The 117,738-nt window shown below is 40.5% G+C and overlaps 2 protein-coding genes and 1 long non-coding RNA gene across 5 annotated transcripts in view; 2 read left to right on the top strand and 1 right to left on the bottom strand.

Moving 5' to 3' along the window:
- C6 (complement C6) overlaps positions 1–1,526 on the top strand; it is a 93,482-nt gene extending 91,956 nt beyond the window's left edge. For both annotated transcript variants that reach the window (XM_082454513.1, XM_082454512.1), the window contains exon 18: positions 1,094–1,526. In XM_082454513.1, the coding sequence (XP_082310639.1) occupies positions 1,094–1,269 (176 nt within the window). In that variant the 3' untranslated portion in view covers positions 1,270–1,526. The remainder of the gene's footprint in view (positions 1–1,093) is intronic.
- Positions 1,527–41,083: 39,557 nt separating this feature from the next.
- MROH2B (maestro heat like repeat family member 2B) lies at positions 41,084–110,005 on the top strand. Its single transcript, XM_082454545.1, has 40 exons — positions 41,084–49,186; positions 50,519–50,678; positions 51,316–51,414; positions 54,080–54,234; positions 57,230–57,370; positions 57,757–57,849; positions 57,939–58,008; positions 59,670–59,783; positions 60,772–60,845; positions 62,455–62,577; positions 63,308–63,421; positions 65,808–65,964; positions 66,112–66,152; positions 66,777–66,918; positions 67,485–67,528; positions 71,340–71,447; positions 74,636–74,752; positions 77,304–77,411; positions 77,961–78,113; positions 80,418–80,444; positions 81,163–81,282; positions 81,493–81,572; positions 86,445–86,580; positions 86,676–86,771; positions 87,031–87,120; positions 87,443–87,563; positions 89,621–89,718; positions 92,525–92,677; positions 94,831–94,988; positions 95,547–95,673; positions 96,147–96,334; positions 97,391–97,531; positions 97,933–98,047; positions 98,682–98,828; positions 99,080–99,262; positions 103,226–103,381; positions 103,719–103,853; positions 104,530–104,632; positions 105,676–105,741; positions 106,214–110,005. The coding sequence occupies exons 1-40, from the start codon at positions 48,980–48,982 to the stop codon at positions 106,318–106,320; spliced, it is 4,767 nt and encodes a 1,588-aa protein (XP_082310671.1). The 5' UTR covers positions 41,084–48,979; the 3' UTR covers positions 106,321–110,005.
- Positions 87,578–104,700, bottom strand: LOC309657312. Of its 2 annotated transcripts, none has more exons than XR_014261765.1 (3): positions 104,580–104,700; positions 103,201–103,279; positions 87,578–88,334 (listed from the first exon to the last, which is right to left on the bottom strand). It is a non-coding gene; the product is annotated as an uncharacterized lncRNA (long non-coding RNA). The 2 variants fall into 2 exon arrangements; XR_014261766.1 differs by lacking the exon at positions 87,578–88,334 and adding an exon at positions 97,442–97,572.
- Positions 110,006–117,738: the final 7,733 nt, after the last annotated feature.

The following is a 117,738-nucleotide window of genomic DNA, read 5'->3' on the forward strand; positions in this document are numbered from 1 at the left end:
TTATTTAAAGGAAACATCAGTGGGGGTACGTGGCTATAAAATGCTTCATGAAAGAGGTGAGGCTTGTAGACATCGGACATGTGGGGAACTGGAATAAGCACATCAATCCGGCAAAAGAAGGGGCTAGGGTGGGCAAAGGACAAAACCTGGAACACCTTCAGGGTCTTGCTTGGGAAAGAGAGAGGGAGTCACTCTACCTGGGATGGAGAAAGCAGAAAAGATAATGTTGCGAAGGGATGTTGAGACCATCTGTGGAGGACCTTGAACTTTGACTAAAACATGAGTGTATATAAATGAGCCTATATCCATTTACTTCAAACTGATTTAATATGCTTGGCTTTGGTAAGTTTACCCCTAAATGATCATTTTAAAACTCTTTCATGAACACAAGATTTATATGAATTATGAAGTGTTAGGGTGGTTTTGAAACCAGGCCTTATAAAAGTATCACCCAATTTAACTGCTTATTAAAAATCCAGATTCCTAGTCATAACCCAGGAATATTCTAGAAAGAAATTTAAAATGTGACACAGAGTTATGTTAAAAGAGTTCAGGCTTGCGAGTCATTCATGATTTAAAATATGCCTCTACCACTTACTAATTGTGGGATCATGGGCAAATCACTTAACCTCTCTGAGCCGAGTTTCTTCATCTGTAGAATTAGTATAATGCCATATAGTTCTTATGTTTATTGTGAGAATTAAATGAAATAAAGCACACAAAGCACTTGGCATAGTGTGTGGTTTCATGGTGCAGGCTCAATAAATGATACCTTATATAAGTGTTCCCAGGTGGTGACAATGAGAAAAGAACATGAACGACAGACTGAAGACATTGTGGAAATGGATTGATTGGATGTGGTCAGTGAGTGAGAGGGAGGTGTCAGAGGTAGCCCAGCTCTTGCATCTTACTGACTTACCAGTGCCCTCTCCTCTCTTATTCCCAGATCACTCCACTCAGCCACAGTTGGGTCATTGCCTTTGTTCCAGCATTCTCACTCATTGCCACCAAAGTGCTCACTGCTCTGGGGACAAGTTAGGTAAAATCAAACCCTAAAGCACTGTGGTGAGTCACACTGTCTCTCTCATTGCAGCTGCCACCTCCAAGTGTGTCTGCCTATTGCCCTCCCAGTGCTTCAAGAGTGCAAACCAGCTCTTCTGCGTCAAAATGGGATCATCAATGAGCGGGAGAACAGTGAACATCTGTGAAGTAGGAGCTGTCAGGTGTGCCAACAGGAAAGTGGAAATACTGCATCCTGGGAGGTGTTAGACCTAACACAGTTACTGACAAAAAGATTTACTGCCCCAAAATAATCCCTACAAAAGGACACTCTTGAACCAACAGCAGACTGTCATATCCAGGAGTTACCAACATAAATCCTTTTGTGTTCGTTTCACATTATTGTTCTGCCTGCCTCCCGTGTCTTCTCCCCTGTCCAGTTCCCATCCATGATGCTCTGTAGCATACCCCTAGGTAATAACTTCCACATCAATCTAATAAATTCTTCTGTTCATGTTGCACTAAAATGATGGGACTTCTGAGGACCTTATGAAGCCTGTGGTATTAAGCATCCTGACAAGTAGAAATCAGAACAAAAACTGTAATTTTCTTCAATGAATCAATAAGCATAGAAATCTACAACAACTTGTATAACACATTCTTGAAACCCAACCTTCATGCATTCACTCAACAAATAATTGTGAATGTCTACAATGTTCCCAGTACTGTTTAAGGTGCTGGGGAATCAGCAGTGACTAAAACATACAAAAGCCCTTGCCTTCATAAAGCTCACATTCATGTGGAGGAAGACATACAGAACATAAAACAAGCATATAAAATATACAGTACGTTTGATGGTGATAATTGCTATGGAGAAGATAATGCAGGGAAAGGTGAGTCCCATCCTTAATCCTTGTCTTACACGAGGAGATATTCTATAGTTAATAAGCATCACAGTAAGGATGATTGGACTCAAGTGGAAGTTGCCTTGTTTAAAGTAGTTAATAAACTTCTGGAGTTTTCTCCTTAGGAGACTCTCTTTGCCTCAGCTAAAGTGCATTAGAAAGCTTTTAAGCTAAAGTATGTGATGGATGGAAAATCATAAGAGAATTTCAAAGGAATAATTTTTAAGGTAAGGCTTATCTTTCGTATTAGGCCATACCATGTAGACATCCACTTCTTAGAGTATCATTTTGAATTGGGGAAGAGAAACATCTTTGGAACAGCAGTTCTCAAACATGAGTGTGCATTGGAATCACTTGGAGTACTTGTTAATACAGATGCCTGCGACCTACCCCCAGTTTCTGGTTCAATAGTTCTGGGGTGGGGCCTGAGAATCTGTATTTCTAACAACTTTCCATGTGGGACTGCTCATGATGATCAGGGGTGTCGCATTTTGAGAACACTTAGCCTAGAAATGGAGTCATCAAACGGCTAATACAACTACTAAAATAATGATCTCAAAACTTTAGCCAGCCAATCTCCAAGCAGGTGAGTGGAAGCAGATTCCCTTCCTCTAACTCACTGGGATGTCCACCTAATGGAAGGGGTCTATGAGTCACAGCCACCTGGCAGCACCCTCTTTAGGCCTTATACATTAAATCTCACTCCTCCATCTCATTAATCATAATATCTTGGCAAAAATATGAAACATCTTGGAATATCAAAGGCTAAGTATGAGGAAGGGAAAAACCAAGAAAGAGAGAACACATTTTCCTGGTATAACAGCAATTGAGTGGGAATTGATCTTTGCCCAGGAGTCAGTGATGCATCTTTTCCCCAGTCATGCCACCCTACACCCTTCTCACTACAAAAATGGTGCAGGCCACTCTTGTAAGCTTCGTGCCCTCAACACTCCCAAGACGCCAAAGTGAGGGCAAAGTTTAGGCATTAAATATTCCCACATTCAAAGGAGAACCACCACCAACTGAGTCAAGACACTTTGCTCAGCACTGACGACTCTCACACCAGCTCCACACCTTTCCGGGCTGTACAGCAGAACTAGGGGTGGGAGGGGAGCCATAGGGATCTGCAGGCACAGGAAGGCAGTGTTCATAGAAAGAGTCCTGTTATCTCCCTCAAGTCCTTTTCTTCTCCTTGGTGAGGAGGAGGAGGATGTTGTAAGTATCCACTGAAGCCAGGCAACCAAAGCCTTGAAAGAATCATTTGTCAGGGCACCTACATCCAGGATATACAGTGCTGCCCTCGATGGCTGGAAGCTGTGGGATCTTAGAGCTGCCACTGGTGAGCAGGTTGCTGGAGGAGTTTCTGGGAGGCATGGATTCACACCGGGAGAGTTCTCTCTTACAGGAGCACAAGACCACTTCCTGCCTAGGGCGTGCTGAAGGCAGGATGCTGACAGAGTGGTCTGCACAGTTTCCATAGTGACAAGGGAGTGCTGTGGCAGGACTGGGAAAAAGACGGGTGCAGCCCTTTCTCCATCTCAGTCCCAGGGTGTAAGGAAAGAATGGAGAACTTTGGTGGTTCCCATGGCTCCCTAGGAAGAAGCAGAGAGAAGAGGAAAAGCAGGCACCCTGAGGCCACCCTGCATCTTGGACACGAACCTATGGAAAGCACCAAATGGAGACTTAGCTGCCTCTCTCACAGGAAGTTCTGGGGGACGGTGTTGGTAGGAGAAAGGCAAACACCAGCCCAGGGAAACACAGGGGCCACCAATAACATAGAACCAGATTTATTGAGAACAAGACCAAAGGGGACACCCCGTCACTGACTCCTGCCATCTCTCTGAGTCCACTTCCTTCCAACACCAGACCCAGCAGATGCAGGGGACAAGGTGTCCTAGAATGAGACATGCCTCTCCATCACTTCTATGAGGGGTAGGAAATTGGCGAGAACAATCCGCATCCCTTCCCTACCCCAAGTCCTCTGACCCAGAAGCCTGGCTGACAGTGGAGGTGGGGAAAGAGATGAGATGTAAACTGGATATAAGATTAGAGACTTAAACTGGACTGACTTTTGAAAATAGTGACTGACCAGAAATCCATGTGATCTGTCTCAGACTTAATTGAGGCAAGAGAAGACAGGGATTTGGCAGAACCTAGAGAAAACCATGACTATTATTAGCTTGCTGGGGCTACCATAACAAAGTACCACAACCTGGGTGGCTTAAAATAACAGAAACATATTGTCTCACAGTTCTAGAGGCCAGAAATCTGAAATCAATCTGTCCACCAGGCCACGTTCCTTCTGAAGATTCTAGGAGAGGATTCTTTCCCGCCTCCTCTGGCTTTTGGTGTTTGCCAGAAATCCTTGCCATTCCTTGGTTTGTAGATGCATCACTCCAGTCTTTGCCTCCATCACCTCATGGCCACCTTCATTGCCTTCCTTCTGTGCATGTCTGTCTGCCCAAATGTGCATTATCTTATGAGGAGAGCAGCCTTGTTGGATTAGGGTCCACTCTAATGACCTCATCATAACTGGATTACATCTGCAAAGACCCTATTTCTAAATAGGTTTACAATCGCAGGTACCAGGGGTTTGGACTTCAACTTATCTTTTACTGCAGACACAATTCAACCCACAGCACTGTGATTGGGAAAAAAATGTTTCCTGTTTACACCCCATAATATAATCAAAGGTTTATACCAGCTATTGCATTCATATTGTTTGATTAAAATCAGTCAAGCTTGCTTGTTTGCTTTAAAGTATTTTATTCTTTAACTTGTAGCAATCTTCCCTTTTAATGGTCATTGGCTGGTCTTTTTTTACCACTTTAGTTACCTTTGTTTCAAAGGATTTTTTGAGTGCAGGAATCCATTTAAGTTTGCATTAGGCTAATTTGCATACCATTTACCAGTTGAATTTTTCACACTTTGACATTAATATTTTTTTAACATCTTTATTGGAGTATAATTGCTTTACAACCTTGTGTTAGTTTTTGCTGTATAACAAAGTGAATCAGCTATATGACATTAATATTAATATAGCAATTTAGTACAATAAGTGTTAAGAGCTAGTGATAAAATTGTCATCATGAAGCAGAGATCAAAACTGAAACAAATTAAATACCTGGAATTTGGACCTAGAATCTTCTGCACTGTCCTAGAAGATTAAACAAATTCTAGATCAAAGGTAAAATCTTCATCCTCTTAGGCTATTAGAGATGAATGCTAAGCTTTGGTGCCTGTAGCTTAAATAACTGGAAACCAATTCAGGTCCTTTTTTTTAATATGGATTTTAATTTTTGTTGATTCTGCAAGATATTGACAAAATAATGAGACCCCGGTTTACAGAACTTTATAAATAGACGCGCTATATATCTCAGATGTCCTAGAAGCACAGAGTTCTAAGACTGTGCTTTTTTCCAGTCCTCTGGTGAGGTGACATTCAAGTTTAAATGAAGATTTCCTCTTTTTGGTGGTCTTCAGTAGAGCTCACTAAGTTTTAGACTCTTTCTACAAAAGCCTGCCACTCCCACAACCAACATTCCTTAGAGTTAAAGACTGAGATCTTCTGTTGTTTCCAGAAGAACACCCACAAGCTAAACCAAACCCACATCCCTTCCTAAATTCTGAGTAACAAGAATCTGACAGATCATGATGGCTGTGGTTGGTGTTGGGAACCAAATATCCTGAGGCTTGATTAATTGCATTCTGAATGGCTGGCTGTCTCCAAGGTCACCTTCATTCTTTTGGGATATATTGTGTGTGGAATCAATGAGGCATCCAGTTTTTAACCAAATAAATGGCCTGCAAAATTATAGTTGTATCCATTTTATTTTATGAGCATGAGACAGGCCACTGCTACACTATTTGTCTTCTTAACAAGTTCTAGCGACACAGCTTCAGCCCCATGTGTCAAATATCAGTTAGCAGAGGTACGTGTCACCAATCAAGGGACTCCAAAGGATGGACGGTACATTGAAAATCATGCTCACAAAGATTTATATAGAAAGATGTTCATCACAACATTATTTATAATAGCAAAAAATGACAGAGCCTAAACGTCCAATAATAAATTATGCCCCCTTTATATGATGGAACAGTATGAGACCACTGACAAGCATCTTTTAAAAAAGATTTTAAAGGACATAATAAAGTGAAAAACTAGGCTGCAATACTATGTATGCTGAGAGTTGTGTAAATTGTGTGTATACCCATGCCTTTAAAAACAATGATTGGGAGAACAAATCTCTGGAATTTGGAGTTATTTTTGTTTTCTTATTTATGTTTTTCTGCATTTGCTAGATTTTCTACAATCAGCATGCATTTTTTTAAAAATCTTTTTTGTTTTTATTCCAGTCATGAAGGTAACACAAGCTTATTGCAAAAACTTTAGAAAATACAGTACAGAATTTATACTTTAATAAGTTATTTTCATTTTGATTTGTTCTCACGCTCACACATTTGTTATTATTTGTTATTGTCTGTTGTTAAATATATTATTCAGCATGCATTTTTTAATATAATCAGTCATGAAAATCATTCTTAAATCTTCTCTTCTACTTAGGTAGAAAAAACACATAGCTAATTCTGCTTGTTTAGAAAACTGATAGCAAATAGGCCTTGGAGTTCAAGCCAGCTCAACTGGTCTGGATTTGCGTGCGTAAAGCAGGTAGTAGATTTCAGCCAGACATGTGAACCTCACACGGATGCATTCATTCATTCAAAGCATTGTCTGAATACCTGCTAAGTCACAGGGTTAGACCTATAATTGTGCAAAGATTTTGGACGTACTTACAGTACACTGGGAAGATTTTAAAGATATAATTAAATCAGTATTATACAAAATAGAAAACTATTTAAAAATTACAGGTACAAATAACATCTTTAGGGAATTAAAAGAAAACTGGACAGTTAATAAAATAAAATCAAGCCTAAATTCTCAAAGTTTTATTACAGTTGGAGACACTGAGTAGCTGTTTGAACTTGGACAAACATCTGAGACTGTTTCCTCATATGAAAACCGGACGATACCAGCCAACTCACTCTATTTGTGCTGATGATTGGCTAGAGTGTACTATATATTTGTATATATATATATATACACACACACATACATACACACAGCAGCTACTAAAGAGCCTAGAATGAAATGTGCATTCAACTATTCAAGTACTATTATAATTATTACTATTATTATTTAACACCAATGGAGAAGAGTGGCTGGACTTCTCCCTTTATTTCCTGTCACATGAGACACTTCCTCTATTGCCATTCTTGCCATTGAAGCATGATTTATTAAAGAGTCCATGGACTGACTTAGATTGTTCAGGGGCGAGAAATGGCTGGAGTAGTCAGACTAAATATTCAGACAAAGTTTTCAGACTAAGTTGATTAAATGGACTTGTTCATTGTGCTTGCACAGGCATGACCACAATGATCAAAACCAGCAATAAAGGTTTTAAGTTCTCTTTAGAATGAATCACCCTTTACACCAAATAAATGGAGATGGCCCAACATTTACAATCAAAAACCTAACAATCTATGATATCAAGCAATGTGGACAGAAGACCCATGATTAGAAAGTGAAGAGGAAATTAGACTGGGCAGCTGGAAATACACTCCAAGGATTACTTGCTTGATACCACCCTGCCAGTATGCAGTGACACAATAGATTTGAAAAAGGCTACATTTTTACCTAAAATATGACCCTTAACATGAGGGAAAAGCCATACCACAGTTCAAGTCAGGAGATGAGATTTTTTTGTCCTTGCTGAAGCTGTGTTTGTAGTCACACCAGGGTATAGAGCACCACCCTAACTGAAGCATTTCCATTTTGGTTATAACCACTGAGGACTAATTGCTCCTTAGGGCATGTCTCCCCTTCCCTTGAAAGACAGTGATACTCACTGGTACATTGTTGCAGTTGTCAAAAATACTGCCCACCCGTGTTGCTGGCTCTCCGTCTCCCAGGGACTTGGCAGGAACATACTTCTTGGCCCCCATGGGTTAGGGTGTCATGTAATTGGTTCTGACCAATAAAATGACTAGAAGTACATGTGTAGCTTCTGGACAAAACGTGTCATTGCTGGCGTGAAGGTTCCCCCAAGCCCCCTTTTCCCTGTGGCACATTTGAAATGCTGGCTCCCCCATCAACCTGAGTCCCTGAGTCAGTAACATGAGCAGAGTTCTCTATACTCCATTGAACTTCTATGGGTATACGGCATGAGCAAAATATAAACGTTTCTGATATTGGGGGGGGTGTATATTTGTTACATTGTTACCTAGCCTATTTGTCTGATATTAACTGTAACAGATGACATGATGACCTTGGAAGCTGATCTCTTTCACTTGCACAAATTGTATCCCAGGACACTCGGTTTCCTATGGGCACTACTGAGTAAATAGGAATTGTACTGCTGTGAACATGACCTATAATCACTAGTATGCTTGGGACAAAAATAGAGAACAAATTAAAATTAGGAAAAGGGAGTGATTATACTTAGTTCTTAAATACATTCTTAATTGCATCCATCATTTTATAGAGAAATTGATTCGTGGAAAATTTAAGTTAAAAGAAAATAAATCCTTACATAGAGAGTTTACCTGCTAGGACTATAAAGAAACATAAATGCAAAAAATGGTGAACACACTTTCAACAAACTCCTTATTATACTTGAGAGATTTTTTAGACTCTTAGAAACACTTATTATTTTAAAAAGCATTTCAAAGTTAATTAAATCTACTTCATATTTCTTGATTACCAAATCATTACTATTATGTATCATGCCAATTGCTTATCAAAACTACATTCTAAAGAACTTCAGGCATTTGCTAATGATGCAGATATACAAAAATGGATTTTTCATTCTAATTTCTAATGCTTGGATATAACAAAATCTAACTAGTATACTGTAGCACAGGGGTCCCCAACCGGTCCGCAGCCTGCTAGGAACCGGGCCGCACAGCAGGAGGTGAGCAATGGGCAACGGAGCGAAGCTTCATCTGCCACTTCCCATGGCTCCCCAGTGCTCGCATTACTGCCTGAACCATCACTCACGTTACCACCTGAACCATTCCCCGCCCCCCAACCCCGTGGAAAAAATGTCTTCCATGAAACCAGTCCCTGGTGTCAAAAAGGTTGGGGACCGCTGCTGTAGCAGGTAGTATTTATTGCCCCTCCTCCCACATTTTTTCAGCTCCTGGCCAATGGCCAGTATTTCAGGAGAGGCTGGTACCAGTCCCAACACCAGACCCAAGAAGTTAACCACAATTGGTTTAAGTCAGTTAATGGGGTTCCATTTCCCTTCCATAGGTGGTTTGGACACGGGCAAGTAATGCAAATCTGACGAATGAGAGGTGAGGAGCATCTTCTGGAGGGCTTCTTAGAAGGAGTTTCTCACTCTCCAAGAGTTCACAGGAAGAGATGGTCTCTTCTGAATGTTGCCATGTCTGAATGTGATGCTTGAAACTACTGCAGCCATCTTGCCACCATGAGGAGGTTTCCATCTGTGGTCTAGGCCAACATATGGAAGAGGCTCCAATAGAGACCTTTGTGGTCTCTTAGACCGAAACCTTTGTGGCCCCTTGTGAGATCACTGAGCCACTGAATTACCCAACTCCGGAGCATCCATGCTTCTGGTCTTCCTGTTATAAAATAATACAATTTCCTTATAGCTTAAGCTATTTTTGAGTTGGGTGTTCTGCTACTTGTAGCCAAAGGTATCCTGATTCAGAAATTAGGTTTGTACCTTCATGATGTTGGTAGATTGATAATACGTTTTTCTTTTAAATGACTATAACTTGTTTTTAAAAAATGGAGAATGCTCTCTCTCAGTTGATGACACTTAACCTGCATCTAACAAAAAGAAGATGAACCTTCAGAAATGGGAACTCATAAGGCAACAATTTAAGTGTATAATAAATTTCTTCATTATTTCTTAGAAAACCAAAGTCGCCTCTAAAGCTTCCCAACCAACCAGTAATTAATTGTAGGCCTATTGAGCACTCAGTGACATGTTTAATTCTCTGAGGTGAAAGGGAGACCTAAAGCTTACTAAGCCACTACTGGGTGCCAGAACCATCACGTAAGTATTTTATTAGGCCTCACAGCCACCCTAAGACATAGGTATTATTGGCCTCATTTAGAGATGAGGAGACTAAAGATCAGAGGCCAGAGCTACTTGCCAAAAGTCTATACCTCATAAAAAGCAGAGACAGACTCCAAACCTGGCCAGTCTAACTCAAGAACTCAGGGGCCAATGGTACTGTATCAGTGCTAAATGTATTGATTTTATAATTATACTGTGGTTATTGTAGTGGTTATAGAGATTGCTGCAAATCTTTGTCACTCTTCCAATAAGATATGGATTCTACAATTGTCCATCAGCAGATGAGTGGATGAACAAACTATAGTATATACTACATACAATGGAATATTATTCAGCTTTTAAAAGGAAAGAAATTCTGATTCTATGCTACAACATGGATTAACCTTGAAGACATTATGCTAAGTGAAATAAAAAAAACATTGTATGATTCTGCTTATATGAGTTTCTTCAAATAGTCAAATTCATTGAGACAGAAAGTAAAATAGTGGTTGCCAAGGGCTGGGAAGAGGAAGGAATAAGGAGTTATTTGTTTTACAGGTTCATAGTTTGAGTTGGGAAGATGGAAAATTTCTGGAGATGGATGGTGGTGACGGTTGCACAAAAATGTGAATGTATTTAATGCCACTAAACCATATACTTAAAAATAGTTAAAATGGTAAATTGTATGTTTTGCATATCTTACCCAAAAAATTAATAAATAAACATAAATAAAGAAGATGTGGGTTCTAATCTCCCTACCCTTGAATTTTGGCAGACTTCTGACTACTTTCATTAAGGAAGTAGAGCAAAAATGACGTTATGTGACTCTGAGGCTGTCCAAAAAAGGCCTTGAGGCTTTCACATTGTTCACAGAAACACTCATTCTTAGTGCCCTGACCTGCCATAGCAGATGCCCAACAGCATTGAGGCAACCCAAGTAAGGAAACCCAGTGAGGAAACCAAGACACAAAGAGGCCACATGTAGGGGTCCTGGTCAGCAGTCACAACTTAACCCAGATGTTGAGATAACCAGTCCAGACACCAGACATGTGAATGAAGAAAGTTCTGGGTAGTTCCAGATTCCAGTGTTTAAGACATCTCCAGAGGTTTGAGTCTTCCCACTTGAGGCTCCAGACAGCATAAAGCAGAGGCAAGCCATCTCCACTGTTCTCACTCCAAATTCCTGACCCACAGAATCCATAAGCAATACAAAATAGCTGTTGTTTTACACCATGAAGTTGGAACTGGTTTGTTATATAGCAGTAGATAACCAGAATAATTATGTAAGAGAATGTCTCTGTCTCAGGAAATATACATTGAAGTACATAAGAATAAAGGATATTATGTCCACATCTTACTTTCAAATGGTTCGGGGGTGCGAAATATATAAATGAATATAGAATATATATATTCTCTCATATATATATTAAAGAATTATAAAAATGGCAAAATGTTAACAATTGGTGAATCTGGTTGGTGAAATGTGTATCGAGTTCTTAGTGTTATTCCTGAGATTTTTTGTAAGTTTGAAACTGTTTAAAAATAAATTTAAAAAGAGAGAAGCCATGTATGAGACATCATACCTTATAAAATCATAGTAAAAACCCAAAGCAATATCTAATTTTTTGTTGTCACATGATACACACCACTTCATTCCATTTCTGCACATCAATCTCAGTCTGGAAGGGAGATATTCAGAAGTAAAACAGAGCTTCTTTTTCACCTCAGAGTAAGAGACAACCACGTAAGCAGAACACAGCATTGTGGTCTGATCTGGAACATAGGACATATTTTAACATGTACCCATTTTCTATCCAAAATATGGCTTTGTAAAACTGCAACATGCAATTATGGTGTGCTCTCCAAAATGTTTGTTTGAATAAGTGTTTAAAAGATGATAGGCACCTAAGAAACTGAGTAGGGTCTCCCACTCTCCGAAGGAGAGTTGGATGCTCTTATAAAGCCAAAAACCTAGGTGAGAGCAGATTTAAAAAACAAACAACAAAAAAAGCTGGATTCTATTTAACTATAAACAAGAATCAGTTAGTACTCTTTGCCTGGCTGCACTTAAGGGCTGATGGCAGCTGATCATTCCACACTGAGCAGTAGCGATCACAGCCCTGATTGCTCACAAGACTCTCATTATGGGGCCTGAGTAGACAGAGGGAAACAGCAGAGCTCTGGGGTTGAATTTCTCTTTGTGGGAGGCTGTCTCCTTCACCCGATCAATATGCCCATTTTACTCAAGACCAGAGATCTCATTTTTCAGATTGTTGTGACTTTCTGCTCTTCCATCGAAACGATGGCTTTAGTCTTTGGAGGACTTTACTGCTTGCCTCCCTTCCCAAAGAGAGTGGCTGGGCAGGAACAAAGAAGGAGGACCGGGTCCAAGCCCAGTATCTTCTGTCTGTTAATGCAAGGGCACCAGAATCAATGACCATAAGACATGTTTTCGTGGAGCTATGGGCAACTGAACTGAGAGTAACTCAGGAGTGTGGCTTCTGGGTCCTCAGTCACTGGAAACTATCCCCTTAGCACCACAGGATTGGCCAATAACACTAAGAAAGTCTCAACTGTGCCTTTGTTTTCACTGGGTGCTGCCTCTATAACAAATTAGCATAAACTTGGTGGCTTAAAATAACATACATTTATTATTTTATGGTCATGTGGCCACATTCATCACGTGAGCATATTCCACATGGATCAAGTTTCCCCTCCTTTGCTAGAAGTACTCCTCTGTTCTTGCCTTCTTCTGATAGTAGAATGAAGCAGCACCCTCACTGGCTGCCCCTCTTGGGCAGATGGTCTTAATGAATGGAGTGTCCTCTGGGTCCACCTATGCAATGCAATCTTCTGGTGGATCTCCTGACCTCACATAATACATCTCCTCCAGCATGCATAACTCCCTCAGCCTTTTTGCTTCCTCTATAATCTGCCTCAGCAACTCAAGCATTTCAGTTTCACTCAGCGTGAGCTACTACTTTCTCCAGGCTTCTAATAACCAATCCAGCAATTAACTTGCCCCATTTTCTGGGGTCCTTAGCAGGGTGTTAAATCCCATGTTTGAGAAAGTGCTCCTAAAACATTGAATTCTTGCTTGTGTTGTCTTACATTCCAACAACTAGATCAAAAACCCTAAGGGATAACACTTTAAAACCTTTAAAAAGATATCAGATACAAAATAAAGTACTTACAACTGAAATGGTTTGACACCTGTGAATTTTTTTAAAACACTCAATAGAAAAGTAAATGAAATAAAATGCGTGTGTGGAAAGTGATAGATGAAATTAGAATACTGAAATGTTGATAAGTACTGAAGCTGGTTGATAGACTTATGAAGGCTTATGTGTGGTCCTTATTACATGTTTTCTTTTTTTGTGAGTATGTTTGAAATTTTCAATCATAAGAAGATAAACAGCAAAAAGGGATTTGAGAGCTTCAGATTTTTTATTTTCCTATGGAGTTTCAAGGTGAAAACATTTTTGGATTTTTTTATAGAAGGCAGGAAGAAAGGCTTAAATATAATGGAAGTGCGCAACATGAGAGAGAAGGAGAAAGCCAAGGAAGAGAAGAGGAGAAGGAAGAGACAGAGAGGGAGGAGAGAGGGAGGAAGGGAAACCTGACATATAATAGGGGATGGAGATCCAAAACTTAAATGTAACTTAAACACTGCCCATTGGACATTCCTTTTCCACAAAGCTGCAGCCTCTGGGAATTATATGCCTTGAGAAGATGCTGGTGTGTGAGGGCTCTTCTCAATCTCTTAGGTGACCACATGGCCTTTGGAAGATGAGAGACCGGTGTTCTGAAATCTCCAAGAGCCTCAGGCATGCTACCTTGAGGTACTATGCCTGTGTTTAATGTGTGAAATAGCTTGCTTTGCATAAGGGATTCTAATATGGAGTCAGGGTTGAGAACCACTGGATTAAGGGATAAAGGTGTAGGCACTGCCCTTCACAGGGAGGCTATGTTGAATAATGATTAGGAGCATTATTTTGGAGTCAGACAGGCTTGTGTTTGGATGTAATCCTGCTGTTCTTAGGCATGTAACTTCTCTGGGCCTCACCTTTCTTGGTTGTCAGGTATAAATAGCGATACCTACTTCATAAAGTGGTGAGCAGTGAATATAATACGATGTGCTATTGTTTCAAAAACATCTAACTCTCTACTTCCTAGATAAGTGTTCAATGAAGGGTAGCATTGTTACTTTACAAAAGGTTCGTGAAGCCAGAAAAGCCTTCAAATTTCCAGAGGAAAAAGTCTCTAACTATGAAATAGCATTACAGATGAGTAGGGGAGATTTTAGGTTGTTTTTTTTTTTTAAATAAATCTATTTATTTATTTATTTTTAACTGAGTTGGGTCTTCATTGCTGCACGCGGGCTTTCTTTAGTTGTGGCGAGCGGGGGCTACTCCTCGTTGCTGTGCGAGGGCTTCTCTTTGCGGTGGCTTCTCTTGCTGCGGAGAATGGGCTCTAGGTGCGTGGGCTTCAGTGTTTGTGGCTCACAGGCTCTAGAGCACAGGCTCAGTAGCTGTGGTGCACGGGCTTAGTTGCTCCGCAGCATCTGGTATCTTCCCAGACCAAGGCTTGAATCCATGTCCCCTGCATTGGCAGGCGGATTCTTAACCACTGCGCCAGCAGGGAAGTCCTTTGGGGGGTTTTCATAGGAACCCTCAAATTACACAGGAGGCGGCATTAATCCCCATGGTTCTAAGTCTGACATCCTCCTCTATCCACACCTGCCTATATAAGGTTACAGAAAGGGGCATTTCAAAAATGTATGAGAGGGACTTCCCTGGTGGTGCAATGGTTAAGAATCCGCCTGCCAATGCAGGGGACACGGGTTCGAGCCCTGGTCCGGGAAGATCCCACATGCCGTGGGGCAGCTAAGCCCGTGTGCCACAACTACTGAGCCTGCTCTCTAGAGCCTGCGAGCCACAACTACTGAGCCCGTGTGCCACAACTACTGAAGCCTGTGCGCCTAGAGCCCGTGCTCCACAACAAGAGAAGCCACCATAATGAGAAGCCCACGCACCACAACGAAGAGTAGCCCCCGCTTGCCACAACTAGAGAAAGCCTGCATGCAGCAACGAAGACCCAACACAGCCAAAAATAAATAATTTTTTTTTAAAAAAGTATGAGAAAATGCAAATCGAGAGCACAATGAAAAACAAATGTACCTCATATTGTTAGGAAAAATTAATCTGACAATACTGAATGTGAGAGAATAGCTATATCATTGGGACTGATTATCTACTGCTGATGGGGTATAATTGTGACACTTGGGAAAGTACATTGGTATTATATTGGATAGCTGAGCAGCCATATACCTTACTATCTGGCAATTCCACTCCTAGGGTTGTAACCAGGAGAAATTCCTGCACATTTTACCTAAAGACATGGAAAAAGTTCATATCATTTCTAGGTTATAATTAAAAAAAAAAAACTGGAAATAGCCAGAGTGCTAAAAAAAAAAAAACTCATTGTAAAAAATTTAGAAAATATGGGCAAAAATAAAGAAAAAACATAATTACATTGTCTTCAGTATTTTTCCTATGTATAAATACAATTTAATGGGATAATACTACACATAGTTTTACGTCCTGTCCTTTTGAGTTGACATATGAGTTGATATTAAGCTGGAACGCAGAGTACAACCATTTCAGTTACTAAAATATTGAAATATTTCCATAGTGGTTGGAAATAGTTGCTACCCCGAGGCTTCCATATGCCCCTCTTGAATTTGGTGTGGCTCCACCCCAGAACCTACTCAGACTCCCTCACATTTCAGAAACTAGAGGAATGTGTCTGACACTGCCAGAGTGTTCCAGAACTCTACTGCAGCACAAATACATTAGTACTTGTGCCATACCAGTAGCATTTGTGCCATACTATGCTTCTACCATGCCATGTAGAATTTTTAAATTTAAAAAATTTTTATAATGTCCATGCTGTGGTCATGCCATAATTTATTCAATTTTTCCCTTATTTTTTAACAATTTTTTAATATTTTTATTTTGTATATATTACCGCGATAAGCATCTTGTTTCATTGCTTCTTTGGGAGATTGTGACTAGGTCACACAAGGATGAACAATGCTGAAGCCCTTGGTATATGCTTTCTAACCTTGGTGATGTTATTTAAATATGGCACTGGGTTGACTTGAAAAGAAACCTATATAACAAAGGAACCTCAAAGGCTAAAAGATCCTGAAAATGTGAGATTCCCGAATGAGGGTTTTCATGACATAGATACAGCACTTTAACTTTTAAAAAGAACTTTCTCATTATATATTGTTTCATTTCATACTCAAAACAATTCTGTAGAAGATATTACCATTGGTAACATGTTCCAAACCTATCAGTTAATAATCTATATAGCTGAGATTAAAAAAGGCCTTGTGAATGCGTGTGCACTCTCCTTATTCCACAGCTTTCAACTTGATATAATATTGTATATATATATGTGGATCAATACTAACCCTTTTTAAATGAATGTTGCCAAAGTTTTACTCTCATACTTGTGCTTAAGTTTGATATTACCAAAAAAAAGCCACTAAAAACAAGTTCTGACTTTAACCAGATAATGGCCTTACCAGCCTTAAAGTCAGATGACTTTTCTTCCATACACATAAATAATTTCCAAGTGCTGATGAGTTTAGACAAAATGTCATGGATAATTTTCACCTCTAATATAATAAAAGTGATTGTATTACTCCTACTCAGCACTGGAATAAAAATTGCAGTGCTCCAGGAAAGGAAAATATGATAACAGATCTAATGATTCTAGTAGAGAGGATGTATGTCCCCAGAGTTATTTTTTCACTTTGAGCAGAACTTTCATTTGGGCTCATCCTTCCATTCTGCGTCAACTCTACAAACTGGCATCCTTTCATAGCCAAAGCCCATTTTCCTAGCACTGAAAATATTCCTTCTGGAAACTAATATATTTTTTTGTTTGTTTGTTTCTTTGATGGGAATTTGATATGGCCCGTGACAATTCTGCCATGACAACAAATTTGATTCCATCCAGTTCTGTAATGTCAGTTTGGTTGCAAGCATACCACCTCATGCACTCCCAGCATGCAGCATCTCTCTGTTATTTCAGTCTGCTGCAGGATCAGAGAACACTGTGGTGTGTCTGTAATTCATGTTTATTTTTAGAGTTATATGGCTTTCATTAGAAATCACAAATCTATCTTAATCCAGTTGAGACTTGAGTTCTGACAAAAAAATGTTCGTGTCAGGAGAGTTTTCAGTGAGCAGGCTTTGAAAAATAATTGAAGGAATTATTCCTGGGGAGATATGATGATGGTAGAATATGTTCATCTGCATCCCTCTTGTAAGATTAAAAGAGTCCTTCTAGGTAGTTAATTCATGCCACCAAACAATATCAGGTGAGGGTTTCATTAAAGATAGAGATTATAAAATGACTCTGATAAATAAACCACAGTCCATAAAGCAAGATGAAGAGATATTTGAAAGAAAGCATGTTTGAAGAGGGAGGAACTGGCACTTATTAAGTGCCTACCAGGTTCCAAGCACTTTCTGCAGCATAAGTAGATATTGTTACATCCCCATTTTAAAGTTAACAAAACTGAGCATATAAAGGGCAGAGCCAAGGTGTGAATCCAAGTCTGTTTAAATTCCAAAACCATTTATTTTTTCAGCCTTGAGTACTATAGTGCACCTGTTGAATGAGAGTGTGATCTATCTCTTAGTGATAGATTGCCTTAATGCTCCCAAATTTTCACCACTTCCTGTACAACCACCTTTTGCCATGTAGCTCCCAGTTTTTTACTACTTCCTGCATATACACCCTCTGCCAGGTAACTTTATAAGGCCCTCTCACTATAGATGGAGAGTAAACTCCACATCTCAAGTCTGGTCTCAGCCATGTGACTTGCTTTGGCCCATGGGATATTACTAGACATAATGCAAGCAGGCGCTTTAAAGCATTTGCAAGATTGGGTTTGCCTTCTTGTACCTCTGCTAGAACCATGAGAAAGACTCACTGGTCCAGAAGGAGGATGAGAAAAACATGAAACAAATCCACCCAGCCTGGATCAGGTGAACCCAGCAAACTGCAGACACATGAGTAAATGTAGCCAAGACAAGCAGAACCATCCAGTCATACTCTGCCTAACTCAGCCACACTCAGCCAACCTATAGACCTGTGAAAATAAATCCCATTGTTTTAAACCACTGAGCTTTGGGGTGATTTGTTACACAGCAGTTTTGTGGCAATAGCTGACTAATCTACCCCCAAAACCTGTCCCAACATGGCACAGGAATTGGCTTGTATTTTTCTTTTTAATCCTGCAGGTTACAAAACCTACAAAAGAGTGAATGTTGCATCTATGCACAATGAAGGAAAATCCTTCAAACAATTATTCCTAGAAATATTCCCTAAGAGTTCTTAAAATATTAAAATGTTAGCCACACTACACAGTTAAGCAACTATGAAATAATAAGTATCAAGATCAGCAGTCGTTTGACTTCACAGAATGTAATCAACATTCCAGGGATAAGGGTGATGTGTTTCTAAGAGACCCTGGCCAGCTATGACTCTGAAAGCAGGGGGTATGTAAAAATTTCAACCTATGAAAATCACACTTTAAATACAACAACTGTATGGAAAGTTTAACTAGTTTTTATCTTTTATTCCTACAGTTTCATAGAGTCTCTCTTCCTACAAAGAACTTACTTAATTCTCCTTTATGTAAGAGAAAAATGACTATGTGAAGATAAACAGATTAGTTATATTTTCTCTTTTTGCTTATTATTGCCGCTTATACTAACACCCAGGGCATGCTTTTATTTTGCATATTCTTTAGTGTCTGAAGGCCACTTATTAGGATAAGACTTTTTACCCATGATTTGAGACTCAACTCCGATTTTTGCTCTTTAATAAAGAGTTCCGGGAAGAGAGAAGATGGCGGAAGAGTAAGACGCGGAGATCACCTTCCTTCCCACAGATACATTAGAAATACATCTGCACGTGGAACTGCTCCTACAGAACACCCACTGAACGCTGGCAGAAAACGTCAGACCTCCCAAAAGGCAAGAAACTCCCCACGTACTTGGGTAGGGCAAAAGAAAAAAGAAATAACAGAGACAAAAGAATAGGGACGGGACCTGCACCCGTGGGAGGGAGCCGTGCAGGAGGAAAGGTTTCCACACACTAGGAGCCCCTTCGCGGGCAGAGACTGCGGGTGGCGGAGGGGAGAAGCTTCGGAGCCACGGAGGAGAGCGCAGCCACAGGGGTGCGGAGGGCAAAGCGGAGAGACTCCCGCACAGAGGCTCGGCGCCGAGCAGCACTCAGCAGCCCGAGAGGCTTGTCTGCTCCCCCGCCGGGGCGGGCGGGGCTGGGAGCTGAGGCTCGGGCTTCGGTCAGATCGCAGGGAGAGGACTGGGGTTGGAGGCGTGAACACAGCCTGAAGGGGCTAGTGCGCCACGGCTAGCCGGAAGGGAGTCTGGGAAAAGGTCTGGAGCTGCCGAACAGGCAAGAGACTATTTCTTACCTCTTTGTTTCCTGGTGCGCGAGGAGAGGGGATTCAGAGCGCTGCCTAAACGAGCTCCAGAAACGGGCGCGAGCCGCGGCTAACAGCGCGGATCCCACAGCAACAGGGGCGCAGAGGGAAAAGCAGAGAGATTCCCACACAGAGGCTCGATGCCGAGCAGCACTCAGCAGCCCGAGAGGCTTGTCTGCTCACCCGCCGGGGCGGGCGGGGGCTGGGAGCTGAGGCTCAGCTTCAGTCGGATCGCAGGGAGAGGACTGGGGTTGGCGGCGTGAACACAGCCTGAAGGGGTTAACGCACCACAGCTGGCTGGGAGGGAGACCGGGAAAAAGTCTGCAGCTGCCGAAGAGGCAAGAGACTTTTTCTTGCCTCTTTGTTTCCTGGTGCGCAAGGAGAGGGGATTCAGAGCGCCGCCTAAACGAACTCCAGAGATGGGCGCGAGCCGCGGCAATCAGCGCGGACCCCAGAGACGGGCGTGAGATGCTAAGGCTGCTGCTGCCACCACCAAAAAGCCTGTGTGCGAGCACAGGTCAATCTCCACACCGCCCCTCCCGGGAGCCGGTGCAGCCCGCCACTGCCAGGGTCCCGTGATCCGGGGACAACTTCCCCGGGAGACCGCACGGCGCGCCTCACGCTGGTGCAACATCACGCCAGCCTCTGCTGCCGCAGGCTCGCCCCGCCCCTCCGAACCCCTCCCTCCCCCCAGCCTGAGTGAGCCAGAGCCCCCAAAGCAGCTCCTCCTTTAACCCCGTTCTGTCTGGGCGGGGAACAGATGCCCTCAGGCGACCTACACGCAGAGGCGGGTCCAAATCCGAAGCTGAACCCCAGGAGCTGTGTGAACAAAGAAGAGAAAGGGAAATCTCTCCCAGCAGCCTCAGAAGCAGCGGATTAAAACTCCACAAACAACTTGATGTGCCTGCATCTGTTGAATACCTGAATAGACAACGAATCATCCCAAATTCAGGAGGTGGACTTTGGGAGCAGGATATATTAATTTTTCCCCTTTTCCTTTTTTTGTGAGTGTATATGTATAGGCTTCTGGGTGAGATTTTGTCTGTATAGCTTTGCTTTATAATAGCTTTATTTTACTTCACTATATTATATCCTCTTTCTTTCTATTTTTTCTCCCTTTTACTCTGAACTGTGGGGATGAAAGGCTCTAGGTGCTCCAGCCAGGCATCAGGGCTGTGCCTCTGAGGTGGGAGAGCCAACTTCAGGACACTGGTCCACAAGAGACCTCCCAGCTCCACATAATACCAAACGGCGAAAATCTCTCAGAGATCTCCATCTCAACATCAAGACCCAGCTTCACTCAATGACCAGCAAGCTACAGTGCTGGACACCCTATGCCAAACAACTAGCAAGACAGGAACACAGCCCCATCCATTAGCAGAGAGGCTGCCTAAAATCATAATAAGGCCACCAACACCCCAAAATACACCACCAGACGTGGACGTGCCCACCAGAAAGACAAGATCCAGCCTCATCCACCAGAACACAGGCACTAGTTCCCTCCACCAGGAAGCCTACACAACCCACTGAACCAACCTTAGCCACTGGGGACAGATACCAAAAACAACGGGAACTACAAACCTGCAGCCTGTGAAAAGAAGACCCCAAACACAGTAAGATAAGCAAAATGAGACGACAGAAAAACACACAGCAGATGAAGGAGCAGGGTCAAAACACACCAGACCTAACAAATGAAGAGGAAATAGGTAGTCTACCTGAAAAAGAATTCAGAATAATGATAGTAAGGATGATCCAAAATCTTGGAAATAGAATAGACAAAATGCAAGAAACATTTAACAAGGATGTAGAAGAACTGAAGAGGAACCAAGCAATGATGAAAAACACAATAAATGAAATTAAAAATACTCTAGATGGGATCAATAGCAGAATAACTGAGGCAGAAGAACGGATAAGTGACCTGGAAGGTAAAATGGTGGAAATAACTACTGCAGAGCAGGATAAAGAAAAAAGAATGAAAAGAACTGAGGACAGTCTCAGAGACCTCTGGGACAACATTAAACGCACCAACATTCGAATTATAGGGGTCCCAGAAGAAGAAGAGAAAAAGAAAGGGACTGAGAAAATATTTGAAGAGATTATACTTGAAAACTTCCCTAATATGGGAAAGGAAATAGTTAATCAAGTCCTGGAAGCACAGAGAGTCACATACAGGATAAATCCAAGGAGAAACATGCCAAGACACATATTAATCAAACTGTCAAAAATTAAATATAAAGAAAACATATTAAAAGCTGCAAGGGAAAAACAACAAATAACACATAAGGGAATCCCCATAAAGTTAACAGCTGATCTTTCAGCAGAAACTCTGCAAGCCAGAAGGGAGTGGCAGGATATACTTAAAGTGATGAAGGAGAAAAACCTACAACCAAGATTAATTTACCCAGCTAAGATCTCATTCAGATTTGATGGAGAAATTAAAACCTTTACAGACAAGCAAAAGCTGAGAGAGTTCAGCACCACCAAACCAGCTTTACAACAAATGCTAAAGGAACTTCTCTAGGCAAGAAACACAAGAGAAGGAAAAGACGTCCAAACACAAACCCAAAACATTTAAGAAAATGGGAATAGGAACATACATATCGATAATTACCTTAAATGTAAATGGATTAAATGCTCCCACCAAAAGACACAGACTGGCTGAATGGATACAAAAACAAGACCCATATATATGCTGTCTACAAGAGACCCACTTCAGACCTAGAGACACATACAGACTGAAAGTGAGGGGATGGAAAAAGATATTCCATGCAAATGGAAATCAAAAGAAAGCTGGAGTAGCAATTCTCATATCAGACAAAATAGACTTTAAAATAAAGACTATTACAAGAGACAAAGAAGGACACTATATAACGATCAAGGGATCGATCCAAGAAGAAGGTATAAAAATTGTAAATATTTATGCACCCAACATAGGAGCACCTCAATACATAAGGCAAATACTAACAGCCATAAAAGGGGAAATCGACAGCAACACAATCATAGTAGGGGACTTTAACACCCCACTTTCACCAATGGACAGATCATCCAAAATGAAAATAAATAAGGAAACACAAGCTTTAAATGATGCATTAAACAAGATGGACTTAATTGATATTTATAGGACATTCCACCCAAAAACAACAGAATACACATTTTTCTCAAGTGCTCATGGAACATTCTCCAGGATAGATCATATCTTGGGTCACAAATCAAGCCTTGGTAAATTTAAGAAAATTGAAATCGTATCAAGTAACTTTTCCGACCACAACGCTATGAGACTAGATATCAATTACAGGAAAAGATCTGTAAAAAATACAAACACATGGAGGCTACACAATACACTACTTAATAACGAAGTGATCACTGAAGAAATCAAAGGGGAAATCAAAAAATACCTAGAAACAAATGACAATGGAGACATGACGACCCAAAACCTATGGGACTCAGCAAAAGCAGTGCTAAGAGGGAAGTTTATAGCAATACAAGCCTACCTCAAGAAACAGGAAACATCTCGAATAAACAACCTAACCTTGCACCTGAAACAATTAGAGAAAGAAGAACAAAAAAACCCCAAAGCTAGCAGAAGGAAAGAAATCATAAAGATCAGGTCAGAAATAAATGAAAAAGAAATGAAGGAAACAATAGCAAAAATCAATGAAACTAAAAGCTGGTTCTTTGAGAAGATAAACAAAATTGATAAACCATTAGCCAGACTCATCAAGAGAAAAAGGGAGAAGACTCAAATCAATAGAATTAGAAATGAAAAAGGAGAAGTAACCACTGACACTGCAGAAATACAAAAGATCATGAGAGATTACTACAAGCAACTCTATGCCAATAAAATGGACAACCTGGAAGAAATGGACAGATTCTTAGAAATGCACAACCTGCCGAGACTGAACCAGGAAGAAATAGAAAATATGAACAGACCAATCACAAGCACTGAAATTGAAACTGTGATTAAAAACCTTCCAACAAACAAAAGCCCAGGACCAGATGGCTTCACAGGTGAATTCTATCAAACATTTAGAGAACAGCTAACACCTATCCTTCTCAAACTCTTCCAAAATATTGCAGAGGGAGGAACACTCCCAAACTCATTCTACGAGGCCACCATCACCCTGATACCAAAACCAGACAAAGATGTCACAAAGAAAGAAAACTACAGGCCAATATCACTGATGAACATAGATGCAAAAATCCTCAACAAAATACTAGCAAACAGAATCCAACAGCACATTAAAAGGATCATACACCATGATCAAGTGGGGTTTATGCCAGGAATGCAAGGATTCTTCAATATACACAAATCAATCAGCATGATACACCATATTAACAAATTAAAGGAGAAAAACTATATGATCATCTCAATAGATGCAGAAAAAGCTTTCGGCAAAATTCAACACCCATTTATGATAAAAGCCCTGCAGAAAGTAGGGTTAGAGGGAACTTTCCTCAACATAATAAAGGCCATATATGACAAACCCACAGCCAACATTGTCCTCAATGGTGAAAAACTGAAACCATTTCCACTAAGATCAGGAACAAAACAAGGTTGCCCACTCTCACCACTACTATACAACATAGTTTTGGAAGTGTTAGCCACAGCAATCAGAGAAGAAAAAGAAATAAAAGGAATCCAAATCGGAAAAGAAGAAGTAAAGCTGTCACTGTTTGCAGATGACATGATACTCTACATAGAGAATCCTAAAGATGCTACCAGAAAACTACTAGAGCTAATCAATGAATTCGGTAAAGTAGCAGGATACAAAATTAATGCACAGAAATCTCTTGCATTTCTATACACTAATGACGAAAAATCTGAAAGTGAAATTAAGAAAACACTCCCATTTACCATTGCACCAAAAAGAATAAAATATCTAGGAATAAACCTACCTAAGGAGACAAAAGACCTGTATGCAGAAAATTATAAGACACTGATGAAAGAAATTAAAAATGATACAAATAGATGGAGAGATATACCCTGTCCTTGGATTGGAAGAATCAACATTGTGAAAATGACTCTACTACCCAAAGCAATCTACAGATTCAATGCAATCCCTATCAAACTACCACTGGCATTTTTCACAGAACTAGAACAAAAAATTTCACAATTTGTATGGAAACACAAAAGACCCCGAATAGCCAAAGCAATCTTGAGAACGAAAAATGGAGCTGGGGGAATTAGGCTCCCTGACTTCAGACTATATTACAAAGCTACGGTAATCAAGACAGTTTGGTACTGGCACAAAAACAGAAATATAGATCAGTGGAACAGGATAGAAAGCCCAGAGATAAACCCACGCACATATGGTCACCTTATCTTTGATAAAGGAGGCAAGAATATACAGTGGAGAAGAGACAACCTCTTCAATAAGTGGTGCTGGGAAAATTGGACAGATACATGTAAAAGTATGAAATTAGAACACTCCCTGACACCATGCACAAAAATAAACTCAAAATGGATTAAAGACCTGAGTGTAAGGTCACACACTATAAAACTCTTAGAGGAAAACATAGGCAGAACACTCTATGACATAAATCACAGCAAGATCCTTTTTGACCCAGCTCCTAGAGAAATGGAAATAAAAACACAAATAATCAAATGGGACCTAATGAAACTTAAAAGCTTTTGCACAGCAAAGGAAACCATAAACAAGACCAAAAGACAACCATCAGAATGGGAGAAAATATTTGCAAATGAAGCAACTGACAAAGGATTAATCTCCAAGATTTACAAGCAGCTCATGCAGCTCAATAACAATAAACGAACAACCCAATCCAAAAATGGGCAGAAGACCTAAATAGACATTTCTCCAAAGAAGATATACAGATTGCCAACAGACAAATGAAAGAATGCTCAACATCATTAATCATTAGAGAAATGCAAATCAAAACTACAATGAGATATCATCTCACACCGGTCAGAATGGCCATCATCAAAAAATCTAGCAACAATAAATGCTGGAGAGGGTGTGGAGGAAAGGGAACACTCTTGCACTGTTGGTGGGAATGTAAATTGATACAGCCACTATGGAGAACAGTATGGAGGTTCCTTAAAAAACTACAAATAGAACTACCATATGACCCAGCAATCCCACTACTGGGCATATACCCTGAGAAAACCATAGTTCAAAAAGAGTCATGTACCAAAATGTTCATTGCAGCTCTATTTACAATAGCCAGGATATGGAAGCATCCTAAGTGTCCATCATCGGATGAATGGATAAAGAAGATGTGGCACATATACGCAATGGAATATTACTCAGCCATAAAATGAAATGAAATGGAGATATTTGTAATGAGGTGGATGGAGTTAGAGTCTGTCATACAGAGTGAAGTAAGTCAGAAAGAGAAAAGCAAATATAGTATGCTAACACATATATATGGAATCTAAGGGAAAAAAAAAAATGGCCATGAAGAACCTAGTGGCAAGACGGGAATAAAGACACAGACCTACTATAGAATGGACTTGAGGATATGGGGAGGGGGAGGGGGGAGATGTGACAGGGTGAGAGAGTGTCATGGACATATATACACTACCAAATGTAAAATAGATAGCTAGTGGGAAGCAGCCGCATAGCACAGGGAGATCAGCTTGGTGCTTTGTGACCACCTAGAGGGGTGGGATGGGGAGGGTGGGAGGGAGGGAGATGCAAGAGGGAAGAGATATGGGAACATATGTATATGTATAACTGATTCACTTTGTTATAAAGCAGAAACTAACACACCATTGTAAAGCAATTATACTCCAATAAAGATGTTTAAAAAAAAAAAGAGTTCCATAGATTGTTCTCTCTTTCTATCCTAATGACTTGCCAACTAGCCAAAAATAATCTCTATCCCAGAGTTCTCCTCTGGAAATTTATTTGCCCTTTTTTTAGTAGTTTTTTGATACTTTCCAGTTGGATTTTGAGGTATTTTTGTGCATTTTGACCCATCTGCAATACAACAGGTCATAAACTGAATTGCCTCCAAACACCAGAAGGGTAATGATGAGTAAAGAGAGTTGACAAATGGCAATTGTGGGTGGTGGAGTTCCTGGCTAACTGAAAGAGCACATCTCTTCTGATGGGTGGAAGCTATACTCGGGTCCACCTAATTTTTGCCAATAGGGGAATATAGGCTCAGAAGAAAAATCTATCAAATTTAAGATTTGAGAATCCAGATTTTTCTGTAAATTTGTCCACTTTTATCTGAAAATCACTAACTTTAAATGTTGTGGTAGAGATTTCATTATTGTTCTGAATTACACACCCACTGCCTTGTGGCGTAGTGTAATTCCTATCCCCACTGAGGAAGGGCTTGGCTATGTGACTTGCTCCAATTAGTGACAATTGTATTCCATGTCTAATCAGAGCTGTAAACATGCCACTGTAGCCCCTGATCTTAAAATGAAAGACACATGGAAGAAACCCCTGACCTGCAACATAAAGCAGAACCACCCCAGCTGACATGCAGACTCAGGAGCAGGAAACATAGATGCTTGTGGTTGCATGCCCATGAGATTTCCAGGTTGTATTTTACCCAACATTATTGTACCTGAAATATCACTAAAACATTTGGCCATAAATTTAAAGAACACAAAAAGCTTCTTCTTTAACACTCAAGCACCAACCCTAGCTCTCTTTGTGTATCTTTTGTTTTGAGGGAAAAACGAAGGGATTTCCGAAGAATATGCCACTCAGAAATGTAGCTTATTAGCTTCCTGGCACTACAGTTATGACTTTTAGATATGCTCTATTAATATAGCTATTAATTTTTACACCAGTCTAGCTCTCTACCAAGAAAGCTGTGTAGTCCATATGAATAGAAAATAGCTCAGGGCTGTGTTTGTCCCAAGCCATACTCTCTGCTTCTTTCATGGAAGTCTTGTTGAGCTGCCAAAATGATAATAGACCTCATTAAGAGCACCCCAACAGTCAGTGCTCAGCAGAAATTGAACAGGAGGATGCTGGGAAATTACCACTGCTGTGCCAAGATGCTGGGTGTAAATTAAAAGGAGTAGGTTTCTCCTGAAGGAGAGTAAGGTCCAAAATAAAGTAACACTTCTGGATTATACATGATCCAAGATATTTTAGTGAACTACAGCTTCTATTTTTAGGGTTTCCATTCTGAACACTAATTTTTTTCTTATTTTATTATTAATATCTTATGGCTATTGCTCTCACAACACCTCACTCAGTTCCCTGCCTCCTGGGCTAGTTGCTCCCTTTCTACACTGCTGCCTCCTCCATGACACCCAGATGCTACCAAGAGGACATTAACTTAACTCTCAGCTCGGCCTTTAAGCCCCTTGAAGTGCCCTCATCCTGTTCTGCACCTCAGTGTTCAGCAAAATAACAAAATTTTTACTTTTATATTTTTTTAACATCTTTATTGGAGTATAATTGCTTTACAAAGTGTGTTAGTTTCTGCTGTATAACAAAGTGAATCAGCTATACATATACATGTATCCCCATATCTCCTCCCTCTTGCGTCTCCCTCGCACCCTCTCTATCCCACCGCTCTAGGTGGTCACAAAGCACCGAGCTGATCTCCCTGTGCTATACAGCTGCTTCCCACTAGCTATCTATTTTACATTTGGCAGGGTATATATGTCCATGTCACTCTCACTTCGTCCCAGCTTACACTTCCCCATCCCCGTGTCCTCAAGTCCTTTCTCTATGTTTGCGTCCTTACTCCTGTCCTGCCCCTAGGTTCTTCAGAACCTGTTTTTTTTTTTTTTAGATTCCCTATATATGTGTTAGCATATGGTATTTATTTTTCTCTTTCTGACTTACTTCACTCTGTATGACAGTCTTTAGGTCCATCCACCTCAAAACGAACTCAACTTCCTTTCTTCCATTGTATATATGTGCTACATCTTCTTTATCCATTCATCTGTCGATGGACAATTAGGTTGCTTCCATGTCCTGGTTATTGTAAATAGAGTTGCAATGAATATTGTGGTATGTGACTCTTTTTGAATTATGGTTTTCTCAGGGTATATGCCCAGTACTGGGATTGCTGGGTCATATGGTAGTTCTACGTTTAGTTTTTTAAGGAACCTCCACACTGTTCTCCATAGTGGCTGTATCAATTTACATTCCCACCAACAGTGCAAGAGGGTTCCCTTTTCTCCACACCCTCTCCAGCATTTATTGTTTTGTAGATTTTTTGATGATGGCCATTCTGACCGGAGTGAAGTGAAACCTCATTGTAGTTTTGATTTGCATTTCTCTAATGATTAGTGATGTTGAGCATCCTTTCATGTGTTTGTTGAAAATCTGTATATCTTCTTTGGAGACATGTCTATTTAGGTCTTCTGCCCATTTTTTGATTAGGTTTTTTGTTTTTTTGATATTGAGCTGCATGAGCTGCTTGCATATTTTGGAGATTAATCCTTTGTCTGTTGCTTCATCTGCAAATATTTTCTCCCATTCTGATGGTTGTCTTTTTGTCTTGTTTATGGATTCCTTTGCTGTGCAAAAGCTTAGAAGTTTCATTAGGCCCCATTTGTTTATTTGTGTTTTTATTTCCATTTCTCTAGGAGGTGGGTCAAAAAGGATTTTGCTGTGATTTATGTCATGGAGTGTTCTGCCAATGTTTTCCTCTAACAGTTTTATAGTGTCTGGTCTTACATTTAGGTCTTTAATCCATTTTGAGTTTATTTTTGTGTATGGTGTGAAGGAGTGTTCTAACTTCATTGTTTTATATGTCGCTGTCCAATTTTCCCAGCACCACTTATTGAAGAGGCTGTCTTTTCTCCATTGTATATTCTTGCCTCCTTTAACAAAAATAAGGTGACCATATATGCGTGGGTTTATCTCTGGGCTTTCTATCCTGTTCCATTGATCTATATTTCTGTTTTTGTGCCAGTACCATACTGTCTTGATTACCGTAGCTTTGTAGTATAGTCTGAAGTCCAGGAACCTGATTCCTCCAGCTCCGTTTTTCTTTCTCAAGATTGCTTTGGCTTTTTGGGGTCTTTTATGTTTCCATACAAATTGTGAACTTTTTTGTTCTAGTTCTGTAAAAAATGCCAGTGGTAGTTTGAGAAGGATTGCATTGAATCTGTAGATTGCTTTGAGTAGTATAGTCATTTTCACAATGTTGATTCTTCCAATCCAAGGACATGGTATATCTCTCCATCTGTTTGTATCATCTTTCATTTCTTTCATCAGTGTCTTATAGTTTTCTGCATACAGGTCTCCTGTCTCCTTAGGTAGGTTTATTCCTAGGTATTTTATTCTTTTTGTTGCAATGGGAAATGGGAGTGTTTCCTTAATTTCTCTTTCAGAATTTTCATCATTAGTGTATAGGAATGCAAGAGATTTCTTTGTATTAATTTTGTATCCTGCAACTTTATTAAATTCATTGATTAGCTCTAGTAGTTTTCTGGTAGCATCTTTAGGATTCTCTATGTATAGTATCATGTCATCTGCAAACAATGACAGTTTTACTTCTTCCTTTCCAATTTGGATTCCTTTTATTTCTTTTTCTTCTCTGATTGCTCTGGCTAAAACTTCCCAAACTATGTTGAATAATAGTGGTGAGAGTGGGCAACCTTGTCTTGTTCCTGATCTTAGTGGAAATGGTTTCAGTTTTTCACCATTGAGAATGATGTTGCCTGTGCATTTGTCATATATGGCCTTTATTATGTTGAGGTAAATTCCCTCTATGCCTACTTTCTGCAGGGTTTTTTCATAAATGAGTGTTGAATTTTGTTGTTAGCTTTTTCTGCATCTATTGAGATGATCATATTGTTTTTCTCCTTCAATTGTTAATATGGTTTATCACATTGATTGAGTTGTGTATATTGAAGAATCCTTGCATTCCTGGGATAAACCCCACTTGATCATGGTGTGTGATCCTTTTAATGTGCTGTTGGATTCTGTTTGCTAGTACTTTTTTGAGGATTTTTGCATCTCTGTTCATCAGTGATATTAGCCTGTAGTTTTCTTTTTTTGTGACATCTTGTCTGGTTTTGATATCAGGGTGATGGTGGCCTTGTAGAATGGGTTTGGGAGTGTTCCTCCCTCTGCTATATTTTGGAAGAGTTTGAGAAGGCTAGGTGTTAGCTCTTCTCTAAATGTTTGATAGAATCCACCTGTGAAGCCATCTGGTCCCAGGCTTTTGTTTTTTGGAAGATTTTTAATCACAGTTTCAATTTCAGTGCTTGTGATTGGTCTGTTTATATTTTCTATTTCTTCCTGGTTCAGTCTCAGAAGGTTGTACTTTTCTAAGAATTTGTCCATTTCTTCCAGGTTGTCCTTTTTATTGGCATAGAATTGCTTGTAGTAATCTCTCATGATCCGTTTTATTTCTGCAGTGTTTGTTGTTACTTCTCCTTTTTCATTTCTAGTTCTGTTGATTTTAGTCCTCTCCCTTTTTCCTTGATGAGTCTGGCTAATAGTTTCACAATTTTGTTTATCTTCTCAGAAAACCAGCTTTTAGTTTTATTGATCTTTGCTATTGTTTCCTGCATTTCTTTTTCATTTATTTCTGATCTGATCTTTATGATTTCTTTCCTTCGGCTAAATCTCAGGTGTTTTTTTCTTCTTTCTCTAATTGCTTTAGGTGTAAGGTTACGTTGTTTATTTGAGATGTTTCTTGTTTCTTGAGGTAGGATTGTATTGCTATAAACTTCCCTCTTAGAACTGTTTTTGCTGCATCCCATTGGTTTAGGGTCATCTTGTTTTCATTGTCATTTGTTTCTAGGTATTTTGTGATTTCCTCTTTGATTTCTTCAGTGATCTCTTGGTTATTTAGTAGTGTACTGTTTAGCCTCCATGTGTTTGTATTTTTTATAGATTTTTTCCTGTAATTGATATCTAGCCTCATAGCGTTGTGCTTGGAAAAGATACTTGATATGATTTCAATTTTCTTAAATTTACCAAGGCTTGATTTGTGACCCAAATATGATCTATCCTGGAAAATGTTACATGAGCCCTTGAGAAGAAAATGTAATCTGCTGCTTTTGGATGGAATGTCCTATAAATATCAATTAAGTCCATCTTGTTTAATGTATCATTTAAAGTTTGTGTTTCCTTTTTATTTTAATTTTGGATGATTTCTCCATTGGTGAAAGTGGTATGTTAAAGTCCCCTACTATTATTGTGTTACTGTCAATTTCCCCTTTTATGGCTGTTAGCATTTGCCTTATGTATTGAGGTGCTCCTCTGTTGGGTGCATTAATATTTACAATTGTTATATCTTCTTCTTGGATTGATCCCTTGATCATTGTGTAGTGTCCTTCTTTGTCTCTTGTAATAGTCTTTATTTTCGTCTATTTTTTCTGATAATAACGAGAATTGCTACTCCACCTTTCTTTTGATTTCCATTTGCATGGAATATCTTTTTCCATCCCCTCACTTTCAGTCTGTATGTGTCTCTAGGTCTGAAGTAGGTCTCTTGTAGACAGCATATATACGGGTCTTGTTTTTGTATCCATTCAGCCAGTCTATGTCTTTTGGTGGGAGCATTTAATCCATTTACATTTAAGGTAATTATCGATATGTATGTTCCTATGACCATTTTCTTAATTGCTTTGGGTTTGTTATTGTACGTCTTTTCCTTCTCTTGTGTTTCCTGCCTAGAGAAGTTTCTTTAGCATTTGTTGTAAAGCTGGTTTGGTGGTGCTGAATTTTCTTAGCTTTTGCTTGTCTGTTTTAATTTCTCTGTAGAATCTGAAGGAGATCCTTGCTGGGTAGAATAATGTTGGTTGTAGGTTTTTCCCTTTCATCACTCTAAATATGTCCTGCCACTCCCTTCTGGCTTGCAGAGTTTCTGCTGAAAGATCAGCTGTTAACCTTATAGGGATTCCCTTGTATGTTATTTGTTTTTCCCTTGCTGCTTTTAATATTTTTTCTTTGTACTTAATTTTTGATACTTTGATTAATATGTGTCTTGGCATGTTTCTCCTTGGATTTTGCTGTATGGAACTCTCTGTGCTTCCTGGACTTGATTGACTATTTCCCTACCCATATTAGGGAAGTTTTCAACTATAATCTCTTCAAATATTTTCTCAGTCTGCTTTTTTTCCTCTTCTTCTTTTGGGACCCCTATAATGCGAATGTTGTTGCATTTAGTGTTCTCCCAGAGGTCTCTGAGATTCTCCTCAGTTCTATTCATTCTTTTCTTTATTCTGCTCTGTGGTAGTTATTTCCACTATTTTATCTTCCAGGTCATTTTTCCATTCTTCTGTCTCTGTTATTCTGCTATTGATTCCTTCTAGAGAATTTTTAATTTCATTTATTGTGTTGCTCATCATTGTTTGTTTTCTCTTTAGTTCTTCTAGGTCTTTGTTATATGTTTCTTGTATTTTCTCTATTCTATATCCAAGATTTTGGATCATCTTTACTATCATTACTCTTAATTCTTTTCCAGGTAGACTGCCCATTTCCTCTTCATTTGTTTGGTCTGGTGGGTTTTTACCTTGCTCCTTCATCTGCTGCATATTTCTCTGTCTTCTCATTTTGCTTAACTTACTGTGTTTGGGGTCTCCTTTTCACAGGCTGTAGGTTCATAGTTCCTGTTGTTTTTGGTGTCTGATCCTATGGGTAAGGTTGGTTCAGTGGGTTGTGTAGGCTTCCTGGTGGAGGGGACTGGTGCCTGTTTTCTGGTGGATGAGGCTGGATCTTGTCTTTCTCGTGCACAGGACTATGTCTGATGACGTGTTTTGGAGTGTCTGTGAAATTATTATGATTTTAGGCAGCCTATCTGCTAATGGGTGGGATTGTATTCCTGTCTTGCTAGTTGTTTGGCATGGGGTGTCCAGCACTGTAGCTTGCTGGTCATTGAGTGTAGCTGGATCTTAGCATTGGGATGAAATCTCTGGGAGAGCTTATATATATATATAAAGGAAGAGAGCATCCAAATCAATAAACAAATCTACCAATGATAATAAGCTCTAAATACTAAACTAAGATAAACATAAAACCAGAAACAAATTAGATGCAGAAAGCAAACCCCAATTCTACAGTTGCTCCCAAAGTCCGCCGCCTCAGTTTTGGGATGATTTGTTGTCTAGTCAGGTATTCCAGAGATGCAGGGTACATCAAGTTAATTGTGGAGATTTAATCTGCTGCTCCTGAGACTGCTGGGAGAAATTTCCCTTTCTCTTCTTTGTTCGCACAGCTCCTGGGGTTCAGCTTTGGATTTGGCCCTGCCTCCGCGTGTAGCTCGCCTGAGGGTGTCTGTTCTTTGTTTAGACGGGACAGGGTTAAAGTAGCAGCTGATTAGGGGGTTCTGGCTCACTCAGGCTGGGGGAAGGGAGGGGTATGAAACGCGGGGCGATCCGGCAGCAGAGGCCAGCGTGACGTTGCAACAGCCTGAGGCGCGCTGTGTGTTCTCCCAGGGAAGTTTTCCCTGGATCCCGGGACCCTGGCAGTGGCAGGCTGCACAGGTTCTCGGGAGGGGAGGTGTGGATAGTGACCTGTGCTTGCACACAGGCTTCTTGGTGGCTGCAGCAGCAGCCTTAGCATCTCATGCAGTCTCTGGGGTGCGCACTGATAGCCGCAGCTTGCGCCCATCTCTGGAGCTCGTTTAGACGGTGCTCTGAATCCTCTCCCCTCACGCACCCCAAAACAATGGTCTCTTGCCTCTTAGGCAGTTCCAGACATTTTTCCCAAACTCCCTCCCGGCTAGCTGTGGTGCACTAGCCCCCTTCAAGCTGTGCTCACACAGCCAACACCAGTCCTCTCCCTGGGACCTGACCTCCAAAACTGGAGCCTCAACTCCCAGCCCCCACCTGCACCAGCGGATGAGCATACAAGCCTCTCAGGCTGGTGAGTGCTGGTTGGCACCCATCCTCTGTGAGGGAATCTCTCCCCTTTGCCCTGCGCACCCCTGTTGCTGCGCTCTCCTCCGTGGCTCTGAAGCTTCACCCCCACCCACCTGCCATCTCTGCCAGTGAAGGGGCTTCCTAGTTTGTGGAAACTCTTCCTCCTTCACAGCTCCCTCCCAGAGGTGCAGGTCCCATCCATATTCTTTTGTCTCTGTTTTTCCTTCTTTCTTTTACCCTACCCAGGTACTTGGGAAGTTTCTTGCCTTTTGGGAAGTCTGAGGTCTCCTGCCAACATTCAAGAGGTGTTCTGTAGGAGTTGTTCCACATGTAGATGTAGTTTTGATGTATTTGTGTGTAGGAAGGTGATCTCCACGTCTTACTCCTCCGCCATCTTGAAGGCGCCCAGTCAACAAAATTTTTAAACAATCAATCCATTTTCCAACTCACGTTGAGCGCCTGCTGGTTTCACTAAAGAAATTAGGGAAGGGGATTATTCCTGAAGTCAGGAGATGTGAGCAAGTTGCCATGTCAGTGGAAGCCTTGGTCTCCCCAACAGTAAAATGTAGTTAAAAATAGATGCCCTTCTTTACCTTGTGGGGCTTTGATGAGATGAAGTATGTGTAAGCATTGTAAAGATGACAATGTACACTATATAAGCCAAAGACATGAGAATCAAGGTATCCCCTGAACACACTGGGTGTGGGATGTTTTAAAGACTCTGAAAATCTTGCTGTCTTCATGACTTCACTCCTGCCTCAAATCTCAGAATAATCCAGCTTATCATGATACCTGAAATTTGCACACTTGTCATTTTCAGGGGTCTCAAGAAGTCCCCCTGAAAATATACAGATCTACCCCGTATCGGTAACAGCTGAACCTCGAGGGCAGATGCAGAGAGAAATTTATTGGATTATTCCATTCTGATCTTGTCAAGTGGATGATATACCTTAGAGAATGGGATATGACATAAGTAAATTTGGACTGAATCCAAGCTTGAACTACTTATGTGCTTGGATAGGACACAAGGAGGATAGACATTAGAATCGGTCCCAAAAGGAAAATGTGAAGGCAGTACTATAGAGAAACTTCCTCTACTTAACCACTTGACTCAATTCTAGATCATAAAGACCCAGTTTGCCTTTGAAAGTTAATTATCTTTCTTTCCAAGCCCCTTTCATTATATCCTCTGTCAGCCTTGGTTTCCTCATTTGTGAAATAAGAATAGTAATGCCCACTTTATAGTTTTGTTGGAGGATTAGACATTAAAATAATTAAATGCACCAAGATATTGTATCTAGCATCTAGTATGTGCTCAATAAACCTATTTTCCTCCCCTTGTACTCTCTGTGAAATTTTACTGTCTGATGTTTTGATTAGGGGTGCAGAAGGAAGAATGAGCATAAAGGGGAAAAGAAAAAGTGAAAGTGAGAACTAGGCTCATAGAGAATCACTTTGGTAGATATGGACAGTCATAAATAAATGTACAATCTTTATAAAACAAAACAAAAGCATTAGGAGTGCCTTAAAGAGCATAGTTTTATTTCAACTGAGCAATTAACAAAAACTCTCACAACCATAGAGTCAAGAGAGAAAACTATGTGATGGATACATACAGGGAGAAAAATTCATAGAATTATTGAGAATCAATCCTCAAATAGATGGTTCATCAATGTCAATAAAGACAGAATAATCTAGGGTCCAGCCTCACATTTCAATTCCTGCATGATTTTCCTTTCTCCATCTGTCCCATTTCTAGAAAGTGACTCTCCAAATTCTCCCTATAGGCAGTCCAGAACCAGACCCCTTTCCCAAGCCAATCTTGACAGCAGAATATACACCAGCTTCTTGTTGTAACCTCACGTGGCAGAAAGAGACCTCTCTGGGGTCTCCTTTATAAGGGCCCTTATACCATTCATGAGGGCTCTACCCTCATGACCTAATTGCCTCCCAAAGGCTCCACCACCTAATACTACCACATTGGGGCTTAGAATTTCAACATATGAATTTTTTTAATTTATTTTACTGAAGTATAGTTGATTTACAATGTTGTGTTAATTTCTGCTGTACAGCAAAGTGATTCAGATAGATAGATATATAGATAGATATAGATATAGATATTCTTTTTCATATTCTTTTCCATTATGGTTTACCACAGGATATTGAATATAGTTCCCTGTGCTATACAGTAAGACCTTGTTGTTTATCCATTCTATATATAATAGTTTGCATCTTAATCCCAAACTCCCAATCCATCTTCCTCCCATCCCCCTCCCCCTTGGCAACCACAAGTCTGTTCTCTATTTCTGCTTTGTAAATAAGTTCATTTGTGTCGTATTCTAGATTCCATACATAAGTGATATCATACAGTATTTTTCTTTCTCTTTCTGACTTACTTCACTTAGTAAGATAATCTCTAGGTCCACCCTCAACATATGAATTTTGAAGGAACACAATATTCAGTCCATAACACTGACACTCTTATCCCTCAAGGTTTTCTTCCAATTAGACCCAGATCTCAAGAACTAGGAGTAAATCTTGGGCACCAGGGTAGCTGTCCTCAAAATGCAGTGCTAACCCCACTCCCTTCCTCATGCAGTTCATCTTTAAACCTATATGATCCTGTTTTCCATTAATTATTATTCTGCTCTGTTCCTTCTAGTAGCTGAGTTTTGTCCATTGGGTTGGGGTTGTTGAGGCCTCCAGGCTCCTGCTGTGCTCCTCTCTGGGACAGTCTCTGGTCCTCACAAACTCAATTCTCCTTCCTGCTGACAAGTATGTCTCTCCTCCTGTCATGTGTAGCTATGATTTGTTCTATATTTGTATGCCACCTGAAATCCCAGGATCCAGAAGTTGGTTCACCTACCTGAGTAAGTGTAAGCTTATTTTCTTAGTTCTTTAAAAATATTTATCCTTCATCTCAATAAACATGTCTCTGGTCCCTTAATATTCTCTCCCTACTGGCTGGCCAGTGTTATCAATTCCTAAATATTCTTGTGGGGGAGATGATACCCAATTTATAGGCTCTAAAATATTTTTAAATGTTTATTTTTAATTTATTCATTCAACAAATATTTATTGAGCACTTATTATATGCCTAGCACTATTCTAGGAACTAGAAAGAGAGAAATGAATAAGCAAGTAGAATTCCTTGCCCTCATTTAAGGTAGATATATTTAATTTAATTTTTTTCTAAAAACTAGGAGGTATATTCAGTAAGTTAGGAGACAAAATGATCAAAGTAAATTATAATGATAAACCAAAATAAATAAGAATATATTTAACAAAGTAATACATTTGGGGATTGGCTTTTAAAATTCTTTTGCACAAATGTAAGTTGGGGAAGATCTGGTATGCTGGCAGTTCAAGTGAAAAAGTTTCTGTGAGTTAATTACAGCATAGAAACCCAATGTAATAGAGCTGCTAACAACTACCAAAAAACAAAACCAAACAAAAAATCCTTAAATCTTATGCTGAAGTAAGAGAAATTCAATGTCCACATCAATATGAAATATTGTTATCAGTTACAGACAGTAAAGAGGGGCTTTTAAACACTAGAAAGTATTCAGAAGAAAATGAGAAGGATGGTAAGAGACGTGGAAACCATGTTATTGGAAGAACTATTTAAGAGATCATTTAGAGAATTTCCTAGAAAACAGAAAATCTGTGAGGTGTAGAATGGTTCTGGAAACCTTTCCAAATATTTGAAGTACTATCATATGGAAGCAAGAACAGAATTTTCCTACGACAAAGGACAGATCTGCAGCAAACATAGGCTTTCCAAAACCAAAGAAATTGACTCGTCAGCTGGGCTTTCTAATAATTTAGAGTTGTGTCAAAATGGTATAGTCTAGCTGTGTGGAAGCGGTAAAGTTCCTGTTCCTGGTCGTTTTCCAGCAGAGGCCAAGTTGCCACCCACTAAGAACTGAAAGAGTGTGGAGGAGAGTAGGAGTCCTGCAGTAGACATAGGTGAGCCTGTACGACCACCTAACATCCTTTCCAATTTTAAGGTCCTCTCATACATACATGCTATTCCACCATATGCCAAAGGAAGGAGAGGTATTCCCAGACATTAGCAAAATACTCAGAGAAGCCTGATGATCCTCCTGCAGTGGAGAAAGCTATAGCTAACAACAATGCAGTCAGCTCAAATTGAGGTAAAATGGCCCTTGTAAGAATTTCTAGTTCAGTCACTTAAATAAAACTGTCTAAATTTAGATGTGCATATGGTACTCATTTAATAAATCTTCTAAGTGACATTTCTTGACAAGCAAGGGAAATATTTAAGTTCCAACTTCAGAGCAACAAATCTGTCTAAATACTATAACTTGTGAATGAGATACTTTGCCAATTTTTAATGCAAATAAGATATATACATACACACACAGACACAGACACAAACACGTAGACACACACACATGCTTTTAAAAGTTTGGCTTCTTATGTTGTATAGTTTATCTTTATAAAGCAAATGTTTATAGTTTAAATTGTACAGTGTTGCTGTCTTTAAGCTTATTTTCTCTTCTTTTCCTTAGTATTGTCTTTTCTACTGCACTAATGTTTTGTAAATTGGGAAAAACAATTATCCTGATATAGCCCACATGTTGTTAAGTCACAGTAGGCTGTAGCAGATTTTGATTCATGTTGGCCTTAAAATCATATGCAATATTGTTATATATAAAAATATATTTTTTTATCATTCAGATGACCAAAACATATTTGTCATATATATCTGGTTTCCACCCACGTTCCTGGCTCAGGGCTCCTAAAACCCTTGGAATTTCCTAAGTATTAAGAGTGATAAAGAAGTTTTTGTTATATTAATGAGGTGACTTTTGGAAAGCATCAAAGGATGGGACTAGTTGCCATTGGAGCCAGCTTAAGACGATTGGAACTTTCAGTCCATGACCTCTGCAGATGGGAGAGGGGTTGGAGATTGAATTCAGTCACCATTGGTCAACAATTTAATCAATTAAGCCCAAGCAATAAAGCCTCCATAAAAACCCAAGAGGACAGGGTTCAGTGAGTTTCCAGGTTGGTGAACACTGGGAGATGTGGGCAGAATGATGCACTTGGGGAGGGCATGGAAGTTCCGTGCCCTTTCCCCATACCTTGCCCTATGCATCTCTTTCATATGGCTGTTCCTGAGTTATAGCTTTTTATAATAAACTGGTGATCCAGTAATAAAATGTTTCACTAAGTTTCCGTGAGCTACTCTAGTAAATTAGTGGAACCCTAGGAGGGGTTCATGGGAAACTCCAATCTATAGCTGGTAGGTCAGAAGCACAGGTGATAACCTGGGCTTGTGACTGGCATGTAAGGTGGGGAGTGGGGTGTGGGGCAGTCTTTTGGGACTGAACCCTTTACCTGTGGAATCTGATGCTATCTTTGGGTAGGTATTGTTAGAGGTGGATTGAACTCTTGAACAGAGAATCCAGCCAAAGTGGAAAACTTCATAATTCATGGGACTCAGTACTGACAAAGGCATCATCTCAGTAATGGGGCCAAATTAGACCTATATTAAGGTTGCCTGGTCCCCACACTTTATAAAACTTAAAAGCAAGCTCGGAAAGGATCAAATTGTTTCCGAGTAACTTAGCTGTGTCACAGAACAAAGTTCAAAAATATTCAACACTTGACAAGAAAAAAATTAATAATACCCATCATCTAATGGGAAAAAAATGACATTCAAAGAAGCAGGAAAATATGACCAATAAGAGAAATAAAAATAATCAATAAAGAGAAACAGACTTAGAAATCACATAGTTTAGTTTGTAAAATGATCTGTATATTTGCTTTTGTTGAATTAATATACTATCAGGAAGCAGTGAGGAGTTAAGGAATATTATTTGACAAAATATAATATAAATGAGAAATGCTTCAGAAGTAACTACTATTGATAACAATTAGATTGATTAGATCATGAGTATGATTATTTCATAAAAAGTCCTGGAAAAACACGTTTTCTTAAAATCAGAAACCATACTCTTAAAACTTCAATAAGCATAATGCTGCTGGAATGATGTGGCCTGATTAGTCTGTTTTCCGTTTATGTTATAAATTCAACAAGAACAAGAACAACACAAACAAAATAACAGATAACAATAACTTAATGAAAACTTGGTGCCATGTCTTTCCCTTGCATTACCCATTTAATCTTCTCACCTAACCATTTTATAGAAGATAAAAGTGAACCTTGGGTAGATCAAATAACTTTACTGTTAAACATCTCTAATATTTATTAATGAATATATCTACTTTTCTATTTTAGTCAGCACAAAATGCTGTCATGGGCTCCAGTTTCCTCTACTTGAACTTGCGTGTTCATCTCTGTGCACTACAGAAGCAGAGGAAGAATTACATACATCAATGCAAGGACCAGCCATGAAAGTTATGTTTGTTTCTCAATCCTGGATCCAGAGTATGGTCTTGTGATTTGCCTTCTTTCCAGCAAAAATTCCTACTCATATTTGAGTGTGACTTGTAACCAGAAATTTTATTATTTGAAATTTTACCTAATAGTTTACTATCACTTGATTAAAATGTTTTGAACAGCTTTACTTAATAAGTTGTTTTTACAAAATTAATTGAACAACTGTAGAATTTTAAAAGTTTCTAAGTCTAATGTGAAGATATCCACATTTTTGAGAGAGTAGCATTGACACATATACGCTACCAAATGTAAAATAGATAGCTAGTGGGAAGCTGCTGCATAGCACAGGGAGATCAGCTCGGTGCTTTGTGACCACCTAGAGAGGTGGGATAGGGAGGGTGGGAGGGAGGCTCAAGGGGGAGGGGAAATGGGGATATATGTATACGTATAGCTGATTCACTTTGTTGTACAGCAGAAGCTAATACAACATTGTAAAGCAATTATACTCCAATAAAGATATAAAAAATAGATATCCACATTTTTACAGCATACCTAGAAGCCACTGAAACCATCAAAATCATGAATTAGAAATGTTTTTTTAATCTTATAAAAATAATAAGATTAATTATTACAAAAAACAACAGAAATGTGATTATTTCTTCAAAAACAAAAGTAAAAGATTTTTCTTTCTAAATATAAGATAATCACCCATAGGCAATGGAATTGTCTCTTTTTTATAGTATTTTTAATTTATTTTCTCTGAAGTAAAAAATAATCATTACAAAACTTAATACAGCAAAACTTAGAAATATTTGTTGGAGATATAAGAGCACAATGAATGAAACAGCTGAAAAGAATATTGTATTTCTGGAACTATTTTTCTATTCCTTAAAAATATACTGATGATTGTTTCTTCTAAGATTTGTATACTTATGCAGTTACAGGACCCAAGTAATTCATTCTGAAACGCTGTGGTAATGAAAGAATCTTACTTTGAATTATCTAGAAACCATTAAAGGTGAATTCCTCAGCCAAAAAGATGATGTTTCATTTCTCACTAATGCAACCTGAGGGTCCAAGAGGTCACCGAGACAGTTAAGACCTAGTCCTTCTAAAATCTCTGACTAGGGTTGAATAAGCTTCAGAAAGCAGAAAACCAACTCTCATGATGTCAGGCCACCAGGCATGGTGTTCAGAGGTACAAAGGTCTCCTGTCGCTTCTCTCACTACTCCAAATTACAAAGTCAGGCTGTGTTCTTCTCCTGACACCTGTTAGTAATGAAGCTAGAAATGCTTAATATGAGAGGCTTTGGGGAAACAATTTGCTAGAAAATTACTTACTCATCTGTAGAGGCTTGAATTATTTATCACTTGAGAGTGAAACCACTTTATAAATCCATCAGCAAGTTCCCTTGTCAAGACTAAATTCTTAAGCTTCTTCTGAATTCCTGAGGGATGACTTTAAAACCATAGCCTCAATTTTAAAATGCAACATGCTTAATAATATACAGGAGAGTAAGTGCTGTTTATACATGTTTCAGATTAGCAATTCATAGCTCATGTCTCTTGAGGATTATTAATCAAGAATCATTAACTGAGGCTCAAGTCATTTTATGAGGCTTTGTGAAAGTACATTCATGTGTCTTCCTTTGCTGTCCACAGTTGCCTTGGTTCAATCCCTAGATGCTCCTCCAAATTCCTCTCCCTACATCACTGGCCCCTGCTATCAGTGCAAGGACGAAGGAAGTCTCCGTGCTGGGTTTATGTGGGGAAGAGTATCAGAAATTCCCTATCCACAAAAGGGCACAGTCCAAACAATTCATTTATAAGTTTGTTGTTTAGGGATTAAAAATAACAGTATACCTGGTTTTGGTATCACTGAGAAAGTGAAAACAAAGTTGCTTCATGCAGGGAATGACTTTTATGTTAACTAACCTGATCGTTTCATCTTTGCAACTGAAAACTCAAACTCCGTCCAGAGAGACTGATTTTTCCCAGAGTAATACAACTAGTTTGTAGCAGAATTTAGACACAATCCAAGTTTCTGAACTCCAAATCTCATACTGTTTCTTCATTTTATTTTTGTTTCCTACGTGAATTCTGCTCTGAAGAAAAATAAGTATTTTGAATATATGTTTTATCATAGTATCATGGCTGAACACTGTACATTTGCTTTGGATAGCAGTCGAAATTTTGGTAAATAAATAGAAAAAAATCAAGAAAATGAGATTATTTATGTTCACTATTCATATTGATGAAGAAATAGGTTAATTAGAGGGTCTGCTGTCTTCTACTTAGAGAAAGAAGATGAGTTTTTCTGTATGTTATTCAGAGGGCTCATCTCTACTTTCAAAGACCATCTCAAGCAACTACCCTTGTGCTCTGTGGACAGAATTCACAATTCGTTATGCTCTTGGTTTATGCCTTAGCACAATTATCACTGCTCTGGATCATTTGTCAGTTAGTTGTGTCAGTGGACTGGCTTCTCCCCATAGATTGCAAATTCCTTGAGGTTAGGACGTGACCTCTCATGATGGTACCTCCATGCACCTCCATCACGGGGCTTTTTGCCCAATAAGTAGTCAGTAAATGTGTGTTGAATTGAACCACACTTAACTATACTGGACGTCATTCTTTTGTTGTTATTGTTTACTACAAGAAGAAAAAGCAAAGAAAGAGGAAGAGAAACAGGAAGAGAGGAAGAGAGACCAGAGAGGAGGAGAGAAACAAAGAGAAGATAGGAGAGAGAGGAGAGGGAGGAGGGAGCAAGGAAAGAGGACAGGAAAATCAAAAGAGGAAAATGGGAGCCCACTTATAACAGAGACATATTTAATCTACTTCTGTATGAAACTGCCATGTCATATTTATTGCCCGTTTATGTACTAGAGTACAAGGAATTAGGCTTATATCATGAAACAAACCCCAAAATATCAGAGCTTAATTTCATTTTTAATATCTTTTATAAAATCCAACACTTCTTTTAAAGAATAAAAAGATTCATGTTAAGGTTTAAATGAACTGTACTCTATGATGAAACCATTAAAATGACAAAAATTTAAAATTTTATTTTCACAAAATTAAAATTTCTATAATATTTTGATATTATTTTCATATATCTATTCTCCCAAAGCTTTATATTTTTCCTTTACTGCCTTATTAATATTCTTGTCCGATAACACTGCATTTGGGAACATAGTACTCCTAGGGCTGGGTAGTATCGTTGGACAAGTCACACTGAAAGGAAGTGGTTACACTATACCCAGGGAGACACCTCAGTTCTTTAGCAAGTTGAATATCAACTCCCCTGCAATCATATATCTAGAAACAATACTTCATGAGTTAGCACCTGCCATCTTATTAGCTTTGAGAATTAGGGTTTAGCACGTTTCTAGGGCTTCAGAGAAATCAAACCCATATTGTGCTAGCTTAGCATAAAGAGTAGGAAATAATGGGAAAATGACTTTTTAAAAATCTATCTGCAATATTACCTTATGAAAAGAGAGGTTGATGGGTAAATTGCTTTATCTGAAAGAATATTTAGCAAAAAAGATGTTTTGAGTGCCCTGATGAATAAATTACAAAGTCAGTATAAATCAATCATCTCCTAGCTTCCCAAATCTCTATGAAATCGAGGAAATCTTTATGTACAGACACTCGAAAAAATTATTTGTCACAATTCATGAAAAGAGTAAGAAATTGATTACAACAATCACCTAAATGGCTGGCTTTCTTAGTATTGATGCTACTGTACATTGTTCTTTAAGATTCTAAGGGTACATCATTTCCAACATTTTTATTTCCCTATAAGACATTAAGAGATTCGGGTTGCCTCTCATCACCTCGTTACCTCTCTGACCCACGAATTCGTGGTCTATTCTCCAGTGGGTGAGTGAGCCATGGTTCTGGAGATGAACAGCTGCTGTTCTTGCCCAAACACAATGAACACCCTTCAAGTAAGTGCTAAATTTTCAGTTATCCACTAGTGGGTGATTGCACAAGGATCTTGGCCAGTGCCTCTCAGACTTTAGTGAACCCAAGAATCACTAGGGGTACTCATTAAAAATACAGATTCCTGGGCTTCCCTGGTGGCGCAGTGGTTGAGAGTCTGCCTGCCAATGCAGGGGACACGGGTTCGAGCCCTGGTCTGGGAGTATCCCGCATGCCGCGGAGCAACTGGGCCCGTGAGCCACAATTGCTGAGCCTGCGCGTCTGGAGCCTGTGCTCCGCAATGAGAGGGACCGCGGTGGTGAGAGGCCCGCGCACCGCGATGAGGGGTGGCCCCCGCTTGCCACGGCTAGAGAAAGCCCTCGCACAGAAACGAAGACCCAACACAGCCATGAATAAATAAATTAATTAATTAATTAATTAATTTTAAAAAAAATACAGATTCCAAACCCCGCTGTAATTTACCAGTTGTGAGGTATCCCTGGGAATGGATATTTTAAATAAGGACACCAGATTAAATAAGGACAACTGTTACAAGACACTTGTGGACCACACTCTGAGAGACAGTGATGCTGACTTGGGAAGCTGAAAATGTTTTTAACCACCAGCTTACTGAAGACCCCTGTAATAGATCCAGAGCAAAGTATCTATGAAAAGGAAGATGAGTCCGAAGGTTTAGTTGGAAGCAGTTAACCTTTGCATCGGAAATATCCTTAATGAAGGGAAGATGAGAGCTGGAGAAGAAGCAGCAGCTGAGGACAGTCATGAGCCCCTCTCTTTGGCGCCTTTCACACCCAGACCTATAGATTGCTGGTACCCAGTTCCTACTCTCTCTGACATCTGCCACCTTAACTTACAATCTGGACATACATTAGAAATAGTATATAGATTTAGGATTGGGGTGGGGGGGGAGTTGAGAACAGATTGAAGTACTAGTAAAGTTGAAAGCATTATAGCCAAGAGGTCTAGATAAAGAATGATTTGAAAACAAGAAGAGAGAATGGAGTCAGAGAAAAAAGCCTGAGCCTGGAGTGAGGGCAGTATCCAGATCAAGTCAGTGATAGGGGACATAGCAAGGGAGGCTGAGAAGGTCTTGCTTTGCTGCTGTCAGTTGGAGGTTCCATTCAACTGCCCCTGACGGGCATTCCGGTCCACTGAGCATGCCCAGTTTGTGGACTGACTTTCACCAAGTAGAACAATCAACAAGATCACCATAAAGGCTTGACCAACACCAGGCCAGTAAAGTGACCACTGAAAACCATTCCCAAATCTGTGATCAATGGACCCAGGTTTAGGGAGAAGAACTCCTTTGGTCTACCAAAATTGTTTGAGTTTCAGTCTCTAATTTCTTCCTTCTCAGATACTCTGGTCTCCACCAAAAGGACACTATTCAGTGAGATGAAGCCATTTTGTTGGTCAGCAGGAGCTCAGAAGCAAGAAAATGTCCTAGTGGTAGTTACAGCATCATCTTTCTCAGCAGCAGCCCATCACTGGAAGCTTCCAGATCATTGTGCCAGTCAAGTGGTGGAGGGACTTCCATTTAGAGACCCTTATGTGAACCTTATGTGAGAAACTTGCCAACCTGCTTCTTCGATTTGTTAGCCTTATTATTTCTGATACTTAGGTGCCATCTCTTAGAGAGCCTGAAACAGCCAAGACATGGCCAAGGACACAGAGGAATCTGCAGGTGAGCATCGTCGGATCCTGAGGAATTAGGTGTTTTGTGTCTGTGTCACGATATGCATATGTGAGGTGAGGAATGGTGTACATCATTGAGGGTGATCTGTACACCTTAAAAGGTTTTATGAAAAGCTATGCTAAAGTAAGATTCTCTCTACTCTCCCTTTACTCCAAAATAATAAAATCACATGGATTGTAAAGGACCAATGATAGACTAGGAGCCTGAGAGATGATTGTGTCCTACCTTCTTTAAAAATGTATAGTCTACTTGAGGAGAAAATGGGGCTACAACACAAAGAAAGGCAGTTTCTTGTTTAGTCTTCAATACTGGCAGAATCCTTTGGAAATATTCTGCTTTGCCAAAAAAGACTGTTCTAAAGGGTTATGTTGTTTGATTTGGAGGCTTGTGGAAAATCACTACATCGAAAAATATCCCTTCTACCAACTTGCCATGTGGTGTGAAATTGCTCAATTCCCTGGACTCAAATATGTGTTTTCAGTTTTCCAACAAGCTTTATTCAAATAATTCCTGGAAGGTACAAGTCAAAAGTATTTAGATCATTATCAGAAAAGAACAAGGCTGCATGAGCATGATACCAGAAGAGGGACCTGAGAGGGCCAGAAGGGAAGTCAGAGAGAAAGAGGATGTGAATAAATAAGTTGGGGGGGGGGGTGGCGGGGGGGGCAATGAGGAAGGAGGTGGAAAATAACAAGCTCTATTACACTCTTGCCCTGCCCTACTCAAGTCAGGTGTAAGGGATTCAGTTCATGGAATCTGAGAGCTGAGACTTGCTAAAGAGGATATAGGGTGATGCCTACATGACTGGAGAGATAAACAGGGATCTAGCATCTTTTATCTTCCCCTCCACGTTTAATTCAGGTTTTGAAAAATACTAAGCATCTTCTATTTTCAAGTATGTCAATTATAAGAAATATGAATAAGACACAGTTCCTGCCATCAAAGAGGTGGCAGTCAAGAGGAAGAGAAGAGTAGGAGAAAGGGAGAAGGTGAGAGAGGAAAGAAGGAGAGAGAAGGAAAGGAGAGAGAAGGAAATAAGAGAGAGGAGAGAGAGAGAAGGAGAGAATGAGAAGGAGAGAGAGGTAACCATCGCATAGTAATACACAGGAGGGCATTTCAGCATGTTCTTAATTCTTCTTTTCCTGTCCATTTTAGGGATTTTTGGAGAGATTAATCTCGGCATGCTGAACAAGGAAGATAATATTAGCAAGGTAAGGAAAATAGAGAAAAGTCTCTTCCCCATTCACTTTTTCTAATCCAGTTAATGCAACATTTCATCTACATCGTTCTTTGCTTCAACTTCCCCTTTTCTCTTCCGCTTCTTAAGTGGCATTCAGTTTTTCAGAAAATGCAGTTTTAATGGAAGTCATTGTAATGTTTAAACAATGATATTTGGCATTTGAGGATTCAGAGTATCCAACTGTAGAAGCTAGCAAAAGAATGCCCCCTTACGTAACCTTACACAGATAGATGTGGAAAAAGGGAGATGTCAGACTTACAACCATGTGGATTAGAGCCTCCTCCTGTGGAATTTGAGGGTTAGCGGACATTTGGTCCTGTACAAAACATGTCAAGGACTTTTTGGTGGGGACCAAATGTCTTATGGATGTTTTGGACAGGACCAAATGTCCTGTAAGGAATTTGAGGGCTCCTGTGAAAATCCCCAAAGATCCCACCCTACTCATCTGTAATGCTGTTTCACAATTAGAGATTTATTTCTCTGAGATTTGAAGGCTTTTCTGGCTTCAACAACCTTTTGTAAAATAACAACAGTTACTGTTCATTGAACATTTACCTAAGGCTGGAGAGAGCTAGATGCTTTCTAAACAATAGTGCATTGTATTATGTTCACTCCTCACAAATTTATGATGTAGGTATTGTTATTTCCATTTGACAACTAAGAAAAGTGAGGCCCAGAGAAGTTACCTGCCTAAGAACAGCAGGATTACATCCAAACACAAGCCTGTCTGACTCCAAAATAATGCTCCTAATCATTATTCAACATAGCCTCCTTGTGAAGGGCAGTGCCTACACCTTTATCCCTTAATCCAGTGGTTCTCAACCCTGACTCCATATTAGAATCCCTTATGCAAAGCAAGCTATTTCACACATTAAACACAGGCATAGTACCTCAAGGTAGCATGCCTGAGGCTCTTGGAGATTTCAGAACACCTGTCTCTCATCTTCCAAAGGCCATGTGGTCACCTAAGAGATTGAGAAGAGCCCTCACACACCAGCATCTGCCAAGCCATATAATTCCCAGAGGCTGCAGCTCTGTGGAAAAGGATTTACAACTTCTTCTCCACAAAGGCATGAATGAAGTAAGGGCCTATAAATCCCCTTTAGGAACAAGTTTCATAACTTAGCAGCCTCTTTGGGAATCGCAATGTATTCCTTAATGCCATAGTCACCCTCTGGTAGTAAGAGCAACAATTAGGTTGATAGGCATTTCCATTGCCCTGAGTGCCCTACAACAGTGAATTTCAAGAGACTTTAGTATGTTGGGTAGCCCACCCCTACCTTCAGTTAGATTTTGCCATAGAAATGTAGTCAAATTAAAATAGGTTTTAGAATGAACTTTGCTTTACCTATAAGCCTTTGATTCCTAAAGATAAATATTATGTTAAGGAAGTCCCACTTAGGATATATAAAATCCATTGTGTAGTAGAGATATGTTGCTTAGTTTAATGGTGTTATTCATTTGGACTTTATCTGGCTCCTTTAGTTTTGCAACTCAAAGTTCTGTGTGTAACCTTGTATGTTCACAGGAAGACATTTATGGTCATCTCACTTCCGTTATTCAGAATACTGACATCTTGGATGATGCAATTGTCCAAAGGTTGATTTACTACGCTTCTAAGGACATGAGAGATGACAATGTAAGTTTGATCCTTGATGATGAGTCAGTGTCAGGACCAGCAACAGGTCTTTACCTAACCCAACTGCACCCATGCAGACATCCATAAACTTTTCTACATCACTGCCAGGACCACAGGTCACTTTTATTAGTTCTTCATGGTAACCTGGATACAGTTACAGCACATATTATTTACCCCAACACAGATGAGGAAACCGAGGTAGAGCTAAGAAGGTCTTTAGGAGTAATATCCCATCCACTTGTAGACGAGGAAGTTGGTGCTTAGAGAGATTGTTTGCAAAGTAATACAGCTATCTATTGACAGAACAAATAACTAGAACCGAAGTTTCTTGGCTCCCGTATGAATTCTTATCTCTTCACATGCCTACTTGTCTATATCTACGAGGCATTGTAACTGAAAAATTATTTGTAGAAATAATTTGAGTCTTAAAATAATGTTATTTCCTTCCAGAAAGAATTTTTACTTGTTTACCTGCCAAGGGCACAAACAATCTATGATAAATTTCAGAGCTTGAGATTTTTCTGGGCAACTTCTGTGACTCAATGTTGTACTACAGTCTGTGGAGAGCCTATTTAACCTTTCATATCAGTGCAGCCCTTTGAGGTCTTAGCCCAAAAGATAAGAGGTGAGATGACCAGGATCTCACCATTGGTTGGCCCTGAATTCTGACTATTGTCCCAAAGCGCTACAAAGCAGCCTCAAAAGCAGGGCTTATCTCTCTGGATTTCCAGTCTTGTCCAGATCTCAATTCAGTAATTCATTCCACCTTATATTGTGATCTCTTTGATGTTTCTATGAGTATATTTTTTAATATCTTGCCCAGCACTTTTTATTTTCCTGAGCAGGAAAGTTGATCATATTGACCTCGTTCACTATTACCAAAAGCAGAAGTCTCTCCAAATATCTCCAACATCAAGGATAATTAGATCAGGACAATACTAAAACCCAAATCTCTAGCTAGCTTTGGGTTTTTCTAGCCCAAATCTTAGCCCATTTTTTGTTCTCCATTCCCTTCAGTAATTCATATCACTTCAACATAAAACGTAAGTCTTATGTTCATGGTACCTGATTAATTAACAAGAAAACATGTATTGCCCCAAGTTTACAAGAATCCTATTAAAACCTGGCTTTGAGGTGCTTTTGAACTACCTCTGCTTTCCCAGCTACTGACACCTACCCTAGAGTCTTACACACTGGGTTTGTAACAGCCTGTTCTCCCTCTATTGAAAAGGTAAGGAACTTATAAATATTATGTAAACTATCAATATTTCCCCTCTGCTGACTCGTTCCGCTCTTCCTAGTTGTTACTGTTATTTTCCTTTTCTTCCTCAGATCCTCAGAGAAATCAGAATGCTAGCTGGGGAAGTGTTGGTGTCTCTCGCTGCACATGATTTCAACTCTGTGATGTATGAAGTACAAAATAACTTCAGGATCCTGGAGCTACCAAATGAATTCGTTGTGCTTGCCCTGGCTGAACTGGCAACGAGCTACGGTACGGAGGGAAGTGTCCACATTTTCCCTGGGAAACAATCATTCTAATTGTGTAAACCCAAATGGGAGCAAACAGCAGAAGGGAGAGGATGTCTTCCTTCTTTTATACTAAAGAACATTGATAGCAGCATTTGGGCTGTTGTTTATGAGCATAGATGAGCCTGCTGGCCAGTCACGGGTCCACACTGCTCTGAATTTGTCTGGACTCTCTCCCACCCTCATTTTCCCTTTCATCTGTCTTTGTGTTTGCAGAAGCACATTTTCCACAAGCCGTATTCTGCAAACCACTCAACTCTTACATGAAGTAAGGGTTTCCTAGGATGTTTTTTTCTAAACCACTTAATTTAACAGATATTTATTGAGCACCTATCACCTGTGCTAGGCCCTGGGGATACAGGCAAGTTCTGGTGGGAGGGACGAACATAAGTAAAATAATTATTCCAGTAACTAATTGCTACTAAGCAACAGGTACAGATGGCCGTATAGCCAGCACCTTATTTTAAGGGACTCTAACTACAGATTGATTCTCTAACTACAGCCTGACATTACAGTGGGGGAGGGATAGAGAACAACTTCCCGCTGCACCTCATCTGCCTCCCCTACGAAGCCTTGAAATGCTTATTGATTCCTCACTGCAGTGTCCCAGAGCATTCCCTTCATGATGATGACCTTGCTCACCATGCAAACCATGCTCAGGCTGGCCGAGGAGGAAGGGATGAAGGGAGCTTTCTGTATCGGTGGGTATCCCTGTGGTTTCCTCTTTGTTAAGACCAGACTATGAATGGAGCAAATGTCTTGTTTTTCCTTTTACTTCATTCTTGTCCTTTCTAGTAATAGTAGCTACCATTTACTGAGTGCCTACCACATGGAAGGCCTTCTTCAGGAGTTATCTCTGTCAATCCTCACAGCAGTTCTGCAAAGTACTATTCGCCCATTTTACAGATGAGAAACTGAGGGTCATGGGGGTTAAGCGATTTTCTCAGAGTGGTGACAGTCAGTGAGATGGAGAGGTGGCATCCAGGCCTACATGACTACCCAGTCCATATCCTTCCCACTGTCTTACACCAGGTCCATTTATACTAGCCTCCTTCTTCAACTGGATCACACTTTTCAACAGTGATTATGAGAGCTTATGAGCTCTTAGCCATAGGCTAAATTTTGGCATCCCTTTGTAATGCAATATTGTGAAAGTGATAAGTAAACAATCTAATCAAAATACAAGCAATTATACAATCAAGGAAAATGGGTAAACAAGCTGTGGTCACAAATCCCTCTACCCCAAAACTGAAATATATCTACAGTAATCAACAATCTACAGAGAAAAGCATGCCCTTGAGTTCCTGGAAAAAGCATTTTCAGCACAGTGAGAGACTTCTTGGATGAGTCTGAAGACCAGGACTCTTTTCTCTGATCAGTCACTGAGCCATCAGATGATTCTGCCCTTCTCTCAACCTCAATTTCACCTCTAACAACAACAAATGAAGTGATTGCTAAGACCCTTTCCACCTCTGACATCCCCAGCACTACTATTTTATAATGTTTTAAAGCCTATACTGTTAGGAATATCTTCTTTACCTACCAACCAAGTCTTTTCTATTCTGTTTTACCCATTTCCTCTTGTCTGTCCTCAATAAAGGTAATATTTGTATCTGATAAATATTGAGAATTTACCATGTGCCTGGGCACTGCCTTGGGTATTTTAAGATTATTATTTCATTTAACCCTCATAGCAACCCCATTAGGTGGCTAACATTTTCTGTTCATTTTACAGATGAGAAATTGAGGCTTAGAAAGGTTAAACAGTTTGCCTGCAATCACACAGCTGGTACGTGGTAGAGACACGTACAGTCTGACTCAAGGACTCAAACTACTATATTAGATTAGCCCACTTTTCAATATTTTTTACTTTCCCTACTTACTATCACAGCTAACATTGTGTCCCAGCAAAAAAACGCTGGTGCCACTAAGTGCATTTCTACCTCCAATATTAATAACCAAGAAGGTAAAAGAAAATAAAATCAGAAATCATCGTGGCAATGAATAAGGGAATTCTCATCTGTGTGTTATAAATTTATCTAAAAGTGCGCTTTAGTCTTAAAGCAACTTTGCCTGACTGCCAGTAAAGAAAAGGTATAAAATTTAATAGCCGTCCATCTAGCTATGTGTTCAATCAATCAGCAAATAAACAGACATTGTGCTTGTTGTTTCAGATACCATCAACGAACCCAGCACCATCCCTTCTCATTATAGGGCAGTGCAAGACACACACACACACACACACACACACACACACACACGCAAAATGGACTTGACAAAATGTAACATGAGATTATCAGAGAGAGTTTGGAGGGGATAGGAATAAACCAAAAATGACCAGCTCTAAAGCTAAGCTACTTGGGATTTTTTCCATAGAGTTATTTGTAGATGAGGTATCCTTGAGAGAGTAAACTACAGTCTTTTTACTGTCTAATGAAAGGTATAGCATGAGGGGCTGAAGGAAAAAGTATTATTTAACGCATTTAATGCAAATATATATGTGATATATATGATATTTTTGCAGGCCCAAGATTTTTTAATTTTATTAAAGTAAAACATACTTGGAGAAAAACATAAAAATCAGAAATATACAGGTTGATGAATTGTCACAAAGTAGCTCATCCATTTGACCACAACTCAGGAAAAAATTTGGACATAACTAACTCCCGAGAAGCCCGCATCTTTTCTCCCAGTCATCACCTCTCCATCCTCTCCAAGGGTAACCACAATCCTGAATTCTAACACCATAGATTAGCTTTGCCTATTCGTGAGACTCATACATGATTTGTGTACCTGTAGTCCATTTTCATTTCTGTATACTATTACATGTCTATATTACAATTTTTCTATTCTACCAGTTGGCAAATATTTGGATCATTTTTTTTGTTTGAGGCTATTACAAAAATAATTGAATAGGAACATTCTTGTACAAGTTTTTTAGTGCCCATATGTATGCATATCTAGTGCCCATAAGTATACCTTGGAGTGGAATTTCTGGGTCATAGATAAAGCATATTCAACTTTGGTTGATAATGCCAAACAGTTTTCTAAAGTGTTTGTAATCAATTCACATCCTCACCAGCAGAATGTAAAAATATCAGCTGCCCCTTAGTCCTGCCAACACTTGACATTGACTATCTGAAATTTTAGCAATTCCAGATGGTATGTTGTAGTATTTCATTATGGTTTTAATTTACATTTCACTAAAGTGGCTTGAACACTTTTTATATATTTACTTGGTGCAGTCAAAAGATTTTATGGAAACTATTACACATTTGCTAATCATCAGTACACTCTTCTCAAATTATATTATGGTCCTACTTACCTCGATATTTTTCTCAGTCTGTGGTTGTTTTTAAAATGCAGCCCTTGAGAAGTTCAGCAGAGCCATTTACAAGTATGTCAACCACTGGAGAGACTTCCCCTATCCCAGATTGGATGCCAATCGCCTCTCTGACAAAATCTTCATGCTGTTCCGGTATATCATGGACAAGTGGGCTGCCACGACCTCGCCCACACAAGTGAGTGGGGTTCAGCATGCCTCCAGCTAGCTCTCCTGGCATGCTGGTTGAACTTCCTCTTCTCTTTTTGACATGATAATTCATCTTAGTTCTCTTGGAAAGCTGTGGGTTGTATCTTATCAGGTTTATAAAATCTTTTGTTTTTCCTGTTTCAAATCACTATTTACTCATTATTTCAACAAATATTTATTGAGTCCCCATGACATGCCAGACATCATTCCCATACTGGGGATACAGCAGAGATTAAACAGACGCAAATCCCCACTCTCATGGAACAGACATGCCAAAATGTGCAGAGAACAATAAATAACTAAAATGAGCAAAATATTTGGAATTTTAGCTATATCATAACCCATATTTGGGCTGTCACTGATTAGGAAAAACACCAGTCCACAGAAATTTCCTGTGTCTGTGAATATCACAATGAATTAAAATGATATCTAAAGAAGAAGCGTGTCTGCTTCAAAATACTGTAATGACTTATAAAGAATAGATTACAAAGTGCATTCACATATATAATCCCATCCTTATCTTGCTTAATTGCTATAATTTTTTAAAGTAGGCTAACATATTCGATTTCAATCTCTTTATTGCTATATTATAAAAGATTTAACACTTAGCTACCTTCTCTAGTTCAGTTTCTTTTCTATATTTTGAGCTTTTAAAGCATTTATTTTTTAACATGCTGGGATAGTTAAATCATTAGCAAACACGAAATTTTTAAAATATTCTGTAGAAGTCTTTTCTTCAAGCCACTTGAAAAACAAAATTCAATGCAAATTTGCTGACTACTTTCCTAGCCTCCCACAGGAAGAGTTAGGCAAGTAACAAGAAGGTGCACAAAGTAATAAGGGAGCACAGGGAGAGAAGCACTTAACCCCTGGTGAGCGCTGGAAAGACCATGACATTGGAACTGAGCTTGCAACCCATGAAGTCATCACTACAGGAGACATGCAGTCCCTAAAGAGGGGATAAAACCCACTGAAGTATACGTTAGAGATGGGATAACGTGATACTTAAGTGAGTCCAGTGGGAGAAGGGGAAGTGGGGAGAGGAAAGGGGATATAAAGAGGCAGAAATAAAAGAAACCCAGAAGGTGGTCTTGGCCACATAATAAAGAATGCTACACAGGACTTTTTTTAAGAAATAAGAAACCTTGGGGGACTTCCCTGGTGGTCCAGTGATTAAGACTTCACTTTCCAATGCAGGGGGTGCGAGTTCGATCCCTGGTCGGGGAACTAAGATCCCACATGCCTCGTGGCCAAAAAACCAAAACATAAAACAGAATATTGTAACAAATTCCATAAAGACTTTAAAAATGGTCCACATGAAAAAAATCTTTAAAAAACCAAAAGAAAAGAGCTCAGAAGGGCTTAAGCAGGAAGAATGAGATCTTAGAAACTAAGAAAAGAGTGATTTTCAAGAAGCAGAGACAGATCTACAGAGGACATTGCTATGGTGCTCAAGAAAGAAAAATCTTGAAACGTGTCTACTGCATGGAAATGTGGTAGAAGAACCTTCCAGCTGACACACAGTGTTGAGTGAAATAAATGGTTATTGTTATTAGCCACTAAGTTTTGACGTGGTTTGCTGTATAGCAAAATTTAGCTAATAGAAAAAAAAAATCATTTATTAGGTAGAAAAAGCAGAATATAGAACTATAGGGCTTCCCTGGTGGCGCAGTGGTTGAGAATCTGCCTGCCAATGCAGGGGACACGGGTTCGAGCCCTGGTCTGGGAAGATCCCACATGCCGCGGAGCAACTAGGCTCGTGAGCCACAATTACTGAGCCTGCGCGTCTGGAGCCTGTGCTCCGCAACAAGAGAGACCGCGATAGTGAGAGGCCCGCGCACCGCGATGAAGAGTGGCCTCCACTTGCCACAACTAGAGAAAGCCCTCGCACAGAAACGAAGACCCAACACAGCCATAAATAAATAAAAATTTTTTAAAAAAAGAACTATAGATTAAAGAATGGTGTCAATTTTAAAGAAATTAAAATACATAGAGAAAAAGATAGGAAAGAATAGGTCAAATAAAGAAATAACTTATTTAAAATACATCAGACAGTGCTTATCTATGAGTACTGTGGGTACTGTGTTTTCTGCTTCCTCCTAATTTTTGTGATTTCTACATTTTTTTAAATAAATTTATTTATTTATTTAATTTATTTATTTTTGGCTGCATTGCGTCTTCGTTGCTGCACGCGGGCTCTCTCTAGTTGCAACGAGTGGGGGCTACTCTTGTTGCAGAGCAAGGGCTCTAGACAAGTGGGCTTCAGTAGTTGCGGCACGTGGGCTCAGCAGTTGTGGTTCGTGGGCTCTAGAGCGCAGGCTCAGTAGTTGTGGTGCACAGGCTTAGCTGCTCCGCGGCATGTGGGATCTTCCCGGTCCAGGGATCGAACACGTGTCCCCTGCATTGGCAGGTGGATTCTTAACCACTGTGCTACCAGGGAAGCCCATGAGTTCTACATTTTTATCATCAATATATTGCATTTATATTTTGTACTGGTTCATTTTTCATGTCATGTGGAAGCCAGATGACAGTGGATTGAGAAATAAAGGGGAGGTGGGAAGTGGAGGTAAAAAAGGTAGACCACTCTTTCCAAAAGCTTTGCTCTGCAAGAAAGGAAAGAGAAACAGAATTGGATGAGGATAACAGTGGGGCTAAAATGATATGGAATCAAAGAATTTTTTTAATATAAGGGAAATTTTAAATGTGTTAATATAGTAAAAGAAAGTGACCATTAGAGAGAGGTTAAAGAAATAGGAGAGCGGGGCAAATATTGAAATGAGCATCAATATAGATATAGATATAGATACAAATATAACTCTCCTTCTTACAATGATCTTAACATAAACATTTTTTGAAGAAACCTTGCTCGGTTGAAAGCAGTGAGGAAAGTTTTTTGGGGGGTATCTAAAGCTTCTGGTATGCTGAGAAATGTACAGAAAACATAATGAAGTGTGAGAAACAGTACTTGTTTGCTGCCTCTGCAGATTTTGGCCATCATTAAGGCTCATGGCCCCACAGTGAGCTTGCTTCTCCATCGGGAAGACCTCTGTGAATACGCCCTGGGCCAGGTCCCTTGGCTCCTGAAGCAGTATAAAGACAAAGAGATTGATTTCCACGTCACTCAGGTGAGAGCCACACCCTAAAGAAACCGATTCTGATAGTTGACCAGCAATCATCCTGGAGGATGTTAATTTCCAAAAGGGGTCAAGGAACTCAAACACGTGTTTGGGCTTAAGAGAGCCCAAACTTAAATATCTCTTGGGAAATATGAGTTAGAGAAGTGGTCGGTGGCATAGCTGGATGGTGGAAACTCCAGAAAGGAATTTCTGTTCAAGCTGCTGGGGAACTAAACAAGGTAGAGGAGCAGAATCACTAAAGACAACTGGTAACCACAGAAAGGTTATGGCTTTGTTCTCCTCACAAAACGTAATGAGTAGTGATTTGCTTTCCACATCCTGTGCCGCTGCTCCATAGGCAGCCTCCAACTAACCTTCCAGAGCTTTTATTCCAGAGTCTAAGACAGATATTGACCGCGGCAGTCCTTTATGATGTTAGCCTTCCAAAGGCCTTGAGGAAGACCATCTTTATCAATTTACTCCACCAGGTAAGACCATGTTGTCAGATCTGATTGTTTCATTTTCAACAGCTTTCTCTTTTTAACATCTACCACCTGATTTTTTTCTTCTCATTCAGGTGTGCAAAGTTCTAGATCCTCCAGTAAGGGAAAATGAAATCGAAGCTTCAGACTGTTTCCTCATTCTAGGTAGGACTCAGCATCCAGAGGGTTTTTAATTAAAATGTCTCCAAGTGATGATGACGACAAGGATGAAGTGCGTGCAAGCTGTCACATTTGTTACTTTCACACATACACACAAAATGTTTCTTCAACTCACAGTATTCTGTGCCTTTCCCTATCCTCCCTGCTCCCAAGAAAAGTGCAGCTGGTAGGGTGACCAATCATCCGGATCTGCCTGGGACTAAAGGACTTCCAGGAAAATAGAACTTTCAGTTCTAAAACCAGAAAAGTCTCAGACATATTTTGGATATTAACTCCTTACTGGATATAAGGTTGGCAAATATTTTTCCCCATTCCATATGTTGTCATTTCATTTTGTTGGTGGTTTCCTTGTCTGAGAAGAAGCCTTTTGGTTTGATGTAGTCCCACTTGTTTATTTTTGCTTTTGTTGCCTCTGCTTCGGGTATCAAATTCAAAAAAATCATTGCCAAGACCAATGTCAAAGAGCTTCTCCCTATGTTTTGTTCTAGGAGTTTTACAGTTTCAGGTCTTATGTTCAAGTCTTAAATCCATTTTGATTTAATTTGCATGCTTGGTGTAAGGTAGGAATTCGATTTCATTCTTTGGCATGCGGCTGTCCAGTTTTCCCAGCACCATTTATTGAAGACACTATTCTTTCCCCATTGTTTATTCTTGGCTCCTTTGTTGAAAATTAATTGACTATATATGCATGGGTTTATTTCCTGGCGAACCTGTAAGAGTTGGCAACCCTAAGGCTAGGAAATGCTTTTTTCTTGGCATTTGAGATTATTTGAAACTCTATCAAACCCGAGTCATCTTTTTTCTTCCTTGTCATTTCTTAGTATCTATCCCTTGTCTCTCTCTCCCTCCTTCACCCTCTCCCTTTTGTTCTTGCTTTCACGTCACAATCCCGCCCATCACCTGGTTAGAATACTGGACACAGGTTGTCAAGGAAGCACCAAGTTCCCAGGGTCAGGATACAAAACTATACTCTAATATAGTCCCTCAGGGCAAGAGACAAGGGCAATCCTAGACCTCCCACACCTGCACCCTCCCAAAATATGTTATTTCCTCTACTTCATTGCATACCTTTCTAGTATGGTCTAGTTCTCTCCTAACTGACCACCTCTGTTTCTATAGTTTCCACTTCTCTATGCCCCAGACTAATTAAGTTCTTCACTTTATCTCTAACATTTCCAACCCAAACCTCTCTGCTCCATCCAGGTCTTTCTTCACTCTTCCCTGCTTCCTTCTTACCCTTGCAAGTCTCCAGCAGCACAGCTGGTGAAGCATCACTTTGATCTCTGCCTCCATGTTCACAAGGCTTCCCTCTGTGTCTCTGTCTGTATCTTCTATCCATTTATTATAAAGACACCAGTCATATTGATTTAAGACAACCTCATCTTAACTTGATTTCATCTACAAAGAACTTAATTTCCAAATAAGGTTACATTCACAAGTATGAATAGAAGTGGGTCTAGCTCTCTTAGTGACCAAACTGTTTAATTAATTCTGTGATGCTAAAGAAGTATGGACATAATAAAATCTGGTTACCAACCAAAGAGTGACTTTGACAATCCTCATGGAATGATCCTCTTTCCATTCACAAGTATTTTACCTAAGGTGAAAATGAGTTCTTATGACTCCAGTATTTCTTAAACCCACAGCCCATTCCAGCCCTGCAGACCTGATAGAATTTTTTGATGAACAAATGAGAAGTAATAATGAAGCCACTCGAATGGGAATCTTGACTTTGTTAAGATCGGCTATCAGTGCTGAAGGTAAGCAGTAAAGATGACAGCAGAGTGGTTTATTTTGTACCAAAAAGCAAACTGAAACTTGTGCATTGTCTCTGATTCTATCCCATGTCTTTGGGAAGTTTATAGAGCATCATATTCAGGTGAAGCTTGGTTTTCTTAGTTGTCTACAATCTACTACTTTTAAACAGGCATTTCTAGTTACCTCTCTTCTTTCATGATATTTATGGATGCACCCACTAAATGAGTAGAATATTTGAGAATTGAATCTAGAATTTAAAAGAGCTAGTAAACTGGTTAAGTATCCTGATAAACAGGGAGTGGGTGGGAAGAATGTACAATATTCTAAAAATTAGTACATTTAGAAAAGAGGAGAATTTAATAAATTTTCATATTTCATTAATTCCAAAAAGCACATATTTTCACAGTATCAGAATGCATCTTATAATTGATAGCATCTTTAATTATCATCAGACGCTAGAGTTTTTCACTCGACACAATATAAGATAATGATGCCTCATAAAATTATATCTTGGATTCAATAAAATATGACAATTCATTTTTGCACAGCATTGTAATAGTTTTTTTAACACCTTTATTAGAGTATAATTGCTTTACAATGGTGTGTTAGTTTCTGCTTTATAACAAAGTGAATCATTATAATAGTTTTTTAAAATTCAGTTTGCCCTGGGATTTACTGAAGACTTGGCAGAAGAAACATGAAGTAGTCTATGAAATTTAAAGCCGATCCATTAGGCATGATGTATTGAATCCACTTAAGAATCTAACATTTTAAACAAGGTGAAACAAAATGTAATAGAGAACAAAAAAAGCAATCAACATGCGTAAAGAGTTGGAAAAGGAGAAGGTAGAAGGGAACTGAATAACATAAAATGTTAAGGACCAGAGACTTTGCAACTACGTACCATAACTCTAATGGGTTTTCCTCAATTCTAGAACATACTGTAGTCCTTCTGAAGCGGGTCTCTCAATTTCTCCCTCTATCTTTCAGAGCCCAATTTGAGGGATCACATCACTTCAATTGAAAAAACAGTCAAAGTCGTCATGGGTGACCTCAGTATTAAAGTAAGAGAATTAATGGGGACTTTTATTTGGATAATGATAGTTTTAGGAGTAAATGAAATGGTTTTGACTGTTTAAGAATCTGCTTATGAGATTGCTTTATAAAGAATTCAGTGATCAATTCTACTTTTAAAAGAACTCCATCTTTCCCCCAAAGATAAACTCTATCGAAGTAAAGTTCTAAATCACATTCAGTTCAAGGGCTTCTCAGTAGAAAAAAAAAGATTTTTGCCCAGAGCATCACTGTGCCATGCTCTTCAAAAAGTTTTAAATTTAATTAGTTGAAAAATTAATTGTTAATTAAAAAGATAACACTTCTTCCTCCAAAAAATAATAATCCCTGAACCCTGTTCTGAGCAGAGACATCCTATTTTGCAGTCAGGGAGCACCTAGAGCAAGTCTTGCACACAATAGATTTGTCATTATTTCCTGAGTATTTGATTAAAGTATTCCACATTGGAAAAGACATAGAACTTAAATGGGAACAATTTTTAAAATTAGCAATTGTAGTATTATTTGTATGAAAACCATTTTCTGTTTGGATCAAAGCCCTACACAGAAGCCAATGAAGAGGAAAAAATTCCCCTAAGAAGCTTTGGTCACCAATAACTATGTTTAAAATAACCAAAGCTATGCAATAAATAACAATGGAGTGATTATATATAAAAACCTGACCCAGTATCTGACCAAGCCAATCAAAGAATTGCTAAGATTTAGGGTAGAATAAAAGAGCACAGAAACTTTAAGGAAGGCCAGCTAATCGGGCAAAAATAAAGAGAAAATATACCTCTTTCTCCTTAATTAGGGAGATTACTGAGTCCCTGTATGCTAATTGTTAATTGCCACCTTGTGGCCCTTCCTCCCTGTGCAAAATTATTTTCTTCCCACCCTCCATTAAAAGACCCGTTCACTAAGGAATTAGATCTGAGATTTCTAACCTCCAGGGAAGCAATCCAATAAATTAATTGAAGCCAAATTAATAAAAGCTTGTGACACAGGTTCATAACTCGTTATTCAAATCCATAGACCCAGACATATTTCAGAATTCACAACTTTCCAGATTTCAGAAAAACATTACTGTGACAGTAGCCCACAATCAAACCTATTAATATTTTTTCAAGAAAATGTATGCATATCACACTACATAAAAGAGGTAAAGACTACAAATAGCTTTAAAACAGTTCAGTTTGGGTTTTGCTACCAATGAGTTGGCACCAAACTTAAGAAACAAAATCCCAGTTTTCAGAGTCATTTAGAGTTTGAATTTGTGGATAAGGAATTGTGGAACTTTATTTCAGTGTGGTATCTTTCACTGAGGATTTTTAAAGCAAGGCCATGTTTTAGCCCAAAGTTACTAATGTTTCATAATATATAGTAATAGAGAATATGTCTTGGGAACCAGGAAGAAAGATTTTGGTTAAAGAGAGTTTTGCCAGTGACACTTAAATCATAACCTGTAGTTTACTTCCTGCTCCATATATTACAGTAAGATCATTCAATTTATACTCTTTTTTGGAAGGATTCCACTGAATGATCCATGAAGGTTACAGAATAGGAGAATCTAAATTTCCATTCAGAGTAAAATGTTGTGAATGCATTTTCCTTACTCTAGGTGAGGAATTCCGCCCTCCTCCTCATCCAAACCATGTGTGAAAAATGCTACATTGAAGCCCAGGAAGGCTGGCCACTGATTGACTACATCTTCTCCCAGTTTGCAATGTCCAACAAGAATCTGGTATGAAGAGGGCGCCATTTTGATTGCTGCCCTGTAGCAAGTTCAGTTGACTCAACTGGATTTTAAAAAAATATCTGTGGTCCAAGTTAGAAACTGACTTAGAGGTTATATTTCAGCCTTATCACTTTCATTAATAAATTTTTCAGCTTCTAGTGTTCTCGGTTTTCTTTCAGTGATATCCTTTTTAACTTATAATAAACCCAAGGTAGGTTAAATCAGTTTTTCCTAAAAAGGAGGCAACCTGGCCTCAAAAGCTTGGGGGTGGTTTGGAGAGAGGCAGAGAAAGTGAATTGTTTCTAGAACACAAGAAACATCCATACTTGTTACACCGGTTCCTTTGGATGAAGAGCCTGAAAAACATGTGCTTAAGATCTCGGTAATCTTAGCAAATTCATTGCAACTGAAATTACAGTCCCCTCCACTAGGAAGCAGTGTCCTTGGAAATTTTTGCCCCAGAGAAAAAGGGGAAAGGCCTGAGGGAGAAAAGGAGTAATTGCAGTCCAAGGATCCTCACAATGTTTGCTTTTCTGCTTCAGCCAGGGGTGTTTTTTTCTAACCCATTCCTCCAAAGAGCACTTTAAAACAGGATTAGACACTGGAGGCCAAGATTGCTGGATTCCACAAGCCCTTTAAGTTGAGTGACTTCATCCTCCACCCCAGAGGCTAAGAACACCTCCAAGTAAGGTCAGCAGGGATTATGAACAAGTCACCTATTTCATCTTTCTTAAAGGAGAAACCAATAAAACCTAACTCCCAGGAGACCGAAAACGGAGAGAAATGTATCCAAGAAACAAGCCTGGAGGTCTTAAAAACCCTGGACCCTCTGATCATTGGAATGCCTCAGGTAAGGGGTCTTTTGTCACCACTCATAGGTAATTTGATCACCTTTCTAAAGCTCCGTCCATTTCAGAGTAAAGATACGAGTTGGTACTCCATGAGTCATCAGCTTTTTGATGCTCTGACTAGAGGAAGTATGTTGGGATGCTCAGTGCCAGCACATAATAGTTCCTCAAAAACAGGTGTAGGGCTTCCCTGGTGGTGCAGTGGTTGAGAATCTGCCTGCTAATGCAGGGGACACGGGTTCGAGCCCTGGTCTGGGAAGATCCCACATGCCGTGGAGCAACTAGGCCCGTGAGCCACAACTACTGAGCCTGCGCGTCTGGAGCCTGTGCTCCACAACAGGAGAGGCCACGATAATGAGAGGCCCGTGCACCGCGATGAAGAGTGGCCCCCGCTTGCCGCAACTAGAGAAAGCCCTAGCACAGAAACAAAGACCCAACATAGCAATCAATCAATCAATAAATAAATAATAAAATAAATCTTTAAAAAAAAAAAAAACAGGTGTAAAATTAGCTAAATAATCTTTTATATCTGGATGGTAAACGGCAGTTTATAAGCATCTTAAAATATTATTTTTCTTCTTCCCCTGACATACTTAGACACGTATTGTAAGTGGTGATTCTAATGCAGTGAAAGCTAAACTTTCCCCATTTATCTGGGAAGGTGTAAAAAGCACACATTCTCAGACCTCACTTGAGGCCTAATATAACCTGAACCTCAAGGGGAGGAGCCTTAGAATCTGCATTTTGCTTAAGCAAAACAACCTGGAAAAGGATTTAATGGCCAGAAATACATGGCACAGCCAGGAGACAATCAAAAGGCCAGTTTAAGGGGATCAGAGGCTTTATCTGGGATGTTTTTTTAAGGTGTGGGTTTTGGATTACTGGGGCTATTTATTTAAAATGCAGATTTTCAGGCCACATGCCAGACCTAAATGAATCAGCATATCTGGGTATGGGGCCCATAAATCTGCATGCAAATAAATTCCAACATTTCTGATGCATATTAAAGTTTGGGAAATTCTGATCTAGTAGTAAATGATGAAAGAGTAGTCTAAGGCCAGACTTTAAAGGCTCTGAAATGCCAAATTCCTTCCTTGTCCTTGATAAGCCAATGAAAATTTTAAGCAAAGGCTAAACATTTTAAATGATAACTGTAGGAAATCAGTGTATTGACACTGATTTAAGAGTAGACACTGATTTAAGAGTAGACTAAGCACAGAGAGTCTATATATGAGATGAGATGAGATTCATAGGGGCTGGAACTGGGTCATAATAGTAGGAAGGTCAATATGGAAGGGTGTGAGAAATCTTACAATTTAAAAAAGACTAGGCTTGGGACTTCCCTGGTGGCACAGTGGTTGAGAATCCGCCTGCCAATGCAGGGGACACGGGTTCGAGCCCTGGTCCGGGAAGATCCCACATGCCTCAGAGCAATTAAGCCCGTGCACCACAACTACTGAGCCTGCGCTCTAGAGCCCATGCTCCGCAACAAGAGAAGCCATTGCAATGAGAAGCCCACGCACTGCAACGAAGACCTAACACAGCCAAAACATAAATAAATAAGTAATAAAATAAAAAAATAAAATTTTTTTTTTAAAAAAAGAAAAGGATTAGGCTTAGGCTTGGTGATTAAATACAGATGCCAAGACAAAGGGAGGAGTCCAAGTTGACACCTAAGTTTCCATTAGGACGTGAACCATAATGGAGTTTTTCAGGGGACGTGAAACATACAGACTACAGAAATCAGGTGTTGCAGATTTCCAGAGCAAGAAGATCAGCACCTGGGGAATTCCCTGGTGATCCAGTGGTTAGGACTTGGCGCTTACACTGCAGGGGCCCTGTGTTCAATCCCTGGTAGAGGAACTAAGATCCCGCAAGCCATGTGGTGTGGCCAAAAATAAATTAATTAATTAATTAAAGAAGAAGAAGAAGAAGAAGAAGATCAGCACCTGGAGCACAGACAGCGACAGCAGCCCAATCGCCATCCCTTCCCCATCATTCTCGCTTTGGACAGTTCGGCTCCAGTCTTGGAGTTTGGAGAAATATTTGGGGCATTTTTGGTTGTCATATTGACAAGGGGTTTAACGGCACTTGGTGAGTGGAGCCCCGCCCTTCCTGCAGTGACCCACAATGACGACTTGTCCTGTCCCAAATTCCAGCAGCGACCTCACGGAGAGACACTGACCAACACTCACTGCAAGTAGCACCTGAAAGTGAATGTGCTGTGCAGATACTGTTTCATGATTTCATTTTGATTTGGCCTGAAGAGCAAAATAATAACACGTGAGAGAAAGTTTTCTAAATTAGAGGGAAACACACAGAGAGGACCAAAGAGGAATAATGAAAAAGAATAAGCAATCCTTGCATCTTGCCTTATGTTTTCCACAGGTGCTATGGCCAAGAATCCTGACTTTTGTGGTACCTGCAGAATATACGGGAACGCTGAAATACCTGTTTAATATCATCAGAATTCTGTTTATGGCAGAGGAGAGGAAGAAGAATAATGCCAAGGAGTCAACAGCACTTGTCATCTCTACAGGAGCTGGTTTGTACATTCAAAAACAAAGCAAAACATTTCTCTTATGAGAGACTAGTTTCCAGAAAGGCTACAGGGCTTTGCTTGTAAACCCAAGCCCCCTCTGATTTTTTTCTAGGCCCCATAGCAGTAATGAAAATTGCTTTCTCTTTCTAGTGAAACTTCCTTCACCACAACAGCTACTGGCCAGACTTCTGGTGAGTGAATTATGAAAAACCAATGTGGTATGAATTTAAACCAATATAGACAATTCCGCTCCAAATAATTGATAATAAAAATTACATAGATATTCCAAAACAAAAGACACTCAAATGGCATAATAAATGTTCTGCTATACTAATGACACTGATGAAGATTTATTATTCTAAAGATTATCTTCTCACTCTGAAATGTTTGTTAAACTTCATTTATGATTTTTTAAATAAACATAGACTGAATCTGATCCATAAGAACCATTCAAACAAATTCCACATCTGTTGTTTAGATTTCTCTCTCTCTTTTTGGCCACGTATGTGCTTGAGCACTATTTCCACGTGCCCTTATTTAATTAATAGATATATCTAAGTGTTGGTATGTTTCATTTATTTTTGGTTGATGGTTTCCATATATTTTTACACCTTTATCCTCAGAAGAAAATTGGGCAGATGGATTGTCTAAGTATTAGCTTTGCTCTAGAATAAGTAAGAATAGACTGTGATGGTTTGTTAAAAGATTATCTAATGAAGGATTCAAGAGAATCCAGAACAGTGATAAAAAGGAAAAGGTAGGCGAGCCTTTTAAATATCCCTGAGTTGATTAGCAATTTTTCTTCCTTCCTCCAGGTAATATCTATGCTCGCCAGCTTAGGGAAATTACGTGGGGTCGGTGCAATAGGACTTTTGAAGATATTGCCTGAGATAATTCACCCAAATTTGGTAGAGCTATGGAAAACACGCATACCTGAGCTCCTGCAGCCTCTAGAAGGTACAAGGGAGTGGGATCAGGTCTTTATCCAAGGAGACAAGAACACAAGGAAATGAGGCACCACTTCTATGTCTTAAGCCATTAATGTTCATATTAGGCAATAAAAACAATGAACTTGACATGCAAGGTCAACAGCTCTATTTTGTCCTGGACTCCTTATGTTCTATTTCTCTACCAAATACTTATATTGATATTATAAGAGGACCAGGTGTGTTACATATTTAGCAGGAACTTTTACTTTTGCTCTGGTCTTTGCTTTTTGTATTTAGAGAAGCTCTCTTTTGGTATTGTTCTAAAAAGTTATTATTCATCCATGCTAGAATATTAAGACATGGTAATTCAGTAGTTACTGTTGAAATTGGCAAAAAGCCTGGATTTTTATCATGGATTGAAGACCCTCTGTCCAGCTGACTAGCAATTTAGAATTGCCAGCATAGTAAATTTAATCTGAAATAACCATCCTGCATAGGGAGAAAGCTTGAAATGGAACAGTAGCAGCCGGTGCTGACCTGGATACTGGGGTGGGTTTTTTTTTGGGCACTTATTGCATCAATTTCTATTTCTAGGAAAGAACACTAGTATCGTGCTGTGGGAGACCATGCTGCTTCAGGTAAAGATGGCTCCTAGACTAATTGTTGATGATGGGGTGATGAAATCACCTAAAGTTACCCATCTTAACTAAAAAGAATTAGATTCCAAAGGACAGGAAACAACATTTCCTTTTCTTGAGAAAATCACTAGACTGTTAGACATGATCACATAAGAATTTTATGCTCTTTAAATCACCACAATTTGGACAACAATCTTTAGTCTTCAGTTTGATTCAAAATTTAAGACAGTTTTGAAGATATCACTTACTAATATTTTTCTTACTAATATTTTTCTCCATCTTTCTTAAATCTTCTCTAATTTTCAGTTTTTTTCCTCTCCTTGCAATTGTATTCTTTCACCATTCATAAAAAGAAACAGAGATTAACATAATTTCCACTTCTTTGCTCCTAAATACAACTCCATTTCCTCCTCTATCTGCTTCTCACTATCTTCTGATGTCTAAACACTAAAAGGCCATGTTGTACCCCTTCTCCAGAAAAGAATCTTTCTCTCATCCATAACTTTTTGGACCTTGACAACCAAACAGTTCCACAGACAATGTCAAATCCCCAAAACAGTAAATTGCAGACAGGAGTTGGACATTGGCTTTACAGAGAGCATTTTGATTTCAGGAGCCCACAGGAGATCAAGGAACCCATGGGCAGGGAGCTTTTAATCCAGAAGAGTTTTGGTTCATAAGCCACCTATATAGGAATTAACTATGGCTTCTTTCTTTATTTTTTTTTTATTGAAGTATAGTTGATTTACAATGTTATGTTAATTACTGCTGCACAGCAAAGTGACTCAGTTATACATATATATACACTCTTTTTTTTAACGTTCTTTTCTGTTACGGTTTATCATAGGATATTGACTATAGTTCCCTGTGCTGTACAGTAGGGCCTTGTTGTTTATCCATTCTGTATATAAAAGCTTCCATCTGCCCACCCCGACCTCCCACTCCATCCCTCCCCCAAGCCCCACCCACTTGGCAACAGCCAGTCTGTCCTCTATGTCCATGATTCTGTTTCTGTTTCATAGATAGGTTCACTTGTGTCCTATTTTAGATTCCATACATAAGTGATATCATATGATATTTGTCTTTCTCTTTCTGACTTACTTCACTTAGTATGATCATCTCTAATTGCATCCATGTTGCTGCAAATGGCATTATTTTGTTCCTTTTTATGGCTGAGTAATATTCCATTGTATATATGTACCACATCTTCTTTATTCATTCCTCTGTCGATGGACGTTTAGGTCGCTTCCATGACCTGGCTATTGTAAATAGTGCTGCTATGAACATAGGGGTGCATATATCTTTTTGAATTATAGTTTTGTCTGGATATATGCCCAGGAGTGGGATTGCTGGATCATACGGTAATTCTATTTTTTGTTTTCTGAGGAACCTCCATACTGTTTTCCATAGGGGCTGCACCAACTTACATTCCCACCAACAGTGTAGGAAGGTTCCCTTTTCTCCACACACTCTCTGGCATTTGTTATTTGTAGACTTTTGAGTGATGGCCATTCTGACCAGTGTGAGGTGGTACCTCATTGTAGTTTGTTTTTGTTTTTTTGTGGGGTTTTTTTTGTATTTATTACTATTTATTATAGAATGGGTAACTGTTTTTTTTAGAGAAAGCTCAGGGTATTTTTAATGGTTTTTAAATTTATATTTTAAAAAATACCTGTCAAATGTTTTTGAAGAATTTGATTATAAAATTTGCTAGATTTTTAAAATATTTTAATTTTATTGGATTATAGCTAATTTACAATGTTGTGCTAGTTTCAGGGGTACTGCAAAGTGATTCAATTATACGTATACATATATTCATTCTTTTTTTAGATTCTTTTCTCATATAGGTTATCACAGAATATTGGGAAGAGTTCCCTGTGCTATACAGTAGGTCCGTGTTGGTCATCTATCTTAAATATAGTAGTGTGTGTGTGTTCATCCCAAGTTCCCGATTTATCCCTCCCCCTCCCCCCCAAATCCTTTGGTAACCATAAGTTTGTTTTTGATATCTATAAGTCTGCTTCTGTTTTGTAAATAAGTTCATTTGTACCTTTTTTTAAAATTAGATTCCACATATGAGTGATAGCGTATGATATTTGTCTTTCTCTGTCTGACTTCACTTAGTTTGATCATCTCTAGGTCCATCCATGTTGCTGCCAATGGCATTATTTCATTCTTTTGTATGGCTGAGTAATATTCCATTGTATATATGTACCACATCTTCTTTATCCATTTCTCTGTTGATGGACATTTAGGGTTGATTTGTATTTCTCTAATAATTAGCAGTGTTGAGCATCTTTTCATGTGAACTATGGCTTCTTTAAAATATCAGATTTCAGTGACCTCTCCACAGCACCCCACCCCCAACACCCCCCTTCCAGAATCAGAATCTCTAAGTGGGGTACCTGCGAGCTCACAGGTCTTAATGATACCCACAGCGAATCTTATCCCATATGAGGTTTGAAAGCAATGGCTCTATGCTTCCTGGTCCTTAACTCTGGGATCCACCTCTCCTCCTATATTCAGGCTTCTTTTATCTTCCCCTCCCTCTCTCAAAACTTTTATCTTATTTTCCCCTGCTACCTTTTTTTTTTTTCTTTTCTTTTTTCTTTTTTTTTATTTTTAGCTGCATTGGGTCTTTGTTGCTGGGCATGGGCTTTCTCTAGTTGTGGCGAGCAGGGGCTAGTCTTTGTTGCGGTGCACGGGCTTCGCATTGCAGTGGCTTCTCTTGTTGTGGAGCATTGGCTTTAGGCTCACGGGTTTCAGTAATTGTGGCACATGGCCTCAGTAGTAGTGGCCCACAGGCTCTAGAGCACAGGCTCAGTAGTTGTGGCACACGGGCTTAGTTGCTCCGTGGCATGTGGGATCTTCCCTGACCAGGGCTTGAACCCATGTCCCCTGCATTGGCAGGCGGATTCTTAACCACTGAGCCACCAGGGAAGCCCCCCTGCTACCATTTTAAAATAACTGTTCTTACTAGGAAGGAAGGTTCTTTCTCGAGAAGTGAGAACAGTTCTTTTCCTTCCTCCAATCTTGAGTATACTTCTTGGCTTCTTTTTCCAAACTGTCTGCATTTGCTTTCTTCCCTTATACTGCCAAGGTTGTACAATTTTTTCTCTTCAAAGGATCCACTGAACGAGTTCTTATTAAGAAAATGAATACAAATCTTTTCATTGGTTTTGACATTGTGTTCTTTCTAAGCTTAAGGTAGAGAAAACACAAGAGAAATTGTAGATTTTAGAAATTGCAAATGGATTTTGTCCTCCAAAAAGACAAAAACACCTTTTTATGTATTGTTCAATGAAGAGGGACATGGGTTCAGATAACTGATTGTGGCCCTGACTCAAAATAATTGATGAAATTAGGAATATTTCATTACTCGAGTTGAAGTTGGCAACTTGTGCTTGTATATCTAATTGGTTCTTCAAGGCATTTAATTCACTATTCCAAAAATGTCCCTTTTTCTTAGTATGGTGTAAAGCAAACTAACTTTGAAAAATGGAGTTTTTTCCAAATCTACCCAAACCTTGAAAGATGTTAAGTTCAATTTTAAGTTTCAGATTGGATGAGTTTCTATTTTAAGTTTTTTGGCAATTTTTACTTAAAAGGAAAAAGGAAGGCACTTACACGGAGTTACTTGCCCTTCCTGCGCATCTAATTCTTAATGGGAATTCGGAACAGGTTGTTATGGGAAAAGGAATAATCCCATGTAATATATACTTTATACTTTTAGAATACATTGTAACAAAAAAGCACCAAGAAAGCACATTAAACCGTCACATTAGTATCTGACTTTCGCCTCCTACAACAGTTGCTCAAAGAGTCGTTATGGAAGATCAATGACGTAGCCTGGACCATTCAACTGAGTCGGGATTTCAACCAGCAAATGGACAGTTATGGCAACACCTCTGTTGAGAAGGTTGGTTTTTCAGCTCAGAGACCTTAGCTTCTACTTTATGACCAAAAGGAGGGAGAAATGGTTAGAAAAATGCTCCCTTCTCTTCACCTTACATTTGACCAAAAGTTACAGGGCCACATCTATCTGCAAGGAAAACGGCCGAGTATAGTGTTTTCAAGGTAAATACATGCCTAACTAAAATTCGGGGGTTCTGTTCTAGAGAAGAAAGAAAAATGGATACTGGAAGGCAAATAGCAGCCCCTACCATAGCACTAGTTTAATGCAGCTTATGCCTTGGTTTCCATTGGGCCAGTCTTGTGAGGCTGACTACGAGAAATAATCTACTACAATTTTTTTAAAACTTGAAAAAAAAGAAAGCTCAAAGGCCACCTCTTTCATTCCTCTCTCTCCACGTGACCTCTACCAAACCCTCCACATTGTAACCATCCATTCCAAATGGGGTTTGAATCCAGCTTCTGGTACTTACTGCTTATGTAGCTTTAGGTAAATTTTTTAACCTCTCTGGAGCCTCAGTATACTCATCAACAAAATGGAAATTTTATCTACCTCTGAGGATTGTAGTGTTACGAGGGTTCAATGAGATAAAGTATATAAAGTCCCAAGTGAAGTGCCTGGCACGTGGCGTGTGTTCAATAAAAAGTAGATGGTGGTTATCATTGTGGTTATATTATTCCTAAATTCTTTTTTTCCTGAAAAAACATTTCCTAAGTCATTAAGTGTTCCCAGTATTAAGTGTCTCTTCCCACAAATTCTTTATTAGCAACCTCCAACTCTTCTATGTAATTTTCAAAACTCCCCTCACTGATTGACTCTCTAATTTGGTACAGAATACTGATTCTCCAAACTGGTCTATCCAGCCTGCAGACACACCCATCAGGAAGATTTGGTGAGCAATGACTCATCTTCTTATACACGAACTAGCCTTGTGCATCTCATGTAGTACCATTCATCCAACAGCTTCCAAACCCACAAGATTAGTCCAAGATGATGGTTGTATGAGTAGGCAGAGCAATTCAAGCAATGAGCTGCTTAGATAGCTCTCAACCTTTACACTTAACACCAGAAAAGTAAGTGTACCAACTAGCTTTAGAAGCATAACAAACTACCCCTGGTGGCTTAAAATATCAGGCACCTAGTAAGCTTACAATTTTGCAAGTTGACAGTTTGAGTCGGGCTCAACTGGGCAGTCTTCTGATCTCAACTAGCTTCACCGCAGTGTACTGGGGATTGGCTGGTCTGGGACGATCTCAAATAGGACAGCTTTTTTCTGCCCCTTGCAGTCCCTCATCCTCCAGCAGGCTAGCCCAGGCTTGCTCTCATGGTGGGGGTGATGAAGTATGCAACGTCTCCTGAGGTCTAAGCTCAGAAGGGGCATGCTATTGCTTCTACCAATTCCATTGACAAAAGCAAGTCACAAGACCAGCCCAGATGCAAGGAATGGAGAAATAGACTCATCTTGATAAGAGCTGCAAACTCCCATAGCAGGGAGGCATGGATAGATGTGGGATAGAAAGGTTATGGCTATTTTTGCAATCAATGACATTTTTTTCCCCAATTCTGGGTTTCTGATTTCTGGGATTCCTAGCCAAGTCCCCAAGTAAGAATGCACTATACATTGAATCTGACCAAATTCAGCAAAGAAACAACAGATCAGCAGTACTGGGGGCCACTGAGGCTAGCTAGCCCTTCACATGTAAGTCATATTTCCCCCTGATCAAATCAATTTTTTCTCAGCACAAGACTTTTCCAGACTCTTTCCTGTCCTTCTCCCAAGATGGAGTTAAATAGACTCTAGCAGCTTTGACCCTAATTAATATTTACTCCAGTGCTGTAAACAGTTTTCCTCATTATGATTCCATGATCATGGGGGTCTTTTGCCTGGACAACCAAGAGTGAAGTGGCTGCTACCTTGTCAGATTCTTACTCTGATTTTACTCTTACTCTGGTAGTTCTTCCACCTGTTTTATCACCTTAGGTCCCCTTCTCATCCCAAGTCAGACTAATGCGTAAAATTTCTCCTGAATGTACTAATTTAACTTCATTTGTTACTACTAGATTTTCCTTTCCTCCTGTGCCATACATCCTTTCTGATCAATAATGACCACTCCATAGCTACAATCCTTGGAACTCTGCAGGGTCCTTAGAGTGGACTTCCAACTTGCCACTTTACTCTCCTGTGTGTAACAAGATGGACAGTCTAAATAAAGAGATGCCAATCTGGTATTATATAGCTGTATATACACACATGTTCATATACCTATTTACATCCAGGCGTGTGCTATACTGTTCAAACACAAGCCACTGAGGGGCTGCCCCACACCTCGAGGCATAGCTCTACATCATACGTGGCCTCTAACAGAAGATAACAGGAAGACACGACTTACCTACTTGCCTTTTCTCCATCCCGACACTGCAGAAGTAACCAGGGTAGGGCTGGCATAATGAATCCAACATTCTCACCACCTGTAAGGGAAGTGGAAGCCACAGAATGATTCCCCACATGCTCCGCCTCCAGTGTTCCTCCATGGGGTGCTTTCCCTCCCCAGTTTAGAGTTCCTTACTAAAGACACAATGCGTATGTAAAAGTTCTTATGTGAGTTTTCTTCTTCACTCCTAATACCATTCTGGCAGCACTTCTGGACAACTCACTCTACTCCTGGGAGAGAGATAATAGTAGAGCATACAAAGTATTATTTTCAAAATTACTGTACGCTAAATCTCCTAAACTATAAACTAAGTCAATATACTGTGGAGTTTGAGAATATCTGATGACATTATCTTCAAAATAACCCAATTTTATTGAGCGTGTTAATGCAATGAGCACTTATTAGCTACCAGTAACTGCCCACTGGAAATAATCAATAAGACCCTCTGCAGCCAAGAACTGAAATTCTGAGCATAGCGACAAATAAGAAAATTAAAAATTACAGTAGAGAGTGAAATGTATTATGATGGTGGAGCACATGGCATAGAGGAGGACAGAAGAACACAGGTAGAGGACAGAGCCTTGGCGGGGGGGGGGGGGGGGGAACACTTTGAAGAAGAGATAATATAGGAAAGTACATGGTTAGTAAGCAGTCGTAAGTTACCTCAATGTCTTTTCTTCAAATGACTGTTTTAACTCTTTCCATTTTTCATCAGTCTTGCTTTCCAACATTTAACTGTGTTGCTTGTCCTTTGTTTTCCAGAAATTTATTTGGAAAGCCTTGGGAACCACCTTAGCATCCTGCCAAGACACAGACTTTGTAAGCTCACAGATTAAGGAATCTCTGGTTGCTCCCAGCCACCTGGGAGATCAACGCCAGGTGGGACCCCTTTCTCTCAATTTCCTCTCATGACAACGATAATGAATTCCCTCTGGAAAACCTCTGACAGTCCTTATGTTAATGTCTTACTTATTCAGAATTATCCATGCATACATTCAAGAGAGTCCAACAGAATTTTTCAGAAAAATGAAACTTCCTTATTTGAATATCAATGCTTCATTATCTAACCAGATTTGTGAAAATATTGAAAAATGAATTTTAATCACTCTTACTTAACGAGAGTATTTTAAATATATTTTGACCTTGGCTTTATAACTTAAGAGTATGATTGTAAGTATCAAAATCATTAAACTTGTAAGCTGAAAGTAAGCTTATATACCATTGGTTTTCCACCTAGAGAAAATATAAGTATAACCTGGAGAGCTTTTGCAGAGTGTTTTTGCCTCTTCCCTACCCTAGCCTAAGCTGGAGAGCATATGTGAATGTGGGAGAAAAAAGAGGATGTCTGTTTAAAAAAAAAAAAACTCTCCAAGGCTAATAAAGACCAGCTAGTAAAAAATAAATTTTCATAGTCTGTCTTGTTATATACTCTTCTCAGAAATTCTCAGATGTTTAGGGTCCTTTCCCCATCATAAATGGCTAGAAACCACTAGACTTACTGAACTTTTGAAACTGTTTTTATATTGCTATTTTAGTTCTTTTTTCCTTCTCAGATATTCAGTCTTCTCATTTCTCATTGGCATTATTCCTAGCACCATTTTTCCCATCCTAATTGCCCTTTTAGTTCTGCTCTGGGCTAGGAAACAATGTCAGTTTATTTCAGATATAAGCATACAATATGGCTGTCATTCAAGGTCTGAGGGGTTCACAAACTTTAAAAGATGAACTTTGTGACATCCATTTGAGCTTCTCAAATTCCTCTTTTACTTAACTTTACTTCAAGTTCTTGAGTGTGTCCCACACACTCAAGTCACTTAGTGAATGACCTCTGAATGAGTAAGGTGTTAGCATGTAACTTTCTTAGTCTCACTGAGCCTGCTCTCCCTCAGGTGACACCTGAGCTCTGATTCTGATATCAGACTAGCTGGATTCAAATCTTGCCTCTACAACATGTTACCTACATCCCTCAGGTTCTTCCAAGTAAAATAAGGGAAAACAGAACCCTTCTCAAAGTTCTTATTCATGGATAGTGCTTAGTGAACAGTTTCAGGAGAAAAGAGCTGAGGTTGCAACTGTGAGGAACTGGAGAGAGAAAATGGACTCAGGGAAAGATGTAGGACATCTGTGCAGATTTGAGGGCCCCGCTGGGGGTTGAAATCATCTTCTACTGCCACCTATTTTCTCAGTGGGGTCACTTTTTTTTTCCAGTAGCCTCCTGCAGATGAGGTGTAGGGATAGGTGATCGTCAAGATGGGGAGTCAGATTTATCCAGGGCTTGGGTTTTGCCAGACTTACATGATAGAAAGACAGTGGGACATAGGTGGAAAAGTTGGGGAAGGAGTTAAGATGTTAGGTAAATGGGTTGGGAGAGGAGAAACACAGAGCACTGTGGGGTGACAGGACCCAGAGGCTGAAAGACACAGAGAGGTTTATATCTTAGGCCATGACCAAGGAACACAGAGACATCAGGCCACAAGCCTTTAAAGATCTCTTCCAGGCATCTTCTGATAATGGAGAGTATGTGGCCTAGCATCTGAGGACTAAGAACAGTGCTGGTTGAGACCTTGGTGACAGTGGTCATGGTGGTTCTAGCAGGGTTGTGCAATCAGATGAAATATAACAGGACTCATAAACAAACTGCCATGAAGGTACAGTAGTGAAGTGAGCCTCGAGCAAGACAGGTGGGAAGAATGTGGGCAAGGGGGGAAATATGACCATAGAGCGTGAAACAGGAGCTACCAGCTTTCAACATTTTAGCCACTTGAGATACAGTAAGGGTTCAGCAGCAGAGGGATTCTATAGAAACGACAGTCATCTCTAGCTCAAAAAAACCTCCACTGGCTTCCCACTAGTCTAAGATTAGAAATCCAAATTACTGGCTGTGGCCTGAAAGGCCCTACTCAGACCAACCCCCACTTCCTCTCTCACCTCATCCTGCACTTCCCCTTGATTGTTCCTTCTGCCCTCCTCGATAGACCTCAGGGCCTTTGCACTTACTCCATCTGTTTAGAACTCTGCTTCCCAGGTAGTCCAATGGATCAGTCTCTTGCTTATTTCAGGACTCTTCTCCATGTCACCCTGTATTGAGGCCTTCTCTGGGCACCCTATTTATATTGCCAACTCCCCCCAATGTGCAGCTTCTACTCTTTTTTTTTTTTTTTTTTTTGCTTTTCTTATCTCCATAGCACTTATCACCTTCTGACATACTATACATTTACATTTACATGCTTATCAAATTTATGTGTTCACTTTATGTCACTTCCCCATGACTTCCCCTGGTTGTACACTCAAAAGGATGGGGAGTTTGATGTGTTTTGTTCAATCCTGTATCCCCTGCACCTAGAAGAGTTCCTGACACATAATAGGTGCTCAATAAATATTTGTTGAATAGATGAATAAACTCAAAATGTCCTATCTTTTCCGATTTTAGGGAATAACATCTATCTTAGGATACTGTGCCGAGAACCACTTTGAAATTGTTTTAAAAATTCTTAAAACATTCCAAGATCGGGAAAAGTTTTTCATGAATCGATGCAAGGTAAAAAGAAGAATCTTTTCCTCCAAAGCCCTTGGTTTGCAAAGGCAAATGACACTGACTCCTTCAGTGAATATCCTTTCTCTGTATTATACTTGCTCCCATCCCCAGGTCTTTATTCCAGGTCAGAACTGTCCGAACCCAAACCCTGAAGAATGACCAGCTAGGTACCAAGTCTCCTCCACTTTCTGTCACTAATGCTGACCTGGGAGGCCCTAAGGAGCTCCGTGTGTGCCTAGGTTTGTCCCAGCTGCTCAGGCCTCATGGACAGTTTCCATTGTGTACACTCTGCTTCCCCTAAAGGAGAAGGATTTAATGAGTAAAAAGTAATGCAAGCCTTCTCACAGGTACCTCTCTTAACGCCTGATAGATCCACAACACCGTCCTGTGTGTTTAAATTTATATCGGCAAGAGTATCAGCTTTAGACTAATTGTAATAATCTCAATCCCATTTCTTAACCCCCGTAGTGGCCCATAGAATTAGGAAAAAATATGAGAGAAAAAGAAACTCCTTCAGTCATATTTTTTATGTCTCTCTTTCCTCCTCTTCAGGGTATTTTCTCTGGGAAAAAGAGCCTGACCAAGACTGACATCATGCTAATCTATGGAGCTATGGCCCTCCATGCTCCCAAGAGGCAGCTCCTCACCAGGCTTGATCAAGACATCGTATCCCAAGTCCTGTTTCTTTATGGCCAGTGCTCTCAGGTAACGACCAACACAGGGCCACCTCGATTTCCAAGGCTGGGGTTCCCAAAACTTGGAGGGACTCAGCTCTTGGAAATCTTCATGCTCAAAGGATACAGACCAAAGGAAAGATAGGGTATGGTATAGTATGTTTGGAGGATGAGAACCTATGGAAAGAGAATATTTTATTATGAAGCAGAGTTGAGCGATTTGTTTCTTTCTTAAGACCTTGGGCAGTTCACATCCCACCACTCCCGTGTTGCCTTCCTAGACCAGTTGTACCCACCATGATCTCACCCTCATTTAAACTTAAAGCAATGACTCCTGTACTACTTTAGGGCAGCTGGCTTATTACTTCCCTGTAATAGTCTCTGATGTGTTGCTAATGGTAGCTGTTTAACCTTTTATAGGGTAATACTTATAAGCCATCTAAAAGAGTACCTCACAAATAGTAAGAGCCATTTATGTATTTTTAAGTGAGTAAAATGCATCACTTGTCAATCTACTCAATCCACCTCAAGTTGTACTAATTTCCCCCTCCACCTTCATCCCAGCCACGCTGACCATCCTTGACGCCCCTCAAACATGCCAAGGATGCTTCTGCCTCAGAACCACAGAACCGAATTCATCCAGTCGTTTCTGTCCCCCATAGCACTTTTTGTATCTTTAATAAAATGCTTTCTACATGTTGTCAGTTCAGCCATTTTGCTGATTAGTACCAAGTTAGCCACCTAAGACCCACCTAGCAATCAAGTTTAAAATATGGCTTCCGAGATTCATTATCCAGGGGGGTTGCCTCAGTAAGTCTGGGGTAGGGTCTGCCATTTGTATTTTTTAAAGGTTTATGAATGATTCTTATTCACAGCCAGGTCTAGGGGTTTTTGCTGATAACCTGCACATCTGTTTCTCCCATTAGATTGACAGCAACTTGATGTTAGGGATTGTACTTTATGTTCCTTTATCTCCTCTTCTGTGTCCTCCACAAACCACCTGTTTGATAAATCTGTGCCCTTGGCATTTATTCATGTGTGTATGTGAGAAGAATGGACTCATAGGGAGCTCACGGTATTGTAGATATAGGTACCTGCTAGTGGAAGGATGTAGGGCAGTGATCCCCACACCTCAGCTGCATGACAATTACCTGGAAAGCCTGTTAAAAATAGAGATCCCTAATGAATCAGTCTTCAAGGATGGATCACTGAATCTGTAATTTTAACACCTTCCTCAAAAAGTGATTCTGACATACCCAAAATTTGATAAGCAATGATGAGAACTGAAAACACAATTTTCAAAGACGTTTTATGTTACATTAATATTTAGTCCATCATTGAGGAAAATTATTATAAAAATAAAAAAGGAAAGAGACAAAGATGTTTCAGATAAAGATCACTGGACACTTTGAGGTTAGTTCTGCTATAAGGCAACATTTGCACAAGACAGTACCAGAAAAACCACAGGGATTATGGCGGAAATGGGGTGAGGGGAACAACATTCAAAAAACCCCATCAATGACACGTTAAAAAAAAACCAGAATTAAATTTTCAAAAGTAATTTAAAAAACATTTAGGAAATATATAAATACTACCAAGAAATGACGGCACGTTTCCTTGAAAAACACCTGGAGTCAGCTGTGCAATTTATGAGCTGCTATGAAATGGTGGTGGGAAAGAGGGTTATCTGAAATCTGACAAACAGCTGTAATGCCAGATTTGAATGACAGCAGCTCACCACACACAGTAAACAAAGGCAGCTGACAGATGTTCAAGGTATGTGCACAAGTCTTCCTATGCGGCTCAGTTCAACTGTTGCACCTTTTTGCTCTCACGGAAAAAACTGTGCATAAGGAAACTCAAAATTCAGAATATGCTAAAAGTATTCCCTCATGTATCAGTTTCGTTGGAACAAATTTGCATTTTCAACAAAGGTGTTGTCGCAGAACTAACTATATCTCAATTCCAAAGTCAGCTGCCCTATTAACTTTCATTTTATAACCTTTCACCGCTCTTTCTGCCAAGAGCCTTAATACCCTTTTTCTTACCAAAGTCTGATAGAGCCTCTTTAAAATGAGAAGCCTGAAGCCCAAAGGCTTGACACCTTTATGCTGCTTTCTGAAGTTTAGTCATGATTCACCCAGGGCAAAGAATCTACCAGTGTACAGGGTCTCCCTTTGAAACTGGAGGAGGGAGTCAACAGCTCCCACCAGCTGGAAAGACTCGGCATCCTGCTTCACTGTTGTCCTTCAGGTTGATGGGTGGGTCTTTTTGTTGCGATGAGGGAACTCTAACTGCTGCCCTAGTGTCTGCTTCTGCCTTTGATTTTTTTCAGGTTCTGGGCATGGCTGTGATGAACAAGGTATGCAGCATATGTGATATATTTGAATACCTGTGTTTGAGTATAAATATATTTGAATACAAATCATGCTCCCTGGAAGTACAGTAAGCATAAATGTTCTCTTGATTTGATTCCACAGGAAAGGATCCCAAAATATAACTAATTAATCCAGTTCTGAAGCCAGGAACCCTGAGTCTAAGTTAAGACAGAACAAGGAGCTGTATTTGGTTCTAGGTGGTTTGGAAGTTAGACTGTAAACTAGAACAGTGTTCTTAGAACTGTGGGTTGTAAACCACCAGTAGATCATGAAATCAATTTAATATAGATCAAAACCAGCAAAATGTTTGTAATGAAATAAAAGAGAAATAGAAGAGTATATTGCATATAGCAATAATAAATATCATAAAACTTTTATTTCAGTTATGTATTTTATACATATATATTCACTATATTGCTCATGTAAGTACTGGGTAGAATTATAAACTGTTTCCTATTTTGATTTCTGATCAAAAATGTTTGAAAGCCACTGCTCTAGAGAAACCTCAATTTATGGTGGGAGCTGGAGGGGTTGGAGATTGACCTTAGTTTCTCAATTTCCCTGCAACTTGGATCCGAGACTAAGGTGGAGATGGCAAAAGGAGCAGTGTCACTCCTGTGTGAGCACATATTTCAACCCTATGTGTAGAACCGGGTGTGGTGCCTAAGACCCTGGCTTGCACTGTGAGTCATTTTGCTTTAGGACATGGATCTGCAGATGAGTTTTATAAGAAGTATCACGGAAATTGCCATTGCTGTCCAAGATGCTGAGGATGAGAAGTTCAAGTTTTCCTACAAGGAGGTGCTGCTGGGTTACATGCTGGTGAGTGTGCAGGGAGGACATGGGCAAGACCCTGAGAAGTTCATTACCAAGAGTGCAGGTCATGGGTAAAATTCGCCAGTCCCAAAGAACAGACCTTGGCCATATTTCTGCCTGAGGGTGCCCAATGGTCCAATGAGGTTTCCACCTCTTTGCGTCTAGAAACTCCCCTGGTCCTTCCTGAGACAGCTCACCTCCTTGTCTGTGTTGCAGGACTTCATCAGAGATGAGCCCCTGGATTCCTTGGCTAGCCCTGTTCGGTGGAAAGCCTTAATCGCCATCAGATACCTCAGGTAGAGAATTTTTTGTTTGTTCTCATTGAAAAAATATTTCCTCCCCCATCTCCTTATTCTGATCAACTGACATCGATCGGTGCAGACTCTAGTGCACCGATCAAACATGAACACAGTTCATCAATAGGTTATTTCAAATGGGGGCTTTATCTCTTTCCAGAGTGACAGAATTGACTAACAGCCTGATCATTTGTTGACTCACAGGGACTAGCGGAGCTGCTTACAAGAGTCAGACTTATTGATATATGAGGACTGAAATTTCTGTGCAAAAATAATTTATCTTGGCCTGTAGGCAAATTTTAATCTTCCCATTAGAAATATATGAAACCCTTAATCACACCCTAGTTTGGTTAGCAGCAATAAGCCTGAAGAAGATAATAATTTTAAGCACGTTTTTAAAATAATATTTTTCCCCTGCAGTAAAAGAAATAGAAGTTCACTGTTAAAACCTGGAAACTATAGAAAGTTTTTAAAAATAATAAAAATCATCCCAATCCTCCCCCCCCTTATTATCAACATTTTGGTATATTTCCAGGTCTTTATTTCTATTCTTCCATGTTGGTTACAGAGTTGAGATTCTACTCTGCATATGATTTTTTATCCTGTTTTTTTTTTCTCCCCTCATCTTACATATTCCCATGTTATTACCAACTCTTCACAGACGTCATTTTTTATTAAATTTTTAAATTTTTGATTGTGGTAAAATATACATGTTTATCATCTGAGCCATTTTTAAGTGTACAGTTCAGTGTGTTAAGTACTTTTACATTGTTGTGCAAAGCAATCTCCAGAACTCTTTTCATCTTGCAAAACTGAAGCTTTGTACCCGTTAAACAACTCTTCATTCCCTCCTTCCACCAGCCCTGGCAACTACCATTCTACTTTCTGTCTCTGTGAATTTTATACTTTAGGTAACTCATGTAAGTGGCATCATACAGTATTTATCTTTTGATACCTGGCTTATTTCCCTTAGAACAATGTCTTCAAGGTCCATCCATGTTGTAGCATGAATCAGAATTTCATTCCTTTTTTAAGGCTGAACAATATTCCATTCTATGTGTATACCATATTTTGTTAATCCATTCATCTGTTGGACATTCATCTGATGGGTGTTTTTCACATTTTGGCTATTGTAAATAATGCTGCTATGAACATGGGTGCACAGATATTTCTTCCAGACCCTGCTTTTAATTATTTTGGGTATATACCCATAAGTAAGCCTGTTGGATCATATGGCAAGCCTATTTTTATCTTTAGAGGAACCACCATACTGTTTTCTCCGGCAGTGACACTATTTTACATTCCCACCAGCAGTGCACAAGGGTTCTAATTTTTCTGTATCCTTGCCATCACTTTGTTATTTTCTGTTTGTTTGTTTTTACAGTAGCCATCCTAATGGGTGTGAGGTGGTATCTCATTGTGGCTTTGAGTTGCATTTCCCTAATGATTAATGACTTTGAGCATCTTTTCATAGCCTTATTGCCTCTTTGTATGTCTTCTTTGGAAAAATGTCTGTTCAATCCTTTGTCCCTTTTTTTTTGGTTCTTTCTTTTTGTTGTTGTTGAGTTGTAGAAGTTCTTTATATATTTTATATTCTGTCTATTCTCTATAAGGTTATTAACCCCTTATTAGATATATGATTTGCAAATATTTTCTCTCATTCCATAGGTTGTCTTTTACTCTAAATTGTGTTCTTGATGCACAGAAGTTTTTAATTTTGATGTAGGCCCATTTGTCTATTTGTACTTTCATCATCTGTGCTTTTAATGTCATATCCAAGAAATCATTGCCAAATCCAATATCATTCCCCTCTGAATGGTCTTGGAACCCTTGTTGGAAATCATCTGACCATATACACTAGAGTTTATTTCTGGGCTGTCTATTGTATTCCATTGGTCTGCATGTCTGTTTAATTATGCCAGTACTATACTGGTTTGATTGCTGTGGTTGTGTAATAAGTTTTGAAACCAGGAAGTGTGAGATCTCCAACTTTGTTCTTTTTCAAGATTGTTTTGGCTACTTGGGGTCACTTGAGATTCCATGTGAGTTTTAGGATGGATTTTTCTATTTCTTCAAAAAGTGTCATTGGGATTCTGATAGGAATTCCATTAAATCTGTAGACTGCTTTGTATGGACATCTTAACAATAATAAATACTCAAATCCAAGGACATGGAATGTCTTTCTCTTTATTTGTGTCTTCTTTAATTTCCTTCAGCAACATTTTGTGGTTTTCAGAGTACAAGTCTTTCACCTTCTTGGTTATTTCTAAGTATTTTATTCTTTCTGATGCTATTGTAAATGGAATTGTTCATTTCTTTTTTTGATGGTTCATTGTTTAAGTGTATAAAAATGCAACTGATTTTTGTGTGTTGATTTTGTATTCTGCAATTTTTTTGTGTGTGTGTGGCTGTGTTGGGTCTTTGTTGCTGTGCGTGGGCTTTCTCTAGTTGCGGCAAGCGGCGGCTATTCTTCGTTGCAGTGTATGGGTTTCTCACTGCGGTGGCTTCTCTTGTTGCGGAGAATGGGCTCTAGGCACATAGGCTTCAATAGTTGAAGCACGTGGGCTCAGTAGTTATGGCGCTCAGGCCCTAAAGCACAGGCTCAGTAGTTGTGGCACACAGGCTTAGTTGCTCCACGGCATGTGGGATCTTCCCGGACCTGGGCTTGAACCCGTGTCCCCTGCATTGGCAGGCGGATTCTTAACCACTGAGCCACCAGGGAAGTCCCTGTATTCTGCAACTCTGATGAATTTGCTTATTCGTTTTAATATTTTTTGTAGATTCTTTAGGATTGTCTATGTATAAGATCATGTCATCTGCAAACAGAGATAATTTACTTCACCTTTCCAATCTGGATGCCTTTTATTTATTTTTCTTATTTAATTGCTCTGGCTGGAACTCCCAGTATTATGTTAAATAGAAGTGGCATCTTTGTCTTGTTCCTGATCTTAGAGGGACAGTTTTCAGTCTTTCACCATTGTGCATGATGTTAGCTGTAGGCTTTTCATATGTGGCATTTATTATGTTGAGGTAACAAACATCATTTTTAATGGCTGCCTAATATCTTGGTGCATAGATATGCCTCATATTGTTACATTTAATTATTAATCAACCTCCTATTGCTACATTTAATTATTTATTGTTTTTAAAAACTATAAGTAATACTTTGGTGAACACCCTTGTGCAAAAAGTGTTCTCTGAACTTCTAATTATAAAAGTTGACCATTTGTTTCAATAAATATTATTGAGCTGCATCCATGTATCAGACACTGAGCTAGGTTTTAAAAGGACAATGTTGAACAAAATACGGCCTTGCTCTGAAGGAGTTTTAGTCAACTAGGGGAAATAAATGCAAAACACATTCACATAATTTCTCTAAAACTCGATAAGAAGCAAAATAAGGGAAGGCACAAGTTGCCATGTTTACAAAGATGAGGGAAGTTTAAAGAAAGTGCAAATAAATCTTGAAGATAAATTAAGAATTAACCAGCCTCCAGAACAGTATTGTCAAGTAGAAATAAAGTATAATACAAGTTACATATGTCATTTAAAATTTTCTAGTAGCCACTTTTAAACGTGTAAAAAGAAACAAGTTAAATTAATTTTAATAATTAATTTTAATCTAATATATTCAGTATATTATTTCAAGTATTTAAAATAAAGAAGTAATAAGATAATTTACATGATTTTCATACTAAATCTTCAAAATCCAGTGTGTTTTACAATTACAGCATATTTTAAATCAAACCAGCCACAACTCAAGTGTTCAATAGCCACATGTTGCTAATGGCTATCCTCACATGGACAGGACACCTGTAGAACTTACAAACTAATCTCTAATGGCAGAAAGCAAATCAGTGGTTGCCTTGGGCCAGGGTAGAGGAAGAGACGAACTGCAAAGAAGCATGAGGAAAAATTGGGGGATGATAGCAATGTTCTATATTGATTATAGTGGTGGTTCCATGAGTATGAAACTCATTTGATTGCACACTTTAATGGATGCAGCTGGTTGTGCGTAAATTATAGCTCAATAAGTTGAGTTTTTTAAACAGCCAGCCAGACAGTAAGGATGAGAAGATTGTTCAGCATCTATCAACATATTTAACACTTTCAATAGAGCTGTCCCAGCTGTTACTGACTTTTACTCTCCAGTGAGAGAACCAATTTCACCTTTCTCTGACAGTGTCATCATTTTTAACTTCTTTGTTAATTTGGTTGCTGACAAGTGGTATTGTATTGTCTTAATTTACACTTATTTAATAACAAATGGAGTTTTTCATGTTTATTGAACATTTGCATTTTTCCCAGTTATGTCCAGGTTTGTTTATATCCTCATAATGTCTATAGTATACGTCAGAAAGAAAGAAAGAGAGAGAGAGAGGAAGGAAAGAAAGGAAGAAAAGAAGGAAGATTCCATTATCATTTATTCACTTGTGCATTTATAAGAACCTATAGTATGTGTGACACTACATATAACATGAGGGGACATATGAAATTTATAAAACTCACTGCTCCAAACTTAGAATCTCTCTCTCTCTCTATCACACACACACCCACGCACACACAATCGAGTGCTGAAGAAAATAAGTAGATTAATGTTAGATCATATAATAAAGGGTAAAGTAATGCAAAGCAAGTGGTGGTTTGTTTATCACTCTAATAAATTAGACCTGAAGCCTGTGGACTATGCCCATCGCTACAGTCTGGTTCTATGTCCCCAGTCTCTCTCTACTTCCATCACCACCTCCCTCAACATCCCAACCCATCAGAAACGTACCTGACCCCTTCAGACTGGCAGTTCTTGGGAATTCTACTGGGTTATGTTTTGTTTGTCAACTTAATATCCACTCCTCCACGTGGTTCTCGTTTCAGTAAACTGAAACCTCAGCTCTCACTGAATGACCATCTTAATATTCTCGAGGAGAACATTCGGAAGCTGCTGCCCCTTCCACCTCTGGAAAAACTCAAAAATGAGGGCGAGACAGACAAGGACAAGGAGCACATTCATGTATGAGGGGGCGAGGCCCGAGGGGAGTGAAGCGTGGAGTAGAATGAATGAACTTGCTCCCCTCGGCCTGACCCTCGCACTCACTCTGATTTCAGTTTCTCTACGAGCGATCCATGGATGCTCTGGGGAAGCTGCTGAGGGCCATGATGTGGGATAACGTGAAAGCAGAGGACTGTCAAGAAATGTTCAACGTGAGTAGGGCCGCTGCTCAAGCTGACTCCCATGGTCCCTAATCGGTGCTCCAAGGCACCCTCCAAACTCTGCCTCATCCTCGTCTCAGGGACTCGTCCAGCCCGACCCACGTAGCCCACCACGTAGGGCCAGCCCGCTTTAAAAGGGTTTGTGGGGAGGCCAGCACCCTGTTCCAGAGGAGGCAGAGAGAGAGCGAGAGAACGAGAGCAAATGAATACAAGGATACTAAGGAAAGGACTTTTACTTTTTGACCAACAGCTTCTCCGAATGTGGCTTGTTTCACAAAAAGAGTGGGAAAGGGAAAGAGCCTTCCAGATCACCGCGAAAGTGCTGACAAATGATATTGAGGTAAGGAAGCCCCTAAAACGGATGGATGGCATTGCTTGCTAAGAGCGGGGACCCCTGAGGCCGCTGGAATCCAAAACTCGTGCGGGATTGATCTCCAGTCCCAGGTGGAGTCTTTCCGGAGAACCGCCAGCGAGGTCTGTCCTAACCCAGAGCGTCTTTGCTCACCTGCTCGCTTACTTGACCAACGGCCTTAAAGTCCGAGATTCCATTTTATTCCAAGGGCCTGCACGGAAGGAATGAGGGACTTAATATCCAGTGTTGGGACTATCCTGGGACATCGTCAAGCCACCCCATCACCTTGGGGTCCCCCTTTGTCCTGCAGGCACCAGAGAACTTTAAAATCGGCTCACTCCTCGGCCTCCTGGCTCCTCATTCCTGTGACACCCTGCCCTCCATCCGCCAGGCGGCTGCAAGCTCGGCTATTGGTCTGTTCTGCATAAAAGGTGAGGGAAGGATGTGAAACCCACAGATGCAGAGAAGATACGTGTTTTCTTTTGTTCTCAGTTTTTCTCCTCGTCCATCTATATCTCTCTCCTTCCTCCTCTCTCTCTCTCTTTCTCTCTTTCTCTTTCTCCTCCCCCAGTTCAGCCATCTCTGAGTTCTGTTACCTTAATTATGTCACACAATTTGTCTCTCTTTTAGATCCTTTTTCCTCAGTGGCTCTGCCTTCTGGTTTTTTTTAAATAAAGATAATAACACCAGAGCATGATAAAGAGTCATTAAAGCAGGTGAAATGTTTCGAGAGAGTCCGATTTAAATCACACAGCAACTGGGCATATTAGCAAAGCTTTCTCTATCACACAGCTTTCTTCCAGACGAAATTGCACTATTATTATGGTGCTAAAGTGCCTTTCAGAGTTTTCTAAGAGAGATAACTTTGTGGAGGTTTTTCCAGCTTGCCATAGCAGGACCTCTGTCTGCTCTGCCAGGACATGTGAATAACTGTCAATGTCAGGAAATATAAGGAATTTTAAAACATCAGTCTCAGGCTGAAACCAACACTCAGGGCTTCCTGATTAAATCCAGGTGAAATCAGCAGGTGTTTCACCGAGGTGGGCCCTGCATCGTATGCACAGTTCTCTGCAGACCAGGTGCAGCCAGGAACACTCAGCCAGGTTGACTGCAGCTCATGCCCACGCTCGGCTCTTCATTCTCTTAGGTACTCGGTGAACATTTCTTGAGTGACTTTTCACGTGTCAGGCACTGTTCTGATGCTGGAAGCACAGAGATATTATAATTCTAAGATTTGCATAAGAAAAGTATGTGAGATTTGCTGTGCAAAAGCTTTTGAGCCAAAAGGTGGGATTTCGTTGGGGGCAGAGGGTAGAGTCAGTCAAAAAGGACAAACTATTCAACAGAGCCCAAATAGGTCTCTTGGGATATGGGACAGTCAAGGGACAGTCCCTTGGGATATGGGAAGATAATTCATGAAGGGTATATGCTTTTACCAAAGCCAGGGGAAAAAAAAAATGAATTAAGGAAGTGAGAATTAAAGGAGCATTTTAATAAGAGAAGAAATGTGCCAGAGAGGGACCTCATAGGAAGAAAGGAATTAGAATTCTATTATTGTTTTACCTATTCTCCCTTTAGTGTCCTTTATTTTCCTGAAACATGCAAAGTTCAGGTCCTTAAATATTCTTTGTTAACAAGAAATCCCATACTTCATTATTCACGTTAACTATTTTTCTTGGTTGACCAAATAAATATGGTAGAGAGAGAGAAAAACGATGATTATTTTTTTACTAGATACAAGTAACTAGTGTGATACTAAATTAAATACCCATTTAATACTCATGGATGTTGTTCAGTCAGTTGTTAAAGCAGATGAGGGATGTGAGGTTAAGAAATGTACCAGTTGCTTGGACAATTGAAAGCAGTGGAGCTGGACCTTGAGCCCAGGTCATCTGCCCATTGGCTAGGCTGCCTTCCAGAGTGGTTCAGGTGTGAGTTTCCACAATTACTATACTCCATTCAAACAACAAACAGAATATCATTACCGTTTAGGTCTGCATTTACAAATTGATATCAACAGTCACTTACACAGTTGCTCATGTTCCTATTACAATGGTTGCCTTACCATTTCCTCCAAAGTGGCTCAGTGCAGAACGGAACTCCAACAGAGACAGCAGTATACCAGAGGAGTGAGAGCCTGGGCATTGGTGTCAGACCAGGGTTCAGGTTCCAGCTCTCCTATCTTTACTAACTGCGTGATCTGGCCAAATGGCTTTACACCTCTCTGCCTCAGCTTTCTCAACTGCAAATAACCTCAGATCATTTTTAGGAGCAAGGAGATCATTACGTGCAGAGTATTTAGCATGCTGCTGGCATGCAGAAACTACTCAATCAGTGTTTGCTCTTATGCTCACCATCTAATCAGACAGGCTTTAGTGGGTTTGTTAAAGGCATCCAACAGCTGAATTAGTGTCACATCAAAATACAGACAGCCTCTTCAACCCCTATCAGCTCTGTGAACTCCTATGTTGCCCTTTGTTGATTGTAGGCATTCGCCTGGAAGTGGAAAGACTACAGGATTTGCAGGAAGGGCTGCAATGTGATGATGTGCAGGTCCAGATCAAGATTTCCTCCAAAATAGCAAAGGTAACAGATATGGAGGACTGGCCAAGGGATGTAAGGATGATTCCGGGTTGATTTCCAAATGAGTCAGCTGTGTACACCCCGCTACCCAGGAGGGCAACAGCCTAGCCATTCTAGCTGAATGAAAGACCTTTGTCCACTCACTTATTAACTCCGGGTCCATGTGCACAGGCAACACCTGCTACTGATCATTTCATACTCTGGGAAACCTGGGGAACCAAGTGGCCCTCTCCAGGGTGAGGGAGGCAGTGGGGTGAAATGGAAGGAACAGGACTTTGGGGTCGATCAGACGCACTCTGTGTGCACTGCTTGAAGCGTGTGCACTGGGTGATCAGTCTCCTCATCTTAAAAAAAAAAAAAATGTGTAACCTCCCTCTCGGAGCTGTTGTGAGGCCTGGTCGATCAAGTCATTCATTTATTCATTCGCCTAATATGCCCTGTGCACCTACCACATGCCACACTTTTTTCTAGGCTCTAAGGATAGAAACGCCTGCCCTCATTGAGCTTGCATCCTAGTAGATGGAGCAGCCAGATAAATATGATGTCAGGTAGTGACAATTGAGAAAAATAAAATCAAGGAAGGGAATAAAGAGTACGGGAGGGGTGATCCCCTAGGAAGACCCCTCTGAAAGGGAGAACCATGGAGACATCTAGAAAAGAACATTCCAGGCAGAGTGGAAACAGCATGTGCAAAGGCCCTGAGGTGGAGAAAGAAGTGGGTCATGAGATCCAAGAGATAGCCCAGAGCTGATTGAAGTGCCTTCCAGGACTTGTTAAAGAGCTTGGCTTTTATTCCAATTGAAATCAAAAGCCAGCAGAGGGTTTTGAACAGAAGAGTCAAGACCACTAGGTACAATGTGGCAGTTGTGAAATGTACAAGGGCACCCCTGAGTGAGGCAGCATCATTCCTAACGTGGACATTATAGGTTTATATGTGTATTATGGCAGTTATCCACAGAGGGCAGTAAAGGGCCCAACAAGCTCAGTCACTGTGACAATAACAGAGAACTCTCTTGAGAACAGGGCACTTTTCCTAATTTGCAAAAGCTCCTTATGGGCTAGTGGTGGTTCTGCGAGGAGGAACGTGATTGGACTTATATTTTCTGAAGGGTCATTGGGCTGCCATGTTGAGACTAGACTATAGGCTGGCAAGAGTGAAACTAGTGAGGTTAGTTTGAAGGAAACCATAGAATCTACATATGAGATTAGGTGGCCTGGACTAAGGAGGCAGCAGTGGGGATGAGAAGGTGATGAGAACATAGGAGACAAGCCCATGGGGGACAGGGAGGGAACATACGTCAAATGCCTAAGAAAGTGTCTGATGCATGAGAGGTGCTCCGAAAACATGAATTCCCTTTCTTCCTTTCTTCCTAAACCAATATCCATCCCAATAAGAAAAAAACGAAACAAACACATAACTGTTGAGCTTGGACCCAGGCAGGCATTTCGTGTTATACAGAACAGAGGCACGAGTCTAGGCCTTGATCTTGGAGCCATGGTAACTCAGAAACCGGCTGGGATATGCAACTACTTGTGAAAAGGAACTCATTTCCTCTCAAAGATGGTTCTACCAAACATCATCGGGCCATTTAATACTGGAGGAAGTCGGCTGTGAATAGGAATGTTTTCATACCCACGAACTCATAATCATGACCATCTTGCTTGGCTAAAGCCCCAGATAATCCTCCTGGACTTTATTCAAACTTCTAACTTTTCACCTCCCCTGCCTGCCTTTTCACTCATACACACGGAGAGACATATACAACCAAACATTGTGTATAGTTCTTGTTTAGAGACCAAAATTGCAAAGTTTTTATTTTCTTCACTTTTTATTGACTACTCTTGATCTTGAAACATGCAAAAGCAAAAGACAGCGTTCATAATAATTCACCCTCTGTGTGAAGTAAGTCAGAAAGAGAAAAACAAATACCATATGCTAACACATATATATGGAATCTAAAAAAAAAAAAAATGGTTCTGAAGAACCTAGGGGCAGGACAGGAATAAAGACACAGACGTAGAGAATGGACTTAAGGACACGGGGAGGGGGAAGGGTAAGCTGGGACTAAGTGAGAGAGTGGCATGGACATATATACACTACCAAATGTAGAATAGATAGCTAGTGGGAAGCAGCTGCATAGCACAGGGAGATCAGCTCCATGTTTTGTGACCACCTAGAGGGGTGGGATAGGGAGGGTGGGAGGGAGACACAAGAGGAAGGAGATATGGGGATATATGTATATGTATAGCTGATTCACTTTGTTATACAGCAGAAACACAGCATTGTAAAGCAATTATACTCCAATAAAGATGTTTTAAAAAATAATAATTCACCCTCTGTATGGATACTGTGAGGCACCGGGTATTTAGCACAGCACTTAGTACACGGTGATAGATTTCCTGAATTTTCAAGCCTAGCTATTCTTTGGCAGACACAAGACTTATTTCTATGATACATGAAATGTATGTGAAAGTACTTTACAACATATAAAATGGCATATAAACAGTATGCATTATTTTTCCTTTATGGGGTATGATGTAACTTCAGGTTTGGAGAGGAAATTGCCTTGGCAGGCCTGGAATTTAATAAATAATGAAATGATCAAGAGATAACTTCAAGGAAAGTTTACTTAAAGTTGACAGGTCATGTCTATGTCCTATTTTAGTATTCTCTCTGGTTTCTATGGCCCCAGTCATATGCTAACTTTTTGGAAAGCCCAGTGGTTTCTAATATCCTAAAACAAAGAATAGGTGTCCAGATACAAAGTGAGGTGGTTGATGACATGAGTCTTTCCGGGTTCGTTCTCAGATCGTCAGTAGACTCATCCCAAGTGAAGAAATGCTCATGTTCCTGGGGGAAACCCTGGATGGTCTGGAGAGCCTCAACCCCACGTGTACAAAGGCGTGTGGCGTCTGGATGATCGCTGCCCTGAAGGAGCAGGGAGCTGCTTTAGAAGATCAGGTGAACCAAGAGCCAATCTGACAACTGAGCAGAATTCTAACACTTCTGAAATGCCAATACCAGAAGTAGGTCGCCACTTCACAGTTGGTCCTCTGATGGGCCACAGGCAGGAGTGCGCACGGCCTCGAGAGGCCTCAACAGAGACCCAAGCTGCGTGTGGACAGCCAGGCCCACACTGAGTGCCTGTCTAGCCTGACTCAATTGCTTCTCTAGTCTGTGCTGATAAGAACTTTACAGACTGCCACTCTCTGGTCAGAGGCATGTGGGTCATGGAAAACTGGGTTGTGAGGTCTGCAAGATGAGTGTGACCTTGTGAACGAATGCCTGTAAGATGGCCACTGAGGGCCAAGAGAGTTTTCTAATCCCACTGCCACTCTGCGAACTGCTCTTGAACACCCCTTAGGTATTTTCTGGTAAAGAAGGCTGTCATTGGGGAATTGACTGAAAGAAAAGTCTCAGTCCTTCCTCCCAACTGGAAAGTTAAGCAGAGAGAACAGGATTTAAATTCAGGAAGCCTGGTTAAGAGCTCCACATGGAGATACTCTATTCTCTGTCTTAAAGTCAGAAACAGAATACCAGCAATTCAGAGATTGAGGAGGAAAAGAATCTTTAACTCAATAAAGGCTTTCCAAGGGGAACAGGAGGAGGAAGTTATGGTCCCCATAGCCCAGAATCAACCACCCTAAATTTAAAATTTTTCCAAAGCATGACTTTTAGAAATGACCTCTGTGCTAATTACTGTCCAATCAGCTTTTTTCAAAATCATTCATTGAGTACATACTATGTGGCAGGCCCTGGGCCAGTCATGAGAGAATCAAAGGTTAATAAATTTGGAATGTCCATGTATTTGTGTGTTTAGCATAAAAGGGGAAGTTGTTCACACACTAAGTAAAGGCTTACAATAGGGACCTAAATCCTCTCCAAGAATCATTGAAATGGGACTGTGTGGTATTCATGTTTGCAGGATATTTATGATTAAGGAATTATAATTCTGAGAAAATATTATATTTACCTAAAAGTGTCTATCCAAAGTAAGCAGGAAAAATTTCCACTAGAAGCAAAGGTTCTTTAGCATGGAGACATGCCCTTATCCATGTCAAAAGCCAGATGTGTAATATCATTCCCTACTGCACACAGATTAACACCCAAACTCAGAAAGGTGGCCCTCAATGCCCTTTAGCATCTGGCTTCATCTTTCCTATCAAGTTATCTTCCTTTTATCACCTTTGTTCTTTCTTTGCTCCAAACTGGACCATTCTCCTATTCCATAAACTTTTTCCACATTTGCCTCTACCATGCTCTCATGCCATTTTTCTATATAGATTTTACGTTTTTACAGCCATCATGTTCACAGCAAAATGGAGCTGAAGGTACAGAGTTCCCGTATACCTCCTGTCTCCACACTACCCACATCCCACATCACAGTGGTACGTTTGCTACAATCGATGAACGCACATTGACACATCATATAATCACCCAAAAGCCTTAGTTTACATTAGGGTTTAGTCTTGGTGTTGACAAATGTATAATGACATGTGTTCACCACTGTAGTATCATACAGATTCGTTTCACTGCTCTCTAAACCCTCTGTGCTCTATTCTCATGGTGTCTGATTTTACATCTTTACCTGTGCTCTTCCTTCTGATGAGGATGACCTTCCCCACCATCTCCACCTTGCCTTTTGGAATTGCTATATATCCTTTGAGACCCAGACCAGATGTCCCTCCACAGTGACCTCAGTTACTTCTGCATTCCCCTATCAGTCCTGTACACCTCTTGTACACCATTTGCCATACAGAGCCTTGTGCACAGCCCTTGGGTATATGACTGATGTCCTTTATGAGACCACCCATTCCTTTTGAGAAAGGGCTACATCTTATTCATCCCTGGTAAAGGCCCCACAGTGCCCAACACAGCACCTGGCATAATGCAGCCTTTCGCTAAATGTTTGCTAAATTGATTTAAGAATAAATGCCCAATTTATCGATAATCATCCTGAGCAAGAGATAGGCCATGTGTAGAATCAATTACTTTTTTAACATTATTTCTAATTCATCAACCACCACCCACAATATGCTGACTGTACACGACCTAAGCCATCCATGTAGAGGAAAAATGGCAACTCAGTGTTTGACTTGGCTTTTTCTTTTTAGCTGTTGGAGATCTTGGGCATAATTTACCATCACATGCCGGTCCTCAGACGAAAGGAGGAAAGTTTTCAGTTTATGCTGGAAGCCATCTCCCAAATAGCCAGCTTTCACATGGATGGAGTTGTTGCCAACCTTTTACAGAAGCCTCTGCCCTTTGACAGGTAGATTCTAACTGAGCTGGTCCCTTTTCCTAGGGAAGGCCACTCTGTAAGGTATTGGGGAAGAATCTGTGCTTTGAGAGAAAGATAGCAAACAAAAGTTGAAAACACTTCACCTGAATAATTTCAAAAATGGTGTTTGAATCACAGGTAATGGTTTTCCAAGTATTTCTCAAATATATGTCCTCATTGGATGATGAGAGTTTTAGATGTGTGTGTGTGTGTGTGTGTGTGTGTGTGTGTGTGTGTGTGTGTGTGTATGTGCGTGTGTTTATTTAATAGGAATAAGTATTAGAAAGTGAGTACTTCTCCCCTTTCTGGTTGCCTAAAATGAATCTATATGAGAGGTTTCTGTATTGATGGACATTAACAAACCTCAGCAACCCAAGGCCAGAATGCTAGATTGTTAAACAAAACATCCTTATTATCCCCAGGCATGTTGGCATGTCCATCCATCCTTGCAACTGTGATTAGTCATAATGTGGTTTTAGAGTGGATCAGATGAAAAAGCTCACATCCCAAGGAGTAGAGCCTTATCGGCTTCCTGCCGTGCTTCCCTAGGGACACAAAGACACTGTGGAAGGCCCTGGCTGAGAACCCAGCCTCCAGTGGCAAACTCCTGCGAGCCTTAATAGACAAACTGGAGAATGAGTTAGAAGATGACCTCGCGGGGACAGAGGCGATCTCCGTGAGTTGGACAACCTGCCACCCGCCCGGGATGCTGTCCCACTCCATCCCACCTGGCACTGGGTGATGTAGCACTAATCACACTTCTCCCCCTCTCATACCCTGGTTTTAAATCAATTCCAGTTTATTTTGGACAAATATGGCAGTGATTTTGTCTGCAGCTGATCATGTTTAGAAGCAAATTTCTCATCAGCCCAAAGAAAATCTGTGTCTCTGTATTTCCAAATTAGTCTTCAAGATATCTACTCATTATTGAAAGACCCCAATACTGGTGCCCCCTGGAGTTTGGAGTCGCCCCACATGGCAGCCCTGAGAGAGAAACACAGCAGGAGTTAAGAAGTTTCCAGACAAATAAACCCTCCCTTTTCTATGTGCTTTTACCACAAGTGTGGTCAACCTGGAAAGCAATCCTTTGTAGAGAAAACAAACTGGAAGATCAGCCCTGCCTGACCACAGGGTCCTTTCTCCCCTCAGGTGGCCTGTGCAATTTATGAAGTGGTGTCGACAGGCACCCCTGTCGCAGGCCTGTACCCAAAGCTGTTCGCCCTTTTCCTGAAGCTGGTCAGCTGCACACTGGGCCAGAAGATGCCCCCTTCGACCCTAAACTGCCGCCGGCGGGTGATGCAGCAGGGGGAGCGGCAGCAGATCGCAGACCCCTGCAGGTGAACAGCCAGGCGGAGAGGGACTTCCAGAGTCCTGACCCCAGACGCCAGGAGGGGCCGGCATGGCCTCAGCTACCCGTGAAGAGACAAGGCCCCTCCATCCTTGAGCCTTGTAGCTCTTCTTCCCTGGGTACCCGGCATAGTTGCCCAGAACGGTCATATAATGAATAAGCAGTTATGTCCTCTTCCCTAGAGGGCCCAATCCACTTCCTTTTTCTTTCATTGAGACCTTTCAAGGAAAGTTGGAATTCTGTGATTTTCAAGGCCACCGAGGAAAGAATATAAAATAAAAATAAATACCACATTTCCTCAAATCTAAGACTTCTCCAGTTGAAGGAAGCAACATTATTTCACGTAACATTGAGAAAGGGAAAAAAAAAAAAAAAAGCGTCCCAATTAAGTCATGAATCAGTGCTTTCTTATACTATTAAATTTGCATTTTATATTGATCCAAAAAGCTCTTTGAGGATTATTAGGTATAGATTTGTATCCTTTATCACACTGCTCTGTTTTCCTGTTCTTTCGCATTAACTTTTTGTTCCGATGTCAAATCAACCTTTTTAAAGACATTTTAAGTAGCAGTTAGGCTCAGCACACGTAGTTCCAATAATACATGTAACTTTACTAAAATGCCCACAGCTCAAAGAGCCATACCTAAATCCATGCACGTACACGCACTGTATACACAGGCAATAGCAACTGCATCGCAACTACCGTCTGGCCAACAATTGCAACGCACTATCCACTGCGAGAGGCATCCTGATTTCCAAGGTGCTGTTTTGTTTTAGAACCAGTGAAACAACCTCCATTCATCCAGGCGTGAGGGAGCATTGTAGGGAACATTTTTTTTAAAAAGAAACACAACGTGCTATATTTATTCTGTAGAATACAGTGGTTACAAGTAACCAGATCCACACATATCAATATAGGGCCCCAAGATATAATAAGTGAAAATACAGAATACAGACAGCTTGATGATCTTTATTAAGGACTTGGGGATTCACAATTCCTTGCATGGCATTGACTTACTTTTGTGATGCCAACTGTCTCCTTCAGGCTCTCGACTACAACTCTGAAGTGTGTGCAGGCCCAGGCCATGAAAGACGGGCTGGCCAAAGAACCTGACGAGGGGGACAACATGTGGACCCTCCTCAGCAGTCCCAGTAGGCACCACATAGGAGTCTGTGCGCTGGCCAGGTAATGTGCAGATATTCCAGAACTGGATACGAAGGAAAAAACTGAAAACAAAGTAAAAACGCAATGCAGGCAACTTCACTGACAGCAACTGATTCAGTAAGGACTTATAGTCCAGGAGAAAAAAACAGGGAAGAAAGAGCAAAGGGGTTGGGAAGAGACAGCAGGATCAGCCCCAAACTCACCAACCCCGCAAAAAATAGTGATACAATGAACGGTTTTAGGCAAACTACACTTCAGTCGGGCACTTGGATAGGCTATTCTAAAGTTAAGCCTTGGTGCTCTTTCCTTTTTAACATTCCTTTTTGGATAATTTATTTTCCTGATAGAGAAATGGACTAAAGTGTCTTCCACTGTTTAGAAAGAAAAAAGTCTCTGCTACAATGGGAGCCTTGGTTTTCTAGGAGCATGGCAGTGTGGCAGCACAGAGTCATACTGGACATCACGGAACAACTCTTCCCATCCCTGACCTCCTCCTCGGAGAACTACCGGATAACGGGCGCAGCTTTCTTCTCTGAGGCAAGGGAACACAGCCATCCCAGCAGGCTCGTTGGGTCCCAGTGGGGTATTTCTCTCAGGAGTTCAGTGGGAATTTGAGCCATGGAAGAGGGACCCTCTCTGGGATCTCTGGAAATGGAGAGATCCAGCTATTGCCAGAGACACAGTACCTGAGCAGAGAGAGGGAGAAAGAGAGAGGAAAAAGAACCCAGCCTCATCCTCTTCCTGCCCTCTGGTCTGCAGACATCAACTCCCAAGACAGAGAAGGGTAGAGAATCAACCTGGAAGGGACAAAACAAAATGCAACCAACAAATATATTATGGTCCTTTCAAACTCTGGGATAAAGGCTGACCCAGCCAATGCAAAGAAGGAAATTGTCAGTAACTCCTGTTTTCCCTGCTCCATGTTTCCATTTAGATTAGAAATACCTTCTTAACTAGGTATTTTGGTTCTCATCACCGCATAACCCTGACCTGTGGGGCGCTCACTTCTAGAGCTTAGTTCCTGCCAGACATTTGAATTCACCCGAGGGCTCCCTCCTCTGCCCCACAAGCAGCTGAGGCCCTACTCTTTAATCACAGCTATAATGCCTTTGGAACTCTCCTGAAGGGAGGCCCTTCCCTGAACTAAAGGGGAGGAGTGTTTCATTTTCAGCTCATGAAGGAGCCACTCCTTTGGAAGCACGGGAATCTACGGGATGTGCTAATCTTGATGGGTCAGAGTGCCTGGGACTCCAACGCCATTCTGAGGCAAATGGCCATCCAAGGGCTCGGCAATACCGCTTCTGGAGCCCCTCACAAGGTAAAAGGAGTTTTGGGGGGGACACAAAATAGTTCATCTAAGTAGAGTTTTAAAATAATTATTTACTAACCCACACCCTGTGGTTGCATAGAAATTAAGCGAAAATCCAAATAAGTTGCTGAAGTGGTGGCTCTTGGGTTGAAGGACACGTGACCCTAAGAGAATGTCAATCCCCTTGTCTGGAGTCTCCTACCCTATTCCAGATACACATAGAACAATTTTCGAGATTAAGAGACCTTATTTCAAAATAGGTAAAGAAGCACAAGCAGATAATGTTAGAATCTATCGTCAGAGGCCTCTATCACCTGGCCCGCACCGAGGTCGTCTGTGAAAGCTTGAAGGCTCTAAAAAAGATCCTGGAGCTGCTCACAGACCGAGATGTAAGCTTCTACTTCAAAGAAATAGTGCTGCAAACAAGAACCTTCTTTGAAGACGTAAGTGAGCCTGTTCAGGAATCTTCCCTCCCCAGAAGTGAGTGAACAGAAAGAGGTTCAGGTAGTGCTTGTAGCAGACCAGTTTGGTGTCCATTTGCATGCCTTGGCCTGCCCTAGAGATCACCTGTCCCAGAGGTCACCTGTCCCAGGGATCACCTATCCCACAGATCACCTGCCCCAGAGGTCACCTGCCCCAGAGGTCACCTGCCCTAGAAATCACCTGCCCTAGAGATCACCTGCCCTGGAGATCACCTGCCCCAGAAGTCACCTGTTCGATTCCTGTGCAGCCTGTTGGCTTCCTGTGTGTCTGCCTGAGGGTATTCTCTGGCCCAGGAATCATGATTGGTTTGAGCAAGGTGGGCCAGATGTGTTGGGAAAGGACCCTCAAGCAACAAGAAAAGAGAGTTTGTAGATAAACTCCCTGGCTTCCTCACCCCTCAGAAGGACGGTGCTCCACCTGCCCATAAGGGTACCACACTCACTAATGTTCCCTTTCGTAGCTTTCCTCTCTTGCCTATCATGCTTCCTGGGCCCACCTCCCAGATAAGTGACTTACACCTAAATCCTCATCTCAAAGTCTGCTGTTGGGAGGAACCGGTTTGCAGGGTACAAATAGAGACACAGATGTAGAGAACAAACGTATGGACACCAAGGGGGGAAACAGGGGGTGGAGGGATGAACTGGGAGATTGGGATGGACATATATACACTAATATGTATAAAATAGAGAACTAATAAGGAGCTGCTGTATAAAAAATAAATAAGTTCAAAAATTCAAAAAAAAAGAAAAAGAAAGTCTGCTGTTGGGGGCACACAGCTTATGACAGTACTCCCTACAGGGCTAGATGTTATTGCCTCCAACAATACCTTTTCCACGTGCAAGATTTCAAAGACTCAAAATGCTTGCGCGGTTCATTTCATCCAGGAGTCAGTAAACTGCCCCATGGCTCATCCCAAATTCGATCCGGAGCATGTTTTTGTAAATGAAGTGTTATTGGCACACAGCCATGCTCATTGGTTACATATTATCTATGGCAGCTTTCACCTTCATCCCGCAGAGCTGATTAGTTGTTACAGAAACCGTGTGGCCCGCAAAGTCTAAATTATTCACTGTTTGGCCTTTTATGGAAAAATTTTGTCAACCCCTGACATGGTTTATAGCCCTCATTTCAAAAAAGATCAGTCAACAACAATCCTAGGCAAAGGAAGGTCATTTTTCTTTATACCTTCTGGGAAACCAGATTTTATTATTTCATTTTGGTTTATTCACCGACATCAATGTAAAAATCTATTTCACGTCTAACTTAAACCGATTTTTTGTGATCTAAACCTGCCTGCTCCTGTTATGTGGTCAGAGGAGATGGAAATTTCTGGCTGCCTCCTGCAATGCATCCTTCTTAAACCTTAAGGCTTTATTAAATTACCTTTTCACCTGATAGTCTCCAGACTGAAAAGTCCTTATTTCCTTCATTATTTACCATAAACCTAATTTTTCAGCTCCTTAAATATTTTACAAGCCAGTGACTGTGTTGTATCCCTAAATGAGACCTGAGAAGTACTGAATAGAATCTAAAGAAAAATTGCCTCTCAAATCCAATCTTTTCCTATTTATTCACTCCAAATTTTTTTAATCTTACCCTTTCTTCCTGACTCTTTAGCAATTTATTAACCACACCAACTTCCAGACTGCAGTCTGCAACACATGCCCTCAGTCAATCGTCCTCCAGTGTTGTATTTTTCAGTTTCTCTTGTTTGTGTACTAGCCTAAACCTGGCCTTAGAGAGCAGCTTTCTGCTGGTTTCCAACTATTTTCTCCAGTGTACCAATATTTACTTTTAATTCTCATCTTGTCCCCAAAAATACTTACTGGGCTCTCACTCAATTTAGTATCTTCTGTAAAATAATGAAGATGTTCTTTTTTTCATTACACAGGTAACTGATGACAGTCTTTAACAACAAAGGGCTAAAGTCAGCCCTACAGAGCCCCACCTGTTAGGTTTCCCTGGACTGTTGTTGATCCAATGACAGTAACTCTCTTGGATCCGAGCCTCCAATAATCACAAGTCCATCTACGAGTTTTGTGGTCAAGAGAATATTTCTCAGTCTTAATGCATAAGAAAAAAAAAAAAAGCTAAAGTCTATCTGGTTGTTAGGTTAGACCTTTCGCATTCCTAATAGGTATCAATTTCATCACATTTGCATAAACGTAAAGTTTGACAAAAATTGAGTCTTAGTCATGACATGCTATTTACAGTCCTATAACGCTCTCTTTCTGCAAATATATTCAACTATGATACTTTGCCCCTATATTTTTCTGTAGATTAAGCATACAATTCTGTAATCTCTAAGTTTTCCCTTTCTTCTCTTCAATATTTAAGTACTTTCTTGAAAATCTAAAAATATGGCTACACTTTGAAAAAGTGGTAGAACAGAAAATATGGCCGCTGTCCCATGCTCCAGGACCTGCTCACTGCTATTTCCCACGCTGGCACCTGAGTAAAACTTTAATATCTCTCCCAGCACCCAAAACACTTTACCCCTTCTCTTTTCTGTTTTTTCATCATCCCAACTGGTTGATTCTCGCTTGACCTATCATTAGGTCTTTGATTTTAGAAAATTCAGAGGACTCTTTTAAGTAAATACCTCTCTACCTTTTAGATACTTTGTTACTGGTTTGCTTTCTTTTTCGAAAAAGAGATCTTTTAAAAATATACCTTGACCTTACTCCTAGTACATTTAAAGAACATTTCTACTTACATTTCCCTTCTATGAGGTCACATCTCATGTTATCCAATTAACTTATCTAGCCTTTTCCTAACAAGCCATCTTGATTTTTTTAGGGAAGATCTTTGTTAACTTCCTTTTTCATGGCATTTTTGTGTATGTGCCCACTTCTCACACATTTTATTTTGCCATCAAAATAAACTCCTATATCTTCTCCCTCTCATATTCATAGGAGTGCTTTTTTATTGGCCCTTGTTTGTTGCTAACCTAAATAATATTCTGGGGAATTCCTTGGTGGTCCAGTGGTTAGGGCTCTGTGCTTCCACTGCAGTGGGCATGGGTTCGATCCCTGGTCAGAGAACTAAGATCCTGCATGACGCGAGGCACAGCCAAAAATTTTTTTTTTTATTTTTTAAATACATAAATAAAATAAATAATATTCTGCTACTCAGAATGGCTTTTCCCCTCATCCCTCTGCCTTTCTATGGGTATTTTAAACTAGTTTTCTAGATACCCCCCCAAAAAAAAGAACACTTCCAGAAAATTCACCAGAACTCTGAACCATACCAACAAAGTGTCTGAGATAATAGAAGGCCATCTTTCTCCACCACCTTACCCTTTGGCTCTAAAAAGCACTGCCATACTCTGGCTTCTCTTCAGATCGCATACATCCTTCATCTTTTACTAAAAAGCACTGCCCACCCTCCTGGACGACAAGCAAGGCAGTTCCATGACTTCACATACAAGAGTAGGGCTAAGCACTTGTTTGTGTATCTTCTCTCTCTGAGACACAAGGCCCAAATTTCTGAGCTTCCTGTAATCCCTCTGCAAAGTATTTGGGATCTTGGAGAAGAGTCCTAGGCCTTGGGCAATTTAGATCAGAGGCCCCATAACTCCAGGCTAATGACGCAATCAGGCTAATTTGTACAAAATACAGAATAAACAAGAACCCTCCCTGGCCTTCTGCTGCCAGCACTCGCTGTTTATTATTCCTGTGGTCACATTTCCCCATTAGCTCCTCAGAGTCAGAAACCAAGTCTCCAGCTCTAAATTCATGCCGTGTTGGTAGAGAGCTGCTGGGAAACGAAAGGCATCCTTGGGACACCCAGGGGCTATGCCAAAGGTGCGCCAGGGCTCCAGCCTGCCTTCACGGAAGTGGGAAAGGGCGGGTGGGGTAGGGGTACCAGCTGGGAATGGCCTGCGTGGAGGACTCACCCACAACACGCATCTGTCACCACAGGAGCAGGATGATGTGAGGCTGACGGCCGTCCTCTTATTTGAGAATCTGGCATCCCTAACAGGAAGAAGGTGGAAGATTTTTTTTGCTGAAGAAATTAAAAAGAGCCTGATTTCATTCCTTCTCCACCTCTGGGATCCCAATCCCAAGATCAGAACTGTAAGTGGCCCTTGCACAGACACCTGCACCTCCTCCTCTCCCCACGGCCGAGAGGGTGCCAGGAAGCCTGGTCTAGCCGGACCGGAAGGCAGGTCTGAAGGCACCACTCTCAAACGAACCTGAAAACCAATTTTCCCATCCTGGGTGCTTTTTTGCCATCGCTTCCCGAGTTTGCGCTTCCATCTTTGAAACTGGGAAGGTGGCAGCACTGACTGTAAAGCCCTCACATCACTGACTTTTACTGCTCCTTTCCCCACACACAACCAGTCAGTGTGTCTTCCCTTCTGGAAGGGGAGCCAGCATTACGGACTGTGATGCAGGAAACTCTGTTTTTCAGGCTTGCCGTGATGTCCTGATCATCTGCATTCCTTTTCTGGGCCTCCAGGAACTCTGTGGGGTATTAGATCATCTCCCTGATGGTCAGGATCTCCCAAGGGCCAGGGATTTCTACAGGCAATTCTGTGCGAAGCTGGTGAGTGTGCAGGAGGTGCTGCTTCCAAAAAAATGCAGGCCAAGAGTCCAGGCAAATCCCAGAAGGCAAACAGCATAGCAAGGAATCCCAGCCAGAGCCAGAACCATCTGGGAAGGACAGCAGTGATTCTGGGTATCTTGTCGCATCACCTTCTGCTCTGTCCCCAAGTCCCAACTGGGATCTGTTCTCGATTCCTGAAACTCATCTGTTGATTAGCCCTATACGCCCCAGTGCCACCCTGATTAAATTTAGAATGAACTAGCCGTAACACACCTTCCAACAGAACAATTAATGGCTGTATGCGTGCTCACTCCTTTAGATGTCCCTTCTTAGGGCCTATGGGATGCTGAATTTCGTAAAGTGTCGCTTCTCAGTTGCCCTCTTTTTTTTTTTTTAATTTTATTGAAGTATACAACTATATTTAACAATATTGTGTTAATTTCTGCTGTACAGCAAAGTGACTCAATTATACACATATATATTCTTTTCATATTCTTTTCTATTATGGTTTATCACAGGATATTGGATATAGTTCCCTGTGCTATACAGTAGGACCTTGTTGTTTATCCATCCCATATATAATAGTTTGCATCAGCTACCCCAAACTTCCGGTCCTTCCCTCCCCTACCCCCCTCCCCCTTTCAGTTGCCCTCTCTGTAACACACATCTCTTCCAGGCAAAGAAAAACCAAGAAATCCTGTGGATCCTCCACACACACTCACTCACCTTCTTCAGCAGCAGCTGGGAGATGATCAGGAGCGCGGCCACCAAACTCACAGGTGAGGGCACGTCCACGCTCTCCACTCACAGGTCTGCTCTTTGCCAGCCAGTTTTGCTTTGCCTGGAAGCTACCCCAGCGTGAATGCCGATATGACTGGGAAGACCAAAAAAAAAAAAAAAAGAAAGAAAAACAAGAAAGCCAGAAAGAATTCATTTTACGTCTTACAACATCTTCCCTCAAAAGAACCTGTTCTCTTTGCAAACTTACAGTAACAGCTTCTGAATTGCCAACACCCACTTTCTTTCCATCAGACCATTCTCCCTACTGGGTCCTTCATGCTTCTTCTGGTTCCAAGTCATTGCTCCTTCTTTTCCCCAAGTCTTTGATCCAAGCCTGCTGCCCCTGCCTAAGTGTTTTCCTTTGCATCATCCCTTAATATAAACCATAGTCAACCTTCTAAGCTCAGCTCGAGCTGAGGGCTTTAGCAGCGAGGTGATACTAGTGGAAAGTGTGTGGGCATGGGGACCAGCAGACCTTGGCTCTGCTGTGTGGTTCTGGACAAGTCACTTAATTTCTCTGTGTTGCCTCTTTGCCTGATCTATAAAATAAAAGAGGAAAGTAAGTGAGTCTCTGAGGATCCTTCTATTAGGAAACTCTAAGTCTTATCACGAAACCCGTTCCAACTAATCCAGCCCCCAGCAAATAGGCCCACTTGGTCGGCCACATTTAAGATTGAGTTAAAACCTAAGGATTCCTCATTGGATCATTCAGAGGCTCCCCCTAACTACACTGTAACTTTTTGGAAGACACGGACCATAGCTCACTCACGTTTGAAACCCTGAAAACTGGCGCCCCCTGGAGGGCACGGTGTGAGTTTTCCCAAATACATGGTGGGTGAGTGACCACTTCCAGACGTGGCACTCAAGACCCCATAGACATCACCCTCACATCATCCTGGGGGTGCAAAGGGAGTCTACAGCTGGTGCATTCACTAGCTAGATCACTTAACTTCTTACCAGGTGCAGACTGTGCCCCGACCTGCTTTCCGTGGCCTGTTGCTCTACAGTGAAATCAGTTAACTTTCTCTCCTGTTGATTTTAGATGCCATTGTTCTCAATTTGACCTACCAATATATGGAGTTAATAGACAGAGAACAGCTGACCACACGTGAGTACCAACCCTAGTTTCTGCCCAGAGCACTGTTATATTCTTAGAGAAAGAGAAACTAATGCTGCTCCAAGTCCCATGTCAGCCGTAAAATCGTAGTGTAAAATCGTAGTGTAAAATCGTAGTGCACCCCATTATCAATCGTCTCTGGTGCTCCCCAGATACTGGAATTTCTCCAGAGTGTAAGGTGACCCCCAGCTCCATCCCATTGCAGGCATCATTCCCAACAGACTTCGATTTTCCAATTGTTTATAAACCTACTGCTCACAAGGTCAGGATCTTCTCTTCCCTTATTTCAGTGCTAAAATAGATGCTCAATTTGTGGATCCAAATCCTACCTCTCAGGGTAAAACGTGAGCATGGGGGCCTGAGCCCCGCCCAGCACGGACCCTCAGTGGTAGCCCTCCTGTGCTGCACAGCTTGGGCCTTGGCTTTCCTCATTCACTGGACATTGCTATTCTCTCCATTTCAGGGCTCCAAGCACTTCGACAAGACCCCTGCATCAGTGTCCAGAGAGCAGCCGAAGCTGCCTTGCAGACCCTCTTGAGAAGGTGCAAAGAGATGAGCATCCATCCGTAAACCATCAGGAAATAAACCGCTAGGCCTTTCCTATAACTGACTCCTGTCTTCATCCTCATAACTCACAAACTTGCAACATCTTGAGGAAAGAGATGGCACCTAGCGTGGGGATGTTGAAGTGGTGGTATCTTCCTTACCCGCCAGGCTCTCCCTGGTGGCTTCTGTTAGCAAAAACCACGCCCACCAATTCACTTGAGGAATGACTTGTGATTTGAGTGGTGACAGCCCCATGGCTTTGCATAGGACAGCCCTCTATCTTGGGAAGCTTACATCCCAGCAGATATCAAAAAATGACAGAACATGAAACAATTCTGTCACCATTAAGAAGAGAACCACTGCTATTTTCCACACGGAGCCCTTTTGTCTCATATCTTTGCCAGCTTTGGCTTACTACTCACACTCTTTTCTCTCTAAAAAACAGTCTTACGACAAACTTTAACCTGTCTGTTCTTAAGTTGTAATTTATGTGTCGAGACTGTGCCAGGTACTTTTCTACAAAAGCCCCTTTCTGACATTCTACTAAATCTCATAGTTTCCTTTCCATTTTTATCCTAGAACATTGATCCCTTTGAACTGTGTGTATGCAGGGGCGCATGTGTTGACCTTCGTAGCATCTGAATAATAACTCTTCACTCTTTTTTCACAATGCACACCTGAAAGGTTACATACAGGAAATCATGTACAGACAAAGAAGTTTCTAACACAGAGCCTGGGACTCATTTAACACCACCGCTATCAGGATCATTCATGAGCAACATTATTTTTTTGCTATTATTTTTATCTTATTGACATTTAAATTTCAAACACTGAACTCAAGTATATGCTGGCCCTTTGTTCAGATTTTTGAAATAAAGATAAATGGACAGACAGCTTTAAGGGTGCAATGTATTTAACACTGCACGTTAAATAATCAGAGAAAATCTAAGGGATGGCATAACTATATACCTTTATACATTTAGTAGCACAAGTATAGGGACAAGCCACGCAACTGGAGGAAAAAACCTGTTCAGGACCAAACAGAGAGGTCCTTGGCTGCTGACAGAATCTCCCCTTAACTTCAGACTTGAGAAAAACCAGGAGACTGTCAGTATACAAAATGTCCACTGAATTCAGGACAAACAGTAACAGGATATTAAGGAGTTGGCTCTGGCCAGTTGGGATTGTGGAGGCCAGTCTGAAGTAAGCAGGGTTGGCTGGAGGCTGAAAATGTTGCAGTTCAAGTCCAGGATCTGTAGATTAGAACAGCAGTCTAGAGACAGAATGGTTAGTGCATTCTTCAAAGATCCCCAGTTTTCCAAACAAGTTCTAGGATGCTTTACTCAAACAGTGGCAACTTATTAAACTGATGTTCCTCTTTATAAATCCCTATCACCTGTATTCTAACCCCTTCATCCCCAAGCTCTTTGGGAAAGCATCTTTTGTTTCTACAAAACATTTTAAGAACCAAAGGAATCTTTTAGGTCAGAGATTTTAGGCCAGAGTCCCATTTATTCATTCACTTAACAAATATTTGTTGACTGCCTATAATTTACAAGGCACTGTTACAGCCACTGGGGCTACAACTGTGAGGAAAAAAATAGAAAAATTCTACCCTCATGGAGCTTATACTCTATGACATCTGTGTAGAAATTCCAGAGGATGGAGCCATCCTCCAAGATGGCTCCATGATTCCTTCCTCCTGATGGTTATGTACCCCACTCCCACAGTGAACAGAAATGCCCTGTGCAATCAATACAATAGTTCAGAAATAACTGTATGACTTCCAAGCCAAGATCATAAATCGTATTGCACTCTCTTGAATCACTCACTCTGGGGGAAGCCAGCTGCCAACATAAGGACACTCAAGCAGCCCAAAAAGAGGTCCATGTGGCCAAGAATTGATGCCTCCTGCAAACAACCAGAGCTAACTTACTAGGCTCGTTAATGAGCCATCTTGGAAATGGATCCATGAGCCCCAGGTAAAGCCTTCAGATGATTGAAGCCTCAATTGACACACTGACTGGACTATGGGATAAAAGACGGACTGCCCAATTAAATTTGAATTTCAGGTGAACGATGAGTAATTTTTTTAGTAAAAGTATGTCCTGATTATTGCATGGGACACACTTCTACTAAAGAATTATTTATCATTTTTCTAAAATTCAATTTTAACTGAGCATCTTATATTTTTATTTGCTAAATCAAGCAACCCCAGTGCAATCTAACAGGAGTCCTGAGCTGGAATCACTAAGCTAAACCACTCCTGAATTCCTGAACCACAAAACTGTATGAGATAATAAATCCATGTTGTCTTAAGGCACTAAGCTTTAAAGTAATTTGCTATGCACCAGTGGATAACTATTACACAGAAAGTCTGTGATTCCACTCAAAGTCGTATGCAAGTTTCTGTGCATAATTGCATAGGTGTATTTTCTGGGTAATGGCTTTGATTAAATTCTTAATGGAGTCAGAAGCTATTCCCAAGCATAACATACATGAAACAGAGCAAGAAAAAGAAGGCAAGAGACGCGGGTTTAGTTGACCTCTTTGGCGGGTTAAGTCAAATGACATTTCCAATAGAACTTTCTGCAGTGACGGAAATGTTCTATATCTGCACTGGCCAATATGGTGGCCACTAGCCACGTGTGGCAACTGAACACTTGAAATGTGGCTAGTCCATCGGAGGAATTAAGCTTTTAATTTTAAGTTTAAGTAGTCATATGTAGCTAGTAGCTACAGTATTGCACAAGACGATATCAGAACATGGGGCAAAGAGTCGTAACAGAATTTGGGCTGAGCCACCCAGAACTATAGGACGTTCTCAAGAAGTATAAATTCACTGACACAAGACCTTGTCTGATACTTCTTTATATATCCATCCCCACTATTACTCTCCACCCATCCTAGCAACCAGCAGAGCCTTCCTTATCATTGATTGGTGGAAATTAGGTAGAATGGCCCCACAAAACGTGCATCACAGCTAAATCTTTGTCTAAACCCTAATCTTAGAAGGATTCACCCTGACAAGAATTTCCGAGACTCTTTTTATCATATTCCAGCTTCACCCCTTACTAGCTGTGTGACTTGGGAAAATCATTTTACCTCTCTGTACTTCAATTTCCACATCGGTAAACTGGGATCATAATTATCTACCTCAAGGTGCTATTGTGAAGATTAAATGTATTAATGTGCATGTAAAGCACTTAGAAACCTCGCACAGAATCATTTTTACGCAAATGTTAATTATACAATGTAAATATTAATATAGTAACAAATTTATTATTAGAATCACAAATTTTAACATAAACTCAGCGACTGGCATATTAAGGCCAGCTGATTATCCTACCCCACGTGGCCACGTTCCTGGCTCGGCGAACGTTGCTGCCCTTCTGGAGAGGATGTAGACAAGGCGGCCCCTCTAGTCAGAGGATCCCAGCTCAGCTGCTCTGGCGGCCGCTTACTGACTGCAATTCCCCATCGCAGCCTTCTTACTTGGTGTCTTATCATACAGAATAAGCCACAGTCAGGCTGTGTGACAGGGGAAATTTAGACCAATTTGCTCTCCCCAACAATTATTTCTCGTAATTCCTCCCAACCACTACCATCAGCTCTCAAAGAGTTGCCCCCGCCCCCCTTGATGCCTCTCTTTCCGTCAGTCCTCCACTGGCCTCCGTGGTTCATCTCTATGGTTCAAACACAGCCATGTTACTTGGGGCAGAGAGACTTACTGAGGGTCTTAGGGAAAGAGGGTTTTAGAGAAAAATTATATTATGTTCAAGAACTCGTGAAGAAATTACAGATTTGTTTTTCATTGTTACTCCTGCTGCTTGCCTCACTATTATTTGCACATGTAATCGTTTTTCAACTTGTGTTTACTTTAGGATAGAGATTCAACGATGTTCACAGACTGCTTAATGGGCCAGCGCTACTTTGAAGCCCTCTGAATCACATTATTTTGCAATTCAGCACTCTGCCCTTTAACCCAACAATGAGAGCCAGTATTCTGCTGGTAAATCAGGGCCGTTTAGCTTGGCTGACCTTGCTAAGAAGGCAGTTTTACCAGAAAAGAGGAAAACAAAATATCACAGATGGGAAGAAAGAAATAGGCTTCCAAAGAAAGAAGCCAGGGGGATTGCTTCATTGGAATTGTCCCCTTACCGCCATAGTTTTAAAAGTTAAAATCAAGACCAGGCACTTCTTCTGGAGCTCTCAAGAGACTCCAAGATTGCAGCAAAGTATTTTCTAAAAGTGTTTTATTATCACTTGATTTAGTCCCCAACCCTGCCACTCTCCTTCAGATTACCTAAGTATAAAACTAGAGAATGCGTGTCAGTCACACATGGTAGCGTCCTGTGAGCTAATCAGGAGCTTTGATCTACACCCCTGACAGAAGGCAACTCTCTGACAAGCAATCTTCTATAGCTGCAGTCTAGGAATTATCATTTCTTGGAATTTCTCTTTCTTTCTAATTTACTGCAGGTATCCCTAAGACTGGGACAGTAGAAAACATGGGTAGAGTCAGGAGCAACATGAGGGAAAGACAGTGGGGTTCATTACAAAAATGTAGGTGTGTTTGCGTACATATAAAAATCACCAAGTCATGACCTGAGAAACGGCATTTACTTCTTACCTCTACTTTGTCAAACTTTATTTATCCAGAAAAAATATCTTACTTATTTGTATTCCTTCTGGACACACTGTCCTGGATTTTATTTATTGAATTATGTGGTTATCCTGAAAGCAAGATAAATTTGGAGAGCACGATTTTCTAAATATATGTGACTCATAGTTTCTTTTTCAATTTGGGAGCCACCAAAAAACACAAGATAAGAAATCCTTCCTTCTACCTTACCTACCACTTCCTCCAAATATTCTGAGGTAAATCTTGAGGATTAAATTGACCAATGCCCTAACACCTCAATTGAACATTGGTCAAAAAGAAACTCAATCTTCAAAATGGGAAACCTGGAGAATTGCTTATTAGTCTGCAGGACAGTTTAACTAGGACTTTTAAATTTTTTTCTGGGAAAGATGGGGGAGTTGAAATTTATCTTTACCTTGAGTCCAGTGGAATTATAAGAAAGTCATTTATTACCCCACATCCAACCCTCAGTGACTCTGCTTAGGGCTGGGATGGTGAGAATGTGCCAGACCTGTAGATGGAGGTAGACAGGCCTGTGGGGCCATTATCCAATCTGTAACTTCCATAGAGGATGGAATGGAGCCCCGTGACAATAGCAGAAAGGTGTTACTAAGAGATGAAGATGGCTAAATAGCAAAGGGCCAAATATTGAATGACAAATCAGGTTACACTATATCTGGAAGACACTGGGTAGCCAGAAGAAGTTCTTGAACAAGGTAATAAAATAATAACTTAGTATTTTAGCATGTAATTACCAGAGTAGATAAACTGGTAAGTCAGACAGTAGGTGATAGACTTTTGGACTCAGGAACTATTATAAAAAGAAATGACAGGGTGGTCAATTACTAGTAAGGAGACTGAATCAGTAATCAAAAACCTCCCAACAAACAAAAGTCTAGGGCCAGATGTCTTCTCCGGTGAATGCTACCAAACATTTAAAGGAGAGTCAATACCAATCTTTCTCAAAAGCTTCCAAAAAATAGAACACTTCCAAACTCATTTTATGAGGCCTGCATTACCCTGATACCAAAAGCAGACAAGGATGTTACAGACCAATATCCCTGATGAATATAGATGCAAAAGTCCTCAGCAAAATATTAGCAAATCAAGTTCAACATTATATTAAAAGGATCATACACCACGATACACTTGAGTGAGATTTATGGCATAACTTAGTTCATAGGAATCTAGATCAACTTTCTCTTCTATGAAATATCATGTCAACCAATTGCATTGATGACATGCTGATTGGACCTAGTGAACAAGAAATAGCAACTACTCTAGACTTATTGGTAAGACATTTGTATGTTAGAGGTTGGGAAATGAATCTGACTAAACTGAGAGTATCTCAGTGAAATTTCTAGGGGTCCAATGGTGTGGGGCCATGTGGAGACATCCCATCTACAGTGAAGGGTAAGTTGTTGCATCCTGCCACTCCTACAACCAAGAAAGCACAATGCCTAGTGGACTTCTCACTTCACAGCAAAAAAAAAAAAAAAAAGTCCTGCAACAGGCCTTAGTATTTTGGAGCCAAGCCCTGCCATCCTCTGCAAATAACTACTCTTCTTTCAAGAAACAACTCTTGGCTTGCTACTAGGCCTTAGTAGAGACTGAACACTTAATTGTGGGCCACCAAGTTACCATGTGAGCTGAGCTGCCCATCATGAACAGGGTGTTATCTGACCCACCATGCCAGAAATTTGGGCATGCACAGCGGCACTCCATCATTGAATGGAAGTGATGTATATGTGATTGGCAAGTTATGTGAAGAAGTGATGCAAATGCCCATAATCCTTACTCCTGCTACACTGCCTTCTCTCACCCATGTTCACCTATGGCCCCACGGTACACGATGAGCACCATGATCAGCTGACAAAGGAAGAGGGAACTCATGCCGGGCTTACAGATGGGTCTGCACAACATGCAGCCACCACCCATGAGCAGACAGCGGTGACACTACAGCCCCTTCCCTGAAAACAGCAGTGAAGGGAAATCCTCCCAGTGGACAGAACTTTGAGCAGGGCACCTCATTGTCCACTTTGCTTGGAAGGAGCAGTGGTCAGACGTGCGATTATATACAGATTCCTGGGCTGTGTCCCATGCTTTGGCTAGATGGTCGGGGACTTGGAAAGACATGATTGGAAAATTGGTGCCAAGAAAATATAGGGAAGAGGAACATGAATAGACTTCTCTGAATTTTCAAAAAATATGAAGATATTTGTGTCCCATGTAAATATTCACCAAAATGTGACCCCAGCAGCAGAGGGCTTTAATAATCAAGTAGAGAGAATGACTTGTTCTGTGGAACCAGTCAGCCTCTTTCCCCAGCCATTCCCATCATAACCCAATGGGCTCATGAACAAGTGGCCATCGTGGCAGGGATAGAGGTCATGCTTAGACTCAGCAACATGGAGTTCCACTCACTAAGGCTGACCTGGCCACGGCCACCACTGAGTGGCCAGTCTGCCAGCAGCAGAGACTAACACTGAGTCCTCAATATAGCACCATTCCCCAGGGTGATCAGCTAGCTACCTGATGGCACATTGATTACATTGAACAAAACATCTATTATGGAAGGGGTAGTGTTTTGTTCTTACTGAAATTGACACTAAGCATGCATATGGATTTGCCTTCTCTGCATCCAAAGCTTCTGCTAAAACTACCATCTGTGGACTTACAGAATGTCTTATCCACTGTCGTGGTATTCCACACATCATTGCTTCCAATCTAGGAACTCACTTCACAGCAAGTGCTGCAATGGGCACATGCTCATGGAATTCACTGGTGTTACCATGTTCCTCACCATCCTGAGAGAGCTGGCTTGACAGGATAGTGGACTGGCCTTTTGAAGACTTAGTTACAGTGCCAGCTAGGTGGCAATACCTTGCAGGGCTGGGGCAAGAATCTGCAGAAGATTGTATATGCTCTGAATCAGCATCCAATGTATAGTGCTGTTTCTCCCGTCCACTATTCAGAGATCCAAGAACCAAGGGATGGAAATGGGAGTGGCGTCACTCACCTACTGGCATCACTCACTGTTATTATCCCTAGTAATCCATTAGCAAAATTTTTGCTTTCTGCTCCCATGATCTTATGCTCTGCTGGCCTAGACGTCTTAGTTCCAGAGGGTGAATGCTTCCACCAGGAGACACAAAAATGATTCCATTGAATGGGAAGTTAAGACTGCCACCTGGCCACTTTGGGCTCTTCAGGCCTCTGAATCAACAGGCAAGGAAGGAAGTAACTGGGCTGACTGGAGTGACTGATCCTAACTACCGAGGAGAAATTGGAGTACTCCTCCACAGTGGAGGTAAGGAAGAGCATGTCTGGGGTACAGGAGATCCTTTAGGGCCTCTCTTAGTGATACCATGCCCTGTGATTAAGGTCTGGAAAACAACAACATCCCAATCCAGGCAGGACTACTAATGGCCCAGACCATTCAGGAATGAAGGTGTGGGTCACTGCATCATGTAAAGAACCACAACTAGCTGAGGTGCTTGCTGAAGGCAAAGGGAATACAGATTTGGTAGCTGAAGAAAAGAGTTAAAATACCAGCTACAACCACATGACCAGTTGTAGAAATGAGGACTGTAATTGTCCTGAATATTTCCTCTTTATTTTGTTATGAATTTGTGTGTGTATATTAAGCAAATATTTTTTTCTTTCCTCTCGTATTTCCGTATCATGCAACATAAGATTATTTACTTTATATCATAGTATTTAAGTATTGTTCATTTTACATCATAGTATTTAAGTTACAGTATATCAAGGGGAAGTGTAAACATCCCTCAAGTTCTCTACCTCCTCTTCTGGGGAAAGGGTTAGTATGTTTTCAGTTGTATGTAAGATAGTTGTATCATGTGAGATGGAATTCTGACCTTATTATTATCTTTATTTGGAGATTAAGTATGGTTTATAGAGATGTGTATGGAGGTTAATAAGTTAAGCCAAGTTAATAAGGGGTGGACTTGAGATGACTAATTTTCTGCGTCAACTTGACTGGGCTGTAGGATGCCCAGATATCTAGTTAAACATTTTTTTCTGAGTGTGTCTGTGAGGGTGTTTCCAGAAGAGATTGACATTTGAATTGGTGAACTGAGTAAAGCAGATTGCCATCCCCAATGTAGGTGAGGATCAGTCAATCCATCGAAGACCCAAATAGAACAAAAAGCAGAGGAAGTTTGAATTCTCTCTCTCTCTCTACCTAATTGCTTGGGCTGAGACTGGTCTCCTCCTGACCTTGGAATGAGGCTTAAACCATTGGCACTCCTGGTTCTCAGGCCTTCAGAGTTGAACTGGAATTTACACCAGGGGTTTTCTGGGTCTGTAGCTTGCAATGGGAGATCATAGGACTTCTTAGCTTTCATAATCACATGAGCCGATTCCTTATAATAAATTATATATATATAATTATAGGGTTCTCTGAAGAACCCTAACTAATACACTCTACTTATATGTACAATATTTATATACACTACTTCTAAAATCAAATGAAAACTGAAGTAGCTATATTAATACCAAACAAAGTAGACTTCAAAACAAAGAATATATTAAAGAGACATTTGACTGGCAACAAATGGGTCAATTTATCAAGAGGACATAATAATCCTAAAAGTTTATGCACCTAAATCCACACAAAAGTTAGAGATTTCAATACTCTCAATAACTGATAGAACAAGCAGTCTGAAGATCAATAAGGATACAGAAGACTTGAACAACACTATGAAGGTGAACTTATTGACATGTGTGGGAACACTCCACTGAACAACAGAAAGTAACTACTTTTGCAAGTGCACATGGAACATTCACCAAAATAGACCATATTCTGGGCCATAAAACAAATCTCTACAAATTTAAAAGGATTGAAATCGTACAAAGTATGTTCTCTAATCACAGTGGAATTGAACTAGAAATCAATAACAGGAAGATATCTTGAAATCTCCAAAATATTTAGAGAATTAAATGTTATTCAATAAAGAACAAGCCAGTGTTTATTAAAGCTCCATATCCTCAAGATCAAAATCTTGGCAGTCCCATTCCTAGGTGAGTATACCCCTAGACCCATTCAAACACACACACACATACACACACACACACACACACACACACACACACACACACACACACACTAGATTCATGGAGCATTAGAGCTTTAAAAATTTATTTTAATCCATTTTAAAATATCAGTTTGAGAAATTCATCATATTTATACAGCTGAATCTTTCTGAAAAGTTATGGAAATTAACTACTGTATTTTTATTTCAGTAACCAAATCTTATCTTGAATGTTGGCTTATTTTGAATAGGACAAAGTATTGCAAAAAATTTAGAACCTGTTAACGTCCTGTATCAATGAGAAGTGCTATTACCATCTTCAACACATCAGAATAGTGGTTAAGAGTATGATCTACTGAACCAAAGGGCTTGGATTTGAATCCTGTTTCCTCCATTTGTTGTCTGTGTGAAGTTGGGTAAATCACTTACTTAGCTTCTCTATGCCTCCATTTCCTCATTTGTAAAACGAGGCTAATAATAGTACTTATTCCTAGTGTCCTTGAGCTGATTGAATGAGTTAATATAAGTAAAGTGCTCCCAGCAGGTTTAGGTTTAAATATTAATGTTGCTCTTTTCCTGCATTTGTGTCTTTGCAATCCACAGCCCAAGACTGAGTTCCAATGTTCCTTCTCAGAAGAGATGGTATATCCTAGCCTGAGTTGCTTGGGACTTGTATTAGGCATTTAAAACACTGTCATTATAATGTGAGAGAAAAATGTCTCCTAGAATATGTAGAGAGAATATATCACGTTCCATAAATTTACTTTGCTCTCTTTCCATTATTTGCCAAGATTGCCAAAGGGCAAGCTCGTGAGATAAGATTCCTCACCAACCCACTGGATGAAGCAACAGGCTTGACCAATAAATTACAGTAATTTATGGTCCCTTCTATGGGCTAAATGTGTCCCCTCAAAATTCATATGTTGAAGCCTTAATCCCCAAGGTGATGGTATTCGGAGATGGAACCTTTGGGAGGTAATTAGGTTTAGAAGAGGTCAGAGGTCATAAGGGTAGCGCCCCCATGAAAGGATTAGTGCTCTTATAAGAGGAAGAGACCAGAGCTCCCTCTCTTTCCACGATGTGAAGATACAGCAAGAAAGCAGCTGTCTGCAAACCAGGAGGAAGGCCCTCACCAGACACCCAATTTACTGGGACCTTGATCTTGGACTTCCCAGCCTCCAGGACTGTGAGAAGTAAATGTTGTTTAAGCCATCCAGTCCGTGGTGTTTTGTTATAGCAGCCAGAACTAAGACATTCGTGTTCTCTCTCCCACCAACATGGGAAAGACTGTTGATCACAGATTAGAATTCTCAGTCTGCGTTCCAGGGAACCATCAGCTGCAGCCACCCCCACTGTTAGAAGCAGGAAAAACAATCTCTTAATAAGCCAACATCCCAAGATCAACTTTCCCAGAACTTAGACTTGCTTGTCAATATCGTTTGGATCTCAGGAATTTCTGTTTCTCCCTTAAGTCCTCTGCCTCATTCTCTACTGCAGTTCTCAAGAGCGGGCATCCTCACCGTCCGTCAATCTTCCACAGGGGACATGAGACAAAATCCCCTAACTGTATTCAAAAGAAAAAAAGGGAGAGAATTAAGAGGCCCACACTTCCATGGCACAAAAGATTAGTATTTCAGAATACCTGCCCTGTGGGTGTCTCAAGAGAACACTCCCACACTGCACATGAACCTGCCCCTGCCTGGCAAGACACAACCCAAACATAACAGCCACGTGTCCACAGGA

The sequence above is a fragment of the Balaenoptera physalus genome, assembly GCF_965194825.1.
Source record: "Balaenoptera physalus genome assembly, chromosome: 3".
NCBI classification, from domain to species: Eukaryota; Metazoa; Chordata; class Mammalia; order Artiodactyla; family Balaenopteridae; genus Balaenoptera; species Balaenoptera physalus.

What these genes read in the sequence shown, in the direction of transcription:
- MROH2B (XM_082454545.1), top strand. Translation starts at nt 48,980, where the DNA reads ATGTTGCTTAGTTTAATGGTGTTATTCATTTGGACTTTATCTGGCTCC. An exon ending in ATCGCCATCAGATACCTCAG is followed by an intron (nt 81,573 to 86,444) that starts GTAGAGAATTTT and finishes TTCTCGTTTCAG; the next exon opens with TAAACTGAAACCTCAGCTCT. An exon ending in GGAGTCTGTGCGCTGGCCAG is followed by an intron (nt 97,532 to 97,932) that starts GTAATGTGCAGA and finishes TTGGTTTTCTAG; the next exon opens with GAGCATGGCAGTGTGGCAGC.